The following is a 144,179-nucleotide window of genomic DNA, read 5'->3' as shown; positions in this document are numbered from 1 at the left end:
TTTTTTCAAATTGAAATAGAAATTGACATCTAAATCGAAATTTTCGTACTTTTGGAGATTCGAAATTGAAATTTAAGACTTTGGTTATGGGTTACAACTCCAACTCAGAAGTCTTTCAAACTCGGTCTACAAGGAAGAATTATGTTGCCTGGGAGTTTCAGTTTCAACTTTTTGTCATGGGAAAGGAGTTGTGGGGTCATGTTGATGGGAGTGATCCAGCACCTACCGATCCTACGAAGTTGGTTCAATGGAAGGTGAAAGATGCTCGCATGATTGCTTGGATTCTTGGGTCTGTTGATCCACTGCTTATACTCAATTTAAGGCCTTTCAATACGGCTAAATCGATGTGGGAGTACTTGAAAAAGGTCCATCATCAAGATCATTCTGCCCGGCGATTTCAGTTGGAAACTGATCTTGCTGCCTATTCCCAAGGTACATTCTCTGTTTAGGAATATTTCTATGGTTTCCAAAATCTTCGGGCTGAGTTTTCTGACATTGTGTATGCTAACATGCCAGCCAAGTCTCTCTTTGCTGTTAAAGCAGTCCATGACGCTAGCAAAAGAGACCAATTTTTAATGAAACTAAGGCCAGAATTCGAGTCGATTCGCTCCAACATGATGCACAGGGATCCTTCACCATCTCTTGACGTGTGTTTTGGAGCACTTCTTCGAAAGGAACAATGTCTTCTTACTCAATCTTCGCTTCCACAAGAGTATGCTCTCGCATACGCCGCTCAAGGAAAGGAGAGGGGTAGAGACATGCATATGGTTCGGTGCTACAGTTGCAAAGATTATGGGCATATTGTTGCCCATTGTGCTAAAAAGTTCTACAGCTACTCTAAACAGAAGGGGCGCTTAATCAAAGAATGCTCAACATGTCCTCAAAACCGACTTGTGAATGCTTATCATGCTACTGCTACAGGCCACACTTTGGATGGGGTAACCAACACTCAAAATCCTACTCCAGTGTCACCTTCCACTGCTGCTACATCTGCCCTTACACCAGAAATGGTGCAGCAAATAATTGTATCGGTATTTTCTGCTTTAGAGCTGCAAGGTAAGGGTACTATACCCTCTCAATCTTGGCTTGTTGATTCCTCTACATCCAGTCACATGGCCAGTTCTCATGATATGCTTAGCAATGTTCACAAGTACACTGGTTCTTCTAATATTCAAGTTGCTAATGGCCATCTTTTACTGATTACTAGGGTTGGTGATATCGCACCATCACTTACTAATATTTTTGTATCACCTGGACTTTCTACGAGTCTTATTTCGGTTGGACAATTAGTGGATGATAATTATAATGTTCAATTTTCTTGTGATGGTTGTTATGTGCAGGATCCGGTGTCGGGGAGGACAATAGCGAGGGAGCCTAAAGTTGGGAGTCTGTTCCCATTATACTTTTCCATTCCTAGTATCATTTCTTTGACTTGTACGTCCTCGCCTTAAGTAACCCACTTAAGGATTCCACTAAATCCGTGCTCCTTTAACCGGGACAGAGCTTCCCTTACAATCCGCTGCTTACAAGAGGCACAACTTCCTCCTACTCCGCTGCTTAAAAAAAATACAACTTTCTCCTCATACCCGATTCATAGCCCGAACCGTGATTACAATAGTGAGTTACAATTTTTGCAAATACACTCAAATGCTTCTATACAAAACTAGTGAGTACAATAGAGAATCCTAACACATATCCATATGATAAAACTTGAAGTTCAGTATGTATGTAACGATGTAATCGTTATACGAATGATATGCTTCACAAATCTACCCTTTAAATAAATATCTCACAAAAATGATTTTATTAATAAATGCTTTGGAGAAACTTATGGTTCGTTTTCAGAACACTTTATGCAAGATTAGAAAATAAGTAGCACTAGGGTTATCCCAAGTATAAGAGTTATGTCGTGTAATAATTAGCCCAAATAGGCCAGATCGTCTCCACGGGGAATGCAAATTAGCTCTAAACTAGCACAAAATAGGCAAAGAAAATAAGAAAACAAATTTTACTGAATAGGGTTCAGATTCGAAATCTTTGGGGTTTTGAAATATTTATGACGGAATTGAAACAAACAACATCTAAACTATGAACCTAACACACACAAAATCAACCGACAACTCACTAAATACACATTCATATAATAAATCAAAGCTAAGACCTCAATTAACTTAAACAAATATTTAATTTCAACACACTAATGACAGACCAATCATTCAGTCTCGACACTAACTTTAAATGAAAACGACTAAACTCTTAATAGACATAACTCAAGCAGACATAACTCAAGCAAATTACTAAACTTATGCAATCATTAAAGTAACGTTAAAGTACATAACTACACTAAAACAAACAAACACACTAATTATCTCAAACAAAAAAAAAAAATGTGAACCGAAATTAAATTCAACCCAACAATAAATTCAAACAAAAATAAACTCAATATCTTAACTACTTAAATGGAAAACAACCTACTAAAACACAATAATAATTAAGAGTCTCAAATAAATTAAATTAAAAAATAGATATAACCCAACAAGATAATCAATATGAAATTAAAGTAAATCAATAAACAACAAGTTCCAACAAGGCATTTTAAATTGACATTAAACTAAAATAATACAGCAAGTTAAATTTAAAATGACATTAACATAACAAAATACAAGTAAATAATAATAAAGATTAGAGAGAGAATGAGAGGGAGAGAGAGAGAGAGAGAGAAGGACAGCCTGGCTGGTTTTGGGTGTTGCAGAAGTGGTCTTCAATGGCAAGCTGCTGGGAGAGAACAGTCGGCTGGCAGCAGGCTTGCAGCAGAGGAGGATGGCAGTGGCTGCTGGTATGGGAGCTGCTAGAAAAATGGTGGAGCTGCGTGTGATGGAGCTGCTGGAAAAATGGTGGAGCTGCGTGTGATGGAGCTATTGGAAAAATGGTGGAGCTGCGTGTGATGGAGCTGCTGGAAAAATGGTGGAGCAGGGGAGTGCTTCAGCTGTTGGTTGTGTGTGGTTGGCTGTGTTCAAAGCCCCTATGTTCCTCTCCAAAAAAAATACTCCCAGCGCACTTCTCTTATGAATTCATCCACATGATCGCCCAGCTGTACCTTTGAATTCTTCTTTGCTTCACAACTCACCCACCCACAAATTTGGACTTTTGTGTTTCCAAGCCAATTTTCCAATTTCATATATATATATATATATATATATATATATGTGTGTATGTGTGTGTATTTCAAAGCCACTGTCCTTGACTTTTCTAATTGTATTTTTTTTTTAAATTTATATATATCTATTTTCTCTTTTAATATTTTTTTATTTTTATTCTCTCGTTCACAACCAAGTTCGACCATCCTAAAGCCCGTTTCTCACAAAACTCTAAACACGAAAGTTGTAGATAATCCTTTCTTCTTTCTCCATAAATTTGAATCGTTTCGATTGGAGCTCAAATAGAAAAGTTATGCACGAAATACGAGCAAGTATCAGTTTTGATTCCCGGGACTTTTCCTGCGACAAAAAATTACCAAAAATTGATAAACTGTGCAATAAAACTCAAGAATAATAAATTCGGCACTTTATTAAAATATTAGACATAATTGGACATTTAATTAAAAATATAAGCTGTAAAGACCGGATTAAAGTGCCCAATTACGCAATTTTGACGTGTAATCAAAGATCCTTTAAAAAATAATCTTGAATGACGCGCAGATCTATGTTCTTGCTATCAATAATTTATAAAGTTGAATATTTGAATAAATATACGACTTTGAATATTGTAAAGATTTAAACACTATGTTTCAAAAATAATATTCCTCAAGAATGTATATTTAGAAGCTCTTAGTATTTGCAATAAAATAATTCTTACACTAATCAAATAGCAAATCTTTGAATGAAGATATATTTAAAACTTTCTTCAAAATTTTAGTTTTAAACAAAAATTTTTCTCAAGTAGTGATCTTTCACAAAATGTATATATAATTAATAACTCAAGATCAATTTCTCAAAATGAATATTCAAGAATAAGTTTGTGAGATGAAAAAGTCTTTGAGAATAAGCAAACAATTAGTTTGGTAGCCAAACCTCAATGCCCAAGTTGTTTGCACAATATTCGCTGAAACTCCTTTTGAAAATTAGCGTAGTCCAAGCTTAGATATGATGTAAATGCTTTGAAATCGCAGGCAAGAGCTTAGCAATGTGTTAAATGTTTTACAAGTTGTGTATACGTTCAAGGCAACCAATCATATGTCAAAAGTGAGGCACTAAGGTTTAGAGGTTGTTTTTATAAGTAATCTCAGTCTTAGGTTAAGTCTTGATTGTTGGATCAATTTGATTAAGTAAATAACTTGCGTGTTTTCTCGCTAAAGTTCAGATTTTTAAAGTTTTTGCAGGTACCGACGACTGAGTGTTCGGGTTTAGACGTCTGATGTTCCTTAAAGCACTAAAAATTATAGTCTAGACATAGGGTCAGACTACTGAACTATGAGTTCAATTTTTTGAAGTCTCAGCTCAAACAATTGAACTGAAAGTTTAGATATCTGAAGGTGTTTTGCCTATTTTGTGTCTCAATAATTAAATGTTCAGATGACTGAACTAATTCTTTAGTCTTTTGAGGAAATTTTTCAAACGTCTGAAGTAAAACTTCAGTCGTCTAAGGTTGTATCTTCAGACTTCTGAGGGTATACCTCAGTTGTCTGGCCAGACCAACTTCAGAATTTTTATTTTCAATTTCAAAAACAATTTTGTTGTCTTGCTTTGATCTCTTATAAAATATTTTTCCGGGTTCAAAATAATGTCTCTAAGTCCATGTTTAACGCTAGAATATTTTCATGAGATGCATGTGTAGGGCTTTTTCTGTAACAACCCGGGAAATTTTAAACTATTTTGAATTATAAGGAAGATAAGGAAAGAAAGAATAAATTTGGAAAATGGGTGGCAGCAGACATTCGTCGACAAATAGACTGGACTCGTCGACGAACGTTCTTCTAAGCCCGTTGACGAATCGATGTGTCTCGTTGACGAGGAATTACCGAAAGGGGTTTTAATAAACTGAAATTCGTCGACGAGTTGGCTATTTTGTCAACGAATTGTGTACAAGACTTGTCGACGAATTAACGTGTCTCGTCGACGAATCCTTGTGTATAAATAGTGGATTCTTTCATCCCAACGTGAATTCTTTTGCATGTCTTCTCTCTCTCGCTCTAGAAATTCGGCCATCCTCCCTTCTCTCTTTGATTTCAGGCCGGATTTCCGTTAGATCAACAATCTGAAGCTACCACAACGCTCCTAGAAGAGTTCTCTACAAATCTACTGGAGTGGATCGTCGGTGGGGCTGAGTTGGGAAACCATCCCAAATCTAGGGTAAGCCTTTCTACTCAATTTTTGGCTTCTTGGCAGTTGTAGAAAATGTAGTATGTGAAGAGATACTAAAATTTTGCTCTGGGAGATTTGGATTTCAGGGTATTGAGCGGGGAACCCTGCGGGTGTAGGACTGATCATTTTAAGGAACTTTTCGGGAATTAGGTAAAAGGAAATATTTTATAATAGCTTTTAGTAATTGTTAAAAAGACAAAATTTGGGTAAAAATTCCTACATATACAGGTATAGTTTTCTGTAACATACTGGTATTGAAAATATTGTTTTAATTATATATGTATTAAATTGGGAAAAATTGTGTGGTTGAGACCATTTTGACAATTAAATAATTATAAGCATAGTGGAATGATGAATTCATTGAGATTGTGAATGTTATTTGGCTATAAATCTTGTTTGGTTGAATATACTGGTTGGATTGTGAACTTTGTTTGGCTGAAAATACTGGATGGTCAAGTATACTGTGGTAATTGCGTGGGCATGGTTGATTAGTCAGGTGTGTTATTGATCTATGGTGTGGTTCATGTAAATGACGATATAACGTTGGCAGTGGTATGAGGATGTTGTTATATCATACCTGGTATAACCGTCATATAAAGTTGGCAGTGGTATGAGGAGGTCATTATATGGGCGTTTATACTGGGAGGTAAACATTGGTAGTGGTATGAGGAGGTTGTTTACCTATTTACCATGAACATGTTGGTTTATTAGTCCTATATGGACGTTGCTTTTTGCATGATTATGGACCCTGTGTGGGTATGGTTGACAACTACGTTAATTATCCTGTGTGGGACTTTGTGATATGTTTGGTATTGATATGGGTGTGACTTTAATTAAGTATTTTGGGTAAAGTAGATTATTCCACCCGAGAGCTTGCTGAGTAAGGCGAGTACTTTGATAGTTATTCATGGATACTAGGGTAGAGGGAAGCCACTTGTATGGGCAGGTGATCTTCCCCATTCTTGGTGTCTTTACCTGGATACATTACCCGAGGGCTTACTGAGAAAGGTCAGCCTGGTGTCAGCACTAGAGTAGAGGGAACCTACTTGTATGGGCGGGTAGATTTCCCTATTCTCGGAAATTAACAATAAAATACTGATGGTTGTGAATATGCGAAAGAACGATAATGACGTTGATTTTGTGTGATTATGGGCATGTTATCTGGCTTCTTGTGAACTATGTGTATACTTTAGATGGATATTTTAATTGTATTATAAACACTTCAGTCACACACTATTATAATTATTTCTTCCTTACTGAAAGGCGTCTCACCCCATCATATGTTAAATCTTTTTAGGTTATCCAGGTGATCGAGCTTAGATAGCTCCAAGGTGGGATAGTTTTGTAAGTTAAATATAGCAGATCAGTTATGTATTTTAGTTGGTGTTTAATATGTATTAATTCTGGATTTAAAATATGAAGGATTAGGTTGTAATTATTATGGATCAATGTATGTAAATATAGCACTCTGGTATATTCTCTTTTGAGGTTATTTATTATTTTCCGCTGCATGAATAGTATCAGAGACGCGTGTCGGTCTCTTAACGCACCGGGCCCACGTGGCGGGTTTGGAGTGTTATATATTTTGAGCTTTTAGCTATATCATATAAAATATACAAATACAATCAAATCTAAATACCCATTTTCATGGTGATCTTGAACTTGACGCTTGCATCTTCATTCTTCTACTCTTTTAGTTTCATGCATTGTGTCGGGTTATATATGCTTTAATCCTCGTGGCTTCCATGACTTCATCACCTTCCGTGCATGCTAAGTAATGTTCCTACTCACATTCTCATTGCACAAATCAAATACCAAGTGATTTCTTATTATCAAAATAGGATTGGACTCATAGAGTCAATAATTTTTCCCTTTTTTATGATAACAATTAAATAAGCAAAAATAGAAAATGGGTTACGTGTAACAAGACTCCCCTTTAAATAATGCACAATATAAAATTTAGCACAATGTAAAATAGGCAATAGTTTTGCACGTATAAGTCATGTACTTAGGTACTTTTCTCCTCTTGCATTTAAAAAAACTTTTACAAGCTATTTTTGCTAACTAGTTTTGCTATAACCTTATATTATTCTCGCCCTTTTGACATCAACAAAAGGTATATAACATAAATGTTCTGACATAATTATATCTCATCTTTGCAAAAAAAAAATTGTAACCTTTATATTTCGAAATTATACTATGAAATATGTCTCCCTGTGTTATTCAATTTATTTCTTCCCCTTGCTAATGTACAATCGTGTTGTTGAATTAAATTTCAATGTGAACATACACAGTGTGTCAATTTACATAGACATGGATAAGTAAAGCAGTCATTAAAGTTCAAAGGTTTATGTGAAGATCAACATGTGTCATTTAACATGCAATCATCATGCTATGAGTTTAATACCAAATGTGAACAAATGAGCCAAATTTGAAATTTCTAACCAATTGTGAATATTAATTGATGTTGCTCCCCTAAGTTATGTAATCTAATATAATTCTAGGCAACTTCTAGACTATGCATCCGGCCTAATTCACGTCTAATTTAGATAAACCTATCCTCCGCAAGTGGTTTCGTAAATATGTCTGTCCATTGTTCATTTGTGCATACAAAAGTCAAGTGTCACATCTCCTTTTTGCACATGATCACGAAAGAAAATGATGTCTAATTTCTATGTGTTTAGTTTGTGAATGTAATATAAGATTTTTTGAGATGTTTATTGCACTAGTATTGTCGCACCCTATACGAATTGTGTCATAGCTTAATCCAAAATCCATACGTTGTTGCTTCATGTATAGTGTTTGAGCATAACAACTTCCAGTTGCTACGTATTCAGCCTTGGCTGTGGACAAAGCAACTGAATTTTGTTTCTTTGAAAACCAAGTTACTAACGAATGTCCTAGAAAATGACAATGTGCCTCTAGTACCTTTTTCTGTCTGCTTTACTTCCAACAAAATCAGCATCGGAATAGCTAACAATTTCAAAGGATGTATACTTAGGATACCATAATCCAAGTTCCACAGTTCCTATCAGGTATCAAAGTATTCGTTTGACAGCTAATAAATGTGACTTTTTAGGTGCAACTTGAAATCTTGCACACAAATATACACTAAATATTATATCAGGCCTGCTGGCAGTCAGATATAGTAATCTACCAATCATCCCACAATAGAGCTTAATATGTACTAGTATACCTTGTTCGTCTTTGTCTAATTTCAAAGAAGAGCTCATAGGTGTCCCTAGTATTTTTCCATCTTCCATATTAAACCTTTTGAGTAAGTCCATAATGTACTTCGATTGATTTATAAAAATTCCATGTTTTGTTTGTTTGATTTGAAGTCTTAGGAAGAAATTTAGTTCACCCATCATGCTCATCTCAAATTCATTTTGCATAGTACTTGCAAGCTCATTGCACAATTCTTCATTTATTGCCCCAGAAATGATATCATCTATGTATACTTGAATTAGGAGCATGTTATCATTCTTAGATTTTATGAATAGTGTTATGTCTATCTTTCCTCTGATAAATCCATTATCCAGTAAAAAACCTCTTAGCATTTCATACCAAACTCTAGGAGCTTGCTTTAAACCATATAAGGTTTTAGTTAGTCTATAAACATGTTTTGGATACTTATAGTTTTCAAAACCTAGAGGTTGTTCTATATATACCTCTTCACTTATGTAGCCATTTAAAATGTGCTTTTCACATCCATTTGATATAGTTTGAAATCGTTAAAAGCAGCATAAGCTAACAATATACGAATGACTTCCATTCTAGCTACATGTGCAAAGGTTTCCTCAAAGTCTATTCATTCTTCCTGGTTATATCCCTAAGCTACTAGTCTTGCCTTATTTCTAACAACTATCCCATGTTTATCTTTCTTGTTCTTATATATCCATTTTGTTCCAATAATTGTTTTATCCTCAGGTCTAGGAACTAATATCCATACTTTATTTCTCTCAAACTGGTTTAACTCTTCTTGCATGGACTTCACCCAAGATTTATCCTCAATTACTTCACTCACATTCTTAGGTTCTTCTTGATATAGAAATGCACAATGACTAATCATATTTCTAAGTGAGGATCGCGTGGCTACTCCACGGGATGGTTCACCTATTATTTTATCAATGGGGTGATTCTTTATGTACTTCCATTCTTTAGATAGTTCATTAACTTCATTTTCAAATTGATTGTTTTTAGCAGATAGTTCCTTAATTTTATTTTTCTTATCTGAATCATTTTCAATAGACAGTTTTTCAAATTCCTTATTAATCTGAATTTCGCCCTCATCAATCTTTTGAGCAAATGGATTGGATTCATCGAATACAACGTGAATGAATTAGCTTAATGTTCGTTTATTATATACCCGGTAGACTTTACTATCTAAGGCATATCCTAGAAAAATACTTTCATCTGATTTCACATCAAACTTTCCTAGGTGTTCATTGTCTATAAGTACAAAGTATTTATAGGGAAGGACATGAAAATACGAGATGTTTGCTCTATGGTCATTCCACAATCCGTAAGGAGTTTTATTTAGAGATGGTCTAATCAAAACTCTATTTAAAACGTAGCAGGCGATATTCACTGCGTCAACCCAGAAGTACTAGGTAACTTATGTTCATTCAGCATAGTTTTGGCCATTTCTTGTATAGACATATTCTTTCTTTCAATTACACCGTTCTGTTGAGGTGTTCTACGAGTTGAAAAGTTATGAGATATTCCTAATGAATTACAATATTCTTCCATATCTTGATTTTTAAATTCTCTACCCCTATCACTCCAGATATTTTTGATTGTATATCTTTTTGCCTTTTGAATTTTCTTGCATAATTTAATGAATTGTTCACACGTTTCATCTTTGTGACCTAATAATAGCACCCATGTATATCTAGAATAATCATCAACTATAACGAATGCATATGATTTTCCTCCTAAACTTTGAATTGGGTTTGGACCAAATAAATCTAAGTGTAGCATTTGAAGTGGCCTAATAGTAGAGATTTCTTTCTTCTTCTTAAAACTGGATCTTGCTTGTTTTCCTAGTTGACATGCATCACAGATTTTGTCTTTCACGAATTTTGTCTTAGGCAATCCCTTAACTATGTCTCCCTTAACTAGTTTAAATATTAAGTCCATGTTTGCATGTCCTAGTCTCCTATGCCAAATTCAACTACTTTAATTCATGAAACATGTCACACTTTGAGATGTTAAGTTGTCAAAGCTAGTGGTATATACATTTTCATGACGCTCAGCTGTAAACAATGTTTTGTTTTTAGATTTGTTCTCTACAATGTATTTGTCATGTTCAAATGAGACTTTATAACCTTTATCACACAGTTGACTTATATTTAATAAGTTATGTTTTAAACCATCAACTGGTAAAACATCATCTATAAAAAGTGATGAATCGTTACCAACTTTACCTACACCTGTAATCCTTCCTTTTGCATTGTGCCCAAAAGTGACAAATCCTCCGTCCTTTGGTGTGATGGATGCGAATTTAGCTTTATCCCCAGTTATATGGCGTGAACATCCAATGTCCATATACCGTCTATCTTTCGAGGAGGATGATCTCAAGTATACCTACAATAGACATTTAAGTAACTATTTTTGGTACCCATTTTTTCGTGGGTCCATGGGGGTTAGTGTTTGAATCTCCTTTAACTCTCCATACCTTTTTCATCTTAACATCTCTGTTCTTCAAAGGACAATCAAATTTTATATGACTCATCTTTTTACATTTAAAACATATGGTATACTTATAAGAGTCTTTTGATGGAACGTAAGTTTTTGATTCTTTTATAAAATAACCCATGTCAAGATGTTTTTGTTTCAAATTTTCTTTTCCATTAAAACCAAGTCCTTCTTTAACTAAGGAATTTCTTTAAACTCCAAGGAATTTTTTAAAATTGGTTTGACCTTCTGTAAATTTACAAATAATCTTAGATTTATCTTTCAAATTCTTTTCTAACTCCTTAATTTTCAAATCCTTCTCTCATTAAGGATGCATGAATTCATTTTAATTTTCTATTAACTTCGAAAGTTCCTTCAATTTTAACTTCAAATCAGAATTTTTCTTATTCATTTTCTTAAGCATCTTAAGTGTATACAGATATTCCTATTGCAGTTCATCATAAGAGAGCATGCTATTTTCATTTTTTGAATCACTGGAATAATAAGATGAAGCAGAACAAAAAGATTGTACCTCGTGGTCTTCATGAGCCATCAGACACAGATTTGCAATCTCGTCATCACTGAATTCAAATTCTGAACTACTGGTACTACAAGTATCCCAACCAACCTTTAGTGTCTTCTTCTTCTTCTTAGATACTTTCTTTAGCTGGGAACAATCTGACTTGATATGCCCAACTTCTCTACAATTATAGCGCATTGGTGGATCTTCCTTCTGTTTCCTCTTGCTAGACTCTCCTCTTTCTAATTTCAAGTTCCAAAATTTTTTGTTAAACTTCTTATTCTTCTTCAGGAACTTTCCCAACTTCCTTGTTAGCAAGACCATGTCATCTTCTGATTCTAAATCACTTCCTTCACTGGAGCTCTTAGATGATGCTTTAGGTGTTGTAACTTTCTTTGCTTTATTTTGCTCATTCTTCCTCTCATTTATTGCTAACTCATAAGTGATGAGCGATCCGATCAGTTCATCAGCTGACATCTCTTTTAGATTCCTTCCTTCTGCTATTGCAGTAGCCTTAGCTACCCAAACTAGCGGTAGTCCCCTAAGTATTTTCCTGATCAACTCATAAGTAGGGTAAGATTTAATAAGAGCATTTAAAGAATTCGTAATGTGTGTGAATCTAGTGTACATGGATTAAATAGATTCATCAGCAGTCATTTTAAATGCCTTATATTCACTAGTAAGCATATCTATCCCACTATCTTTTTCTTCCTTAGTACCTTCATATGTAACTTCTAATTTTTCCCAAATTTCTTTAGCAGAGTTACAGGCCATCACCCTATTAAACTCATTTACATCTAGTGCACAAAATAGAAGGTTCATTGCAGTGGCATTTATTTGAACAGATTTCCAATCATTTTCAGTATATTCATCTTCAGTTTTAGGTACATTTACTTTATCAACTACTTTCATAGGGACACGGTTTCTTTTAAAAACTATTTTCCAAACTTTCCAATCTACATTTAAAAGATATATACTCATCCTTCGTTTCCAGTAGATGTAATTTACACCGCAGAAAATTGGTGGTCTAGTGGACGAGTGTCCCTCACCGAATGGGGTTACACCGATGTGTGTCATGTAATTTTTTTACAAAAATAACAGTTAAGTCTAAGTAAACTCGCTCTCATACTAAATGTGAATTGCAGTGTTATCCCAAGAAGGGGGGTGAATTGGGTATTTCAAAATTATTTAAGTTTATTTTACTTCTTAATCCCTATTTCATCGTTTAACAAAATAATCACAGGGACTTGAAATTAATTCAAATTATTATCTTAATAAATTCAATTATATCTAATTAATTTCAAGTGAGTGTAATATTAATCAACATACAAACATACACGATTTATAATGAAATGCACACGAAAAATTAAAAAGTTAAGGGAAGAGAGAAGGCAAACACAATTTTATGAGGTTCAGCCAATCCAGCCTACGTCCTCACCTCGAGCAACCCATTCAAGGATTCCACTAAATTCCTGCTCCTTTAATTAGGATGGAACTTCCCTTATAATCCACTACTTACAAGAGGCAAAACTTCCTCCTATTCCGTTGTTTACAAGAGATATAACTTTCTCCTCAATCCCAGTTCACAATCTGAACTATGATTACAATATAAAGTTACAATTTCTGCAAATACACTCAAATGCTTCTACACAAAGCTAGTGAGTGCAGTAGAAAATCTTAACACATATTCATATGATAAAACTTGAAGTTCAATATTTATGTAACGATGTAATCGTTATATGAATGACATGCTTCACAAATCTACCATTTAAATCAATATCTCCCAAAAATGATTTTATAAATAAATGCTTTGGAGAAACGTATGGTTCGATTTCAGAATACTTTATGTAAGACTAGAAAATAAGATCCTTTCAAAAATAATCTTGAATAATGTGCAGATCTATGTTCTTGTTATCAATAATTTGTAAAGTTGAATCTTTAAATAAATATACGACTTTGAATATTGCAAAGATTTAAACACTATGTTTCAAAAATAATATTTCTCAAAAATATGTATTTAGAAGCTCTTAATATTTACAATCAAATAATTCTTACACTAATCAAATAATTCTTACACTAATCAAATAACAAATCTTTGAATGAGCAAACAAAAACTTTTAAACAAAAACTTTTTTCAAGTAGTGAACTTTCACAAAATGTATATATAATTAATAACTCAAGATCAATCTCTCAAAATAAATATTCAAGAATAAGTTTGTGAGATGAAAAAGTCTTTGAGAATGAGCAAACAATTAGTTTGATCGCCAAACCTCAATACCCAAGTTTTTTGCACAATATTTGCTGGAACTCCTTTTGAAAATCAACATAGTCCAAGCTTAGATATGAAGTAAATGCTTTGAAATTGCAGCCAAGAGCTTAGCAATGTGTTCAATGCTTTCCAGAGTTGTGTATACATTCAAAGCTCCCAATCATATGCCAAAAGTGAAGCACTAGGGTTTATTGGTTGTTTTTATAAGTAATCTCAACCTTTGGTTAAGTCTTGGCCGTTGATCAATTTGATTAAGTAAATAACTCGTGTGTTTTCTCACTAAAGTTTAGATTTTTAAAGTTTCTGCAGGTTCAAACGACTGATCGTTCGGGTTCAGACATCAGATGTTCCTTAAAACACTAAAAATTATAGTCTGAACACAGGGTCAGACGACTGAATCGTGGGTTTAGTCTTTTGAAGTCCCAGCTCAGACGATTGAACTGAAAGTTCAGACGTTTGAAAGTATTCTGCCTGTTCTGTGTTTCAATAATTAAATCTTCAGATCACTGAACTAATTCTTCAGTCTTTTGAGAAAATTCTTCAGTCGTCTGAGATTGTATCTTCAGACTTCTAAGGGTACATCTCAGTCGTCTGGACAGATTGACTTCAAAATTTTTATTTTCAATTTCATAAACAATTTTACTCTCTTGCTTTGATCTCTTATAAAACATTTTCTGGGGTTCAAAATAATGTCTATAAGTCCATGTTTAACCTTAGAATATTTTCATAAGATGCATGTGTAGGGCATATTTTGAGTTTCTAGTTATATCATATAAAATATGCAAATGCAATCAATTCTAAATATTCATTCTCATGACGATCTTGAACTTGACGTTTGCATCTTCATTCTTTTACTCTTTTAGTTCCATGGATTGTACCAGGCTATATTTGCTTTAATCCTCATAACTTCCAAGACTTCATCACCTTCCGTGCATGCTAAGTAATGTTCCTGCTCACCTTCCGTGCATCCTTTTCATTAAAGGATGTCATCCAGTCCCACTACAGAAAAGATGACTTTTAGTGACGGTTTTAAACCATCATTTTTTAATAATAGAAAATTGTCACTATTAATTATTAGCAACGACTTAGTAACGCTTACAGATTGGTGGCTATAACGGCCATCTCAACTTATTATTAGTGACAATTTTGGAAACTGTCACTAATAATTGATTATTAGTGACGGAGATTGACTATCACTAAAAGTGTAATACCATCACTATAACTGAGACTATTTTTTGGCTAAAAATTGTCATTAAAAACTTACTATAAGTGATGGTTTCTAAACCCTCACTAATTTAATTGTTGTTAATGAATTTATTAATTAACTTCCTTTTTCTTAATAGGGTCATTTAACCCCCTAACAGTCATTGAAATTTTTTTGTTGAATTGAACTTAGGGTTTACCATTTTTAGGTTGGGGGGGGGGGGTGTAACACCCAACCCCGAGGGGCCTGGGATATTAACTTTTTACTATTGATTTACAGCGGAAGCAAAATAAACTCAATTTTTATTAAACCAGAGCGCTAATTATCTATATTACAATCATTTATTTCAAAAGAAGAAAAATTACACAAGGGTAAATATATGACATCATACTAATATTTCTAAACAAATCTTTATTTTTCTATCCCCACCCGCATGCTTGCTAAGCCTGATTTCCAACATGCTCTTCAGAGTTATCTGAAATAAAAATATGATTGGAGTGAGACGATGCTCAGTAAATAAATAAGATTATTATTAGTGTGTGACCAAAATGAGCTTTTTTAAAAAATTTCGTAAAACAATATTTAATACTATAACTTCAAAATTTCTTTTAGATTAAATATAAATTTAAAAATTTCTGCATAAAACTTTTGTCATCAATTACAACAGTAAAATTTTATAATTATATACTATAGCTGTTAAATTAAACTTTTAACTTTAAAACTGTATAAACATTTAATGATAAACGTACATATACTTTTCCTTATACGTTTTCCTTAGATCGTCATTTAAGCACCAAAATGATCATTTTCACGTAAACTTACACTTTTCCTTCAAATCATCAGTAACTTTGTACACGTAATTAAATATGTATAAACATATATTATAAAAATCACCCTTAGGCCTTTTTGCCGTAAGTCATGTTTACCTCCATGACTAGGTTGTGTGGTCCGAAGACTGGACTTAGCTGGCTGGCCGACCAAACTAAATCAACGTACGTAAACTTTAAGTGAGATTTTCCTTATTAAGTCCTGGTTCGAAATCAGGTGTGCACTCAGGAGAAATCCACTAACATAAATAACCACTCTGTAAATAGTGTGGGAGCACTTTGATCCATATAAACTTTAAGTTGCGGTACCGAGCATTTGTAACTTTGAACTTTCGTTGCCATAAGGGGTTTTAAAATCATCTTATTATAATTTATGTAATTTAAAATAATATCGTAAAAATCTCATCTTTACTCATATTTTTATAAAAAAATGCAACGTAAAAATAAACTCATGCCACACCATTTTTGTGTTAAAAATATATAAAATTTTATTTTTGAATAGAAAAAAATGCTGAAAATTTACCCGAGGGGATTAGAACATTTCTTTACCCAAAAATAGATGCAAGTATATTAAAGATAGAATTGGTATAATTAAATATGCGTAAAAATAAACTCATTGAAATTTTGTGGAACTAATTAACATAATTGAAATTTACTTATAAAATAAATTCAGGTATAAATTTTAAATAAAAAAAAAACTAACATAATCAAAATTTACTTACCTTCTTCCTTACGAACACTGTAACTATCTCTAAGAAATGAGATCAGAAAGAGTGGGTGATTGAGAATTTATTCAAAAATTCTCTCTCCACCACAAATTCTTTCACTCACTAATCCTTCTCTTTCTTGAAAAATTGTTGTGAAAAATGAAGGTTGAGAGTTCCCTATTTATAGGAAAATTTTGGGGAAAAAATGAAATTTATAAAAGTGTGGGGAGATGGGTGAAATTATAATTTTTTTAAAATTAAAGAATGGGCAAGGGATGGGCAAGGTATGAGTTGAGTATGGGATGGGGATGGAGGCCATGTGGGAGTGCTTGCCACCGTTCCCATTAAATAAATTTTTAATTAATCACTTACCTAATTAATTAGTTAATTAATTATTTTATTATTTTATTATTTTATTATTTTTCTTAATCATTATTATCATTATTATTATCATTGTTTTTACTTTTAAACTATTTTTAGTATTTATTTATTTTATTATTTATTTTTGAACAAAAATTAAATTTGAATTTTGAAAACTCATGTGGGTCCCACACAACTTCGAGACTCGAATGGATCCTACGTAACTTGAATAACTCTTATACGATTTTATGCATCCTACATAACTTTGAGACTCGTGTAAACCTCCATACGGCTTTGGGACTCATGTGGGCCCCACACAGTCTTGTGGGCCCCGCATAAGATACCTATATTATTATTATTTTATCATATATTTTTACAAATTATATCAGTCAAAACATTATTTTATGTACTTATTTACGTATATAAACAGTGTCTTGTGGCTCCGGGACTCATGTGGACCCCACATAGTCTTGTGGGCCCCACATATGATACCTATATTATTATCATCTTATTATGTATTTTTACAAATTATGTCTGTCAAAACACTATTTTATGTATATATATTTATTTACATGTACAAACAGTGTCTATCCTGCTTATCCTATGAAATTCCATTTTGATCAAGCCGACCTCCAGGTAGCGACTGAGCCGCAATGGTCTCTGAGCACTCGCTAAGACAAGGTCTTTCTTAGGCATCAAACATGGAATCAAGGATCCTATAGAAAAACACTTCTGTATTGATATTAACTTAATGACCATTTTTATTATTTTATTATTATTGTACTTTAATTATATATATATTTTTGGGTCATCACAGGGGGCTTCCTTTCTTTTTGATTTTTCAATCTTTAGATTGCATGGGAATAACATTTCCTTCAAATTTGTAAGCTTGAGGTTTAATAATATTCTACTTTTTTATACATCTATTAACAATGGTGTCACTAGAATTAGCACCCTTTCCTTCAGATTTGTCAACTTGAAGTTTCACAACATTCTACTCTTCCTTGTTTCCATGAATAGTTCTACCAATTAAATGAACAATCTTTCCATTACATTTGTCAACTTAAGATTTCATAAAATTATGCTATTCATTTTGCCCCTTCTTACTACTAGATAATTGTAACGCTCCGAGCCCGCCAAGTGGGGCCTCGGGTGTTATGTGTTCCATTCACCTATTTCTGATACCATAAATATCATCCAAGCAACATAATATAATTAACCATCCTCAAATATAACACCAGAGTACTATACTACACGTCTAAGAAGGAATTTTCGTCTGTCCATATTACATAACCAAAATTTTAAAACAACATAAGCTAAAAGACTTTAAAGATCTTACAAGCTCACACTACACTACACCAATCAACCCTGCCCTGAACTTGCTAAACCTGATCACACGATGGTCTTGAGAAATGAGTTGTATATTGGGGTGAGACACTTCATAGTAAGGACGAATAAACTGTTATCAATGTGACTATCATGAGTTTTAGTGTATACAAAATATGACCGTTTATTAATCAACAATAACTGAGAAGACACATGCAGACTGAACTCACACATACATAATCATTCATAAGTGAGAGTTCCTGAGGATTAGGGAGATTACAAGCCCATAACATGTAACACCCCTTTGCTCTGATACCATTTGTAACTTTGTCCTTTTTTTTTGGGTGTGGCTACAACTGATACTTATTAGGGTACTCACCTTACTCAGCAAACCTCGAGCGGATAGTCTTACTTTGCCATAGTCATTAATGCATTTTAATTCACATACATGTACACCACAACATATCCATATTTACCATACATTCAATCCACATTCATGCACTCACACCTATAATTGAAAATGCACATTTACTTCACAACCCATGGTTCTCAAGGCATCCCTTCCCATCGTTTCCCCCCCTTCCCACGTTCTTACTTCACACACTTCCACAGTCACAACACACACAACCCTATTCATAGTAAAACGGTAAAACAACCTCATGCCTGCCAATGTCTTAGCCCTATATAAATGACAATATAACGACCTCCTCAAGTCTTGCCAACGTTATATTGCGATTTATTACAGATACAATACAACAAACTCCTCACTCCTACCAATGTTATATTGCAATTTACAAGAATAACAGTATATCAAATCTGTTAAACACACCATAGCAATCACAACCAGTTTATTATAAAGAGTTAATCTCATGCCACACGATTTAAGCATTAAACCATGATTTATAATAAACTGAGATGGTCAACCCTACTCACTTTGATCCTTTATAAAATACGTATAATGATTCAAAACCAATAATTTATTTCGATTAGAACGTTCAAAAAATTCATTACTATAACCCTGTGTTCATATACTTTAGTTTAATCGGTTAGTTTTGGAAATAACAGTCGTTTACATAACCCTAAGCTCAATTACTCCTTTTAAAACGGATAGGTTTCAAACAAAATCGGTATTCATATACATAAACCTATATATTCCATTTTAACCGGTAGACTTTACAAAAGAACTGACATAATTTTTCCCCTTACTTGTTTTCCTGAAAATGGCTCGAAACTAACGGGAAAGCAAAACCCTAGCTTTCCGAAACTCCCTGATGAATAGGAACCTTTGAGCCGGGAGGAGGGAGAGAGGATCGGAGAGCATGTGAGAGTGATCTGGGATGCTTAGGAGAGAGAGACATGAAGGAGGGAGCCAAAAATACGAAACCCTAGCATTTTAGAGAGAGAGAGGAAATCTATTTTTCTAAAAAAAAAAATGAGCTTACCTCTATTTATAGAATTGCTGTCCTGCACAAAACCATCAATGATTTGGCCTGTTCCAAACCTAAATACCCCATGTACTACTCTCAGTAATTTCGACCTGCAGGAAAACCATCATTGACGGTTTTCCTAGGACTCCTCAAACCATCAATGGTTTGGTCCTTTCCCAAACCGTTTTCTTCCTTTTCTTTTTCTTTTTCTTTTTCTTTTTCTTTCTCTTTTCTTTTATTTATTTATTCTATTTTCTTGGTTCGGGTTACTACAATAATTCCTCAGAGTCAAAGTTTTTTCTTTCCTCAAGGAAGTCAATTCCTTCAAGCTAATCCTAAACTCCAATAAAATTTTCTTGATAAGAAACTATCTGTTCTTTCCCATTCCCTTCAATTCCCACAAATTTTAGCCCAAAATTAAACTCAATATCACTATCGGGGTTAATAGAATTCTTATCCATGTACTTCACAACTTTGTCCCCGTCAGCATGCTTATCAGGGTTAATAGAATTCTTATCCATGTACTTCACAACTTTGTCCCCGTCAGCATGCTTAGCAATCCATTTTTTATTAATTTTACAATTTTTTTTTGTAGTATACCCAAAAACATTAAAATTTCTGCATTCATAAGTTTCCAAGCATATTCCACATCAACTGTTAAAACTTTACCACTTGGTAGTCTAATGTCAACAAAATGAGGAAATTATTCGTTTATATCAATCTCTACACAGACATGAGCAAACGTAAAATTCCTTATTTGCTTTGTAACTAAATCCATATAGAAAGGTAATCAATGCAAAATTTGAGTGTAGTTTATACTAGAATTAATCACGTACACAAAAAGGATGTTTTAAAACTTAACCCATAATGGGATCTTCTCTATTTTTATTTAGCTCAATCATAGGGCTCCATTGATCGAGTAAAAAAAAAATCTAGATTTTTTCCTACAAACTGGGGTCCATTTTCTAAACCCAATTTTTATCATAATTATTTCCAAATATGAAAAGACAAGCACTAAAAGATAAAGAGAGTATCTCAACAGTACTGATTATATTCCAAATTTTATCCATCACATTTCAAATATAGGAAAATGGTGGAGGCTTACCAAGAAACCTCCCAATAAAAGTATCCTTCCATTTTTTAGCTCCTTGCTGAAATACCTCAACGAGAGGATCAACGAAAATTTTTCTTTTAAAGTTTTGAGGATTGAAGTACCTTAATTTTTCTTCTTTAATATTCTTTTTGTTGAACAACTTTTTCCAATCGAGGTCAAAATATTAGCTTTCTTTAGTTATATATGTTATTTTTCCTTTGGATATAACTCATATCTTTCCTGTTATCTTTTACATCCACAATCAATTCAATAAGGTCAATACTTGAGTAATCTTTTACTTCATTTACTGCAAAAACAAGAAGTCATTCTTTCAACTCCAACCTCAACTATTCACAATTGGTTAAAATTTGAACGGAGCTTTCACTGAAAAAAAATACAATCACAAGTATCAAGTCCATGGAATGTAATTTGCATTATACTAGTTATCAAGTAGTATTTAAAGGTTTTACTAATAGCAATTGCATATTAGGTATATTCATTATATTGGTTATCAAGTAGTACCTGCAATTTTGGCAACCAAGTGTGGCGCGCAGTGGCAAGCGATCCTAGTTGTGGTTGCCGTAGGTGGAAAACGGTTGGTCGGAAGATCTAAGGTAGCGGCGGCGATGGCTCTCTGGCGAATCACACGTGGTGGCTCTCTGGCGGAGGGGTTGTGGGATTCCACGGGAGAGAGAATAGGGATTTGGGTTAGGATGCACAGGATTTTACGCGAGGGGAGCAGAGGGGATATATTTGGATAAGTTTTTAGTGACGGTTTTAAAAATTGCCACTAAAAAACTACTAGTAGTGACGGTTTTTAAAAACCGTCACTAAAAACCAACTATTAGTGACAATCCATAACCATCACTAATAATGGACTATTAGTGACAAAAAATTTCGTCACTAATATCCGATAAATCATTACAAATATTTTTGCGCAATTGTTCGAGCGTGAAAACTAATTTTTAGTGACAAATAGGAAACTGTCACCAATAATGCATTATTGATGACAGATACAAGGTTCATCACTAATGGCTTAAATATTAGTGACAAATTTTATTTTCATCACTAATAGTGCATTATTAGTGACGATTTTTGCTTTGTCACTAATACTTTCATCACTGAAAAGGCCATTTTTTGTAGTGGATCCCTCAAGAGAAATTCCCTACTCAATCTTCTACACAAAGGCCACCATATCTATTGTTGTACCACGTGCTAGTGGGTGTACCTATTTGGTTCTTATTAGTATACTACCTAGGACAAGTTGTCTCGTTATGTAGCAAAGAGCTTTTTAATTGAGGACTCAGTCTTAGATTATAGGAATTATAATTCTTAACCATGTGAAGTCCGCATCAGTCCTAACGATTTTTTTTTTAGGGAGCACTTTATTTTTCTATTGTTGGGTACTTTGAATGAGTTTATTCTTGGTCAATCAACTTATTGATTTTCCATTTTGTGTCAATCCTCCTCCTCCTCTTCCATCTCCTCCCCTACATTTACTACTACTACTACTAATAGTAATAATATAATAACAATTTATCGATCCCTCCTTTTGTCAACCCTCCCCCTCCTCCTAATAATAATACTAGTAGTATATACTAAAACAATTGTTATTCCATTCTTATCATATGTCATTATATTATTATGAGTAGATATTCTTAGAACCAAATATAGCATGGGGGTTCGTATTATAGCTAATATCATGTAACAGTAGTAATGAACAACTTACATCCAATTTCACACACACACACAGTCTCTATACTGAGCGTACCTCCCCAACGGCATCAGTAGGAACTTCACACACACACAATCTCCATACTGAGTATACCTCCCCAACGACATCAGTAGGAAAGGAATACTACCTGCCCACAATCATTATGCGGTATTGACATTTCATCAATCATGTTTCATTAAATCACAATTCAGTTCAATATAAATATTCTCATCATTTTCTGTACGCATTTCATCATCTCATAATAATATAAATATAAATATATATATATATATATATATATCATATTTCAAGTATTTCCATATTTCCCAAAATTCTCATATGAGTAATTTGTATAAACTTATTTTTCATGCAAATAATCTCTACTCACACATAAATATCACATTTCATTATTTTTCACTTATCACATCAATCATTCTTGTTTCAATATTTTCTTAGAAAATACACATCGTTATATTTCACATTTTTCAATATAAGTCACATACCACATAGTTTTCATTTAATATTCACAATTTAATATTACTCACATGCCACATAATTTATCTAATATTTATATCATAATTATTTTCAGGGAAAATACCATATACTCATTTTCACATATTAATTTAAACATTTATACTAAAAATACTGTTATAATTTATTCCCCTTATCTAGCTTACTGAGAGTCTCGTTAGAACCCCAAATCCCATGCCCTTGGCTCTCGAAACTCAAATCCTGCAATTTGCATTTTTCCTAGATTAATTAATTCATTTCCCTAAAATACTACCCATCTAACCTTTTATAGGTTCCATATACCCCAAATTAACATTTAAACCAATATTTGACACTCCCACTTAATTTTCTAAATTTTTTCTATGGGTCTCAAAATTACACTCGCAGCGCTCGCCCGAGCCCTAAATTCTGAAAATTCTACTTCAACTTCAAATGCTCAACATTTTAGCATTTCTAAATTAATCCTAATTAATTAAAAATAAGCCCTTTAATAACCCCTATACCCTAAATTTGGGGTTTTACCCACAACGACCCCACGAGAATTCCGTCTCGCTAGACTTGTAGAGAATCATCCCTAAATCCTCATGGTGGTGTTTGTTCGTCAATCAGACTTATAATTTGCAAGAAATTAAAGAAAAAGGGAAAATTGACTTACCGCAGGAAATATGTCTACGCCACTCCTACTACCGATTCGCTCCAATAGAAATGACGGCAGCGGAGAATGGAGTCCAGCGATATCTTCTGATTTTCAATCACGCAAAAATCCATCACGAAACTGATGAGAGAGAGAGAGAGAGAGAGAGAGAGAGAGAGAGAGAGAGAGAGAGAGAGAGAGAGAGAGAGAGAGAGAGAGAGAGAGAGAGAGCACAGTAGGGGTTGCTGCGCAGAAATGGAAACAGAAAGAAAGAAAGGGGGGGTGGTCTTCCCGAAGGATCTTATCCTTCAAGAAGTTATCATATAATAATAATAATAATAATAATAATAATAATAATAATAATAATAATAATAATAATAATAATAATAATAATGTTATTTAATTAATATTAATAATATATTCTTATTAATAAAAATAAAAATAAATTTTAATTATTATTTTTTTCTTTTTTTTTAAAATTAATTTTTTTTTTCTTTTTTTCTTTTTTTCTTTTGGGAATCACTCCACTAATCTTATCCTTTTCAGGGTTATTACACCCTTTCTTTTCTATAACCCAAAAATGTTACAAACACCTCGAGCTCTCTAAGCTCGATCTCGTGGAGGGCCTAAAAAAGATAAGTTCATATTTGAGTGAGACACATCTCATTAAGGGAAGAAACAATATATTAAAACAACGTGTGGCTAACATGAGGTTTGTAAATAACATAAGTATGCATTTTCATCATTTTCAAATCATTAGTATAATTTTTGGAATCATTTCCTGTTCCTAATCAAACACATGCAAGATATTTTATCCACGAGATTACCCAAGGATAGGGGTGATTACCCACTCATACACGTAGCACCCATATGCTCTGCCACTTTAGGTAACCCAAAGGTCACAACTGAAGCATACCTGAGCACTCACTTTACTCAGTAAACCCCTAGGTAGTGATGTAATCTCATACTCACTCAATTCATACAAAGGTTTACCAATGAAGGCCCTGAGAATAAGGAAATCTACCAGCCCATACAAATAGTTTCCCTCTGCCCCAGTATGTTATGTAGCCTAGTGCCACATCTGATACAACTAGGGCAGTCGCCTTTCTCAGCAAGCCCTCGAGCGAAGAAATTGTATCGCCCAAATGTAACACTTTTTATTAGCATACATACTAATAATACCATAATACATTATTCTGTCTGTTGTTATCTTGTAATTATTAACTGTTCATGTTCTTAGCTTAAACATTTCATAACATTTCACTTTACGTGACTCATTACATTTCACATTGTTCGCCTTTAATATTTCCTTATTATTCTCATTGTCTTTTAATTACAACAGCTCCCTTTTGGCTATTATTTCTATAGCTCCCTTTTGGCTGTCATTAACGTGATCTACAGCTCCCTTTTGGCTGTCATGAACATAATTTACAGCACCCTTTTGGTTGTCCCTTTTGGCTGTCATAAACGTGATCCATAGCTTCCTTTTGACTGTTATAAACATTATCCACAACTCCCTTTTGGCTATCGTAAACATGGTTGCATTAACAAATACATGCAATATATTCCATATAACATTTCATTTTAGTGCATTTCTTGCACAACATGCATCTCATACATATAACATAGTCTCATACAAGGTTCAATTTACTCATGTCACACTATTTAGCAGTAAAATTCATATATATGTTGTAGAGACCTGTAGAATTATGGTAATTAAATAATAAAAGAAAGGAGCAAGTAAAGGAAAATTTTAAGAAGGTCAACACGGTCTCATCGACGAACAGGCTTCTTGGGATCGCTGACGTGGACACGTGTCTCGTCGACGAGAAGATACCAAGAGGACGGTTTTCAGGACCTGAATTTCGTCGACGAAGAGTAAGGGTTCGTCGACAAAACTCCTCTTGGACTCGTCGATGAGGTAACATGGCTCATCAACGAGGTCATGTGTCAAGACATCAATAAATATGTAGGAAACAAGTTTTCAGCGAAGAAAATTCTCTCTCTCTCTCTCTCTCTCTCTCTCTCTCTCTCTCTCTCATTTTCTTTCTCTAAAAATGGGATTCTCTCACTTCTCTCTAAGTTTTCGACTCCGTCTCTCCCCGATTCGACGATCAGAAGGTACCACGGTAATCCTGGGGAGATTCTCTACAACATAACTAGAGTGAAATGTCAATTTTGAGAAGTTTAGGAACCATCTCAAAACCAAGGTGAGTGGATTATTTGAGCATTTTTAGTATTATCCAGTTCATTTGAGGTTAGATTTAGTATTATATGCGAATATACTGGAGTTTTGTGAAATAAAATTTGAGTATTATATTTTCAGGAATAGGGTGTTTTAGGACCCTGCAGACATGAGTTGGGGACTTCAGTGAATATTTTCAGGAGTCCAGGAAAATTATAATCTAGAAAATTTACAAGTATGTAGGTTTGGGGAAATTTAGTTGATTTATTGGAAATATGCATATGTGTATTATTTCAGGATTTTGGGGATAGTACACTGTGAGCGTGAGGATAAAGTTGGATGCGAGCCTCCAAGCCAGTTAAGTAAGAGAAATATGTTATGTTAGGAAATTCAGAAATATTATTAGTAAATTAAAGTACTTGTTTATTAATATATGGAGTACAAAATATATAGTTTTACATATTTCAAAACATGAGTTTTAATAATTGTGTGACTTGAGTAGATATTCGATTAGTATAGAATTTGTATAGTTTTTCACGATATCATGATTTACAATGTATATCTATAGACAAATATATTTACCAGACAGATATTTTACAGATATTATATAGACCATTATTTTACAGTAATTACAGAATGTCATGCTTTCCATAAGCATAACACTTAGACATTACAGATTATTTAGTTAGATATAACAATTAGATATTATAGTATTTTCAAATCAAATTTATTGTGTTATGGTTATTTTGGAATCATGATGAAAATAGTAGGATATCTATAGAAATAGTATATACAGTATCAGACCCTGATGAATCAAGTTATGTTTAGTTAGCAGAGCACGGTATCGTTGCTATTTTCAGATCAGAGTGCAACCACATATCTTAGATAGTATGTGGATTCCATCAACCGAGCCTATGAAGAGATTGCAATCTCCCCTGTACTCTGGGTTGAGGAGGTCGATTTGAGGAAGTAGTTACTAGTTCTGTGTCTAGAAAAGGATGCAGTTTGGCCGGGCTGAGGATTGGTGGAGTTACAGTTGACTTACCTGGTGGGCCAATCAGAATTGAGTCCCGCCTACGGGCTCCACAACCCTGTCATGAGGGGTTAAATCATGACATACAATTTTTCAGGGTAAAATCTCAGTTATATATATGTATATAGATTTATAGAATATCAATAACATAGTATGATACTAAAAGTATGAAAAGTAGAAAAGTCAGATATTACTGTTATACTTTAAACCATGATAGATGCGAGTTACACTGTATATTGATTTACCAGCTTTTACAGTTTTAGATATTGTCAATATGATATTTATAAAACTCAGTCGCCACGCACTAGTAATAGCATATTTTCTACTGAGCATTGTCTCATTCTAGTGGTTAACATTTTTTCAAGTGAACTAGCTATGCGAGCATATCAGGCTCACAGATAGAGAGATTTTTATTTTGCCTTGTTTATAGGATAAGTGTATTCAAGGGATTATATTTTTGAGCAGATGATACTGGGGTCATGTGTAATCAACCTGCATTTAACATTCATATACTCAAAATATACCTTTCTTATCTTACATAATTATCCTGAAAATATCTTTCACTTTCATCAGTTCATTTTCGCATACACGTATTTAATAAACAACCCTAAGCTCGGAAAACATAATTTAAATGGTTGAAATTTTAAACCCATACCGAAACATATACACGTATATATAACACAATTCATTTTCCATTAAGTTCATAAAAATTTTGGTTTAATATATATTTTTCCCCTTACCTAATCCCTTGAACTACACCAATAGAGACTGCGAAAAGATACCTGCAGTGCTCACCCAAACCTTGATTCAATAATCCTAATGAAATTAAATCAACCCTAAATAAAATACTATTTTAATATTTCCTAAACCCTTAAATTTCAAATAAATAATCATACCCTCAAACATAATCAATTTACTTATTTTCTCAAATCCCACTATTGTTTTGGAGTGGGCTCTGGGAAACTCAAATTGGAAATTTACTCTCACCAAATGACGAAGAACGCGACTAGGATCCCTTGGTGGTGCCTAATCATCAATATAATGGCAGATTTAAGGAGAAATTGAAAAAATAGGGAAAATTTGTCTTACCCTAGGAATGCTGCCTATGCTGCTCCCACGACAAATCCACTGTAAGAGAAATGTCGGTGGCGGAGTTAGGAACCCAACGTTACCTTCTGCTTTTCGATTAACCGAATATTTGCTGAAAAAAATCGAGATTAGAGAAGAGGAAGACGGAGGAGGCGACGAGACGTAGAGAGTGAGAGAGGAGAGGCAATATAGTTCTGAATTTTGGAATGCTTTTGTAGGAAGCTTTACTAATAGATATGTTTATGCATGTGTATATATATATATATATATATATATATATATATATATATATATATAAAACTTATATTATATTATATAATTTAATTAATAATTATTATTTAATTAATTTAATTTAAATTTTTTTTTTTTGGTTACTACACAGTTGGGATGGGAAGTAGCCCATCTTCCATCTTATATCCCTTCCCCGCCCTTCCAAATGAGCTTAAGTACAAAAGTCTCAAATTCTAACGACTGGAATGTTCCCTATGGGATCCACAACCAACTCAAATCATGATGTATACATAAGAATTAAACACTAGCTAGTACCTTAAGAATTTTAGCTTTGGTATAATGAACCTAATAATGCAGATTATAAAGACGCAAGGGTTGCAACTTGCTACTCTCCCATGCATTCATTTGTATGATACCAAGTAAGATGGTAAATTATATTTTCATTAAAGAGTCATTCAAATTTTTTAATGCAACGAGGAAGTACAACAATATATTTAAGACGATAAATAGAGGACACCCCCATCATTGGAATTGAAGCACCACTATTTTTTTGGGGTGAAAACAGAGATCGATGACTACACATTATAAGAAGTAATCTTGTCCATGGACTTTGCCAAAACCTCTTTGGACTCCTTAAGCAATTCGATACTTTTTGTTAGCTTGGCTCTCTTTGCGGCCACTATGGGTGATTCCTCCTTCATCCTTTGAACCCCACCCCTCTTAGGTGCCATAAAATTTTCAACAACCTCTTTCTCCAATTCCTTCCTCACCAAATATTCCAAACTAAGCTGCAAGTGCAGAACCATTCCATCTATCAACCTCCTCAGCACAATCTTCCAATATGCCACCATTCTCATTTTCAAGTCAAAAGCATCCATCAAAATACGAGTAGAATGCAACCCAACATCTCTCCAAACCTCAATCTCCCCGATATCTTCAATTTTTATTTTTGAAATCTCTTTATATTCAACACCGCCTCTATTGTTCAAAACGCCACTCACAAATGATTCTCGTTGGTTCATTAACTTATCCCAGTTCGTCGAGTACTCAAGATTATAAGTATAACCAGTGAGCTTCTCCATTTCCACAATCTCCGACACCTAGTTAATCGATCTTTCCTTCATCCTCTCAATGAGGCTGTGGCTGGCACTAATTACAGACAAATGGATAGGGTAATAGTTCTCTGAATAGCCCTTCAACACAGAAATCACCACATCCTCAACATGATCCCACACCTCCACCATAAAATTAATTGGAAAATAGGATATCCCTTCAATCTTTCTCTCAAGAATCATGAGGAAGGTAGAGCGAGGAAGGAAGTTAGGGAGTTCAATCATTTTAGTCTCCTCCAAAACCATGATCTCCTCTATTAAAAAGTCCCTTCCCATATCACTTTCCTCGCACTTATAGAGATTGTCGGAGTAGTGTTCAAGCATCTCCACCAACCGGGCAGTGTAGTGCATCTTCGGATTATCTCAGTACTCATTGAAATCTCCTCTCAAAAGAATTTTCCTAAGTGATTCCTTTGCCATTCCAACAATTCAAATAAAGGTTGTCGTGGCCTCGGAAAGCAAAGAAAATTGTTTGGGCATTGCCCTGAGTTCTGCAGCATTTGTGTTCAACTTGTCATTCATATTCTTCACGATCCCCGACAAGCTCTTCCCAATGCTTGCGGCTTGAACCTCCACCAACCTCTGTGCCAAAGCAGGAATACCCACAATAGATTTATCGAGTTTGAAGAGTTGAGGATGGGAACTAAAAAGTTTAGCTTCTTCTTTTCGGGCCTCCTCATAAGACTCTTCGCCTATGTGATTCCTAACACATGTATAACCAAGTCCTATGTTCTCATCATCAGAGCAAACTTTCTCATGCAGGCCCTCGGGAGCCTTGGCCACCTTCGTGACGACAACAAGAGTCCTTTTTCCGATCTTGTCCACACTTTGCGACATCCTAATAGATTCACAAATGGGGAAATCAACAGTAGCGGATTAAACATTTAGTATAATACTCTCTTCAGGTGTAATATACTCCATGATAATGCCTTTTATCTAGTCATATATGTTTTCGGGTTGGCCATGAACAGGAACTCTGTTAATGCCGGGAAGATCGACCATTGTTAGATCTGGAATACCTTTTTTCATAACCATGAGAGTGAGTGGGGTGTTGGAGATTCCCTTCCTTTTGCCGGCGATCTCTTCGGTGGCGAGATTTATGGCTTCGGAGACGCTTTTTTCATTGGTCGAAACAATTTTGTTGTTGAACTCGAGAAAGAGCTCGGTGTGTGGGAAAGGGTGGTGTTGGAGTCTCAAGATGAGGGGAACTCTAGTGCAAATGCCTTGGCCTCGAGGGAGGTTGATGCCGACGAGAGACTCGAGGACACTGGACTTGCCAAAGGATTGGTCGCCGATGACCACGATGGTGCGAAGCCGTATCCCTTCGTAAGTGTTAAGGTGGTGGAGCTTGTCTATTGCATTCATAAGGGGGCAAATGTTGTAATTGTAAGGGGACACAATGGGTGCATCAATATGGTCACCATTATTGTTACCCATTATTGAGAGAGAGAGAGAGTTGTGAGGATTGTGTGATATGATTAATAAATACACGAATGACATATTTATAACAGTCCAAATTAACTCTATTAGCTTTTTTTTTACTGTATGCTTGGAAATTTTTTAGCTAAGATGGACTCATGACTTGTTAATATGGGTTAGAATAAACTCTTTTTACTTTTGGAAATGTAAGTTTGCATATTCTTTACTCATAGTTGTACTCTTCAAACTCAATTATCAATTTCAATAAATCACAAGATCCGCATCTCTTGCAAAATTTTAATTGTAATGAATAAACTTTTGCTTGCTGTCATATTATAAGTCAATAAGTCATTAAACACATATAATGCATATACAATATATTTTATTTAATTTTGAACAAAATTACAAGTTATTGTGATACTATTAATTAGGGAAATGTATTTTAACAGTCATAAATGCAACTACATCTCACAATATTGGTAAATCCCATTAAGATATATATGAAATGTTGAATTGACGTTACATGTTATATCGCTATTAATTGTTAGGAGTGTAGCTTAAAGTTATTATGGTTTGTCATTATAACTTCACGTTTTCAAGTGATGCATAGTTAGCATAGACTAATTTTAAAAATTTTATGTAATTTCCTTTGAAGGCCTAAAGAATCGATAGGTTGGAAGGCCCTTCCTTTAGTTCCATCCATCCAATTCATAAAATCATTAAATTATTTTAAATTAAAACTTTAATTGAATAATTAAAATCATATGTAAAATAATGGGGACTAAAGAGAGCTCATAATAAATGGGTAACTTGTCATTTTACTCTTCAATTTTTATAATAGTAATTAATTATTACATTTTGTATCCCTAGCACTTAGTCATTAGTTCTCATTGAACTAACAATAAAAATTTAGGAAACAAAAAAAAGTTTCAGCAATGTTCGCTTGTGGAAATTAATTAGTGTTATTTTTTTTTTTCAAGAGATAATTATTTTCTTGTGATTAAGACTGCATAGTAAATGCAAATAATTCTTTAGCCTACTCAAGAGATAATTTTTTTTCTTGTGGTTGAGTTTGCATAGTAAACCATAATGCATTGTAATTGTTCCAATCAACTAATTCACAAATATTTTTATTCTTGGTTTTGCTCATTCATCGACATTCCTAATAATACAATAAAATTAGGTTACATTTGCTTCAAGAAATGTCTTTTCTTAAAATATATATTAATCATAATAGTTTAGTTATAAAGCAAATAATAAATTGAATATTTTTGTGAGTCCATAACAAGAATTAGGCAATGAATAACCGTCCACAAATTTTCCATGAGAACATTTATTCCTTTCTTATTATATGTTTAGCTACCATTTTATGAATAAAATTGGTTTTGCTCATTCATCGACATTCCTAATAATACAATAAAATTAGGTTACATTACTATATAGAACTCATAATAAATGGGTAACATTTTATGAATTCATGACAAGAAATAGATAATGATTAACAACTCTTAGATTTACCATGAGAATATTCATTCTTTCTTATTATATGTTTAATGAAATAATAAGAACTATATAAGGACTAGATATCGCCCGCTTTACCAAAATTTTTATAACATTCCATTTTATTCCAAAAAGATAACTATCCCGTGAACGAGACATAACTTCATATTGTTCCATATGACACCTATAAGCATGTAAAGGCTAATAATATTACATGCATTCTTGTAATGTGCATAATAATGATAATATTATTAGTTATATCTTGAAAAATATAATTATGATAAAGGAAATAAAAAATTATAAAAACTACAAAATATAGTGATTAAGGGATTCTCACTTTGAAAATAAGAAATTTGTTATGAATAGATTCAAAGTAAAGTTTAGAATAAATTATTTCTACTTTGGAAGTGTAATATTTCAAATTCTTTACATAAAGGCCACTCAAAACCTAGTTCAAGCAAACTAACTCTTTATTCATTGAGTTAGTGACGTTAGGAAGATGGAGTTGTGTGGATGTCATCATGAGATGAGGTGGGTTGAGTATACGTAAGCTAGTTCTTTCAAGTGTCAACGAGATTGTGGAAGAGTGTCTCATCTCTAATATTATAAAAAGAATTTTCTCTTTAGTGTCATCTTTCAAAAAAGCCAAATTTATCTTTATAACTATCAATGATTATTACAAAATACTCATTTAATTATCCATAACTATCTCAAAATATTCTTATGTCTCTAATACTATAAAGGAAATTTTCCTTCTAGAGTCATCTTTCAAAAATGTCAAATTATATCTATAACTATCCGTGATTATTCCAAAATACTTTTTTAATTACCCACAATTATCACAAAATATCCTTATAATTATGTTAAATTTATCCCTGTAACTACTTATAATTATGTATAACTATCCCAAAATGCCCTTATATTGTTTAATTTTTTTTTATTTTCTTTATAATTTTAAATTTTTTTAAAAATAGAGGGTCATTGAGCACACACATAGTGCATGTCCTTTATAATTAATTGGTTCAAAGTCAAGGACAATGGGATCTATTTTATTGTTATAAACATATCTTAAAATATAATATTTTTATATTAACATCAAAGTACGCTCAATAGAGGAAAGAATGTAACTATTTTTTAAGTGTATTAAGAAAAATACTTGAGTGTTCCCAAAGGTATTCATAAGATTCAGAGGCTATAACAAAAAAGGAAAAAAGCTCATAGAGGTATTTTTTTTACAAAAAAATAAATAATAATTGACAATATAAATGTAAAAGAAAAAACTTATATCTATAATTTCAATCGTTATCTCATATAAATTTTGAAAAATTGAAAATAAGTTGCTTTTTTTTGTGATTATTTAGGAAATCTAGAAATAAAAAATATTTTCTTGACACATTGAAGCAAATTCTTGATTTTTTACGTTTTTAATAATAAATCTTAAAACTTTTAAAAATATTTTAAAAGTTTTACGATTATAAAATTAAAAGCAAAAAAAACTTGCCATTTCTTGAGGTTTGAAAAAATAATATATTGACCTCGCTTGAAGTTTAAAAAATTTTAGTACCTCTCCTAAGATTCAGGAATCCACAAATCGTTCCTGAGATTTATTTAAATAAAAATACTAACATTTCCTTGTATTTTATAAAATGATTAATATTTTGAGGGTGTGAGAAAGAAATACCGAAAGAAGTTTTTAAAAGTTTAAAAATTTTAAGAAAAAATTGAAAGAATTTTTAAATGTAAAAAAAATCAATAATTTTTTTTTTAGATACATCCTGGTGTCCACGTCCGTTTTATGGTCCGCGGTTAATTCCACGCCCTGTGTAGCTGGCCCACAATGCATAGAGAGGGTAAATTTTCAGTAGCCCAAGAGCTGAATCGAACCTAGGAGGCGGAAACCCGCCAACCTCGTGAGAGTTAATCCTAGAATTCGCTCAACCAACTTAACAACGCCGGGGCAAAATGTCAATATTTAGGAGGTTAAAATTTAGAAAACAACAAAAATGTTTTACAGAAAAAACACGCCCACATCACTCTTAACTAGTTTTGCTCTGCATCTCCAGTCTCCACTGAACAGCCACTGAACAGAACTGAAGAACAAGGAGGATAATGGCATATTCCTATTATCCTTCTCTGCAAATTTCTCCCACTCTACTGCAATCGCCCAAGCGCCGCTCGCTATCGTCACACGATTCTTCAATTCGTCACCGCAATTCCTCCATTTCGATCCAACGGCGCCTTCTTGTGTCTCGTCCTCAAAGAACCCTCAAGTGCGTATCCCAGAGACAGCCCGCTAATGAAGAATACCAGATCGAGAGGCTCTTTTCCAACCTCAATCAAGCCACGCTCAAGAGGGAACCGGGTATTGTTTCTCCGCAAGGCTGATTTTGCTTGCTTACAATTGAATCGTGCTTTGTTTGGAGGGAGTTCCCATTTTCTGGATTTTTTGCTTGGCGCTAGATTTTGCGTTTGGAACTGGATTTGGTTCGAAAACCCTTTGATATACGAAGCAATCGAGTAGCGTATTTGGAGTTCAAGACAGAGTTCTTTGCGACCAAACAAAACTTAGATTATGTCTCAAAGCCGAGCTTAGGCTGATTAAAATGCAGATATTTGTGGACAATTGTTTGAATGCCCATATTTATTTATTTGTTTGTGGGTCGAAAGGCTAACGCCTATTTTTATTTATTGCTTACTTTTTTCCCTCCTGCAATCAGGAAGTCTTTCCAGTGCGATTTTTCTGGTCGCTGGCACAACGGTATGCTTTCTTTGCTTGGGCATATTTGCATCAGCTTTACGCCCGATGCAGTTATGTAGTCACATGGCATACACTGTGTTTTAGATTTAGTCTGACGTGAACTTAGGGAAAGTTTTATTTGGTCAGGATGATACATAGAGAATGGGGTTACATTGTTTAGTCATGGGAAACAGTTTCATTTTTCTATTTTCAGTTTTTAAATAATTCCAAAAATATTATGGGTTCAATGGCTCATGTAGTTGTGAAAAATAGTTTTTTATTTTCTATTTTAGTTTTCCAAAGAATTACAAAAAAGTTAGCTAAAATTTTCAGTTTTACAACATCTATATAAAACAAATGAACGACAATAAAATGTTTTGGCACTATTAACATAAGATAGAATATATGAAATGTAATTTCGGTTGAACTTGATGCTCAATAAATAAATAACTACTAGATTTTGATATCTCGAATCTATTTTGCAAGTTGAATGAGAAATAGAAGAAGATGTTATACATAAGTTAAAGTAATATGCATAAAATGGAGAAGTGCATTGGGTATGTTGTGTGATCATTAATATTCTTAAAATTAAAAGAAAAGTTTTATATGATGACTATAGAACCAACCATTTTATATGGATCAAAATATTGTGCAACTAAGAAACAACATATCCAAATGGTAAATTAAGGAATGAACGTGTTCACGGTAATTTAGGCATAACACTTATAGGATATAAGATAAGGGAAGGGTGTTGGCATATGAAACATAGGCTAAATAGTGCCTTGGTGAGGAGGAGTGAGCTAGTTACCCTTAGTTGCAGTAGAAGAGGGGTAGATCTAAAATAACTTGGAATGAGATAGTAGGTAAGGATTTAATGGCCCTTAAATTATTAGAGGAAATTGCCCACAATCATGTAAATTGACGGAAAATGATTCATGTAGCTGACCCCACATAGTGGGACTTAGGACTTGGTTTGTTGCTGTTTTTGATGTTGTTGTTTTGTAAATAAAAAAATGAAAAGCTAGTTTGCACAATTAAACAAACTCTTTAGTTTCTACCCTTTTAATAGGAAGCTTGAAAATTTAAAAAATAAGACGAAATTTTTTACTGTTCTTTAGAAAATGTTTTCCACAACTAAACGGGCCCCTACATTGTTTCCTAGCTTTCCAACATTTGTATAGGAAAGCTGTGAGACATCTTTTTATTGTTTTCCAAGTTTGCCATATAAAATTAAATGTTGTAAAATTGGAAAATATGGTTCATTTGGTAATTCTTTCAAAACTTGAAGTATAAAATAAAAACTATTTTCCTCAACTAAAAATAACTTTTCTTGGGAATCTGGGCTAGAAGGGAGAAATTTTCTGTTTCTGGCTAAAATTGAACTTTTGATGTTTATCAATGTTGTAAATTTGAAATAAATTGAAGATTTAATGAAGAAAATACAACACTCGGGGTAAAGATGAAAAAGGGAAGAAGAGGAGAAGAAAAGAAAGCCCCGTTGGTAGTTTCCTAGGGCATTTATACAACTCCAGATCTGCCCTCTATAGTAATAAATAAAAAAGACATAAGGACGACAATACCCCAACTCAAACCACCTAATTACTAAATGAATATATTCTCGTCTAGCACCCTCCCTTAAGCTGGAGGCTTATAAATATCACCAAACCCAGCTTGTTATGACTATTAGATAAGACACGTTAAATAAAACTTTTGTGAAAACATTGCTTGATTATCAGATTTCACAAAGGAGTCTTCACAACCTTCTTCGACACAATGTCCCTCACAAAATGACAACTTCAATTTTCTTTGCATGAAACACTGGGTTGTTAGCAAGATTAATGGTAGGTTGAAACATATCTATTGGTTTCGTTACCAAGAATCCCATCTTTGACATAAGGGACTTTGTATGCTTAAGCTCACTCACAGAATGAGCCATTGTTGATACATTCCTTTGGCACTAGATCTTGCTACAGTAATTTGTTTCTTTTATGCTACCTAACAAAATTACCTCCCACTAATGTGTAGTTTCCAGTAGACCATTGATCATTAACAAAGCCAGCTCAATATGCATCTGAGCATCATGACTTCCAAAAAAGCATCCTACAAACAGAGCATCTAAATTCATAAATTGTATCACCAACCCTGGAACAAAGGATATGTCATGTCTGGTAACCATCTAGTAAATCAATTATGTTGATGTTTTTCCTCAAGTATGGTCCAGCATCCCTAGGCTATTTCATGTTGGGATGCGTATGAGTATCAACTGGTTTAGCTCCCAAGATACGAGTTTTGCTTGGCAAGTTCAAGAAATGTTTTTGATGAGATATGTTGACCCTTTCTTACAGTGTTCATTTTCAGTACCAAGAAAATAATGCAGAGCGTCCAAGACCTTTATTTGAAAATTTTCTTGAAGCCATGACTTCATATCTGCAATCGTGCTCTGGACATTGCCAATGATGATGATGTCATCAATGATTGGAGTGGCATTGGATAAAGCTAAATTCAGAGACTGCCATACTAAATTTATCGAACCAGGCTTGGGGAGACCACTTAAGACCATAAATGGCCTTACCATTCGCCCCTTCAGTGACATACCTAGGTGTTTGCTCCATGTACCCCTTTCTACAAATCTCTAGGCATTCTTTACATACTAAACTTGTCATACCATGCTTGAAGAGATGGCTTAAGACCATAAATGGCCTAATGCAACCTAATACCTTATATCCTCTGTCTGAGTAACATACCTAGGAGGTTACGTGGGGCCAAGACATCCATTTCTACATCTACTCCATGCTTCCACCCTAGGTTTGCATGCACTTCAACATGTGAGGAAGGGATGGAAACAAAGGAAATAGATGAGGAAAAAGAATGCATAGCAGTGGGAAGTGAATAACTGAAACATAATTAGCAATAGGATAAGCAATTGCTGAGTACATGTTAGAGTTCCTTTCCAAGGACGTGGGCAAATCTAAGTCATGTTTTGATGGAGATCCAGAAGCCGAATCAATGATTTGCAAAAGAGGAGACTGCATGCTGGCAGTGATGTATATGCCTGCTTCTTGTCATTCATAAATCCTTAATTGTTTCTCAAGTTTAGTGACTGGTGGAAAGAGGAGCGGAAGTTTTCTCGAGAGGGATAAGAGTAGGAATAGGAGGATCAACGCACAAGGGGGGACCATAAGTCGCTGATGGACTCAAAATGGATTCAGCCGAGGAGGACATCCAAGACTAAAGAAATAAGATGTCCCTTGAAAAAAAGCGACATTGGCACTAACATATCTGGCCAGTGTGGGGATCAAAACATATATATACTTTCTAAATTCTTGAGTACCTGACAAAGAAGCATTTAAGAGCAAGAGGAGAGTACTTGTTTTGACTTGTATGTGGAATATGAAGAGCACATCTGCACCCAAAGATATGGGGCACAACAAAAAACGTGGATGTTTCTGGTACACAATGGTGAAGGGAATTTGCCCCCCTAGACTACTTTGGAGGGCTTCCTGTTCTGGAGAAAACTTGCTGTAAGAAGAATGTCAATTCAAAAGGTTTTAGGAACATGCATATGAAGGAGTAAAGACTGTATTGTGTCAAATAAATGTCTGTTTTTTTTTTTTTTGTTTTTTTTGTTTTTTACCCCGTTCAGCTACTCCATCCTGTTTAGGGGTATGTATAAATGATGTTTGAGGTATAATCTGTTTGGCCCAGCAAAAAGACTGAAGCACTAAATGCTGGATGTTATCCTAGACCAGCTCCCAAATTAATTTTTTCTCAGAGAATATCTGTGCATTGCATTCCATCTATATCCCCCATAAAACCTCCATAAGACTTCCCTCTCCTTCCTTCTACCAAACCTTGTAAAAGAAACGGCTAGTAAGTCTTCTGCCGATACAGGGCATACTCTCCCTCATAATACAAAACTGTTTATTCCAAGCCCTCCAAGCAAAATCGCACTGTTAAAGGAGATGGAAGCCCTCTCAGAGTCCTTGAAACAAAGCACACAAACATCGGGAGAAAGAGCCTTCAAAGGTCTTTAGTCTTCTCATTTGTAACAAGTTGTTAGTATTTATCTTATTCAAGGTCTTAAATTTCGATTTTGACTCAAATTTAGAAGCTCTGAAAGTATGTAAATTTTGACGGAAATTTCGAGTTCGATTTGAAAAAATCACGGAAATCAGCAGTAAAACATGGAATTCTTTGTGAAACTTTAGAAATGGTTAACAGACATAATAGTGTAAGTTTTTGGACTAATATATTACAAGTTAAATACATTTGTGTTGTGTATGAGGTGGAAAAGTTGTAATATAGTATGCGTAACAAACATAATTGTAAAATAATGTACATTAAACATATTCAGTTAATACAAATGAAATTCATAAATCATTTAAATATTATTTATTATACAAATAATGATAATTTAGACATGAATGGTTAAATAAAATGTTGCCGTAAGTTTATTTTTTCATATAATTTCAAAAGCACTTGTAATTATCTTTTGTTTTGATAAAAATACATAAAATAAATTAAGAGAGAAATTTCGCTTCGCTCATAACATTTGAATTTTGAGGAAATTTCATTGTATAGTTAAAATTTCAACAAGTTTCGCTAAAATTTTGAGATTTTGATAAATTTCGGATGAGTCGTTGAGATTTCAATGGAAATTATGCAAAATGGAAATTGACTGCCATTTCGATTTCGAGGTTGTTGGAAACCAAAAATTTCGATGGAAATTTAGACAATTTCATGGAAATTTAAGACCATGATCTTATTAAGTACAACCAAGTGAAAGCCTTAATTTTTAAGGGAGCCTTGGCCTTCCATATTATAGTAAAGAGCAGAAGTGAAGAATTAGAATGAATCAGGAATTCAAAACAAGATTTGCAAGAATACACTCCCAACTGATCCAAGGACCAAGAGCAAACATCCCTCCCTGATGAAAGATTACTTCGGTTCAATAAAGATGACAAAGAAGATTACTTCTCTACCTCCCTATTATTAAGAGGTCTCCTAAATGAAGATTCTAGGAAACTAAAAGACTACTCAAATTTGAGATGAGGCAAAGAAGTGGACAAGACTACATTACCCAGCCAAGGATCTTTCCAAAAGTGGATATGTGATCCCCTGCCCGTAGCAATTTTAGTGTGAGGGTTTAAGGAAGGATAAATCTGAGAAATGGACCTCCATAGACTCTTGAAAGAACATCTTAAATTACTATTTGGTATCCCACCCATTCTCATCAACCCAAACTTCTTATAACTTTATGCCAAAGGGAAACTTTTTCTAAAGGGAAGCTCCATAACCCTTTAGCTAAAAGGGCGTTTTAGACTTCAACTTACCAGTCCTCCCTCCTTAGGTCTATAGACCTCATCCCATCTAACTGATTGATCCCTATGACCCCCCATGTCAAACAACAGAAAGTATCTCATGATTTTCTGAAGTTTACTAGCAATCCCTGCAGGATCTTAAAAATGGACAATGAATAAAGTGGGATGCTAGAAAGACAAGCTTGAATAAGAGTAATTCTTCCCTGAAAAGAGAAGAGAGCTCCCTTCCACCCATCTAATCTCTTCATCACCCTTTTCCACCACTGGATTCCAAAAGCCTACTACTCTAAGATCAACACCCCCCGCCTCCCCCAAAAAAAAAAAAAAAACAAAAGGAACCCCTAAGTAAGTCAATGGTCAAGAGCACCTTGAGTAATCTCTCAGTCTATTATATGCCCTTCTTCCCTTTACCTTGCTTAGTTGCCAAACGAGATTCCTTCAGGGTAGCTTGGGAAAGGAATTCAAATATATCTTGTCAATTGGGGGGGGGGGGGGGACCACCTCTTCAACTTGGATGCTTTGGGCTAAAATCCCTCTCTACTTTCAACAAAGCCCTTTTTGAGACATGGCTTTGGAGGTTCATAAATAAAAAAGACCACCTTTCAAGGGGAATGATTGCCACTGAATATAGTCTTCATCTCAATGATTGGATCATCAATGTTGGGAGAGGATGCTATGCAGTTGGATTTTATAAATTCTGAAAATTCATTAGGAATGGGGACAACTGGACAACGTTTTCTTTTGGCATGATATTTGGTGTGGCCAGTTGCCCCTTCGGGCAAAACTCCCTACCATTTTCACTTTGTCTTGGATAAGGATGCCTTTATTAGTAACCATCTTCAAGTTATAAATCAAATGATTTTTTGGAGTACTCCCTTGGTTAGAAACTTTGTTGATTGGGAAAGTGATCATTATGGAGTTTTGTGGCAGCTTATACAAGTTCCATTACCAGTACGCTAGCACGCTACTAATGGTCCCAAATGGATTGTGGATAAAAATGGGCAGTTGGACCCTTTTACAAGAGCCTCTTTCTTTCTGAAACAACCAGCAGCAGCTTCCCTTGGAAATCCATCTGGAAAATCACAGCCCTCACAAAGGCTGCTTTCTTTGCATGGGGGCCAACACTTGGGAAGATTTTAACCCTTGATAGGTGCTTTTTATGTTTGGATATTGCTGAATCTGTTGACCACATCCTCTTGCACTGCTGCTGGAGCAGGAACTTTTTGATCTTTGGCCTATTGGCTGCTTTGGCCAGGCGGCTGTGGGTTACTGCCAAATCTGTGGGGAAAGAGTTATGGGCCTGGAAAGGTATCCATGCCAGCAACGAGAAGAGGAAGGCTTTGTCCCTCATTCCGCTTTCCATCTTTTGGTTTGTGTGGAGGGAAAGAAATAGGAGAGCCTTTGAAGGATCCCCTACACCCTTACAAATTAGTCAAGACTGTTGGATTGCTAATGTAATGAGCTGGCATAGTGGATTGTTTTTGAACGATCTCTTGTAATTCTTGAATTTTTTGATATCCTGCAGTGTGGGTGATCTTTTTAGATTTGTTTGTAATTGGGTGGATCCCTTTGACACCCTTTAATAGATTTCTCCTTTACTAATAAAAAAAAAATCAACAATAAAAAAATATATTTCATGCATATGATTTCTTTAGTTAAAAAGAAAAAAAAAAAAAAAAAAAAAGGGAAAGAAAGAAAAGGAAGTAACTTGAACAAAACTGACAAATAGTTGAACAAACTACTGAGAAAACTAACATTTGAATCTTAACGTCACAGTGATATGTGAGTATCGCCTTAGCCAACCAGTCCTTCCTTTTCAATGGTTGAACACTATACTCCTCTGTGGGTGAAGAATGATATTGTTGTGATGTGACAAAGACCTCAAGTTTTGTTTTCTCCGCTTTTGTAGCATAGAACCGGCGTAGTGAAGGAATGGAAGGTAATCATGTTAAGCAGAAAGGCTATTTTTGGGGTTCTAAGTACTTGGGTCTGACAGGGTTGCAGAGTTTCAGAATTACATGAATCAAATTCAGTGGGTGAATTGCTAGAGTCAGTGATGATTTGGTCATTTTTGATTGTCTAGTAAGATCCAAAACTATTGAAACATTTTTTGCAGGTTAAGGCTAAAATATTTGTTCTTGATTTGTTTCTTGGAAAGATAGAGGAAACTGGAAGGAAAATGTTTTTAGTGTGGCTTCTTCTTTTAAGAATTTTCCTTTTGCTTATAATTTGTTTGAGAATGGCATTTGGGGGGGGGGGGGGGGGGGGGGATGGTGAGACTGGTGGTGGTCATACAAGAAGAATTTGTGGGTTCTTGAGAAATCAGACAGAAAATTTTAGAGCAGCTAAAATTGGTCTTTGAAATTGGCCCTGAAAGATTCCAAGTGGAAAATTAAAATTTTTGTGTCATTTGCATTAAATGCGAAAGACTTTCCTGCTCACATTTGAGTGGAGCTTCATTATGGTTGCATTTCCTCTTTTGTTTTGTTTCTTTTCTTCTATTGTGTTTTTCACACTTCTGTTTGTTTCATTGATATTTACAGGTAGGTGCAGGGATTCTTGCTATTCCAGCTGTGACTCAAGAATCTGGATTTCTAGCCTCAGCAGTCACATGCTTTCTGTGCTGGGTGTTTATGGTAATAACCTTGACTAAATCAAATTACCAAGATGCATTATCTCAGGGATACTTAATTTTAATTTCGTCCTTTTGAATTTGGCATGATAGCCAATGTCACCTCATTTTGCCTATTTACCAAAAGGTCCAAAACCATTTTTAGGCTTCAAGCGTGTCTCGCCTGGTATATTGTCTGATCTACCCCACAGAAGTTTAGAAATGATTTCTAACTGTAAAAGCTTAAACTGTTAGGTTGTGGGCCAACAATATATGTCAAGCCTTAACAACAACCAAGTGGATAATAATTGAGGGAAAGTTTTTATTAATGGAATCATTAAGGGTAGGTTGCACAATAGAAGGTCAAAGGGATCTAAAATGCATTTATTGCATGGTTCCCAACCTAGCACCATGGTTTAAAAACTTGGACCAGTGACTGACTTGGTAAAGTCACAGGGTCGGTAGAACTGGTCAGACCTGGTCGTCAAACCAGTGGTCGAACTGGTTACATGACATATATATGTTTTAATTATTGATAATATCCCACTTATCTGAAATATATTTTAAAGAGGTTAGTCATAGGTCATAATCTTCTAATAGTAATTGCAATATCTATTTATTTACTAATAACAATTCAAATAAAATTGTGTACATTTTTTATTTTTTTAAAGAAATCTTGGAAATTATTATTAATAATGGCTATTATTAATATTTGTCAAATAAAAATATTAACAGGTAAAAAGGAGATTTTGATTCAATTAAAAATAAGTAAAATTTAGTTAAATTGTTGTGTTCAAATATAAGTTATCTTTTTTGTAATGTATTATTATAGCATGTGTAAACTTGTATATATGTTATTTATAGCATGTGCAAACCACAAGGGATGCTGCGTACAGTGGTAACTCTTTTATTCTTCTTCTCCCTTTCTTCTTCTGCTTTAGGTCTAAGTTTCGAGTCTTCTCTCACCCAAAAATGCATCACCATTTCTTTTTTCAATAAAGAGATGGGATGACCTGTCCACGAATAGGGTTTCAACTGGGCCAGTTGGTTCAATCCTGGTTCTCTTCAAAACCGTGACTGGAAGGTCAGTAGACTTGCCTGTTGACAGGTCCTGGTCAAACTTGGTTGGACCAGCCGGTCCGTTCTGGGTTTGAAAACCATGCCTAGCACTATATAGTGGATGTTATAGGGAGACACAGATCGCTAAAATATATAAGTGGGAGAAAATCCTAGGTTATTAGAGGTTTGGGAGCAAGAACAGAAAACACCCTACTAGACCCTCGGCTGTAGGGGTGTGCAAAATTTACGGGAAAACCGATAACTGATCCGAAACTGGACCAAAATAAGTTTCGGTTCAGTTGTCCTGTTTTCGGTTTTGGTTTCAGTTCTTGCGTATAGAAAATTTCGGTTTTCGGTTCAGTTTCAGTTCCCAACTCAAAATCGAACTGAAAAACTGAAATATCTTATAAAAATATATATTAATACTGTCATGCAATATAATAGCAAAGGTTTAACTGACATTAATATATAAGTAAGTTCTTTAACTACTAATTTCCAAGTAAATCCTGTTTTGAACAAAATTATTACATCTTCATTGTCTTAGCCTCTCTTTAATTTTTAATCATTTTAGAAATCAAAAGAAAGAGAGAAACAGTTAGCTTTTTTAAAGCTGGGGAGACTCCCCTCCCTAACAAATTTTCGATGTGGGACAACAAGAGCAGGAAATCCACACACATGCTGAACGGCTTGCTTAATGCTCCCCATCCATTCTTGTCCCTCATCGGATATGGTAGAGATGTGAAGTCTCTCCTTCATCTATAAATATAGGTTGTCCCCTTCCCCTTGATCATCAATCTGGCTGCTGGCTACGCTTGCTTTTAATGCGCCTGGCCCACATTAGACTCCCATCATGCAATTGAGTTTTCCCAATGTTCCAGGCTTGTATTTAGTGTGCCTGGCCCAATTTAGACTCCCCATGTTGCGGTTGAGTCCTTGAAATTTAAATATTTTATAACCTAAGGCCAAGAATTTTGGAGGCTTCCAAGTATCAGTTAATTATCTGAACCAAACCATAGCACCGCTAAACCAATTAGAGAGAAAACTGTTGGTTCCGGTTTGTTTTTAATTCAGTAATTTAAAAAACTGAATTTTGTGGTTCGGTGTTTGGTATTGGCTAAAACTGAACCGCATCGAACCAAATTCACCCCAACTTGATTGGCTGTGAGAGAGCGTTTCAAGGCAGTTAAGGCCCCAGCATCACCAGCAGCAATGTGTGCTCTGGAGACCTTGGCAGACAGCTTGCTGTTGATGGCAATCGGCAGGTAGCGCAGTGCTGCTGTAGATGGTTCCTTGGAAAACCTAATATTGCAAGGAAGAATAGAAAGCACTGGGGGTGGTCTCAGTTCAGACCGACCCTCCACCCTGCAAGTTATGTGCAACCAGAACAGGTCACCGGGTTAGGTCATCTGGGTATGACCTGATCTTGACTTTTTATTGTATTTATAATATATACATTTTTATTGCTGTATATTGTTTTGAATTTTTTTTTCCCAAAAATTATTTTAAAAAATAGAAGAAGTCCAAAAAACGAAAAAAATTCTTGTTGTTGTTCTTACTATAACTTTATTATCATGTTTTCGTTACTATTATTATCATCACTCCATCTTCATAATTTATTTTTATATTTTTGCTTACTATGATTTTGAGTGTTACCTTTTTTTAATTTTTAAAATTGAAAAAATGTAAAATTATAAAAATAAAAATATAAAATATTGATTTTTTGAAAAACAATTTTCATATTTTCTTATGTAAGTAGTTTATTTTTATTTGTTTCATTTTTTTTTAAATTCAAAAAAATTTAAAAAATAAGATAAACACAAAAATTCAAAATTTTCAAAGCTGCCAAAAATCTCAAAGAATTCCAAAAAATTTCCAAAAATCCAAAAAACACAAGAGGGTGGGGTTGAATTGGGTTTATAAAAATTAAAGTGTTTGATACAAAATTTAAAGCAATTAATACAATCAAGCAAACCACACAATATAAAAGCAATTAAAGAGAAGGGAAGAGACTTGCGCAAACTCTTTTATAGTGGTTCAGCTATCCCCGCTTGCATCCATTCTCTCAAGACCAACTGTCTTGAGGTTCCACTAAGGGGGTGTTTGATAAAATTTTGCAATTCGGCACTGAATGCTGAATGCAATTCTGAATTTGTGAACTGGGTTAATTGGAACCAGTTTCTGAATCTGAGTGCTGAATTATTTCAGTTATTTGGTAATTGACCTCTAAATATATGCATTTTTCCAGTTTTAATCCTTTAAACTATCAAGGGAAACCTGTTTGTTAAAATTAATAAACATTTTTTAAGATCAATTTATATATATATATATATAATGTGTCTCAAATATAGAACATAAAAACATTAATTGAAAATATATTCTAATGTAAATACTTTAAACATAAAATTTTATTTATTGTGAAACAGAATAGGAAATTATTTTTTTTTCTCCATTTATATCACCTTCTGCAAAAATAATTTCCATCAATGGATCTAGCATTTTGATCCTTTATATATACAAAGAAAAATCTTTGTAAATTCCCACAAAGGAAGTGGAAGAGTTAAGAATCTATTGCATTCATGGCCTCTTTCTGCTGTGGGCTAGGATTTGTCAGAGTGCAGAGTTCATTAATATTAAAAAAAGAAAAGAAAAGGCAGCCTGGTGCACAAAGCTCCCACGTATGTGGGGTCCAGGGAATGCAAAAGAATATTTATGTCTTTCCAAAATTGAAAGTCACACTAGTCAGAGATCATTCAAGCAAGATGAGCCTTCCCAAATCATATTTTGGGATCTTGTGCAGCAGTAGATAAACCAAAGCTTAACTGAAAAAAAAAAAAAAAAAACTAGAACATAAATGAAAAGGAAGAAGGAGAAGGAGAGAGGGGAAAGAACATGTTGGTGTTGGAGGAGCAAGGAGAATGTTGAAAAAAGAGAGACAACACTAAAGGTGCTCATTCAGCAATGGAAGGACTGGAGAGGTGAGAGCTTGGAGAGATAGGGCATGAGTCGTTTGGTTGATCATGGGAGGAGAGCCTACGTTGTGTAATTTGTGTTATTTTTTAGGGGTAAAAACGTCAAAAAAGCTTCTAATTTGTGCTTTTACTGAATCAGCACCAGGGAGATTGCTGATTCTTCTGGAGGCAATCCGAAGCTATTATAGAGGCTGACCAAATCACACCGGTTTGCTGAATTTTGGACTGTTACCTCTATTTAGAGGCCATTAAGCGCAAACAAACGACCCCTAACTTTAACGGAGACCAAGGAAACCAATACACCTTTTGTTCTTCAGAGATAAGGCAATCAAATACAATCCTTGTTTTCTATGGAGGCCAAGGAACCAATACAACACAACTTCCAAAAAAAAATCCTCACAAGGAAGATATACAATTTGAGCTCACAAAATAAATTCTCAAAAAAAATGATCAGAATGAAAAGCTCAACTTTTGGTGCTCGGTGGAAGGTAAGAAAATAAGGTACAAAGGGAGATTGAGAGAGAATGAAAGTACAAGCACTTGGATATTTAGTATAGGTATGCTTTCTAATGCTCTCAAGGCTTAGGATGACATGTGTATAGATATCGGATGAAAACTAGCCCTTTTCTGGCCATTGGATTCTTTTTGGCTTTCAGACCAGTCGACTGCTTACAGGGTCAAGTCAACCGCTTACCAGCTGTTAGAGAGGAAAAAGTGACTGTTGCGGGCAAAACTTGTCAGATCAGTGAACTGCCTCTGGCCTCTGCCTGAGGTTGGTCGACCACCCTCGATGCTGGTTGATTGTCCCTTGGGACAGGCTTGGGTCCTTTGCCGGTTTTGGTCCGTATGTATTATGCCTTATATTTTCTCCTGATTTTATAATTTAAAGTACAATACAAATGAGAGAAAAAAAAATTACAACTGATGAAATGATTTGCATTGTCTTCTCCCAATTCTTCAATTTCTCCCCAACTCCAATGGCTTAATCTTGTAGAACAACTTAAGCACAAAAGCTATTAGTCCTTCATATATTTTGTTATCATCAAATCAGGTTATAGAAACTTTGGGGCTAACAAAAAGTGCCAACCAATTTTTTTTAAAAGAAGTGTTTTTGTTAGTTTATAGTTAGTACAATTGTTTAATTTGTTTACTGCATTTAGTATTATTTGCAAAAGCCATTTTGTCCTTCTTTTAGAGAGTAGGTTTCTTTGATTTACTCTCGTATTTTTTTAGATGTACTCTTGTGCGATTACTTTCTATTTTGGAAAATCTTAATGTGAAATGAATTCTATCATGAAGCTCAAAAGTAGTGCTATTCTATCGTTTCAAGATTTCTCTCATATCCCTAATCGGCATACCATATGGCATATGGGGGGACACAATTTTAAAAGGAAAGGTTAGGAGCCGTTTGGCATCATTGTCAAAAATTATAGAAACTAAAACCACAAATGAAAACTATGAACTAAAATTAAAAAAAAAAAAAAAAAAAACTTAAAAACTACCAACATGGATAATATTTCCAAAACTTGTTCATCTTTATCATTGAATCAAACGACAATTAGAAAATAAGATTAAAATAGTAAAAATGCAAAAAAATATAAATTAGAAAATTATTATAATAAAAGTAATTATCTATAATAATTTATTTAACTATTATATTTTTAAACCCACCTTTTACCACTTAAATAACCTTATTGTACATGGCTATTGAAAAATGGTAAATTTTTTTTTTTCAATGACTTATATTATTTTTTTCAAAAATTTTGAAAAATTTTGGATATTTTATTTTAAATATAATTAAATTCACTTGGTCATTTATTTTTATTTTAATTAATAATTTAGTAGAAAATGAATGATTAAGTCTGCAAAAGTCAATAGTGGATATTAAAGATTTGTAGTTGCCACAACAACTCAATACCATAAAGAAAACCAGCAACACAAACAAAAGAGTTGTCACTTGTCATAACCTGTTTCTTGACTGTACAAACAATGAAAATAGAAAACAAGAAACAAAAATGATACAAAGCAGCCTCTAAATTAACAAATATGAAAATAGTTGAAATGATTCTAACGATGAAACTTTAAAGTGAGGGCGATAATGTTCTTTTGAGATTTTACTGATGTGGGAGAACTCCATGAACTTGAATGGGAGACTATTATTCAGATGCAAGCCGAAAAGTACTTTTTTGCACAAGTACTTATTTTGTTTAAGTGGCTCCAAACAGTGGTTAGATGAGGTGGATGCCACGGATCAATAGTAACATGTAAGGTAACCCTAGTGTCCTGATGATTGAATTAAAGGTTATGTTTAGTCAGCATTTGTGATAATCAGAAGTTAATAAGGTACCATTTGTTGAACAGGTGTGTCGGGGGCGATGTACCTTCACATAATGTTCTTGGACTTGGTCTTTGTTTACTCTCTCTTTAAAAATGGTAGTAATTAGGTGACCTAGCCATATTTAGGATAAATAGAAAAGTCAGTGGCGACTCCAGTCAACCATTTAAAAAATATAAATTAAATACATTTCCTCACCACCCTGTTGAGGCACAACATCTCCAAGGCCGTACATGTTGACAATAACCTTGAAAGTGATTTAAGCGCTGCTTAACTCCTGCAAGTGGAGTATCAATATACAATTTTTTTTTTTTTGAACAAAAAACCAGTTTGATTGCACTAAGTTAGCCAATCTCAAGTACTGTTGCTGTTTTTCGACCGTTTTTTTTTTCATGAAATGCAAAAAAGATTCTTTCTAGGCTTCTTTTGGCATTTTTAATCTTTCAATTGTTGTTACTCACCATTAATGAATTTAAATTGTTACTTAGATGTTTGTGTGTATTATAAAGAAATGGAGAAAGTCTGAGAATCCTATTTGAATGTAGGTTGTCACGGGGCTGCTTGTTGCTGAAGTAAATGTGAACACAATGTGTGAACTGGGTTCTGGTGGTGTATCATTGGTAATTCCTTTTCGTTTTCTTTACTCAAAGCTTGCAATAAGTATGCACACTTAACTGCAATTTAGTTTGTATTTTTCTTTTTTTTTTAATACAAGAAGAAATATCATTAGAAAGGAAATGGTAAAACAGTTTGTTCCTTTCGCATATAAACAAATTGCTGATAATTTGGCTAGGGTTGGCATTGACTAATATCTGGTACACTCTGGAGGCATCACATGCTTCTGAACTTCATTGTGTAGATTAAATATTTATGGAGGACAAAGTTTGAATCGTAGTACTCCAAGTAATATTTTTTGCTGTTAACTTCTCCTGTTGTACAAGTTCAGCCTAGTTTGGACATGCCCAGAGTCCAGACCGGGCTTTCGAATACCAATTCTATCTTGGAAAAGAATTGAAGGGCTGAATTCCTTGGATTAGCTTCTGACATTGGCATAATGACACAATGCGACAGGGATATAAACTTCCATGGTGGATTTATCTTCTTTTAATTTCAAACTCTGATCTACCATTGTTAAAGTGAAAGTAGGACTAGTTTGTAAAATTCATGCAAACTTATAATCAAAAGCATTTTAAGATCCATAGAAGGTTTAGAAGGTTCTTAAGGTTTGAATTCCATCAAAAGTTACCTAGTTGAATTAATTTCTTGAGTTAAGTGAAAGTTTTAAAACATTGATTTGTACTCTGGCCTTTTTGACTGGGTTGAAGAATGGTTTGTTACATTAGGAGAGAGAAAATTTGCAAGTAAAGTGTTTATTGAGATGGGGAGTAATTATTTTGGATTGGAAAGAAACCAATCAGTGTAGGTGAATTGGTTCCTGTCAACTCTGAACTCTCAGTTTTTAAGATGTTTCATTTCAGTTCATTAGTTGTTGATTGTAACTTTTGCCTTGTTTTTTCTGTTCATTAGTTTTTTTTTTTTAAAATTTTTTTTATTACTATTTTTTAATTATAGATTTTTAGTGCTACTGATCCACGAAGCAAATAAACTACAGTATGTAGACTTGGACCAGTGTGGCTCTAGACGCTCTGCCAAAATGGGCAGCAGAGGGAAAAAATTATAAAGAAAACAGCAGTGATCACGGTAGGATTCTTATTCTATTCATGTGGATTTGGACGGGAACTTTCTTTCACAAAAAGGATGCCCACTGGAGAGCTAAACTTCCCATGTTAAAGTATAGAGCAAATGTTTACTAGTTCAACCACCCATTTTGATAACTATTATCATATTACATGTCAACTCCCCAGCCCGGAACATGATTGATCATGGGCTTTTGGTCAATTTGATGACTGTTGGGTGTGCTGAAGTACCTTGCAAGCATTCTTTTTGATCACTTTCAGAGGTTTCAAGAGGTGTTAGGATGCTAGAAGGTGGTGGACGTGTGCGGTTTGTAGTATTCTGAGTTGATTGGTCGTGGGGAATGCTGGTATTTTTCATGATTGAACTTTGTTTACACATTGGATTTGAGACAGAATTGTTTTCTTTGTCTCTTTGTGGGCATTTTCTTCTGGTTGTTTTAGCTGCTTTTGTTTCTCTGCTCTTGATTGACTGAATGATTTTGTTAGCTTGATTATTTTGTTGTAACTTATTCTGGCCTTTTTAAATTTTTTATATTCTGGCTTTTTTAATATTTTGTTTTATTAAAAGAAAAAAAACCATATGCAGATGTTTACCAGTCTTGTTGAACTGTGTTTTACCTTACATCTCTGTTGGAAACCCTGAAATGATAACAAGTGTGGTGAACAAGCACATGCTCAGCACATAATTTTATCCTATATTTAATTACCCGATTTTTGTCTGAGCTCATGAAGTTTTCAGAAAAATATGGATTCAACCCACAACATTTGAATGAAAACCATGCTAAGATAAGTTGAATTCATAATACTTCCAAAGAAATCAACTTTCAAAGAGTGATTTGTGCAACAAAATAGAAAAGAAAGGCTATGTCTTTTATTCCCCTCACAATTTTCTTGTGTGTTTGGAAAGAGAGGAACAGGAGATTGTTTAATAACTTAACCTCTGTGCTTCAGATAAGCAAAAAGTTTAGAGCAGTGGGTAACGGCAGTTGCCAGTTGGCATAGTGGAATTGGTGTGAATGATTTTAATGTAATCTTTGATCTTTTATGACACTGTTCAGGGTGGTTGATCTTATGTATCTTGTGCTGGCATCCCCTTTATGCCTTTTCCATAAGTTCCCTTTATTTATCGAAAAAAAAGATTACTACTTTCTCTTTACCTAAAAGATTAAGCTGCTAGGCTGTGGGGAACAATGCATATCAAGATTTAACATTCCCTGCTTGTGCAGCTCAATAGCATGTGGAGAGAAACAAATTACAAATAACACCCATTACATGGAAAAAAAAGTTTCTTTTACCCATTGCACAATAAATGTGACAAGACTAGAATTGAGGTCCTCTAGGCGCTTCTTTGATACCTTGTTAGATTACCACTTCACCTAAAAGCTATTAGGTTGTACGCCAACAATGTATATCAAATTTTAACGATGACAAAACTCAATGAAACATGAAAACTTTGTGAGAGAACCATAAAAAAATGAATAAAACATTTTACAAAATTCATTGAAACATTTTGAACAAATAAAACATATTAAAGAGACTCAATGAAGTGCGCCCACCATTTAGGACTGATTGGGTGTCATGCAAAATCATCATATTTTATATTTCAATTTATAATGACAATTCCTAAATTCACCATATGAATTCTTGTTTAACAACTAGGGTGGATTCCTAAGGGCTATTTGCTTCAATTGCACATGGGACATCGCCATATAAGTTTTAGGACTCTTTACCTACAGGAGTGCTTGCAAATCTTATAGTTTATGATTGGTTGGGTTTTCTTCTGCTAAATCATCATTTTTTTTTGCCATTTCATTTGGAAAAATGGTTGTCAATTTCAGTCAATGAATAACCATGGTGAATTCCTTGTGTTGTGTAAATTGGAAACCTAATCACAATGATAGGTCTCCTCTCTATTTATAATATATATCGAGTACATCACAATGATTATAATACCCTTACTCACAGCTACTGACATTAGCATAGATATTATATGGACCTAGCTTGTAAGCTTGTTACAAATCTATTAACCTGACACACACCTAAAGCTTTAGTGAACAGACCAATAAGTTGGTATTCGGGCTTGACTTGTGTTGTTGCAATGAGTTTCTACACAAAATTTTCTTGAACAAAATGATAGTCAACTTCAATAGATTTTGCTCTCTCTTGCCTCTGTGTGGTAGGGCGGTGGACAAGGATGGGCTGCAAGAGTTTTTTGGTAATTGGAGGTCTTTGGTTCAATTGTGTGCTATTAACTTTTGGACACCCTAGGCTGTGGCGATTGGGGAGTATAGGTATCCTAGAGTTTTACCTCCTAGGGGTGGGTCCAAAGTGGCTTTGGCTTGGGTGGGTTCTTGATTCTTAAAAGAAAGATGCTTCATTCTCTCATGGAAGATTTGATTGGAGGCAATGTGGATAGCAGTTTGATTATCACTCATCAACTCTATAGTTCGAGACTGTGGAGTTGATTGCCCCTTGATTATCACACCTCTCTTGCATGATAATCCCTTAGGCCTTGACACATAAAAATTTAAAAGTTTACCCTGTGATAAAAAAAAAGTCATTAAATTCAATTTATAACAATAATGCCCTAACCTGCCTATTTAGAGTTGGTTTATATAATTCTATTTGCTTTTAGTAATCATGTAATTTGTGTGCAAAATTCAATATTGTAGAAATATTTTGCAATCATTTGTGGCAAACAACTGTGTAGCATGTGGCAATGAACCATGCATTTGAGAAAATTTTCTTATATTTTGATTCATAACATTTAGGCTACTTTTGGATTCTTTATTTTTCATACTTGTCATTCCACTAATAATCTACCTCTTGAGGAAAGAAGACAAATTGGCTTAAGGTGATTTTGTGCGAGTTTCTTCATGGGTTTTCCTAGTGTCACTAGCCAATCTTATGGCATCATTTTTACCTTTTAGGCTTTTACCACTTGCCTAGTGTGCATGGGATGGCTTACCATCATGTAAATTGTAATATAAGTTTTATGCTTTGAGTGTGTGTAAGCCTTAGTGTAAAGTGGGAGTATGACTCCTTAGACAATTGGATGTTTCCTAGTGCCAAAGCTTAAGTAGCATATATAAAGCTCTTTAGGGGAGGGTGAGTGTTCATCAGTCTTGTAAAACTCACTAGCATTTGTTAAATGTGTTTGGCCTACTTGTCTCCCTTGCTAAACACGTATTGCTTACATGCTACCTCACAACTTGCTTCCACGATGGGGTTTGGAACATGAAATCAAGTTGCTATCATGAGTGAAGCTGCCTGTTAAAGGGTCATATCAGATGGCGCCTCAACAATTAGCGGATTTAAGGAAACAACTTGATGAGTTATTGGAAGCGGGCTATATACGTCCTTCTAAAGCACCATTTGGAGCACTGGTTTTGTTTTAGAGGAAACATGATGGGAGCATGTGGATATGTGTGGACTACGATGCGCTCGACAAGGTGACTATGCGCAACAAGTATCTCATTTCCCTAATTGTTGATTTGTTTGATTAGCTAAGTAATGCAAAGTACTTTGCCAAACTTGACTTGCGATCAGGCTATTATCAAGTGAGGATAGAAGATGGGGATGAAGACTTGTGTAACATAGTATGGGGCATATGAATTTCTTTGTGATGCTCTTCTAGTTTATGAATGTGCCAATGAATTTTGCACCTTGATGAACATTGTGTTTCATGAGTACCTTGACAAATTTGTCGTGATATACTTGGAATCTTGGATGACCTTGGTGTCTACTGTTCTTCTTTGGGGGAACAGAAAGAGCATCTATGGAAGGTGTTCGACATGCTAAAGGAGAACAATCTTTATGTGAAGAGGGAGAAGTGTTCTTTCGCTTAGCAGAGTATCAAATTCCAAATTTTCTTGTTATATGATTAAGCAAGGTCATATCTGGATGGCTATGGAGAAGGTGAGAGCTATTCAAGACTAGATCCCAATGACAGTGAAGGGGTTGCATTCCTTTCTTGGACTTGTCAATTCTTATCAGAAGTTCATGGAGGGGTACTCGAGGAGAACTGTCTCGTTGACCGAACTATTGAAGAAAGGTTATAGGAGAACTTGATTGAGAAGTGCCAGGGTGCTTTTGACAACTTGAAAGATGTTATGATGATATATCCAATACTTGCTCTACTAGACATCATGAAATCCTTCAAGGTATAGGTAGATGCATCAGACTATGCCCTTGGAGTTTTGTTATTGGATGGGCATCCTGGTGTGTAGAGCGCCGAAAGCCTAATGAAGTAGAGTGGAAGTACACAACACAGCTCAAGAGAAGAAATGCTAGTGGTGATACATTGCCTTTGTGGCAACATTACCTATTTGGGTCAAAGTTTGTAGTAAAAAAACAGATAACTTAGCTGCTAGTCACTTCCTCACACAACCAAAGTTACCATCCAACCAGGCTCGTTGGTTAGAATTCCTGGCAGAGTTTGATTTCTTATTAGTATAAGGCGGGTCAAAAGAACCAATTCGAATATGTGCTGAGTAGGAAGGCTGAGCTTGTGGCCTTACAGATGGTAACACATTTGACAGTAAGTAAGGTTACCATGACAATACGGAAGCGCATTAAGAAGAATCTTGCCAAAGATCTAGTTGCTCAAAACCTTATGAAGTTGGCGGAAGATGGCAAAGCACACCAGTTCAGGTTAGAAGATGGATTGCCCATGGCATATGGTAATCAATTCTTTGTGCCTTAAGCTGGAGATCTGAGGAAGACATTTTAGGATGGTATCACACTTTGGCATTGCTAAAGCAGATGTATTACTGACCACACCTGCGTTATGGTGTGGTCGAGTATACCCAAACTTGTCTCACTTTCCAGCAAAACAAGGTGGAGCAGAAGAAGACTGCAGGGCTGCTGGAGCCCCTTGAAGTACCAACCATATGGTGGGAGATTGTCTCACTTGACTTCATCAATAACTTGCTTAGAGTGGGAGACACAGGGTCTATACTTGTGGATATAGATAGGGACATATTTCGAAGTATGGTACTTTTATACCTATACCAATGTACTTTTCAGAAAAGGAGACTGCACAATTATTTTTTTAAAACATATTGTGAAGTATTGGAGTGTTTTTTCCTAAGACATTATTAGTGATAGAGACTTAAGATTCACTTCGCAAATATAAAGGACTGGTCCCCATCTTGGCTAAAGTTGGAAAGACCTCTTACAAGGTTGATCCTTTGGATTGGATAAAAGTGCATCATGTGTTTCATGACAGCTACTTTAAGCCATTTATTGTTGACATCGAAGATCCAAGTAGAAGTCAGTCAACTAGAGCACTACTAAAGATAGCCCAGCCTTACAGAAGAGAATTTGAAGACATCCTTGTAGACAAAAAATTCACATCATCAAGGAAGAAGTGACACAAGTTCTTAGTGAAGTTGAAAGGCCCTGGCATGGTCTTAAATTTCCACGAAATTGTCGAAATTTCCATCGAAATTTTTGGTTTCCGTCACCCTCGAAATCGAAATGGCAGTCAATTTCCGTCTTGCATAATTTCCATCAAAATCTCCATGAATATTCCCGAAATTTAACGAAATCTCGAAATTTCTGCGAAACTTGTTGAAATTTTAACCATACAATGAAATTTCCTTGAAATTAAAATAAGAGATTTAGGAGTGAAGTGACATTTCTCTCTTAATTTATTTTACTTATTTTTATCTAAACAAAATATCATTACAAAAGCTTTTGAAATTATATGAAAAAATAAACTTACAGCAGCATTTTATTTAGCCATTTATGTCTAAATTACCATTATTTGTCAAATAAATAATATTTAAATGATATATGAATTTCATTTGTATTAGTTGAATATGTTTACTGTATATTATCTTACAAATATGCTTGATACACATACTGTATTACAACTTTTTCACCTCATACACAACATAGATGTATTTAACTTGTAATATATTAGTCCTAAAACTTACATGATTATGTTTGTTAACCATTTCTAAAGTTTCACAAAGAATTCCATGCTTTACTGCTGATTTTCGTTATTTTTATAAATCGAAATTGAAATTGACATCGAAATCAAAATTTCCATACTTTTGGAGCTTCGAAATTTGAGTCGAAATCGAAATTTAAGACCTTGGGCCCTGGAGACAAAGAAAGCAGTTGGATTTCAGCAGAAGACTTGCAATCGTTCGTGGACAAAGTTGAAGAGTACGCATTAAAGTATATGAAGACGTCAATTGCATAAGTGGGGGAGAATGTCATGAGCTAAATTGTTTCGGGCATTATGTTTTCCTGCAACCGCTTGCTTTGTGTGCATGGGATGAGCTACTATTATGTAAATAGTAGTGTAGGTTTTACGCTTTGAGTGTGTTTAAGCCTTAGTATGAAGTGGGAGTATGACTCCTTGGAAAATTGGATGTTTCCTAGTGTCAGAGCTAAAATAGCATATAAAGATCTTTAGGGGAGGATGAGTGTTCATCAATCTTGTAAAACTCACTAGCATTTGTTATTTAGCCTACTTGCCTCCCTTACTAAACAAAGGCTGCCTATGGAGGTGGTGTTAATGAATTATGTTGATTCAATGTTTACCACTTGCTTGACATTTTTTTTCATGAATTGTTTATTACTTTTGCTTACTTTTCATTCAATTGCTATGAATGTGTTCTTGTGGAAAGCTGCAGTAATCTTTGGCTGACTAGTTATGCAAGAGTGCTATAGGTAGTGCTGCACGGCCCTTCACAAGGTGTGAAATATTCGGCCCGTGACAGCCATGCTAGTTTCCCATGTAGATGTAGTGAGACTAGCATATGCTTAAGTAAAATCTATAGCCCTCCAAGTAATTCAGATCAGGGAATATAACCAAAAAATTTTTATAATTGAAGGTAAAAAATTAATATTGAACTTTAATGTCAGTTGCATTCCATGAGCGAGGTTTTTATAATCCAATATTAAATATCTGTTGCATTCCATGGGCGAGGGATAACGTGGATAATAAATCCATGGATCTTGGTAGGCAGGTTTTAATAAAAAGATAGGAGTGGCTTAGTTAAATCTAGGACTTCAGCTGATCTCTCCACTTCCTTTATTGGGTAAGAAATGTGATCATTATGAGAGATTGTCCAATGGGCATCATCCTCTGGTATCTATTGATGTTGGTAGAGATACGAAGGCTCAGTCAATGTGTGGGGTTGATGTTCACGTTAAGCTTGGAGCTATGGGGGAATAGTGTGGCAATAAGGGAAATAGCTGTGATAAGGCTAGGAGTGGTAAGGTTTATTCTCATTGGCCAGTGGTGCAGGTGGATGTTAACTGCCAAAGTGAGGGATTTGGATGAAGAAGTTAGTAAGGGTGAGGAGAAAAAGCAGTGGGAGGTATTGGAGGATGAGAGTGATGTTGCCAATGAGTTTGCATGTGATGATGGCTTGTTATTGGATGAACTACAGGAACAGTATGAGTATGCATCTGTGTCATCTGATTTGCTGGGAATTAGCAAACTTGCAGTGTTTTGTGAATTATGATGGCAAGGGATTAAAGTGGGATTTTATGAATTAGATATTGTTAGTTCTTTTTTCTTTTTTGTTTGCTTTTTCCTTTCCTATGGCTGTTTTTTTTAGTGATTTTCTTCTTCTTCTTATGGCTGTTTTTTTGGTGACTTTCTTGTTTTCTCTTAGGTTATAAGCCCTTTATTCTTCTTCCTCAATATATTTCTTTTTCTATATAAAAAAAGTGAAGAGTCTATGGACTTCAAATTAACAAATATAAGACAAGTCTTCTTCTAATTGCATAGGATGTTCATATCTTTCTACTGATTCCTGCACCTATCTGGATTAAGAGGGAGATTTGATCACTGAAACAATAAATCAAACATGTTTAATATGTGTGTAAAATAGTGGTTAAGAAATGTTTACTTATTTCAAATCAGGTAATCAATCACAAACACTTTGATATGATAAAAAAATGTTTATATAGTGCTAAGGAATACCCAATTGCCCTCCATAATGAAAAGTTCCTACTATGGACCTTAACTACAGCTTAAGAAATAGGATCACTTGGCCATGGGTAGAGGGAGACTTGGATGGATTCCAGTCTAGGTGATATTTACGTTATAAATTTGAGATTACTAACATACCACCGTCCATGCACTGCTATTCATCTTTAGCAATATATAAAATCTTCAATGTTCAGCAACTTAATGGCATTAAATAGGATCATTGTACACCTAATAGTTTGATTTCACTAAGGATTTCTATATGAAGTGATTATAGACTTGGGGGGACTATGTGTCTAGCATTATTCTTTCTAATCTTGTTGTATACTAAGGGGGTGTTTGATAAGATTTAGCAATTTGCTGAATGTAATTCTGAATCTGTGAAATGGGTTCTCAACATAATTGGAACCAGTTTTTGAATCTGAATGTGGAATTATACTAGTTTGGTAATTAGCCTCTGAATGTATGTATTTTTCCAGTTTTAATCCTTTAGACTGTCGAAGGAAAACCTGTTCGTTAAAATTAATAAACTTTTTTTGAGATCAATTTTTATAAATAATGTATCTCAAATGTAAAACATCATTAATTGAAAATATTTTCTAATGTAAATACTTTAAATATAAAATATTATTTATTGTGAAACATAATAAGAATTTTTTTTTTTTTTCTAATTAACACTTCAACTAAATACTTGCTTTTTCTCCATTTTTTTTCACCTTTCTTCTGCGAAAATCTTAGTTTTATAAATTCCATCAATGGATTTAACATTTTGATCCGTTATATATACAAAGAAAAATTCTCGTAAATCCTCACAAAGGAAGTGGGAGTGTTAAAAATTTGTTGCATTTATAGCGTCTTTCTACTGTGGGCTTGGATTCACCAAAGAGGAGATTTCATTTTAATATGCAAAAGAATATTCGAGTCTTCCTAAAATTGAAAGCCACACTCGTTAGAGATAATTCAAGCAAGATGGGCCTTATCATATTTTGAGATTTTCTGCAGCAGTAGATAAACCAAAGCATAACTAGCAAAAAAAAAAAAACCAGAACATAAATGAAAAAGATGGGGAAGGAGAGGAGGGGGAAAGAACATGCTTACGTTGGAGGAGTAAGGAGAATGTCGAAAGAAAGGAGACAACACTAAAGTTGCTTGTTCAATAGTGGAGACTGGAGGTGAGAGCTTCGATAGACAAGGCATGAGTCATTTGGGTGATCGTGGGAGGAGGCCAATGTTGTATAATTTGTGTTATTTTTTAGGGGTAAAAAAGTAAAAAAAATCTTCTAATGTGTGCTTTTATCAAATCAGCACTAGGGAGATTGCTGGTTCTCCTAGAGGCAATATGAACTATTTCAAAGGTTGACCAAACAACACTAGTTCATTGAATTTTGGATCGTTAAGAACTCAACCTCTATTTAGAGGTCATTAAGTGCAAACAAACTACCCCTAAGTATAGTTTAAAGATGATACCAATTAACTACCAAAATTTCTCTCAAGAGGCTCAACACATTTTGTATGGATATCTGACTATGTGAAAGATTTCTAAGTTTGGATGCACTAACATCCCTTAATAGGGTAGTGGAAATGCAAAATTTTGTATCATTCTAGGTGTTAAGCCTAGTGTCACTGTCTTAGAGTCTTGCAACCATGACTCATGGTTTTGGTGTATGATTTTGACTTGTGGGGGAGCTTTGTTAACGTGGATTCAACTATGGAGATGTCATGGAGATGGTTTTGGTATATCTTTATGATGTTGTGGTGGATCTGGATTGTACTTTGGTGGTATTCTCTAACTTAAGATATATGAAGATATATGATTATTAGATCCCTTGTGGTTACTCGTATGTATATGAGAATTCTTTGGAGACATGACTTTTGGGGGAACACTAGGTGAGTGGCCTACCTCCCCCAATATCCTAGTGGGTAATAAGTGAGCACCCTGAGGAGCATTTAGTGGTGGGCTCTTGACATCCTCGAGGGGTGTCTTGGGCTTTTGTGTTGGATTGGGAGCCCCATGGACGACCCATTCTAGAATGAGGTTGCATGGTACTCTCTGCCTAGAGGTTTAATGTCTGTCCCTTCTTGGCCATTGGCTATACTATTGGGCAGTGTCATTCTAAATCCAGTTGGACTGTTGAGGGGTGTTACGTTTGTGTGTCGTGCTCGAGTAGTGTAGGCTGCAATGTTTTTAAAAATGGATTGTAGAGTGAATCGGAAGGCTGTTCAGTTTTTGATTCTTCCGGTCAGAGCAATTGGGCCATTGGTTAGACTGGATTTGGTTCATTCTCTAAAATATAAGAAATAATAGCTTTATAATATTTGAATCTGGTCTCATGTACACATCCTAGTGGAGCAGTAGTATTGGTCTTGGATGTCTCTTCATCCTAGGTGATTAGGGTTTGATTCCTGTTGCTCTTTATAAGAACATATGTTTTTTTCTTTTTTTTTTTTTTTTTTCAAATTTTTAACTAAGCCTTTTACACACTAGGTCATTTTTGTTAATTGTGTTTAAATATATTTTGTAGGGTTTTCCCATCTTCTCCCCATGCTAGCCATCCATCCATCTTGTCATAGGGTTATCCCCATTTTCTCCACATGCCAGTCATCCATCTTCTCATCATTCCCAAATGACCCTTGTCTTCTCCACGTTCCAGCCATCCATCTCCTCTTCACCCCCATATCCACATGGAATAAATTGACTTGGTCCTATTGTGGCGATGCTCATAGAGAGAGGAATTTGTCAGCAGTGGTACTATATCCTCATCAGTCCCAAATCCACATATTCTCCATATTCTCGTACATTCTCTATTTATTTGGAACCTACTAATGATGGTGCCTTAACAACAACTGCTTGATTTGTTGAAGGAAACTCTATTTGGGCCAATGGTGATCCTCACTGTTGTCAACAATAGATTTAGGATTTGGCAAGGGGTGTTTGAGTCGGTTTAGGCCAAGTTGATTGGGTCAGTTGAATCGCCAATTTTGGTCGGTTCTCACTGAGTGAAAAGTATATCAGGTTCACTTTTGAGCCAGACTGGAAAGCCACTTGGTTCCTGGTCCAATCGGTTGAATTGGCTGGTTCGATCTGCTGTTTTTCAAAACCTTGGTATTGTTAGTAGGATAGACAACAAACTTACCATAGATTGTTCTACATTTATTTAGGAAACAAATTTGTCAAACCTACCATGAATTGTTGTATAGTTATTTAGGAAACAGATCTGTAAATATCTTTCCTGAATTAGGGGTCAATGCTTAATGTTAGGAGATGCTTTAATTAGGATGCTTAATGTTAGGAGATGTTGTAATTAAGATGCTTAATGTTAGGAGATGCTGTAATAAGGAGATATTGTAATTAGGGAAAATGACTTCTATATAAGAAAAAGACCGCTCAATTAAGGGTCATTGGGCGAATCTGACATGGTTTCAGAGCCACTCTCTGAATCAACCTTGTCCTTGGTCCAATTTTCGTGGTTCTAGGCTCTGGTTTTCTGGTTGATTGGGTGCGGGTTCTGGTTTCCATTTTTTTGGTGAATTTCGAGAGATTCTAGTTATGGCTAACAACTCCAACTCAGAAGTCTTTCAAACTCGGCTTACAGGGAAGAATTATGCTGCCTGGGAGTTTCAGTTTCAACTTTTTGTCATGGGAAAGGAGTTGTGGGTCATTTTGATGGGAGTGATCCAGCACCTATCGATCCTATGAAGTTGGTTCAATGGAAGGTGAAAGATGCTCATGTGATGACTTGGATGCTTGGGTCTGTTGATCCACTGCTACTCAATTTAAGGCCTTACAAGACGGCTAAATCGATTTGGGTGTACTTGAAAAAGGTCTATCATCAAGATCATTCCACGCGGCGATTTCAGCTGGAAACTGATCTTGCTGCCTATTCCCAAGGTACACTCTCTGTTCAGGAATATTTCTGTGGTTTCCAAAATCTTTTGGCTGAGTTTTCCGACATTGTGTATGCTAATATGTCAGCTGAGTCTCTCTTTGCTGTTCAAGCAGTCCATGAAGCTAGCAAAAGAGACCAGTTTTTAATGAAACTAAGGCTAGAATTCGAGTCGATTCGCTCCAACCTGATGTACAGGGATCCTTCACCATCTCTTGACGTGTGTTTTGGAGCACTTCTTCGAAAGGAACAACGTCTTCTTTCTCAATCTCCGCTTCCGCAAGAGAATGCTGTCGCATATGCTGCTCAAGGCAAGGAGAGGGGTCGAGACATGTGTACGGTTCAGTGCTACAGTTGCAAAGATTATGGGCATATTGCGGCCCATTGTGCTAAAAAGTTCTGCAGCTACTGTAAACAGAAGGGGCACATAATCAAAGATTGCCCAACACATCCTCAAAACCGACCTGTGAATGCTTATCATGCTACTGCTGCTGGCCACACTTTGGATGTGGTAACCAGCACTCAAAATCCTACTCCAGTGTCACCTTCCACTGTTGCTACACCTGCCCTTACACCAGAAATGGTGCAGCAAGTAATTGTAACGGCATTTTCTGCTTTAGGGCTGCAAGGTAAGGGTAGTATACCCTCTCAATCTTGGCTTGTTGATTCCGCTGCATCCAATCACATGACCAGTTCTCATGATATGCTTAGCGATGTTCGTAAGTACACTGGTTCTTCTAATATTCAAGTTGCTAATGGCCATCTTTTACCGATTACTGGGGTTGGTGATATCGTACCATCACTTACTAATATTTTTGTATCACCTGGGCTTTCTACAAGTCTTATCTTGGTTGGACAATTAGTGGATGATAATTGTAATGTTCAATTTTCACGTGATGGTTGTCATGTGCAGGATCCGGTGTCGGGGAGGACAATAGTGAAGGGGCCTAAAGTTGGGAATCTGTTTCCATTATACTTTTCCATTCCTAGTATCATTTCTTTGGCTTGTGCTACTGTTTCCAATAATTGTGAAGTATGGCACAAACATTTAGGCCATCCAAACAATGTTAATTTATCTCATTTGCTGAATTCTGGTTCGTTGGGGAAAAAAAAAATCTTCTTTGCCTCATGCTTTGTCTTTTGATCGTTCTACGTGTAAAATCGGAAAAAGTAAGATTCTTCCCTTTTCTTCTTCTGGGAGTAAGGCTGTCAAACCTTGCATAAATTGTTGTATAGTTATTTAGGAAACAGATCTGTAAATATCTTTCCTGAATTAGTGGTCAATGCTTAATGTTAGGAGATGCTGTAATTAGGATGCTTAATGTTAGGAGATGCTGTAATTAGGAGATGCTATAATTAGGAGATATTGTAATTAGGGGAATTATTGTAATTAGGAAAAATGACTATATATAAGAAAAGGACTGCTTGATTGAGGGTCATCGAGCAAATCTGGTAGTTATGGTGTCACTTCCCCTAGTTTCTGCTAGTGGGTGTTAAGTGATGGGTATGTTGACGTGAGGATTGTGTTATGGGGATGAGAGCTACCCTCAGTGTGGGTGGAATGTGAGTTCAATTCCCTTACCATTCGAGTCTAGGCTCTTCATTGATGATCTCAGTTGGTTCAAGGGCTTTAGAACCGTGAGACTTGATCACTAGGTTAGACATTTGAGTGTTTCCTTGGATGCGGATCGGCACTGTTGGGCTGGTCTTGCCACTGCATAGGAGTGACTCCTTGACACTTGGGCAAATCAAGAAGAGGGTGGTTCTTTTTGGCCTTGGAGATCTGCATGTCTGTGACACCTAGCAACCAAGTTTGAAACATTGCCAGTTAGGCGTGATGTAAGAATATATGCTTATTCATCTACATTCGTGATGTTGGTTTGGTATATAGATGAATTTAATTGCAATATTTTGTTGTGATGCGCTCTTCATTGAAAATTTAATTGGATTTTTATGTTATTGATGAAGATCACATTTTTTTTGAATATTTATTCTAAAGCCAATTAAAGTTCATTGTTAATTTTTATAGTTCATGTAGTTATTTGCCTTGTGTCTTATTTCAGGTATCAATGGCCAAGAGAACTCTTGGGACATTTGGGATTCAAGTTGCTTGGTAGGTTTTGATCATTCATAGTTCTAAGAATTTTTTACTTCTTTTGCACTTATGTATGACTGTTGTTTGGATGCCAACATAGGTTTAAATGAGAACAAACTTTTATAACAAAATTAAAGTTGAATTTGTTAGGTACTTACACTTGCAATTTATTTTGTGCTCATGTATTTTCAAGCAAATAATGGCACTTAAATTATTTGGCTTGTATGACTTCTGTTTGTAATTATCAGGTTGGTACCCTTTTTTTTTTTGGGGGGGGGGGGGGGGGGGGGGGGTTGCTAGTCATTTGGATAGGGATAGGTTCTTTTTTTCAAGTAAGTGAGGATGAGTATCCAAACCTTTTTCAAGTGCCAGTGCTGGATCATTTCCTTATTTAGTGTTTTATAACCTTGTGTGGGCATGATGGTCCTTCATGTGCTTGTGCAATGACTTTAGACCCACAGAGATGCAAAATTGTGGATTTAGATTTTTTTTTTTTTCCTGTGCTTAAGTCCCACATTACTGAGTAAGCTCATATTTCTTAGAGGATGAAGGTGGTCATGGAGCTGAAAAACTGAACCCTCTTGTCAATTTTGGCATCATTGAGCTCCTATTGGGAGATAGTTGTCTGTTCAATCTAGAGTTAGGACTAAAACATCATCTATGGAAAGGGAATATCCGTTGTGGTGGTGGTTGGTGACAGGCTGATACCAAGCTCAACCAAAGTGACTCTTGATGGAATTCAGCGTAGAGTATAGGGTCAAGACATTACAGGACAATGCCTCAATCTACTGTAGAAAATTTGTTCCTCATTATCATTGCGCTTCAAATCTACCTTGCTGGGTTCATTCCTTCTCCCTTCTCCATTCAATTTTGATTTTATTGATTCACAAATCCTTCTTGTTATGGTTTCTTTTTAGGTATGATACACTAGCTCACACCCATGAATGTTCAAACCAATTCTTCTCCTTTAGTGCCTTCAACATGCTACTTTCAATATTTTTTTACTGTTTTCAAAATGGAACTGATAATAATAAGATTTTTGTCCAGAGTAAGTTGTAGTGTACTGCCAATATTAATTGTAATTGTTAGTTGAACATTTATTGTCATGTGCAATTTTGATGCTATATTGTTCTTCTGATGTCACAAGCATTACAAACTCTTTTATGTATCAATGAGTTTGATGGTTAAACCAATAATAAACATAGATCTGAGTTAGGCAGAAACAAAGCAGAATTCATGCATTGAGTTTCTTTCTGCAAAACAATGAATGGAATCTTATTATTTTGGGCCAAATGGGAATTTTTTCCATTACTGATATTGTTTTCATGACTTCTATGTTTCAAAACACAATAAAATGCTGAAAATGTTGTTGGATACTTGGATATGTAGAACCTGAATGTGATTTGGTATACACAGCCATATATTTTGTGGTTTCATGACCATTGTTCAAGAATCTGAAATTGTCTTGAAGTATGGTGGATTTAGTATATAAGCACATAGTACATAGATGCTTGTAGATTTTCTTCAGTCAATGGTTTATTCAAAGTATCTGAATTGAGATCTTTGTGGCCTTGTATTATTTTCATGTTTTTATTTTTATGCAATCTAATGAAAGCTTTTTATCATTTCTGCAGCTGGTCATATATTTTTATACATTACACCCTTCTAGTTGCCTATGTGTCTCGCTCTTCAGATATTTTGACAAATTTCCTTGGTATTCCAGTGTATGAACAACAATTCTAAGTTTTCTCCTAGAAGTTTTTTTTTTTTTTTTTCTCTTGCACTCGTCTCATCAAATACTGTTTCTTAAAATGTTTTGGTTGGATGTAAGCATGCGTTGCCTGCTCTTATTGCGTGCATGGTTTGTTTTTTCAGACATTCTCATGAATTTATTTGGGCTTAATGTTGTGAACTTGTGATCTGCAAACTAGCTGTGGGCCCTGCCCATAGGCCCACTAAAAAATTCAATTTTTATTATTTTGGTGAAAGTCCCTTGGAAGAAAAAGGAAAGTATGTACTTTGAAAAATGTTTATTCAAGAATCTTTCTTTTATTGAACATCAATTCTTGTTAGACCCATCAGTGTGGTAACCGGTGTATATAAGATTATTGCTAAGGTTTAGCGGATAGGCTGAGTTCTGTGCTGGGAGATACTATTCTGAGGCTCAAAGTGCAGTTGGGGTGGGGGGTGGGAGGTAGGTCATGGTTCTGAAAACCTAGATCGGACTGGCTGGTCTGAGCCGGGCAGACTGGAATCAGTCACTTCTTCGGTTCTGGTGACACTAGTAAATGGTTTTGGGGCTGAACTGGGATCAACCTGGCCAGAACCACGCAACTTGGTCTAAGATGGACGGACCCATTGAACTGGGTGGGTTGACCCAGCTCTTTTTGATAGATATAAAAAAGAGAAGCGAAGTTGCATGAGGCTGAGGCTGATGCCGTATTGAACTCTGCACCTCATGCTTGAGGGAGACCACTGCAGCCCAGACCCACAGCCAGCTTGTGCTCAAGTTCTCAACAAATAAAATATATAGTTAATTTATTTATTCTTCCTTACCCATGCTTTTGTTTTAACTGCTTCGATCACAACTTTTTTTTTTTGGATTAGAAAAGAAGGTGTTGTGGAAATCCCGAATGATTTGGAAGGGATTTGGAGAAGATTGTGGTAGAAGATTAAGGCTCTAATTAGATCCGATATTTAGGCTGATTGTATGATTTGCCTTTTATATTTCCATATTTTAGTCTCGGTGTAAATGTTAAATAGGGACCCGAGTATATGTGAAGAATACACAATTGAATATACAATAGATTTATTCTCATTTTCTACAGGTATCTTCAATAGAAAGAAAATCTACAAGAGGGAGAGAGAAATTTTCGAAGATAACCTGAGACGCTCCAAGGCTAAACAAAAAACATAAAATATGCCCAAGAAAAAAACTCATCCAGTCAACATGTTCTTCTAATCACTCTGCAGCTCCTGAAAGCCTGGCTCTAAGAGAAATCCCATACCCAACACACCACCGAGAGGCCAAATACTTTATTTTTTCCCAAACCAACATCTGGTATAACTTTTAACCAGAAAATATTTGAGTATTACGTTCCATCCATGAACCCCATAATACTGAGAAAAAGCCTCACTTCCATAAAGTTGCCCTGTCCTTTCTTCTACCATAACCTGGGAAGGATATTTCTATAAATTCTTCCACCAAGGGAGGAATATGTAGTTTTCTCCCGTAAATGTCAAAAAATATATTCCAAATACTCCAAGTAAATTCACACTGCAAAAGAAGGTGAGAAGTTGTCTTAGAGTTCTTGTAATAGAGCACACATACATTGGGAGAGAGGGCCTTCATAGGTCTCCTACTTTGCAACAAGTTATTAGTATTTATCTTATTAAGCACGACCAACCAAGTGAAAGCCTTTATTTTAGGGGGAACATTAGCCTTCCAAATAGTAGAGTATAGCAAGAAAGAAGAGTTGGAACGAATCAAAAATTAAAAAATAGATTTGCAAGAAAATGCACCCTGGTCCAAAGACCAAGAACGAGCATCCCTCCCCAAAGAAAGATTACTCCCACTCAATAAAGATAACAAGGATGACAATTCCACCATCTCCCTATCGTTTAGAGGTCTCCTAAAATGAAGATTCTAGGAAACCAAAGGACTACTCAATTCAGAAATAAAATAAAATAAAATAAATTAGATGACTTTATTTTGTTCAGAACTTAGATGAAATAGAAAAGGGAAAAAAGTAGAAAATGGTGCATTTCCCAGCCAAGGGTCTTTCCAAAAACAAATATGAGAACCCCTTCCACCTCAAGTTTAGTGTGAGGGATGAAAGAAGGATAAATATGAGAAATGGATCTCCATGGCCTTGAAGAACATTTTAAATTAGCATTGGTATCTCACCTGTTCTCATCTATCTCAAACTTCTTATTATTGTTAAAGGGACGATTCTTCTAGAGGGAAGCGCCATAGCCATTTAGCTAGAAGAGTGATGTTTTTAGATAGCAACTTGCCAAGACCCAAACTTCCCTCCTTTTTAGATCTACAAACCTCATTCCAACTCACTAAAGGGTCTCTGTGACTCCCCTTGCCGGACCACAAATACTCTCACATGATCCTCTCGAGCTTGCTAGCGATCCCCACTAGAATCTTAAAGACAAATAGAAAATATAATGGGATGCTAGCAAGACAATCCTGAATCAAAGTAATTCTACTCCCAAGAGAAAAGAGGACTCCCTTCCAACCATCTAATCTCTTTGTCACCCTTTCCACTACTGGGTTCCAAAAATCTGTAGCTCTAGGGTTACCCCCCAAAGGGACACCTAAGTCAAAGGCCAATCCAAAATACCATGCCTCACTTTGTTAGCTTGTTCCCTAACATGCTAAACCACTCTTCCTTATATTTATTTTGAGCCTAGACATTCTTTAGAAAATATGAAGAATACCCAAAATACTCTAAAAGAGAGTGTGATTGTCTACAAGAAAATGGTGTCGTTAGCGAACTAGAGATGCGATACCACCCCACATCTCTCCTGACTTCTAGACCTCTAACCAAACCCCTATTGACTGCCCTATCTACCTTCATACTCAAAACATCTGCTACAATAACAAACAAAAAAGGGGATAAAGGGTCTCCTTGTCTAATACCCCTGGAAGCACCAAACTAAGATTTAGGCTCATCACAATATTTTAAAAGACATACGCGAGGCACGCCTTGAGGCATTTTGGGCATAAAATGCCCTAAGGCGTAAATCCTTAAATGCATACGCCTTAGTGGAGAAGGTGTATGCCTCAAGGAAAAAATTATGCCTTTTACGCCTCAACAAGGAAGGCGTACGCCTTTTGAGAGCACATGAGTTAAAAAAAAAAAAAGGGCTTTGACAAGCGTCAAAAACCCCCTCTCTCAATGAAGCTTCTTTTTTCCAAAGCTTCGTATCTCTTTGACGACACCTCCACCTTCTCATCTCTCTTTGACGAGTCATCAACTACTTCCGGTATCATCTCTCTCCGACGACCCGTTTGGAGCTCGTCTCTTTCCAAGCTAGGGTTTGGCTTCGAAGACTCCCCTAGTTTCTTGCCTCTCTCCGATGAGTTGTCAACTGCTTCCAAGGTATCATCTCTCTCCAATGACCCCGTCGGAGCTCTCGTCTCTTTCCAAGCTAGGGCTTGGCTTCAAAGACTCCTCCAACTTCTCGCCTCTCTTTGATGAGTCGACATTGCTTCCGAGGTATCGTCTCTCTCAGAAGACCCCTTTAGAGCTTTCGTCTCTTTCCAAGCTAGGGTCTGCTTCGAGGATTCAACTCTCGCTATCTTTAGTTTTGTTCGTTGCAACTGCTTTTGATTCTTAGAAGTTAGAATCTTGGATGATGAGACACTGTGATGCTTTAATTTGGTTTTTTCTCTTCTTTTTGTAATGTTTTGGCCTATATGATATTTAAAAATTATGTTTTTATTTTTTTCTCCATTATTCTAAAATTTTTCTCATTTTTTTACAATATATAAATTGATTTTATTTATTTATTATTTAAAAAAATACAGTCCCCAAATGCTTAGGCCTCAACGCCTTAAGGCTTACGCCTCCCCTCGCCTCGCCTCGCGGAGGGTAAAACGCTTTGCCTTACGCTTTTGCTTTTTAAAACATTGATAATTATTGAAAACCATGCATTAGACAAACAACTCCTGATCCAATGATGCCAATGCACACCAAAACCCTTTCTCATAAAAGCTCTATCCAAAAGACTCCAACTCACTCTATTATAGGCTTTCTCAAAATCTAGTTTAAAATGAACCCCCTCTTCTCATTCCTAGCTCCACCATTTCATTGGCAACTAAAATTGCATCCACCATCTACCTCCCCCCAATGAACGTGCACTAGAGATGGTATCATCAAGCACCGCACTCAACCTATTAGCCAAAAATTTAGTAATAGTCTTATACACACTAGAGGCAAGACTAATAGGTCTAAAATCCTCCACTTCAATAGAATTAGATTCTTTGGAACTAAGGCTATAAAGAAGGAATATATACTCTTACTAAGGACTGCGTTATCAGAGAACTCGCTAAAAATTTTTAACAAATCCTCCTTTACTATATCCCAACACTCTTGAAAGAAAGCAATATGGGCCTGGAGCCTTATCCCTCTCCATCCCAAAAACCACCCCATTACTTCCTCCTTATCAAAAGGTCTCTCTAACCAACACATTTGATCAACAGATATAGGGTTCCAATCTAATCCCTCTATCATCGGCCTATTGTGATCGTCCTCCGAATACAAGTTTTGGGAGAAATTGGTGATAACAGAAGCAATATGACATTGATTATTAGATACTCTCCCATCCTCTACATCTAACTCCCTAATAAAATTCCTACTTCTTTACCCATTAGCTAGTCCATAGAAGAAAGAAGAGTTGCGGTCTCCATCCTCGACCCATTTGAATTTGGCCTTTTATCTCCAACTTCTCATTTCTAGAATAATCACCTCTTCTAACCAAGGTCTTAAATTTCGATTTCGACTCAAATTTCAAAGCTCCAAAAGTATGGAAATTTTGATGGAAATTTTGATTTCGATGTCAATTTCAATTTTGATTTGAAAAAATAACGGAAATCGGTAGTAAAGCATGAAATTCTTTGTGAAACTTTAGAAATGGTTAACAAACATAATCATGTAAGTTTTAGGACTAATATATTACAAGTTAAATACATCTATGTTGTGTATGAGGTGGAAAAGTTGTAATACAGTATGTGTATCAAGCATATTTGTAAGATAATATACAGTAAACATATTCAACTAATACAAATGAAATTCATAAATCATTTAAATATTATTTATTTTACAAATAATGATAATTTAGACATAAATGGCTAAATAAAATGTTGTTGTAAGTTTATTTTTTCATATAATTTCAAAAGCATTTGTAATGATATTTTGTTTAGATAAAAATAAATAAAATAAATTAAGAGAGAAATTTTACTTCACTCCTAAATCTCTTATTTTAATTTCAAGGAAATTTCATTGTATGGTTAAAATTTCGATAAGTTTTGCAGAAATTTCGAGTTTCGATAAATTTCGGGAAGATTCATGGAGATTTCGATGGAAATTATGCAAGATGGAAATCGACTGCCATTTCGATTTCAAGGGTGACAGAAACCGGAAATTTTGATGAAATTTCGACAATTTCGTGGAAATTTAAGACCATGCTTCTAACTCATTTTGGAGGAAAAATCTCCTAATCTCCTCACTATTTGTAAGATTACAATCTTGCTCCTTCCTATCCGTAAAAGTTAACTCACTCAAGATGCTAGATTTTCTAATTCTGATGTCACCAAACACCTTCTTATCCAAACTTTAAACTTTCCCCTCAGGCTTTAGAACTTTCTCTGAAATAGAAGCCCCCAAACCCCTTTCCAATTCCTCTCCTCAAGAGTCCCTAACCAAAAGCTTGAAGGCTGTATGATCCAGCCACATATTCTCAAATCTAAAAGGTGTAGGACCCTAAGGCACCTTTCTAGACCCCACGACACTTTTCTAGATTCCAACAGGATTGGAAGATGGTTAGACATAGTCCTAGGAAGAACACAATGAGAAAGGTTTGGAAATTCGTCCTCCCACTCGCTGGAAGCAAATTAAAATTCTGCATGCCAGTTGTTACTCTACCACCTCCTTTCTTCTCATTGGGGAACCTCACTGCATTAAAATCACCTCTCACAATCCATCTAGGGAAGCAGAGACCAAAAATGTAAATCCTTAGGTTGCCTCAAGCACAACTTACAGCAGCGCTGAAGCCTTCTTCGCTGAAGCCTTCTTCTTCGCAGATTACACCGAGCAGAACAGCAGCTGCCTGAGCTCTCTTCTTCACAGACTGCTCCAGCCGAACAGCAGCAACCCGAGGCCCCTTCTTGCATCTTCATCCTTCCAATTCTGATGTCATTTTGGGTTTGGAATCAGAGAGCTACTGGCTGAATCCGAACCCACTCCGTGTTTCGTTTGATTTTCCAATTCTTACCTTGACAGCTTAGATTTTTGCAATATCTTTTTGTTTATCTTGAGATTTATGATTGTGGATGTTGCTGAATTTGTTTCAAGAACCCTTGTTTCATTCTTCTACACTTGTTCTTTGTTTCAATTTTTGATTTGAGTAATATTGTTAGGCTGTTTTGAAACTCAAGAGAATGGAACCAAGCTTAGTATTGAAAAAATGCCCCTTAGAGCATAATCGTTATGATTTGCTGTTTATTGTTGGGAATAGTTGGATTAGATGATGTTGATGATTATGGTTTAGCTCCTTGAGCAAAGATAACCATAATTCATTCAATGCACGTCCGAAAACTCCTCCAATTTATGGAAAAAAGTAATGTTAGTGCCAAGGTGCATTGGAGCATAAATCCTAATTTGTTATATAGCAGTTTTCCAATTCTAAATTGAGTTCAATAATATGCTGCATTTAAATTTCCTTTAGTTTATTTAGTACTTGTTCTACCACTTCATACAAAAGAAGAACAAACCACTTTCGGTTATGCCCAAGAACCCATTTTCATTGTGAATAATATTGTAATTAGTAGGGACATATATTTCCTTTTTTTTATATATATTTTTTTATGGTAGTTAAATTTGGGATTTAAGCAGGCCGTTCCTTATGGAAATGACTTAGGGGCTCCCCTAATACTACTTGGTGAAACTCTTATACTTGGGAATCATTCTGTAAACATTTTTAGAGTGAATCAAGTTTTTGGCGCCATTGCCCGGGAGCGGTTAGCTTAATTCAAAATTTTCTATTATCTTTTTGTTTGATTCCTTTTTTTAGTCTTCTTTGTTTAATTTTTGTGTTGCACTCATTGTGGGTATGATATTCTTGCCTTGTGACTCTTTTTTGTGCTGTTCACTTTCTTGTTTTATTATTATTATTATTATTATTATTATTTTCTATTTTTTTTCTGTTATTGCAATTTTTTCTATTTTATTTGTTTTGAATCATTTTATATTTTTTGGCACTCAAGTTTGATGTTGTGGGCTAAGGATGACACAAATAAGTTGTATCGCGTGAATCATAGTCCAAGTAGTAGTGTGTCAAGTGTTGAATTGGATTCTAGCCTTAATTTTGGTTCTGAGACTAATTTAGAAATTCCTTTTTGTGTTGACATCATGGCTAAACAAGTTCCTACGACACTTACGGACTACCTACAGCCCACACGAACCACACAACCATATTGTATCATGTTGCCTAAGAATGCATAGAATTTTAATATTAAGCATGGTATGATGTCTGTGATACCTTAGTTTCATGGAATGGAATCTTAAAATACATATTAGCTCTTAACTAATTTTGAACTTGCTTGCACTACATTGATGAATAGGGCTATCACTGATGAGATGATTAGATTGCGTCTTCTTCCTTTTTCGTTGAAAGACAAGACTAAGGCATGGTTTAATTCTCTTCAGCCAAATTCTATTGCTAGTTGGTCTGACATGCAAAAAGAGTTCCTGCACAAGTTTTTTCCCTTACAAAGAACTCAATCTTTGTAGGAACAAATCAACCAATTCATGAAGGGAGCTGATGAGATCTTTCATGCAAGCTAGGAAAGATTTAAAACTGGTCAGCATGTGTCCTCATCATGGGTTCGAGTCATGGCGATTGGTGAATTATTTCTACACTGTTTTGACCCCTGAATCAAAGCAATTTGTTCATACAATGTGTACAAGAGATTTGTTCAATAAGGAGCCTGATGAAGCAATCGATTTTCTTGATTATTTAGCTGAAAATACTAAGCAGTGGACTATAAGGATTGACATGAAACCAATTGCAGCTCAATCATTGAGGGCAATAACTTGTGGAGGGCGATATGAATCGAAAGATGACATTGATGTTCAAGCACGACTGGCTGCTTTCACTAGAAGGTTGGATCTTATGGAGTCGGAAAAAGTGAAGGCAGTAAATAAAGCTCAGGAAGTGTGTGCTCTCCGTGCTGATACAAGTCATAAAACTTTGGAATGTCCTGCTTTGGCAATGTATTAGGAGAATTGTATAGAGCAACCTCAGAGCGTAAGTTGGGTGGGTCGACCTTAGAATCCACCAATGTCAAACACTTAAAACTCCTGCATGGCGGAATCACCCTAATTTTTCATAGAGAAGTGATTCAGGACAATCAAGTCAGCCATCCGCACCTCCTCAAAGTATTTCTTAGCAGTTTCCCTTGGTTCAATATCAATAGGCTTTTCAACCTCATAAGAAATCACTAGATGATATAGTTGCTAAGATGGCTGCCACTTTTCAGCAATTTATGTCAAGCCAAAAATTCAACCAACACTCAGAATTCTCAGTCCATCAATGAAATCAGAGGCACACTTTGCAAAATGACGCATACTCTGAACACTTTGGAGAAGGGTAAATTTCCAGGTCATGCTTAACCCAACCCGCAAGTGTACTAGAAGTCTCAAGTGAATTCAGTTGAGAATGAAGATGTTAAACCAGTGTAAGCTGTTATCACACTTAGAAGTGGTAAGCAAATTGAACAGGTTGTATTGAGGCCATTAGCTAAAAATGATTTTAAGCTTGATCAATGTTTGGAAGCCTTGGAAGATGAATTAGAGTCACCTAAAGCACATGTTGACCAAGGTGGGGATCAGCAACACGAGATTGAGCCGTTGGGTCAGAAAATTGAGGAGTTGAGGAAGGAGTATGTCCCTGTAGCACCATATCCTTAGAGGTTATTGTCGTCTCCCAAGAGTAAGCAGCAAAAAGAGATTTTGAAGGTGTTCAAACAAGTAAAAATTAATATTCCACTGCTAGAGGCCATTCAGCAAATTCCTTCTTATGCCAAGTTTCTGAAAGAACTATGTACAGTGAAGAGAGAATTGAATGTGAAGAAGAAATTCTTTTTAACGGAACAAGTTAGTGCAATAATTCAGCGTGAGACTCCTCCAAAGTATAGAGATCTGGGTTCTCCTACAATTTCCATCATGATTGGTGAATCCCGAATTGCTAGAGCCTTGTTGGACTTGGCAAGCAGTGTGAATTTGTTGCCATACTCGCTTTATGAGCGACTTGGACTGGGAGAGTTAAACGCAACTACACTAATGCTGCTGTTAGCCGATAGGTCAATCAAGAGACCGATGGGAGTTGTGGAAGATGTGCTTGTGAAAGTTGGCAGACTATCCAGTTGACTTTGTAATTCTAGATATACAACAGTCAAATGTCAATAATTTTCAAGCTCCTGTCATTCTTGGAAGACCATTTTTAACTACATCAAATGCTTTGATCAACTATAGAAGTGATGCTCTGAAGCTTACTTTTGGGAAAATGGGACTTGCGTTGAATGTTTTCAATGCTTGCAAAATGCTGAGTCATTTTGACGACACAAGTGATCTGAATGCTGTAGAGGTCTTGACACCAACAAAAATTAATTGTTCAACTCTTCATTTCTCCGATGATGAGTTTATTTTTTGGACATGTGAATTCTTACTGAGAAAACTGACCATGCTGATGAAAATTTCCTTGAAGCTTTAGACTATTTTGCATATTTGTCTTCACCACTTGAGGTACAAGTTGCAGGCGGTAGATGGCAGCCCCAGTTTGAGACTCTACTACCACTGGACATGCTTAAATCTTCAGAGGAACTTCCCCAGCTGGAATTGAAACCACTCCTTAAAGATTTAAATTATGTCTTTCTTGGTCCTGAAGAAGGCACTTTTCGTGTGGTAATTTCTTCGAAGTTAAATCAGAAAGATGAAGCTCAATTGTTGGAAGTATTAAGAAAGCATCGAGGTGCAATTGGGTGGACACTAGCTGACATCAAAGGTATTGATGATGCTGTTTGTACCCACAAAATCCATCTTGAGGACGATGTTAGACCTGTTTGAGATGCTCAATGTAGACTCAACCCTACTATGAAGGAAGTTGTTAAAAAAGAAGTGCTCAAGCTGCTTGCAGTGGGTATCATTTACCCCATCTTAGACAATAAGTGGGTAAGTCCAACTCAAGTGGTACATAAAAATCTGGTTTGACGGTCGTCAAAAATGAGAAAAATGAATTAATTCTAACTAGGATGGTCACTAGCTGGAGGATGTGTATTGATTATGGAAAACTTAATTTAGCCAGTAGGAAAGATCATTTTCCTTTGCAATTTTTGGACCAAATTTTGGAACGTGTGGTTGTTAATGCATTTTGTTGTCTCTTAGATGGGTTTTCTGGTTATTACGAAATTGCTGTACTTGAGGACTAGGAGGAGACCACCTTCACTTGTTCTTTTGACACTTTTGCCTTCACCAGAATGCTTTATGCTCCAGCTACTTTTCAGAGATACATGATGAGTATTTTCGATATGATTGAGGATATTTGTGAAGTATTCCTGGATTGTTTCTCTATTTTTGGAAAATGTTTTGAGAGTGTTTACATAATCTGGCTTGTGTTCTGCAGAGATGCAAAGAAAAAAATCTTTTGCTTAATTGGGAAAAATGCCAATTTATGGTCTCCCATGGCACTCTTTTAGGTCATATAGTTTCTTCTAAAGGTATAAAGGTCAAAAAGGTCAAAATTGAACTAATATCTAAACTCCCTATCCCCTAGGGCAGTTAAAGATATCCTTTCTTTTCTTGGTCATGCTGGCTTTTATAGGCGATTTATTAAGGGGTTCAGTTCTATTGCAAAACTATTGTGCATTCTTTTACAAAATAATGTTTAATTATTTTGTTCCAATGAGTGTCAAAAAGCTTTTGATACCCTTAAAGAATCGCTTACCACTGCCCCCATTTTAGCAACCCCCACGGTGGGACCTTCCGTTCGAAATCATGACTGATGAAATTGACCATGCCTTATGTGCTATTTGGGGCCAGCGTGTGAATAACATGCCTTTTGTGATTTACTATGCCCATAGAACCTTTAATGATGCCCAAAAAAGCTACACTACTGAAAAAGAATTGTTTGTTGTGGTTTTTGCACTTGATAAATTTTGGTAATACGTTCTTGGTTCTCCCGTTGTTATTTTCACTGACCATTCTGCGTCGAAGTATTTGTTTGATAAGAAGGATGCAAAACTAAGCTTAATCCGCTAGATTTTACAACTTCAAGAGTTCAACATCACCATTAAGAACAAGAAAAGAGTCGAAAATGTGGTGGCCGACCATCTCTCCAGATTGCCACCATCCTCCTCTTCAAATGTCATCCCTCCTCTTGATGATAGTTTCCCGGATGAGCAGCTATTTGTAGTTCAAAACGCTCCTTGCTTTGTTGACATAGTCAACTATTTAGTAACTGAGCAAATGCCTTCTGAATGGTCCATCCAAGGTAGGCGTTGATTTCTCTTTGAGGTACGACATTTCTACTTTGTTGATCCTTACCTTTTCAAATACTGATCAGATCAATTGATTTGAAGGTGCATTTTTATGATGAGTTTTCTTCTGTTTTGAGATTTTGTCATATGGGTGAATGTGGTGGCCATTTTTCAGCAAAGAAAACAATAGCTAAAATTTTGCAAAGCGGTTTGTATTGGCCTTCCATGTTCAAAGACGCTTGCAATTTTTGTAAGGCGTGTGAGTCATGTCAAAGTAGGATCCATTAGCAAAAGAGACATGATACCTCTTTCTCTTATTCTTACTTTATAAATCTTTGACTGTTGGGGAATAGACTTCATGGGACCTTTCCTTGGGAATGCATTTATTTAATTGGCTGTGGACTATGTCTCAAAGTGGGTTGAGGCTGTCGCTTGCAAAACAAATGACCATTGCATCATGCTAAAATTTTTTCAATCTTTGTTTGCTCGTTTTGGTATGCCTAAAATTATCATTAGTGATGGGGGTTCTCATTTTTGCAACAAACCATTTTCTTCACTCATGAAGAAATATGGTATCACACACCGAGTGTCCATCCCCTTTCACCCCAAACAAATGGGCAAGCTGAATTGGTAAATAGGGAAATAAAAATCATTTCGGAGAAAACTATCAATCCTGTCGGATTTCTAGGGAATAAATTAGGAAATTCTATTTTTTGAATAACATATGAAATTACTATTTCAGATTCTAGTAGTTTCTGTTTCTTGTTTTTGAGGCTAGAGATTTGCTGATTTGATTTGTTGATTTTGCGGCCTTCCTAATTTGGTGCCCTTCATCTACTATTTATCTTGTAATTGTGTCTCTTGAAATTCAATAAGAATGGTTATTCTTCTTCTCAAAAATCCTTCAGGGTATCAAAGCCTCGTGCTCCTTTTCTATTTTGTTCTTTCTTCTGATAATGTCATATAAGTCGGCAATGACTGGCACCCAAAGAAATCCTACCAGCTCTTCCGGTACTTCTGAAACCACTCCGCCCAATCCCAATATTCCTCCCAAGTTTGTATCTGCTGAGTACTATTCCTAGAATTCAACCCTTTATCTCACAGTTACAAAACTCAATGGGCACAACTATCTTGAGTGGGCTCAGTCCATAAAATTGGCGATCGATGGTAGAGGAAAAATAGGGCATTTGATTGGCAAAATATTGAAACCTACTGCTGGTGACCTTGATATAAAAAAATGGCAGTCCAAAAATTCTCTTATTATTTCTTGGCTCATCAATGCCATGGAACCTGCCATTGGAAAACCTCACCCATTTCTTCCCACTGCTAAAGACATCTGGGAGGCCGTTTGAGATCTTTATTCGGACCTGGAGAATTCTTCTCAAATATTTGAGTTGAAAACTCGACTCTAGAGATCCAAGCAGAATGATTGCGATGTTACTACTTATTACAACAAATTGGTAACGTTATGGTAGGAACTTGGTTAGCGTAATGATGATGTTTGGCAGAATTCAAACGACCACGCTCGCCACAAGGAAAGAGGAAAACAACAGGGTTTACATGTTTTTAGCTAGCCTTAATCGAAGTTTGGACGAGGTCCGAGGCTGCATTCTTGGCAAGAAGCCATTCACTTTCATGGGTTGGAGGGCAAAGCATTTTAGGGGATAACTATTCTTTTACCTACCACTTGATTAGAAATGATCTAGGACAATGCTTTGTCTTTCATCCCATGAAAGTGAATTCTGGAGTCATTCTTAGCGTACTTCCAAGACTAAAAATCAGAGAAGTTCTATCACCATCCATGATTCATTAGTATCTGAACTGAATGCTTATGAAGGAAAGATTGTCTATCATTCATTGAAAAAGTTCAATAACAATCACTATCAAGCTATGAATCAACAGTTTACCCATTCAGCCTAATCACATTAAGGCTCTTAAGCCCTTTATTGCACATAATTGCAACATGCAATTCCTTCCCCCCAACTAAACAATGCAGTGTCCTCAATGCTGATAGAGTAGAAAAACAACACAAGGAATTAAACAAAGAAAATAGACTAAAAAAACAAACAAAAACAATAAAAGAAACAACACTCAACAGTCACAAGGTGTCTAGACAAAAAAGACTTTCATCACCTGGATCATAAGTGAAAATAAAGGGCTTAAGAGCCTTAATGTGATTAGGCTGAATGGGTAAACTGTTGATTCATAGCTTGATAGTGATTGTTATTGAACTTTTTCAATGCATGATAGACAATCTTTCCTTCATAAGCATTCATTTGGGATACTATTGAATCATGGATGGTGATAGGACTTCTTTGAATTTTAGTTTTAGAAGTATGTTGAGAATGACTCCAGAATTCACTTTCATGGGATGAAGGGCAAAGCATTGTCCTGGATCATTTCTGATCAAGTGGTTGGTAAAAGAATAGTTATCCCCTAAAATGCTTTGCCCTTCATCCCATGAAAGTGAATGGTTTCCTGCTGAGAATGCGGTTTCGGACCTCGTCCAAACTCCGATAAAGGTTGGCTAAAAGCATGTAAACCCTGTCGTTTTCCTCTTTTCTTGTGGCGAGTGTGGTTGTTTGAATTCTCAAACATCATCATTACACTAATCAAGTTCCTGCCATAACATTACCAATTCGTTGTAATAAGTAGTAACATCGTGATCATTCTGCTTGGATCTCCAACGTCGAGTTTTCAACTCCAATATTTGAGAAGAATTCTCAAGGTCCGAATAAAGATCTCCAGGTCTCCTTTGTCGTGAGTAGACAATGTCAAATGGTTTTTTCTGTTTCTCCTTTGTTAGTCATTATAGGATCATAAACATCATGAGATGGCACTGTAGGAAGACCTTCCTTTTTAGTATCTAAAAAACTCGACTCACTTTCTCCTGGTATAATAAAGCTTGGGTTTTCACGTTGAATAATCAAAGTTGGAGAATGATCATTTTGCGAGTCTTCAGTTTGGAAAAAATCATGAATCATTGCCGAATCTTTGTTTTGGTACCCCTTTTGAAGATGAGGCATAAAATAGGGATGTAATTCAAAGAATGTAACATCCATGGTAACTAACATTTTTTTGGAAATGGGTTCCAAAAATTTGTACCCATTTTGAGTGGGAGCATAACCAACAAACACACATTTTGTGGGTGGGGTTAAAGTTTTCCTTAATTATAACTATGAATATGAACACAAGAGGTACAACCAAATATCTTTAGTGGTAAAGAAGAAGACAACAGACTTGTTGGATAAAACTTATGAAAAACATCAAACGGTGTTTCAAAGCTTAAAACCTTATTAGGCGTTCTATTTATGAGATATGTAGCAGTAGGAACGGCTTCACCCCAAAGATATTTAGGTATGTGATTGGTAAAAAACAATGCACAAGCTACTTCCATTAAGTGTTTGTTTTTTCTTTCAGCCAAACCATTTTGTTGTAGAGTGTCGACACAAGAGCTTTGATGAACAATTCTATTTTCAAGAAAAAATTGGCCCAAAATGTTTTTGAAATATTCTCGACCATTATCACTCCGCAATATTTGATTATTGTTTTGAAATTGTGTTTGTACCATGGTGTAAAATTTTTTGAAAATTGTTTCCACTTCAGATATTTCCTTTATCAAATAAACCCAACTTAATCTCGTGGTAGATGTTCTACATGGGCCCCATATATCACTATGAATCATAGTAAATGGTGTAGTTGGTTTGTAGGGTTGGGTGGAAAAGGATGCACGATGATGTTTAGCAAACTGACAAACTTCACATTGAAAAGAAGATGGACTTTTATTCCGAAATAAATTGAGAAACAAGTGTTTTAATAATTGAAAACTAGGATGGCCTAAACTATAATGACATAAAATGATATCATTATCTTTGAAAACAGAAACAGAATTTAAGCAAGTACTTTGACATTGTCTACTCGAGTTAGGTCCATCGTCAAAATAATAGAATTCATCTTTTTCCTTTGCACTGCCAATCACCCTCCCCATGGTCAATTCCTAATAAGAAGAGTAGAAATTAGCTTGACATTGATGATTAGAGTGTTGACTTTTTGAGTCCGATTCCTATTTTGATTATGACAAACCATGACATCTCATGCGTGCGTTTAGTCTTTGAATAAATTTATAATGCATAAGACACAAATGAGAGATGCAATATGGAAGCCTTGAATGCATACCAACGATCATATTCCAAGGCGTATTTCATGAACAATCAGAGGAGTAGAAGACTTGAAGACTTTATTTATTATTTTATAAGTTGTAATAATTATTTAGGTTTAATGTGTGCATGCATATCATATGATGTAAATTGAAGCTCAACCAAAGCCAAGACCTTAGATTGACCATAGGACCTCCAAGTAACATGAAAAACTTTTTTCATAAAATGCCTAACTTATACAAAGGTTTTAAAATGATTTTGAAGTTAAAAGAAGGTAAAAACTAATTTTTACAAAGGGGTCGGTCTACCGGCCAGCCAATTGGACAGTAGAAATGAGTGTTTTTCTATATCCATAAGTTCTTATTTTAAAAATTGTTCAACATGAAAGTTATGAGATTTTCTCTTAGGTTTCTGCTCATACCAAGAATGTCCAATTTGGAGTCATATAGAAAAAGTTATGGCCAAAACACCAAAAGATGTCCATAGCAGAAAAATTCCCTTCATGTTTCTTCCGTCTTAGTTATGGGCGTTTTTCTCAATCCATAACTTCTTATCTTAAAAGGTGCTCAACATAAACGTTGTGAGATTTTCTCTTAGCTTTCTGTTGGTGTTGTATAGAAAAAGTTATAGCCAAAAAACCGAAGAGTGTCTGTGCAGAAAGCTCCCCAACGGCCGAAAAACAACTAGTTTTCAAATTAAATCATATTTTAATACCCCAACGGTCATAAAGCGGCTAGTTTTGGTCTTTACCTTTAAATACAAGCCAAAGACACTTGAAAAATTAAGGAGAGACATCTTGAGAGCATATCTACACATTCTTTGTTTCTCCCTCATTTTTCATAACCCCTTTCTGCATTAAATTTCATATTTCTCCCACTCTTTCACTTTAAAAATTCTTTTTGGGAGAAAATATTGTGGGTTATTGAAGGAAGCTTGGAGCATATATCCACTCGTATATTTCTACTTCAAAGGCTTCTTTTTATTGAGGTAATTTTGAAAAGGCTTGAACATATATTCAAGTTTATATATATTGCTTGAAGGCCTCTACTTTTTATTATTGTTGTTTTTCAAAGATCAAATTTCTCCTACTCTTCTTGAAAATATTTTTGGAGAAAAATATTTTGGAGGTTTTATTTAGAAAGGCTTGAGCTTATATTCAAGTTTATATATATAGCTTGATAGCCTTTTTATTATCATGTTCTTCAAAGATCAAATTTCTCCCATGCTTTTTATTTGAAAATATTTTGGAGAAATTTATTTGACATTGTCTTGAAGGCTTAAGCATATATTTAAGCTCTTACATATATTGCTAGAAAGCCTTATTTAATTTGTTTTTATAAAGGTCAATCATTTTAAATGAAAACCCTAACTTCTCCCATTTATTTACTTGGAAATATTTTTATTGGAGAAAATCTATGGGTTAGTTCAAGAATGCTTTGAGTATATATATATATTGTGCTTGAGAAGCTTCTTGACAATGGCTTGAGCTAATATTCACTTTCATATATTTTGCTCGAAAGCCTTATTTAAATTAAATTTTAAAAGGTCATTTTCATAAAGAAAATCATTTTCCATACTCTCATTGGTTTACTTGAAAAATTTTGAGAGGAATACTATACTCTACTAAGCTTCATTTTAATTTTATATGAGAGTGCATTTTAGTGCTTCATATTGTATATCATTTGCTTAGTATAAAAGCACTTTTATTGTACTCAAAATTTATTTATCTATTGTATTCTCGGTGTGTGGTCGGAAGAGGATTGCACTGTCCTGTAAAGTGCACCGGAGTAGCTTAAGCCCGGTTTGGAGAGTTAGGAGCACCGTCCTGTAAGGTGTGGTTGTAGGTTGTGGCTCAGCCTCGAAATTTGAGCTGGGGAGACTCTGCCCCGTAAGGAGATGTGTAACCGGCTTTTCCTCTGTCCGTTTAAGTGAGTAGGTTAGTGGAATCTTTGGGGGTATGCCCAAGGCGGGGACGTAGGTAGGATTGGCTGAACCTCGATAGCAAATCTTGTGTGTCTCTCTTTCTCTCCCTATCTCATTTAAATTCCGCACTTTAATTTCCGCATATGTATGAATGTTTATTTATTGTCATTCTTGTTTTTCATACACGCTTTAATTTTTAAATGAGATTTAATGTGGTGAATAGGTGAAGTTTAAATTAAAAAAATATTTTTTAAGTCCCAATTCACTCCCCTCTTGGGATCACACCATAACTCTCACAGAGGTAGTTTTACTGATGGACAACAAATTGCAAAAGAAATTGGGAACGTGGAGCACATCATGGAGAGTTAACAACGAAGTGAGTTTGATAGTTCCTATCCCGGCAATTACTGATAGTGAGCCATCTGCAATTTTGACCATTTTATTGCTTGCACATGGACTATAGGATGAGAACAATTTGGAGCAACCAGTTATATGATCAGTTGTGCCAAAATCAATTATCCAAGAATGAGCAGAATTAGGAGTAACACCTAAAAACGCAGTAGCAAGAGAGTTACTCTTCTGTACCAAAGAACAAGATGGAGTTAAGAACAATTTTGGAGATTGAAACAATTTGTATAGGTGCTCTAATTGCTCCTTCGTAAAAGGGACTACATCCAAATTGGTAGAAGGCTCTTAAGTCTCTTCAGCAGTTGCTTTGTAGACATTACTGTCACGTTTGAATGTTGGCTTCCAATTTGTTGGTTTACCATGAAGCTTCCAACACGTCTCCTTCGTATGCCACGGTTTTTTGGAATGCTCGCACCACGATTTCTTACGCCTGTCGTTGTCAGAATCAACACCTTTTGACACAAGAGCAGAGCTCGCAGGTTCTAGGTTGAAACCAGGTTCAGTGTTGCACATCATGATTTTTATCCTCGATTCCTCACGTATAACTTTAGATAAAACTTCCCTAATAGAGGACAATGGCTTCTTGCCGAGAATGCGGCCTTAGACCTCGTCCAAACCCTGATTAAGACCGGCTAAAAACATGTAAACTTTGTCATTTACCCCTCTTTTCTTGTGGTGAGTGTGGTCGTTTGAATTCTCCCAAGAATCATCATTACACTGATCAAGTTTTTCCCATAATGTTACCAATTCGTTGTAATAAATAGTAACATCGCGATCATTCTGCTTGGATCTCCAGAGTTGAGTTTTCAACTCAAATATTTGAGAAGAATTCTCTAGGTTCGAATGAAGATCTCGAATTGCCTCCCAGACGTCTTTAGCAATGGGAAGAAATAGGTGAGGTTTTCCAATGCAGGTTCCATGGAATTGATGAGCCAAGAAATAATAAGAGAATTTTCAGATTGCCATTTTTTAGATTAGGGTCACTAGCAGCACGTTTCGATATTTTTCCAATCAAATGCCCTATTTTGCCTCTGCCATCTATCGCCAATTTTATGGATTGAGCCCACTTGAGATAGTTGTGGCCATTGAGTTTTGTAACTGTGAGATAAAGGGCTGAATTTTGGGAATATTAATCAGCAAATACAGACTTGGGAGGAATAGTGGGATTGGGTGGAATGGTTTGAGAAGTACCGAAAGAGCCAGTAGGATTTCTTAGGGCGCCCGTCATCGCCGACTTATACAACATCATCAGAAGAAAGAACAAAATAGAAAAAGAGCATGAGGCTCTGCTACCACGAAGGATTTTTGAGAAGAAGAGTAACCATTCTTATTGAATTTCAAGAGACACGATTACAAGATAAATAGTAGAGAAAGGCCACAAAATCAGCAAATCAAATCACCACAAAATCAGCAAATCAAATAAGCATATCTCTAGGCTAGAAAATTGGAAACAGAAACTACAAGAATTTGAAATAGTAATTTCAAATTTTATTCAAAAAATAGAATTTCCTAATTTATTCGCTAGAAATCCGACAGGATTGATAGTTTTCTCCGGAATGATTTTTTTTTCTCTGTTTGCCAATTCAGCTTGCCCATATGTTTGGAGGTGACAGGGGGTGGACACTCGGTGTGTGATACCATATTTCTTAATGAGTGAAGAAAATAATTTGTTATAAAAATGACAACCCCCATCACTAATGATAACTTTAGGCATACCAAAACGAGCAAACAAAGATTGTAAAAATTTTAGCATGATGCAATGGTCATTTGTTTTGCAAGCGACAGCCTCAACCCACTTTGAGACATAGTCCACGGCCAATAAAATAAATGCGTTCCCAAAGGAAACTGGGAAAGGTCCCATAAGTCTATTCCCCAACGGTCAAAGATTTCTAAAGTAAGAACAGGGGAAAGGGGTATCATGTCTCTTTTGCTAATGGATCCTACTTTTTGACATGACTCACACGCCTTACAAAAATTGTAAGCATCTTTGAACATGGAAGGCCAATACAAACCTCTTTGCAAAATTTTAGCTATTGTTTTCTTTGCTAAAAAGTGACCCCCACATGCACCCATATGACAATATCAAAATAGAAGAAAACTCATCATCAGAAATGCACCTTCGAATCAATTGATTTGAGCAGTATTTGAAAAGGTAAGGATCATCAAAGTAGAAATGTCGTACCTCATAATGAAATCAACGCCTATCTTGGATGGACCATTCAGAAGGCATTTGCTCAGTTACTAAATAGTTGACCATGTCAACAAAGCAGGTAGCTTTTTTGAACTACAAATAGCTGCTCATCCGGGAAACTATCATCAAGAGGAGGGATGACGTTTGAAGAGGAGGATGGTGCCAATCTGGAGAGATGGTCGCCCACCACATTTTCGACTCCTTTCTTGTTCTTAATGGTGGTGTTGAACTCTTGAAGTAGTAACATCTAGCTGATTAAGCTTAGTTTCGCATCCTTCTTAGCCAACAAATATTTTGGCGCAGAATGGTCAGTGAAAATAACAACAAGAGAACCAAGAACATAAAACCAAAATTTATCAAGTGCAAAAACCACAACAAACAATTCTTTTTCAGTAGTGTAGCTTTTTTGGGTATCATTTAAGGTCCTACTGGCATAGTAAATCACAAAAGGCATGTTATTCACATGTTGGCCCAAAATTGCCCCAAAGGCATGGTCACTTGCATCGATCATGATTTCGAAGGGAAGGTCCCACCATGGGGGGTGCAAAATGGGGCAGTGGTAAGCGCTTCCTTAAGGGTATCAAAAGCTTTTTGACACTCATTGGACCAAAATAATTCAACATTATTATGTAAAAGAATACACAACGGTTTTGCAATAGAACTGAACCCCTTAATAAATTGCCTATAAAAGCCAGCATGACCAAGAAAAGAAAGAATATCTTTAACTGCCCTAGGGATAAGGAGTTTAGATATTAGTTCAATTTTGACCTTGTCTACCTTTATACCTTTAGAAGAAACTATATGACCTAAAAGAGTGCCATGGGTGACCATAAACTGGCATTTCTCCCAATTAAGCAAAAGATTTTTTTCTTTGCATCTCTGCAAAACACAAGCCAGATTATGTAAACAACTAATTAAAAAAAAGTTATGTGAAAAACATTGAACAACTTTGGAACCTTAGATTTATTTTAGTATATTCATGCCAATATGTCATTGACTAGGGTGTTAGCATTTTTTGGTAGCTATGGGTTTGACGGTGGTTGTGGCAATTCGGGTTTGGGTCTGAGAACCATGCTCTTATACCATGTTGAAGAATTGGTTAAATTGGAAGGCCTGATCATATGATAGGTCTCTCCCTCTAATTGTAGATGTCCATACTACTCTTACTAACTCATGCACTAACTCACACTTACTAACACAACAATAATACATAGCAGTAATACTGAATGACTAAAGTAACTAGTAACACCAACCTCTTGGTTTAGAGTGACGCATGGCGCCACTCTATAGGGGGTCGTCCACTAGGCTTTTAGTCTAACTCAAAAGCCCAAAAAGCCTTCAATGATATCAAGAGCCCGTCCCCACGTCCTTGGGGTGCCCTCTTAGTGCGTGAAAGGACATTGGTAGTGGTAGGGTGCTCGTTTTTCCACCTATGGTAATCAAATTTACGTACTATTCTCATCCTAGCATGAGGAACCAGTAGTGGGTTTGAAAAAATCATACTCAACTAAGAATGCCACTTCGATAATTGATGGATACACCATAAGGCTATACTAGCACTCAAAGTACATATTTGAGATCTCCCTAATCGAATTCATCCCTAATCGAATTCATGTTTACAGATATGCTTTCAAGGCACATCTGCATGCTTATTGTGCCCTGCAAAGGTTGCCCATACAGCCCTATTGCATGTCACAAATGCAAGAATGTAAGATTGTGACATGTAGCACTTGTAGAGGATAAGATGAGGGAAGAGTGATTAAGATGGTTCCGGAACTTGCAGTGTAAGCCAAATAGTGCAGCCTGAGGAGGATTGAGTTAATTTTTTGTGGAAGTACAAAGGGGAGGGGTAGAGCAAGTTATAAATATCTTGGACTAGGATAACAACACTCCAAATTTTGGAGAATATTTCCCTAGATCATGCGAAATAGCGTTAAGAGAGGATTCATGTTGCTGACCCTAGGTAGTGGAACTTGAGGCTCGATTTTGTGGTTGTTCTTGGAAATGTGTCCTATTTGAAACTATAAGGTTTTTGAATTAATTTACAAATTGAAAATGCCCTCTGAGCTTGCCAGTTTGCCCATTTGTTATGCTTTATTTTTCATTACATGAGAAGAAATAAATAAAAGTTTCCAAAACAAGACGGACGATTTATTCAATCAAACTAGGCATCCAATTGAATCATAAGCACTCATTTAATTCCTAACATGTAAGTTGCTCAAACTTGTTATTCACTCAAATCAAAGCATGATAAGAAGCTCAAATGATGAAGCGAACAATTTTATGAACCTTTTCCTCATGCAAACTGAATATAGGCCTAAAAAATAATTGATCATATTGCACATGGACTTGAAAATTGTGGCCAAAATGAAGGTGGTTCCAAGAAAACGTAGACCAAAAGGGCATGTCTACACTAACGTCTCTTTCAAAGACCTCCGAATGAAGCAGTTTTTGAACACTCAATGTTTTTTATGTATTTAAAATGTTTCAATTTTGAACATCATTAGTGTTCTTTGCCTTGGAATATAAGGAAACTTATGGGTAAAAGTATGGAAATTGTGGACATATTGATTAGAAGAAAAAATAATATAATTTGCCTTTAAGAAATTAAGTGGGTGGGGGAGAAAACTAGAGAAATTGATAAATCAAGATTTGAAATTTGTTGTACTGGATAAGAAAAACATAAGAATGGGGTAGGTATTATTATGGACAAAAACTTAAAAGATAGGGAATAGAATTATAAAAATCAAGATGGTCTTAGTCCAAGAGATAATAAATATTATTAGTGCTTATGCTTCTCAAGTAGGCTTAACAGAAAATCTTAAAAGAAAATTTTGGGAAGATATGGATAGAATTATACAAGGCATATCAGGGATTGAGAAAATATTCATAGGAGCAGATTTGAATGGACGCGTTGGAAGGGATAATATAGGTTATGAGAGGATACATGGGGATATGGTTATGGAGACAAAAATGAGTCTGGAGAGATGATCTTAGACTTTCGCTACGTCATATGATTTTATTACAATGAATACTTGTTTTAAGAAGCGAGAAGATTTCTTAATAACCTTTAAAAGTGTACAAAATAAAAGTCAGATAGATGAAGTTATCCTAGGTGAAAGCTTAACCACACAACATAGAGTCTTTGTGTTAGATATATGTATTATAAATCGAAGAAAAATGATAATATAAACCCGTGTAAGAGAACTAGATGGTGGAACCTAAAGGGAGAAAATATAATAAAATTTAAAGATAAAATTGTCAAAGATGGTGATTGGACTATAGAGGATGGGATAAATACAAATATTCTTTGGAGGACAACTAGCTCTATTAAAAAGATAACAAAAGAGATTTTAGGTGAATCAAGGGGAACGTTCTCGAATAGCAAAGAAAGTTGGTGGTGGGATAAAGATGTCCAAAAAGCCGTAATGACAAAAAGAATTTGGTATAAAATGTGGCAAAAATATAGAAACATGGATAAATTTGAAAAGTATAAAGAGGGGAGAAAGGATGCAAAAAAGGCCTTCAATGAAGCTAAATATAGATCATTTAATAAGTTGTATGATAGATTAGATACAAAAGAAGGAGAAAGATACATTTAAACTTGCTAGGGTCAGAGAAAGAAATAGTAAGGACTTAGGTAATATAAAATGTATAAAAAGTGAGGATGACACTGTCTTGGTTAAGGAAGAAGACATAAAAGAAATATGGCAAAGTTACTTTAGTAAGCTGTTTAATGAAAACCAAGTAGAAGACTTAAACTTAGAATTGAAAAATGAGGAAAAGACTAAAAATGTGAGATTTTTTTGCAAAATTAGAGTTAACGAAGTTAAGTTTACACTAAAACAGATGAAAATGGAAAAGCTATAGGACCGAATAACATTCCAATTGAAGTTTGGAAATGCTCAAGTGATAAAGAAATTATATGGTTAACTAACTTATTTAACACAATTATAAAAACTAAGAACATGCTAGATGAATGGAGGAAAAACACTTTGATACCTATTTACAAAAATTAAAGGAGATATTCAAAGTTGTAATAACTATCTTGGAATTAAACTTATGAGTCATACGAAGAAATTGTGGGAAGGGGTAGTTGAATAAAGATTAAGGTTAGAAACGATGGTCTTAGAAAATCAATTTGGTTTTATGCCTGGGAGATCTACTATAGAAGCTATATATCTTTTAAGAAGATTAATGGAAAAGTTTAGGGAAAAGAAGAGGGACTAGCATTGGTATTTATTGAATTTGAGATAGCATATGATAGGGTACTCAGGGAATATCTATGGTGGGTTTTAGAAGCTCAAGAGATTTGCTAGGTTTTCTGGATTGAAAACTATGAACTTGAAGTATAAAAACTAGAAAATCAATTCAGAAAAGAGGAACGGCGCACAGCAGCGTTTCAAGAATGAAATAAATGTATTTTCTCGCTATTGGGTTGCCCTAACACGATTAGGGTTAGCCTTATATAGCTAAGTTTGAATTCTAACTATTTGGCCAAGTTTTATTAACAATACCTTTCAAAATCGGAAAGAAATTGTGCTGTTCATAAAATAAATCACACACTTCGGTTGACTGAACTGGGAGCTCGGTCGCTTGAACCAATTAAAAACATGAATTTCGAAACAGACAGTAGCATTTCAGTCAACCGAACTTTAGGTTCGGTCCCCTGAACCAACACTGTCTGGACTTTACCAATGGCAATAGCCATTCGGTTGACTGAACTACATGTTCGGTCACCCGAACTCATTGATGCCAGACTAGGTTGTTCAAATTCCTGCATTTGGTCGTCTGAACATGAGCCTCGGTTGCCCGAACATTCTGAAATTCATTGTTTCTTTTATTTTGATTCCAAAACTCATTTGCATTCTTTTGAAAAGATATTTGGACTTCAAAAAAATATTTTCCAAGTTATTAAAATAGGTCTCTAAGTCCAATAATTAATCCTAAGAGCTTCACAACAAACATAAGTTTGAGAAGTGCTTACATGAGAATTGTATTACAGTAAACATGAAATCCTATCTAAGTCTTCATGTCTTTGAGCTTGATTTTCATCCAGGCTCTTCTTCAATATCAATAGCCATTCTTCATTTTGCTTGTGTTCTTCATGGCTTTAAACTTAATCATGATCCATTGTGCTTGTGAGATATAATACTTGTAAATACACTTGAAAGCACAATTAGATTCCTTAGTTTGTCATTATGAAAATGAGATTAAGCCTTGTTAGGCCAACATTTAGATCTTTTGTTGCCAACCTCGACAAAATCCATGTTCCTAATAACATACAAGAGGCTCTCGGTACACCTAAATGGAAGTTTGCTGTTTGGGAAGAAATCAATGCACTAGAAAAGAATGGAACATGGGAAATCACAGAATTACCAACTGGAAAACGTCCAGTAGGTTGCAAATGGATATTCACTATGAAAGAAAATAAAGATGGAAGTGTTAACTGATTCAAATCTCGGTTGGTAGCAAATGGATTCACTCAATCATATGGAATCGACTACAAAGAGACATTTGCACCTATAGCCAAGTTAAATATAGTGCGGGTCCTCTTATCTTTGGCAGCAAATTTAGACTTGCCTCTTCACCAACTAGATGTCAAGAATGCCTTCCTCCATGGAGACCTAGCTGAAGAAGTCAACATGGAAATTCCTCCTGGATTCGAGACACAAGTTGCACACAACAAAGTCTGCAAACTCCGAAGATCTTTATATGGGCTCAAGCAATCCATAAGAGCTTGGTTCGAGAGATTCACAAAGGTCGTTAGGAGGTATGGCTATTCTCAATATCAATCTGATCATACACTATTTGTTAAATACTCTCTTGAAGGAAAAATTTCTATCCTCATTGTATATGTGGATGACATCATTCTAACGAGAGATTATGAGGAGGAAATGAATAGTATCAAAAGCTAAAGAATTCAATATCTAGGACCTTGGGAATCTCAAATACTTCCCAGGCATGGAAGTGGCACGGTCAATGAAGGGAATCTTTGTCTCCAAAAGGAAATATTCTAGATCTTTTGAAAGAGATTGGGATGCTCGGATGCAAGCCAGCAGGTACTCCTATGGATTCAACAACCAAACTAGGAGCCAAGGAATATAGTGCACCAGTGGATAAAGGTAGATATCAAAGACTAGTTGGAAAACTTATATATTTCTCTCACACCCGACCTGATATTGACTTCTCTGTTAGTATGGTGAGTCAATTCATGAACAATCCCAATGAAGAACATATGAAGGCAGTTTATAGAATCCTACGATATCTGAAGCTAACACCAAGTAAAGGATTATTTTTTGAGAAGAATAAAAGAAGAGATATTGAAGTATTCAGTGACGCAGATTGGGCAGGATCAATACATGATTGAAAGTCAACTTCTACGTACTGCACATATGTGTGGGGAAACCTAGTTACATGGCAAAGTAAGAAGCAATCAGTTGTGTCAAGAAGTAGTGCATAAGCTGAATTTAGGGCAATGACACACGACATATGTGAAGGAATATGGGTAAGAAGGCTTCTAAAGGAATTAAAGATTTCAGGTGAAGAACCCATGAAGATGTTCTGTGACAATCAGTCAGCCATTAGCATTGCAAAGAACCCAGTGCATCATGATAGAACAAAACATATGGAGATTGATCGGCATTTCATAAAATAAAAAATGGAGGAAGGAATAATCAAGATGTTGTATGTGCTTACATGTCTCCAAACAGACGATATCCTTACTAAGGCTCTTCCAAGAAAGAATTTTGATGATCTGAGTTCCAAGCTTGGCCTAATCAATATTTACAGCCCAATTTGAGGGGGGAGTGTAGAATTATTAGATATCTGTCAGCCTTTATTAGAGGCTGATCCTTAGGAGATTACAGCTAACAAATCAGGTGATTTGTTAGCTATTTTTGGTTTCATGATCCTAGGGGATTTGGGTAGCATTTTACCCGATTCTATAGATAGTCTTTCCTATTTTATTGCTTTCCATTTTAAAATGGGATATTCTATTTTCAGTAGGTTGTAAATATCCCTCATAATTAGATGAAAATTATCATCTATTTGAAGGGAATGTAATCTTTTTCATAAGTTAGTGGAATATTCAGTTTTTTTTTTTCCCCACATTTCAACAAAACATAAGCACAGTTTATTGTTGGCATACATGATCCTTCTGTTACATTTCATTTGTCTTTTATGTACCTAAATGTGGCACCAAAATTTTTCCATTTGGACTTATAGGTTCATTCTTGCACTTGTATGGGATTAAGCTATGAGTAAATTTCATGTTTGCTAGACATTGATCTGCAGCATTATATTGCAGATGGGAAAGTGCAGCCTTGTTTTCGTTGGTTTTTGGAGGTATATGCTACTTTGGAAGGTTAGTGCTTTTATCTTGCTCTCCCTTTGTTCGTTTTCCTTTTCTGTATTTGTTTTCAAGTCTCCATTCTCACAACCTCAAACTCATGTAACATATTAGAGGATTTATAACAAATTATCTTGCTTTAGTCATGAGAAAATTCAAATGTGCTGCATTCTTCATAGAGATTAGATACTGCAACCTCAGAAACTATGGTCAACTAGTCGAACCAAAAGAGTTCTTTGTTTCTATAGTGCATTTGCATGTTACCTAGAACGCTTTTCTGAATTTCTTAGTAGCATTTATACAATTGCCATGCCATGCTTGATTCCTTGAGTCTGTCCCTTTTGAGAGAATGTGCATCTTTGATTACTTGGATGTGGTTCTACCTTGCATGGTCTCTATTACACACCGTATGCCCTTCATTTTGCTTCTGAATTTTTAGTTTCCTATTTTACTTCAAGACAAATGCAAATGTTTATTATCATGATATTTTGCTTGTCTGGTAGAGAATACTTAAGAATGCTTTGAAAAATATGAATGCAGTTCTTTCATATCGGGGTAAAGATGAGGTTTTGTTTGTGCACATGCAAACATGCGCGCACACATACGAGCTCAAATGTCACTTTGTTTTTAAAGTAAAGTGAACAAAATTAACATTGAGCTTATTTTTAATTGTAGCCAGCGGTTTATTGGTGCTGTTAATGGGATTCTAGTATTTGGAATAATCATATCTTTTGCAGCTCTTGTGGTAATTTTCTCACTTTTTTATGAAGTAGATTATTTTACATGCCATTTATCTTTTCTCACTAACATTACCTTTTGTGTGATAATTCCCTTCAACAAAGTTTTATCTTTAAAAGAAGTGTTGAATTGAATTTGATCTCTCAAAGATAAGCAAAGTATCAAAACATTAGTTCCCTTCCTGCGAAATTTTATATTAAAAAATAAGTATCAAGATGAATTTGACTGACGAAATGATAAACAAACATACAAGATTGGCTAAAATAAGATTGTTAAGATTTGTTTAAAATGAATGATCTAACTTGAAGATAGACCTCTCCCTCTATTTATAATACAAATTAAATACATTCTAATGACAATAATATTGTTGCTAACTCTCACTAATTAACATACTAACACAATAATAATACTAAAAGACATATATAACCTCTAACACTCCCCCCTCAAACTAGAGCATAAGTGTCATAAGCTCCTAGCTTGCTACAAATGAATTTAACATGAGCACCCCGCTTCGGTAAACAAATTGGCAAGCTGCATGTCTGACTTCACATAAGCGGTTGTAATGAGCTTCTTTACAAGTTTCTCCTAAACAAAGTGGCAATCAACTACAATGTGCTTTATCTGCTCATGAAAGACCGGGTTGGAGGCAATATGAAGAGCAACTTAATTATCACACATAAACTTCATAGGCTGAGAATTCGGAAAACCCAATTCTTCCAACATGTTCTTCAACCAGACAAGTTCACAGGTAGTGTGAGCCATAGCCCTATTTTGATTCAGCACTTGACCTTGCCACCATAGTTTGTTTCTTACTTTTCCAAGAAACCAAATTACCACCAACCAAGATAAATTACCCAATGGTGAATCTCCAATTGGAAGGTGATCCAACCCAATCTACATCCGTATATCCATGGATATAAGTGTGACCCTGACCATTATATAAAAGACAGCTCCTAGGTGCACCTTTGAGATATCTCAAGATACGAATTACTGCCTCCCAATGATTTGTCCTCCGAGAATCCAAAAATTGACTCGCAACACTTGTTACAAAAGATATATCCAACTAAGTAATTGTAAGATAATTCAACTTTCCAAGAAGTTTTTGCTATTGCCTAGTATAGTAGTCAAAAGTGCGCCTGAGGCACGCCTAAGCGTGAGGCACAGAGAGGCAACAAGGCTAGGGCCTCACTTCTGTTGAGGCGAGACAGCCTTTAAAAGGCGCAGGTAAGTGCACTGATGCGCCCGGTGCTGTGAATCGTGCCTTGAGATTTTTGAAGCTGTTAATAAAGAAAATGTAGCTAGAACGAGCCCTAGCCCTCTTCTAGCAATCCAGCCTTCGACTCGAACCATCAGGATTCATCTTCAACCCTTCGAACCAACGTGAAACCTGCCGGAACACTTCTTTTTCGATCCTGCGAAGCAGCACTACACTAGCAGGAGCCTTTCGTCAGTTCGTCTTCGAGCCTTTGAACTAGTAGGATCTTCGTGAGTTTGTCTTCAAGCCTTCAAACCAGTAGGAGCCCTTCGTCTTCGAGGTTTGAGCCATCGTGAGTCATCGGCTCATCTGCTTCAAAGTTCAAACTAGTAAGTCGTCGTCTTCTTTTTATCCTTCTTCTTCTTCTTCTTCTTCTTCAGTTCTTCTGCTGCTACTTTTTCAGTTCTTCTACTTCAGTTCTTCTTTTCTTCTTCTTCTTTTTCAGTTCTTCTTCTTCTTCTTCTTCTTCATTTCTTCTTCTGCTTCTTCTTTTTTAGTTCTTCTGCTGCCTGCTGCCTGATGCTTCTTATAATATTATATGCAATTAATAATGTAGTTTAATGCAAGTTTATAACTATTATATAACATTTTTTTTTTATTGAATTTAGCTGCTACTTCTTTTATTGTACTCTTTTCTTGTGATGTTAAACTATGTTGATGCTTTTGGACCTTAGGCATGGCAATTTCATTAAATTTCCAATTTTGGTATTGAATATTTTGGCATTTTAAATTCTAATATTACTATTGATGTGTACATATATCTATTACCCACCAAATAGGCATTGTACACAATTTTAATGATTGTGCGCCTCACCTTCATGAGGTGTGCGCCTTCGCCTCGCGCCTCGGCTCCAAGTACCCTTTGCGTCTCGGTGCGCCTTTGACTACTATGTTGCCTAAGATTAGATAGCAAACCACTTATATCCGACATTAACTTCTTGTTAGGATCCATGGGTGCATCAACCAATTTATATCCCAATAAGCCATTTTCATCTAATAGATCAAGAACATACTTCCTCTGTGACACAACAGTTTGAACATGAGATCTAGATACTTCCATATCCAAGAAGTATTTCAATGGTCCTAAATATTTGGTTTGAAACTTAGTTTATAGAAAAAATTTGAGATTCTGAATACCTTTATCATCATCACCTGTAATAACAATATCATCCACATAAACAACAAAAAAGATCTTACTCGATGAAGTATGACGATAAAACACAGAATGATCTACAACACACAGTCGAAGACCAAACTCAAGTACTACAACACTAAAACAACCAAACCATGCTTCTGGAGATTGTTTTAAACCATGCAAAGCCTTCTTGAGCCGAGACACTAAGCCTAACTCCCCCTGAGCAACAAACCCAGGTGGTTGCTCTATATAAACTTCCTCCTCAACGTCACCATGCAAGAAAACATTTTTCACATCTAACTGATGCAGGGGCTAGTGACAAGTAGTAGCCAAGGAGATGAACAGATGTACTAATGTAAGTTTGGCAACCGGAGCAAAAATATCAGAATAACCTAGACCATACACTTGAGTGTATCCCTTAGTAACAAAACGAGCCTTTAGACGAGCCACAAAACCATTAGGGTTGACTTTCACAGTGTAAACCCAGCGACAACCAACCACAGACTTGTTAGGAGGAAGAGGTACCAAGTCCCAAGTATTGTTGTCATGTAAAACATTCATCTCTTCAACCATAGCATTCCTCCACCTTGAATGGGCTAAGGCTTTTGAAACAAATTTAGGAAGGGTGGTTAGATGATAGAGCTGCGACAAAACAATAATAGGAGGGTGATAAGGAGTCATAAGAAACGTATTTGGAAATGGGGTGTTGAGGACACGTGCGTTTACCTTTCCGAACAGAAATAGGAGGATCAACATCATGGGAAGTATGATAATCAGGCAAGGAAACCAAAGGTGTGGTAGTAGAAGCTAGAGGGGACTATCTTCCTTGGAGCTGCCGTTGTGAATACACTTGCAAATTAGAATGATCAAGGCAATAAAAAGGACTCGAACTACATGGAGACTCATATGGCTAGTTAGGCAAGGACAGCAACATAGAATCTGGAAGATTATGCAAACGAAGAGACTCATTGAGCTCATAAGCGCTCGGTGGCTGGGTGTGGTAAGGTGTAAACTTAGAAGGTAACATCGGTAGAAACAAAGAAGTGATGCAGCACAGGCCTATAACAACGATATCCCTTTTGAGTATATGAGTAGCATAGGAAGGCACATTTTATAGCACGACAATCCAACTTATCCACCCTAGGAGTTAGTTGATGAACAAAGGACACACACCCAAATACAAGAGGAGGTAGAGAAAAATTACAGGAGGAGGTAGAGAAAATAAAGGTGAATTAGGAAATAGAATGGAGTAGGGAATTTTACCACTAAGAACAGAGAATGACATTCCGTTGATAAGATAACAAGCAGTAAGTGCAACATCCACTTCGACCTTGGAATGGGAAGAGAAGTTTGTTGTGACGCTTGATACTGTTGGAAATTGGAATACTCTTCCTTTAACATAGATACACTACGTTGCCCCTAACCCGACCCCTAAGGTGAGGAGTCGGTGGTGGTTGTATTGGCTGCCCCCAAAGGTGTGAAGTCAATGGCAGCTGCATTGGCAACATGTGAAAGGTTTGCCATAAAGATCCCAACACTGCTTAAAAGTATGATTATTCTATTGACAATGAGTGCACTTGCGAGGAGTACCTATGCCTCATCCATCTCTACCACCACAACTAGTCGAACCACCGCGATAGCTTTTGCGGTTGTTTGGTAGAGAACTAGAATAACTCTGTGTGTAGAAAAGGCTGTCCTTTCAGAACCAAATGTAAGAGAAAAAGAATGCATGCTAAAGGAAGCATGAAGGATATGAGAATAAACATCAGTAAATGATGGCAGCTCGGCACTATTGAGTATCAGGGACCAAACTACCTCAAACTCAGGTCTCAAGCCTGCTAGAACGTAAAGAATTGCCATCTTCTCTCTCTGCTTTTGCATCTCACTAACGTCGGCAATGATAGGTTGCACGATGTTAAGCTCCTCATGAATTCATTTCATCTCTCAAAAATAATCTGCAAAGCTCTTATCTCCTTGTTGTAACTTAAATTACTCTTGGATAAATCATACATTCGTGTAATGTTACTGGAGTATAGAAGTTTGACATAATCCCAAATCTCCTTGCACGTATCTAGATGCATACACATTTGTGCAATCTGTGACTCCATCAAATTCCATAAAAGGGAAACAATTAAGGCATCTTCTTGAACCCACACGCCTTTTCTTTTCTTGTCAGAAGCATCAGATTGGAGCAAGTGGTTAGATTTCCCTAATCTTGCTAAATAAATCTGAATAGCTTTAGACCATTGAACATAGTTCTTTCCATCCAAATTTTTAGTCATTATTTGTGGCAGCGATGTAGGAAACAAATTCTTGGAATTCATAGATTCTATCCCAACACTCACAAATCAGCAATCACACAAAAAACAAGAACAATCAAAACTAATTGGGACAATCACAAACTATGTGAAGCATGGACACAATGACGGACAAGGTGAACAACTCACCAACAGATATAGTACTGCTGCAGCACTCACAAATCAGCAATCACATAAAAAACAAGAAGAATAATCAATAATCGGAACAATCAAAAACCACGTGAAGCACTGATGCAACAACGGATGAGGTGAACAACTCATTGATGGATATAGCACTGCCACAGCCTCATAACTGAACATACGAATGCTGCCACGACTCCTAAAACACTCACAAGGAAGCCTTCCCAAACCTTGAATAAAAATTAACGGAATACCACGAGTGCATGGTTGAAAAAGGTTGAATTTTTTAGCCAAAAACTGATCTAACAGCTTGATAATATAGTCTAAAGAAGGAATGAGAGGATGTGGCCGGAACTGCACTCACGTGCTCGCACGTGGGGTTGGCCCTGCTAGCATTCGGCTGGCGCGTGGGGGTGCATGGAATGCCCTCTGGAGATGGGGGTTTTATGGAGTGGGTCGTCCCGCCCGGGGGGGGGGGGGGGGGGTTTAGGATTATGAGTGTATTGTTGGTTTTGTGATTTAGTATGGGGTGGAGGTGGATCTAGGAAGAACAGCCAGGGGAATGGTGTTTTTTGGTGATGACTAAGGGAAATATGGTTTCATGCTTTGATACCATGTTAAGGTTTGATTAAAATGAATGGCCTAACCTGAAGATAGGTCTCTCCCTCTATTTATAATACAAATTGAATACATTCGAATGACAATAATTACTAACTATCAGTAATTAACACACTAACACACTCAATAATAATAATAATAGAAGACATATATAGCCTCTAACAAAGATCATAAATAAACCCAAAAAAAGAAAGAAAAGACACTTTGGCTAGTTTTAGCCCTAAGGCCAGACTCATCTTGCAAAAATGCTTCAAATTGTGGCTGTATTTAGACCTTCTCTCCCATGACCCCACTCAGCTGGAACAGGGCAATGGTCTCCTCACCCCCCCCCCCTCGATATCAGTTTCCTTTTTATGTATTCGAATGGTTTGAGAAGCTTTTCTAATTACCTTTGCAACAGTTGCCCACCTAGTATACTTGGGAATGATTTATTAACAGGGGGGGAATATTTTGTTGGCGACCATGGCTTGATACCATGTTAAGTCACCACTAGATCCTAAAGCTTAAGCTTTTAGGTTGTGGGCCTTGTGGCCATCAAGTGTATCAGGCCTTAACTGGCTCAGATTACTTCGTCTAGTGGTCACTTTATTGGAAGCTCATTTCCTAGTCAAAATTACACATTTGATATGAGATTTTACATTAAAGATTGAACATTGTATAAAGTGTGCCCTTAACATTTCCACATAGTATGAGAATTAGGCTTTGGTTGTAAATGTAAGGCTTGCCACTCGGCTAAAGACTCGAGCCAAGCTTGTATAGCTTAAGCAGCCTAAGCTGATTTTGGTGAGTTAAAATGGGGAATTTAGAATCTTCATTTCACTCTTTAATTAAAATACAATTGACTAGTAAAATTTTCTTCTAGAAGTAAAAATAGGTCTTGTTAATGGTTATTTTAGTCATTTAGCATTATTATCATGTTAATGCTATGTTAATAAGCGTGAGTTTGTAAGAGTATTATGATCATTGGCATGTACTTGACATATATTGTAAATAGAGGAGAGACCTATCATTGTGATTAGATCTTCTGTTTACCTAATTTCTTAACATTTCTCAATCACCTTTTCAAATCATTATTAAATATCTGTTTGCAAGGGTGTAAAGTTACCTACTTCCTGTCAGTGTAGGTCTCTTGGTGTACTATATCGTTTTTCCAATTAATTTTTCCTTCAAACTCTAAATTATATTATTTTTCATACAGAGTCTCTTTGTACAGGGGAAAAGTGAAGAAAAAAGAGTAAACTCTGGGTTGTTGAGCTCAGCATCTTAGGGTATGTTGAAGCTTGATATACATTGTTGGCTCACAACCTAACAACTTAAGCTTTTAGGTAAAGTGGTTGCCTAACATGGTATCAGAGCTGGTTACCAATAGGTCTTGGGTTCTAACCTCATGCCAGCAGTTATTATGTGGTTTTTAAAAAGAGTTATTGTATTCCCTGAAATGGGTGTTATCTATTGTGTGTTTATCTCTCCACATGCTGTTAGGCTGCACATGCAGGGGGAGTGTTAAAGCTTGATATACATTGTTGGCCCACAACCTAATAGCTTAAGGTAAGTGATTGTCTAATAGGGTATAAGTGCACCTTATCTTGGCATACAAGGTTTGTGTACATAATTTTTTGGGTGCTCAACATTTTGTTGTGGTAGCGATTCCAGCTTGATTTCTTTATTCTGGGCTAGACCATAGTCTCTTGAAAATGTTTACACCCTAGCGAACCATGTATTGGTACAAACATTCAGAATTTTGGTACATTTTTGTTCTGGAATGCTAAATCCAATGATAGCAAAGTTTTAATTCAATATTGTTCACAAAACATATTTTTTATTAGGTAGGGTGGAGAATAATAGAATTATAATTCTATTTTCAGTTATTATTGGTCTATTTCACAAAGAATTCTCTTCTGGATTTTGAAACACTACAATATCTTCAAAATATACAAGTGTTGTTACATATTTTTCACCAATATATCTATATATGCCTCTAATGTTCCACATTTTAGAGCATATGTTGTACTATGTTCCTATTCCTGTTCCATGAACTGGAATGTTCCATGTTCCAGGTAATATTGGTCTAGATCAAGCTCATATCGGCGAGCCTGGTTTGAGCCAAAGGCTCAAAGCTCTTGTCCAGGGTTTGGGAAAGGCTGCCAGGTTCACAGAGCTCTTGCATATCCGGGGTTTGGGGAGGGGGTGGACCACAATGGTTGTATAGTATGTAGCCTTACCTTATAGGTTGAGAGATATCCATATAGTGTCGTATTAACTTGGTGGTTTGGTAAAGAGCATTATGTGGTTAGCCATTTAGATGAGTTTTTCTTTCAAGAGGTGCCTATTTCTAATTACTTTCTATATTGGAGTAGAGTAAAGTTAAGTGGGGCCCTACTCTTCATTTTGAGAACATGTGTTTTACTCATTGTTTCTTCCATTCTATGGTTAAGGAGACATGGGGAGATTGTTTAGTTATGGGGTCTTAGATTTATGAAGAAGTTGAAACATATTGTGTGGGTTTGGTTTTGTCAATAGAACAAACAAAAAAGAAAAAATATTTTTTTCCTTACTTCAGCCCACATTTATTTCCTTATATTTCAATTCATTATTTTGAGTAGGCTAAACATGTTGACAATAGCTAGTGAGTTTTACAAGACCGATGAACACTCACCCTCCCCTAAAGAGGTTTTTAAGTATCATCTTGGCACTAGGAAACATCAAAATGACCAAGGAGTCAGATTGCCTTATTTGGCATACAAAGATACTACTAGCAAAAAATAACCCTACACTAGTATTTATATGATGGAAACCCATCCCAAGCACATGAGTATTTAGTTTGCATGTATAGGACTTGACAAATTATAGTTTACTTGTATAGGGCTAGAATCATGCTAAACCTTATTTACTTTCCATGTATAGCATTCTTGTAAAGTCTATATATAATATACAGGACTCAAGGCCAATTCATTGGGTCATTCACAAAATATTTGACAAGGTATCAGAGCCAGTCGACTGCTAGGTTTTTTTTTGTCTTCTCGATTTCTTGGCTGTTGTGGTTTTGTTTTCTCTTCTGAATTTTTTCTCTGTTCTTCGGTACTTCTGTGTTTGTGTGGATGTTGGCACAATAGGTTTCTGGGTTGCCATTTATTCCTCCAGTTTATGTCCTTGTGATGCTCGGCAAGTAGGCAACAATTTTATGTTGCTGTTTGTGACTTTTGGCAATCAGGCATAACAGGTTTCTGGTTTGCCACTTATTTCTCCAGTTTCTGTTGCTGTCTGTGACTCTCGGCAAGCAAGCTTGTGACTTTCGGCAAGCAGGCACAGCAGGTTTCTAGTTTGCCACTTATTTCTCTAGTTTTTGTTGCTGTTTTTCACTCTTGGCAAGCAAGCAACAGCTTTCTGTTGCTGTTTCTGGCACTTAACTTCTTGGCATAACAGGTTTTTGGTTCAAGACTTAATTTTTAGTGCCGTTTTTTGGTTGAAGATTTAATTTTTTTAGTGTAGGGAGGTTGTTCTTGGATTTTCTTTGTACCTACATTGTTTATTTTGGGCTTCTAGATTTTCTAGTGGTCTGTTTCTTTTGGCACAGTCTGTCTCTTTCTGGGCTTCTCAATTTTCTCCATTTTTTAGCATGGACTCCGCACCTGTGTGTGCCAAGTTTACGGGCAACAATTATTCTACATTCTTGATAAATCTAAGGAGTCCGCAGCTTGTCCTTTATGGTCTGTGCTTGATGTTCAGATTATGTCTTGGCTTCTTGGCTTGGTTGAGCTACATATTGCCCCCAACTTGCGACCTTATTGCACCGCTCAAATCATGTGGACTTATTTAAAAACAATATATCATCAAGATAGCAGTGCCCATCGTTTTCAGTTAGAGCATGCGATTGCCATGTTTCAACATGTCAATTGTTCCATCCAAGACTATTATTCGGGGTTTTTGACTCTTTGGAATGAATATTCTGATCTTGTTACTGCAGATGTTCCTGTGGTTTCTCTTCCCATTATTCAATGTCTTCATGAGACTAGTCATCATGATCAGTTTCTTGTGAAACTCCGCCCCGAGTATGAATCTATTCGCTCGTTTCTGCTAAATTGCTCTCCTGTTCCTTCTTTGGATGTTTGTTTTGATGAGTTACTTCGTGAAGAACAATGGCTTAGTACTCAAGTTACTCTGGCATAATCTCATGGTAGTTTCGGGTTTGTCCTTGTAGCTTATGCTGCTTAACGATGAGGACCGCCTGCGCATTCTAGCACTTTGCAGTGTTTTTGGTGCAAAGAATTTGGACATATCATTGCTAATTGTTCCAAGAAATTCTGCTCTTATTGCAAGAAGAAGGGTCACATTATCAAAGAATGTCGTATCTTCCCGTAGAATCATCAGGCTCAGGCATTCCAGACTTTTATTAGTGTACCCCCCACAGTGACTTTTGCGGCCCTTGGCTCTTCTTCAGGTGACTTCTCTGTTCCTGCACTTCCTGCAGAGAATTACTGTAGACCCGAAATGGTGCAACAAATGCTAATTTTGGCATTATCAGCAATGGGGCTCCAAGGTAACAATTCTACTAATCTTTGGTATGTGGAATCAGGTGCCTCTAATCACACGACGAATAATCCCACTACCTTGTGTCATGTTCGGCCCTACGCTGGTCAATCTGCTATTTAGACTACCAATGACAGTTTTTTGCCAATAGCTGCTGTCAGAGATGCCTCTTCTAAGTTCACTAATGTGTTTCTCTCTCCTCAACTGTCCACGAATCTTATTTCTATTGGTCAATTAGTTGATAACAATTGTGTTGTCAATTTTTCTGGTAATGGTTGTGTTGTGCAGGACCAGGTAACGAGAGAGCCGATCGCGAAAGGACCTAAAGTGGGGCACTTGTTTCCACTACTTTTGCCTATTCTAGCACATTCTCCAGTTTCTTCTATTAAGTCTTTTGCTTATAATAATGTTTCAGATCTTAGTATGGTGTAGCATCGTCGTTTAGGCCATCCCAATACTCAAATCTTATCTTATGTATTGAACTCTAGTTTACTTGGTAGTAAAGAACATTCTTCTTTATCTCTTGAGTGTGCCTCTTGCAAACTTGGTAAAAGCAAAACTCTTCCCTTCCCTTTGCATGCTAGTAGAGCTTCATAGTGTTTTGAGCTTATCCATAGTGATGTTTGGGGACCCTTCCCTGGTTAGTTCACATGAAAAATTTGAATACTATGTGACTTTCATTGATGATCATAGCAGATTTACTTGGGTCTACTTTCTTCGCTCTAAATATGAGGTTTTTCGTACTTTCATTGAGTTTTTAGCGTATGTTGAAAATCAAATTTCTGCTTCTATTAAGACATTATGCACAAATTCTGGTGGTGAATATGTCTACTGAGTTTCAGGCATTTTTGGCTTCCTAGGCATTATTCATCAACATTCATGTCCTGCTACTCCCCAATAGAATGGAGTAGCCAAATGGAAAAATCGTGATCTCCTAGATGTGGTCCGTACGCTCTTGCTGGAATCCTTTGTTCCATCCTTGTTCTAGGTAGAGGCTCTGAAAACTGCTACTTGATTAATTGTTTACCTTCTCAAGTTCTACTCATGGAGTCTCCCTATTTCTGTTTATTTGCTAAGCAACCTAGTTACGATAACCTTCGTACCTTTGGTTGTGTATGTTTTGTTCATTTACCTCATGAGCGACATAAATTATCTACTTAATCTTTTCGATGTGCATTCTTGGGATACAATGTGTGTTGAAAGGGATTTGTTTGCTATGATTGTACGTTACATCATACACGCATTTCTTGGAATGTTATTTTCTTTGAAAATCAGCATTTCTTTCCTGTGTCCTCTTGTACCCTCCTCTCCTACTGTGATTCTCCCCTCCTTTGAGGAGCAGTTCTCGGATCCTCATATAGTCAGTTCTTGTTTTAAACCAGGTCTTGTGTATATGTGGCGCCCCTCCCACAATCTCTTAAGGTAGCTCATCCGATATCTGATCCTACCACGCTTTAGATTCAGTTAGTTGCAGCACCTCTAGAGCCTTTGGTACGTCGCTCTTCTTGAGTGTCTGTACCCTCAGATAGGTATTGGTTTTCCTCTTCAAGTTCTGTAACACTGTTTTAGCTCTTATTGCTGCATTGTCCAATTTAGATATTCCCACTTCCTACTCACACGCTGCCAAGCATGATTGTTGGCGACAAGCTATGCAAGAAGAAATTGTCGCTCTAGAGGTCAATCACACCTAGGACACTGAGCCTTGTCCTCCCACCATTGTTCCTCTGGGTTGTAAATGGGTTTACTCAGTCAAGGTATGATCTGATGGAAGTCTGGATCGTTACAAAGCTCGCCTTGTTGCACTTGGGAATAATCAGGAATATGGTGTCAATTATGAAGAGACCTTTGCTCTTGTGGTTAAGATGACTATTGTTCGTACGATTTTGGCTATTGTTGCTTCCAGTGGGTGGCCACTACATCAGATGGATGTCAAGAATGCTTTTCTTCACAAGGATCTTAAAGAGTGTATTTATATGAAGCCACCCCAGGCTTGTTTCCCTCTCCAACTTCACATGTGTGTAAGCTTCGTCGTTCTCTTTATGGTCTCAAACAAGCTCCGAGGGCCCTGGTTTGATAAATTTTGCACCACTTTATTTCAATTTTCATTCAAGCAGAGCAAGTATGACACTTCATTGTTTCTTCAGAAATCTAACATGGGTATTGTTGTTCTTTTGGTTTATGTTGATGATATTGTGATTACTGGTTCCGATTCTGCTTTACTTGCTCAGCTCAAGACTCATCTCTCAGAGTCCTTTCATATGAAAGATCTTGGGTCTCACATATTTTCTTGGTCTTGAGTGAATCATAGTTTCTCAAGTATGTCACTCAATCAACATAAGTATGCTAGTGACTTGGTGGTCACAGCCAGCCTTCAGAAAGGTACTTCTGTTGATACTCCTATGGAATTAAATGTCAAGCTTCGCAAAGAGGAGGGTGATTTATTTGCTGATCCTAGTTTATACCGGAAGTTCGTGGTCCATCTCACCATTTCTAGACCAAACATTTCTTTTGCTGTACAACAAGTCAACTAGTTTCTTCAGACTCCACGTCATCTTCATTTGGTTGCTGTTTGTAGGATCGTACGCTATGTTCAGAGCACTTCTGCCTGTGGTTTATTCTTTCCTGCTTATAGCGATGTTGATTGGGCTGGTTCTGTGGATACGCGTCGCTCCATCACTAGTTGGTGTGTGTTGTTAGATGATGCATTGATCTCTTGGAAGAGTAAGAAGCAAGACAGAGTTTCTAAGTCATCGACGAGATTTGAATACAGGGCGATGTCTCTTTCTTATTCTAAAATTATTTGGTTGCGAGGCTTGCTTGCTAAGCTAGATTTTTCTGAGACCTATCCTACACCTCTACATGCCGATAATACGAGTGCTATCTAGATCACGGCCAATCTTGTCTATCATGAGCGCACGAAGCATATTGAAGTTGATTGTTACTCTATCCGTGAAGCATTTGAAGCGCGTGTTATCACTCTTCGACACATTTCCACTAAATTACAAATTGCGGATATCTTCACCAAGGCTCTCACTCGTCATCAACATTGCTTCCTAAGTAGCAAATTGATGCTTGTTGATCAACCCGCATCAATCTGAGGGGGGCTGTCAACGGAACAGCATATAGCAAAGAAAAAGGATTTCTTTCCTTACTTCAACCCACATTTATTTCCTTATATTTCAATTCATTATTTTGTATAGTTAGCATATATTTAGTTTACATGTATAGGGCTTGACAGATTATAGTTTACTTATATAGGGCTAGAATCATGCTAGACCTTTTATTTACTTTCCATGAATAGCATTCTTGTAAAGTCTATATATAATATACAAAACTCAAGGCCAATTCATTGGGCCATTCACAAAATATATGATAGGTTTGTGGCATCTAAGATGCCCTCCCGCATTGTAAACTTAATATCCGACATATAGGATTCCTGGGAATATAGGATTTCTATGTTTGGTTTAAATCAAATTATTCATATATTCCTGGGAGCAGTATTGCCATGTTTGGTTTATTCATGGGAATGATGATAAAATAACTATGTATTCCTAGTATCCGGAAGTTGGACAAGTGACACTTCATAGAAGTAGAAATTCTTGTACATAGTATTTTAGCACTAAAGCTAAATGGATAAATGAAGTACTAAAAAATTACCCAACTCGTTTATACATAGTATAGAAAACAACTATTAAAGTAAAATTATAAAGTGATGCCTAATTCTTATGTGTTCATATCAAGCTATGTTGTTTAACCATGTGTGGGTCGATCATTTTTTTTATGGGGACATTTCACATTTTTGGAACCTACAAAATTTAAATTCAAAACCCATGTGATTCAACCCTAACTTTCATCACAAATATGAAGAGCGAGATTATGAGGGAGAAGTAGCTGTATGTGCATGAGAGTGAGAGGGAGAGAATGTTAACTTTGAAATGAAAGGATTCAAAGAAGTAGAGTATTTTTTGATTTTTAAAATATAATTGGGGATTTTGGGTCAGCTCATACCTTTTGATTGATTCCCTCAAGCTGGGAAGCAGGCAAGGTCTTAAATTTCGATTTTGAGTCAAATTTTGAAGTTCCAAAAGTATGGAAATTTTGGCGAAAATTTCAATGTTGATGTCAATTTCAAGTTCAATTTGAAAAAATAATGGAAATCAATAATAAAGCATGGATTTCTTTAATTAAACTCTAGAAATGGTTAATAGATGCAATGATATATAAGTTGTACGACTAATATATTTGCATGTTAAATATATCTATGTTGTGTATGAGGTGGAAAATTTGTAATAGAATGTGTATCAAACATATTTATAAAGTAGTGTGCATTAAACATATTCAATTAATACAAATGAAATCCCTAAATCATTTAAATATTATTTATTATAGAAATAATGAATACTTTAGACATGAATGGTTTGATAAAATGTTGTTGTAAGTTTATTTTTTTTCGTACAATTTCAAAAGCCCTTGTTATAATCTTTTTGTTTTAATAAAAAAAAATTAAAGGATAACTTTCACTCCACTCCTAAATTCTCATTTGACTTTTGAGAAAATTTCATTCTATGGTTAAAATTTCGGCAAATTTCGCTAAAATTTTGATAATTCAATAAATTTCATATGATTCGTTGAAATTTTGATGGAAATTATATAAATGGAAATCGACAGCCATTCTGATTTCAAAGGTGACAGAGTTCGGATATTTTGACAAATTCGTGGAAATTTAAGACCATGGAACCAGGATATTCACCAATTAAGATGGGAATGGGCATTTAGCACGATGAAGTCTGGTCTGAGTAAGTATCAATTTTGGTAATGGGATTCTTAGTCATAAAAATGTGAATGAAATAGGCGGGTGCCTGGGAATTAATGAGGATTCCTAGGATTGTTTGTTGATTCTACTAACCAAACACCACAAAAGGAGCTACTAACTTTAAAAGAATAAAAAAAAGGAAATTTAGTAGTTTTTGGGGATGTTAGAGTTAGGAAGACTAAGACTAGTTGTTGCATTAGTTTGAGAGCTTGATAGGAGTAAGATTTTGAAGGGTTGTCTAAGGCAAGGTCTTAAATTTCGATTTCGACTCAAATTTCGAAGCTCCAAAAGTATGGAAATTTCGACGGAAATTTTGATTTCGATGTCAATTTCGATTTCGATTTGAAAAAATAACGGAAATCGGTAGTAAAGCATGGAATTCTTTGTGAAACTTTAGAAATGGTTAACAAACATAATCATGTAAGTTTTAGGACTAATATATTACAAGTTAAATACATCTATGTTGTGTATGAGGTGGAAAAGTTGTAATACAGTATGTGTATCAAGCATATTTGTAAGATAATATACAGTAAACATATTCAACTAATACAAATGAAATTCATAAATCATTTAAATATTATTTATTTGACAAATAATGTTAATTTAGACATAAATGGCTAAATAAAATGATGCTGTAAGTTTATTTTTTCATATAATTTCAAAAGCTTTTGTAATGATATTTTGTTTAGATAAAAATAAATAAAATAAATTAAGAGAGAAATATCACTTCACTCCTAAATCTCTTATTTTAATTTCAAGAAAATTTCATTGTATGGTTAAAATTTCGACAAGTTTCGCAAAAATTTCGAGATTTCGATAAATTTCGGGAATATTCATGGAGATTTCGATGGAAATTATGCAAGACGGAAATCGACTGCCATTTCAATTTCGAGGGTGACGGAAACCAGAAATTTGATGAAAATTTCAACAATTTCGTGGAAATTTAAGACCATGGTCTAAGGCTAAGGCTGCTAGATATGTTTTGCTTAATAATGAGATGGATGACATTATATTTATGGGAGAAAGGAATTGGAGGCAAAAGACTAGATTTAAGTGGCTTAGGAACGGTGATTGCAAGTCTAATTTTTTCATAAAGGCTATGGGAAAAGAGGAAAAGTGGGAAACACATGAACAAAAAACTTGAAATTAGTGCGGATGAAGTTATAAGGGACTCTGATTTGATTTTTGAAGAGATTATTGATTTTTCTAAGAATATTTATTTAGAGGAAGATGAATAGAGGGTAGGACTATAGTAAAGGGGTTGGATTAGTGTCCTATTCTAAGGATCAGGTGTCTTGTTTGGAGAGACTTTTTGAGGTGGAGAAGTAAGGAGTAGGTTGTTAGGAGTTCTATTTGGGATGAACAGGGAGAAGGCTTTTGGTCCAGACAACTTTAATATGACATTTTTTTTAGGATTGTTGGGTGGTGGTGAGAAGTGAGTTGATGAATTTTCGGGAGTACTTTGTTAGCAGGATTATTGGTAATAGCCATGGTTTTAAATAGCAGATATGGTTGTTGCTTAATGCTGTTAGTAATGAATTTTTTATGTTGATACATTACACTCTGCTATAGCAGTGGGAATAACAATCAGTCATCTACTGCTACAGACTGCTATCACTGCATGGTTATTGCGCCACTACAACCAGTTTTTTTTTTTGGATAAGATTATTGAAGAATGAAGTAAGGTACAATAATAGGAGGACAAGATGTCCTATGAAAATGAAAGAGCAACAATCGAAGACATTACCAAAGAGTTGCCTTCCAATACAGTGATAAATCCCAAAAAACTCAAAAATGGGCCCAAAAGGATGCCAAAAACACAGCTTTTTCCTATAACAGACCAGGAGAGGCTGTGTGGCCCTTGAAGATTCTCACATTCCTCTCAATCCAAAGGGTGCACAAGATGGTGTACATTGTGCTTCCCCATAAAATGCAATCCTTCCTAACTGAGCCAAGAAGCCCATATCTCATGAGGAAGAGATCTCCCACATTTTGAGGCGCCACCAAGCTTCTCCAAAACAAGGTAAAAGAGCATTCTAGAGGTGGATTGCCACCTACCAATGAAAGAAAAGATGAATGTGTTTCATTGGACTTGTGGTACATTGAGTTCTTATTAGGATTGAGAGATTTGTAGGATCTTCTTGTCTGAAACATATCATGTGTATTAATTATATTGAGAGTTACAATCTAGATGAAGGTCTACATGATAAAAGGAACCTTTGCATTCTAAATGCTGTGGCTCCGAGCAAAGAAATTGGAAGTGGTTTTAAGATGTGCAAGAATGATTTTGATAAAAAGAGACCCATTGAATCACTCTCCCAACCATGGTTTTTTAAAATTGGACCGGTGAAACTAGACTGGTTGACTAACCTAACAACTTAAGCTTTTAGGTAAAGTGGTAATCTTACAGAAAACAAAAATTATCCCCTTGCTCAAGTCCTTGAGTAGCCCTAACCACTCTATAGGTTGACCATTGACAATAGCTTACCTCTAATCCTCTTACTCCACACATTTCCAAAGCCTTTCCTAAATATTATTTTGTCCACCCCCAGTTAATCATATCATAAGCTTTCTTGAAATCCAACATAGAGATATGCCTTGGCCTGCTCCTTCTTGCCTCCTCCACCACCTCATTAGTCACATGCATGGCATCTATACTGGTTGTAGTTGGTTTTTATTCGAGACTGCAAACAAGTATAACCGTTGCAACACAATTATTTTTTCATTTTTCTACCTTTTCGTGTTATTTTCTCTCTTTTTCACATTTGCAAGTCAATCCCTAAAGCTATAAAGAGAATAGGGTGGAGATGATTATTGTAAGGATGACAACAATACAAAATTAATTATTTTTCATATTTTTTGTTGTAATATTCACAGGAGATGCATTAACAGTTTGATATTATCAAGTTTTCTGGTTATAATACAATAATTTAATTAGCTTAGAAGCTTTTGATTATTATAACAATATAACCTTTTGGTATAAATTTATCAGATAGATTTTTTTAAAGCTTATAAAGAAAAAAGATATAATTTTTTCTGCCAATAGCATTTAAAATTGTTAAGATTTGATTAAAAATGAATGACCTAACTTGAAGATAGGTCTCTTCCTCTATTTATAATACAAATTTAAATACATCCTAATGACAATAATACCCTTACTAACTGTCAAATTTCTAGGGAATAAATTAGGAAATTCTATTTTTTAAAATCTGAAATTACTATTTCAGTTTCTAGTAGTTTCAGTTTCCTGTTTTCTAGTCTAGTGATCTGTTGATTTGAATTGCTGATTTTGTGGTGATTTGATTTACTAATTTTGTGGCTTTCCTCTACTATTTATCTTGTAATTGTGTCTTTTGAAATTCAATAAGAATGGTTGTTCTTCTTTTAAAAAATCCTTCATGGTATTAGAGCCTCATGCTCTTTTCTTCAGATGATGTTGTATAAGTCGGCGATGACTGGCGCCCAAAGAAATCCTACTGGTTCTGTTGATTATTATTCCCAGAATTCAACCCCTTACTTCACGGTTACATAACTCAATGGGCGTAAGAAACCATGGTGCAAGCATTGCAAAAATCCGTGGCATACAAGGGAGACGTTTTGGAAGCTTCATGGTAAACCAGCAAATTGGAAGCCAAAATCCAAACGTGACAGTCATGCCTACCAAGCCACTACTGAAGAGACTCAAGAGCCTTCTACCAACTCGGATGCAATCCTTTTTACGAAGGAGCAATTAGAGCACCTGTACAAATTGTTTCAATCTCTAAAACTGTCCTTAACTTTGTCTTATTCTTCGGTACAGAACTCTTTTGCTACTACGCTTTTAGGTGTTATTCCTAATTTTGTTCATTCTTGGATAATTGATTCTGGCGCGACTGATCATATGACCGGTTTTTCCAAATTGTTCTCATCCTATAGTCTGTGTGCAAGCAATAAAAAGGTCAAAATTGCAGATGGTTCACTCTTGGTAATTTTGGGGATTGGAACTATCAAACTCACTTCGTTGTTAACTCTCCATGATGTGCTCCACGTTCCAAATTTGTCTTGCAATTTGTTGTCCATTAGTAAAATTACCTCTGAGCATCAATGTCAAGCTAATTTTTTTTCTTCTTTTTGTGAGTTTCAGGAATTGGCCACAGGGAGGATGATTGGCAGTGGTAAGGAAAAAGATGGACTCTATTATTTTGACAATGGACCTAACTCGAGTAGACAATGTCAAAGTACTTGCTTAAATTCTGTTTCTATTTTCAAAGATAATGATATCATGTTATGACATTATAGATTAGGCCATCCTAGTTTTCAATATTTAAAATACTTGTTTCCCAACTTATTTCGGAATAAAAGTCTATCTTCTTTTCAATGTGAAGTTTGTCAATTTGCTAAACATCATCGTGCATCCTTTTCCTCCCAACCCTACAAAACAACTACACCATTTACTGTGATTCATAGTGATATCTGGGGCCCATGTAGAACATCTACGTATTCTGGCAAAAAATGGTTTGTGAATTTTATTGATGATCACGCGAGATTAAGTTGGGTTTATTTGATAAAGGAAAAATATGAAGTGGAAACAATTTTCAAAAATTTTTACACCATGGTACAACTACAATTTCAAAAAAATATTCAAATATTGCTGAGTGATAATAGTTGAGAATATTTCAAAAACATTTTGGGCCAATTTTTTCTTGAAAAAGGAATTGTTCATCAAAGCTCTTGTGTCGACACTCCGCAACAAAATGGTTTGGCTGAAAGATAAAACAAAAACTTATTGGAAGTATCTCGGGCATTGCTTTTTACCAATCAGGTACCTAAATATCTTTGGGGTGAAGCCGTTCTTACTGCTACATATCTCACAAATAGAACGCCTAATAAGGTTTTAAGCTTTGAAACTCCTTTTGATGTTTTTCATAAGTTTTATCCAACAAATCGACTGTCTTCTTCTTTACCACTAAAGATATTTGGTTGTGCCGATTTTGTTCATATTCATAGTCATAATTGAGGAAAACTTGAACCTCAAGCCACAAAATGTTTGTTTGTTGGTTATGCTCCCACTCAAAAGGGGTATAAATGTTTTGAACCCATTTCCAAAAAAATGTTTGTTACCATGGATATTTTATGCCTCATCTTCAAAGGGGGAACCAAAACAAAGATTCGGCTATGTTTCATGATTTTTCCCGAACTGAAGACTCGCAAAAATGATCCTTCTCCAACTTTGATTATTCAACTCGAAAACCCAAGCTTTATTATACCAGGAGAAAGTGAGTTGAGTTTTTTAGATACTGAAAAGGTAGGTCTTCCTACAGTGCCATCTCATGGTGTTCATGATCTTATAATGACTAAAAAAGGAGAAACAGAAAAAAACACCACAGCGTTGGTACGATTTGACATTGTCTACTCGCGACAGAGGACAACTCGAAAGAATGGGTCTTCCAATCCTTTACACTGTTTAGAATTTGTAAACCCTCAAGGTAATGTCCTCACTGAGCCTTTACCTTATGTTTGGTCCATTTCATCTTCGAGTTCTGAGTCCTCTAGTTCTGAACCTGTGTCTGGTTCCAATCCTGAATTCAATGATTTTAAATTTCCCATTGTTGTCCGAAAGGGTGTGAGGTCTTGCACCCAACATCCATTGTCCATTTATGTGTCGTATGAAAATCTATCACCTGTTTTTTGTGCTTTTACCTCACAATTGTCTTGTATAGAGATTCCTAAAACTGTGCAGGATGCTCTGAAAGTTCCTGAGTGGAAGGAGGCTGTCCTCATGGAGATGAAAGCTCTTGAAAAAAATGTAGGGTACAAATGGGTGTTTACAGTCAGGTATAAATCTGATGGTTCTCTAGAACGGTATAAAGCTCGATTGGTCGCCAAGGGATTCACTCAGACCTATGGCATTGATTACTTGGAAACATTCGCCCCAGTTGCAAAGCTAAACTCTAAGAGTTCTTTTGTCACTTGCAGCTAATTGTGATTGGCTTCTACAACAGTTGGACGTAAAAAATGCATTTCTTAATGGAGACCTGAAGGAAGAAGTGTACATGGATGCACCTCTAGGATTTGGTGAAAAGTTTGGCACAAAGGTGTGTAAACTAAAGAAGTCCTTATATGGGTTAAAACAATCACCAAGAGCTTGGTTTGAGAAATTCACTCAGTTTGTTAAAATTCAAAGGTATACTAGGGCAAGGTGATCATACGATGAAGATAGCGATACTAATTGTGTATGTAGACAATATAATGCTCACTGGAGATGATGTACTTGAGATGAACCGATTGAAGACTTCCCTCGCATCAACATTTGAGATCAAGGACTTAGGACCTTTGAGCAATTTCCTTGGAATGGAGGTTGCTCAGTCGAAGAAAGGGATTGTTGTCTCCCAACGGAAGTATGTCCTTGACCTTCTTAATGAGACTGGGATGAGCGGTTGTAGGCCAGCAGACACTCCAATAGATCCCAATCAAGAACTTGGAGATGACAAGGAAGGTGATCTAGTGAATACAACTCGGTATCAAAAGTTGGTGGGAAAGTTAATTTACTTATCACATACATGGCCTGATATTGCTTTTGCTGTGAGTTTGGTAAGCCAGTTTATGCATTCACCCTACAAGAAACATCTTGAAGCAGTTTATCAAATTTTTAGATACTTGAAAAGTACACTAGGCAAGGGTTTACTCTTCCAGAAGACCACATGACAGAACATAGAAGCATACACTGATGCAGATTGGGCAGGCTCTGTTATTGACAGGAGATCTTGTTAGGATACTGTACTTATGTTTGGGGAAATATGGTCACATGGCAAAGCAAGAAACAGAATGTGGTTGCAAGGAGTAGTGTCGAGGTAGAGTATAGGGCTTTGGCTAACAGGGTTTGTGAGATGCTATGGCTGAAGAGAATTCTTGAAGAGCTGCGGATGCTGGTGAACATGCCAATGAAGTTGTATTGTGACAACAAAGCTGCCATAAGTATTGCTCAAAACCCAGTACAACATGACCGCACAAAGCATGTAGAGATTGACAGACACTTCATAAAAGAGAAGATTGATAGTGGATCTATTTGCATGTCTTTTGTTCCTACTACTCAACAAATAGCCAATATCTTCACCAAAGGACTTTTCAGACCTAGTTTTGAGCTCTTTGTTAGCAAGTTGGGCATGATAGATATCTAGGCTCCAACTTGAGGGGGGTTGTCGGATTTCTAGGGAATAAATTAGGAAATTCTACTTTTTAAAATCTGAAATTACTATTTTAGTTTCTAGTAGTTTCATTTTCTTGTTTTCTAGCCTAAAGATCTGCTGATTTGAATTGCTGATTTTGTGGCCTTCCTCAGCTATTTATCTTGTAATCGTGTCTCTTGAAATTCAATAAGAATGGTTATTCTTCTTCTAAAAAATCCTTCACTAACTTTCACTAATTAACATACTAACACACTCAATAATAGTAATAATACTAAAAGACATATATAACCTCCAACACTCACCCTCAAGCTGAAGCATAAATGTGATAAGCTCCTAGCTTGTTACAAATGAATTTAACACGAGCAACCCCCCCCCCCCCCCAACGCTTTGGTAAACAAATCAGCAAGCTGCATGTTCGACTTCACATAAGTGGTTGTAATGAGCTTCTGCACAAGTTTCTCCTGAACAAAGTGGCAATCAACTTCATTGTGCTTCATTCGCTCATGAAAGACCAGGTTGGAGGCAATATGAAGAGTAGCTTGATTATCACACATCAACTTCATAGGCTAAGAATGCAGAAAACCCAATTCTTCCAATATGTTCTTCAACTAGACAAGTTCACAGGTAGTGTGAGCTATAGCTCTATATTCTGATTCAGCACTTGATTTTGCCACCATAGTTTGTTTCTTACTTTTCCAAGTAACCAAATTACCACTAACCAAGATACAGTACCAGGTGGTGGATCTTCGATCGGAAGGCAATCCAGCTAATTTTGGATCTGTATATCCATGGATATATGTAGAAATCCCGTGTATATTGGAGAGATTTAGGGGGTATTTTTTGTATATTATTGAGTGAGAATTGTTTAGGAGATTGTTTCCATATTTAGAGTAGATATTGTATTATAAGTAGTTTGTATTGGCTTGTACAATTTTATTCAAGAAATAAAGAAATTATTCATTCTGATTTCATGGTGTCAGAGCTAGGAGATTAAACCTAGCTATCAATGGTGGAAACCGCCAGCCAAAGTAGAGGTTCGATGACCTCTGAATCTCACGAGGTCCTCCAACAGAGTTTCAGTCTACAATTCACCCCGTCTCTGCATCAAAGGGAAGATCTCTCGAGTTAGGGTTTCATACTTTCATTTTTCGTTACCGTTGCCAACTACCGCCCATCACTCGCTTGTGGAGCCTTGTGAGTCTGTGACAACCCTCGCCTCGTGGTGTCACCGTACCTTTGCCTATTCGCCAGTTAGCTGTTCGCGCATCGCTCGCTCGCTCGAGTCGCTCGCCGTTACATTCTTCAAGAACCATGGACCTAAATCATATGGAGGTTATTGATGAAGAACAAGTTGATTATGATTTGAGCGAGCCAACTATGGGTGAGAAACTTGAAAGCTTAAATTTACTGAATAATGGTAACAACACAGACCATGAGAAACAAGATTCTTCTCCTCACACAAAGCTTCCAAGAATCTATTCATATTCTGCTTAAGCAAGCCCTACATGCTGATGATCGTGCACCCAAGGTCTTAAATTTCGATTTTGACTCAAATTTCGAAGCTCCAAAAGTATGGAAATTTCGACAAAAATTTTGATTTCGATTTGAAAAAATAACGGAAATCGGTAGTAAAGCATGGAATTCTTTGTGAAACTTTAGAAATGGTTAACAAACATAATCATGTAAGTTTTAAGACTAATATATTACAAGTTAAATACATCTATGTTGTGTATGAGGTGGAAAAGTTGTAATACAATATGTGTATCAAGCATATTTGTAAGATAATATACAGTAAACATATTCAACTAATACAAATGAAATTCATAAATCATTTAAATATTATTTATTTTACAAATAATGATAATTTAGACATAAATGGCTAAATAAAATGCTGCTATAAGTTTATTTTTTCATTTAATTTCAAAAGCATTTGTAATGATATTTGTTTAAATAAAAATAAATAAAATAAATTAAGAGAGAAATTTCACTTCACTCCTCAATATCTTATTTTAATTTCAAGGAAATTTCATTGTATGGTTAAAATTTCGACAAGTTTCGCAGAAATTTCGAGATTTTAATAAATTTCGGGAAGATTCATGGAGATTTCGATGGAAATTATGCAAGACGGAAATGAACTGCCATTTCGATTTCAAGGGTGATGAAAACCGGAAATTTCTATGGAAATTTCGACAATTTCGTGGAAATTTAAGACCATGCGTGCACCTTTGTTAGATTGCCTTTACACACAAGATGAAAATGTGTTGACTTTTTGAGTCCGATCTCTGTTTTGATGCGAACAAAGCGTCTGTATCTCATGTGTGCATTTAGTGTGTGAACAGGTCTATATCTTAACATGCACGTGAGGTAAAAGGAAAATAGAAGCCAGAAGGACCTCAAAATCATACATCCTGGCGTATTCCATGAAGTTTGAAGAGTAAGACAGAAGAAGAAGACATCTATTTTCAATTGTATTGCATTTGTTTTATATTTTGGTCTGTAATAATGCATTGCATGCATGGTATGGATTATAAACTCAGATGACTGTAGACAGACCCTAGGGACCAACACACTTCACAGAAAATCTTTTTCTTAACAACTAAATTCATACAAAAAAGTTTAAATTGGTTAGGATTGAAATCGGGGCAAAAGCAACCGACGTTGGATTTTTAGGCTAAATTAAAAAGCCTCGGTCAGAACCCTTTTAGTTATAATCAGCTCAGTTGACCGAACTCACTGTAGGCCAAAAGTCAAATGTTTGACTAAGCCTTGGTCGACCAAACCTGTTTTGAATGAAGCTTCCACGGTCGACTGACCATTGGTTTTTGACTTTTCTACCGACCTCAGCTAGTCGAACCTTTAGGTCAAAATTGCCTCGGCCAACCAGAGTTGTCCCTTTGGTAAACAGACCTTAGGATCGGGCGACCGAACCTATGAAGGTTCGGGAGTCGCCTCGGCTCAGTCGACCGGTCACCTGCCACGGTCAACTGAACCCTCAAATTTTTCCAAATATGTTGTTTGTTCAGCCAATCAAGCCTCGGTCTGGTCGACCGAACCTCTCGGGTTGGTGTTTTTTTACCGTGGTAATTAGGGTTAATTTTTCGTTAAACAAATTCTAAAATCCCTAATATGTACCCAACGACTATATTTTTCCCAAGGTCTATATATACCCCCTCATTACTCAATTTTAAAGATAAGATTAGAGAGAAAAATTCTCCAAAAATTATTTTGAGCTATACTTTCATTTTTACTCTCTTTTATTATTTCTTTGATAAATCTTTCAAGAGAGCATAGTTTTAAACTTTGTTTTGGGCATTCATTTTACGACTCAAAATCTTTTTTACTCTCAACCTGCATATATTTTTTATATCTTATTTTGAGAGTATTATTTTAGTTTCTCCCATGTATTTCATTTGATAAATATTCTTGGGAGTTAATATTATTTGCTTGTGAATCTTGCACATTTATTGCAAGTGTTCAAAAGTTCATTTGTGCTATATTGCAAAAACACTTTTTAAGCATTAAACCCTAAGATCTCCTGTGCTTTATCTTTTACATAAATTTTCATTTGGAGATATTCTTTTGGGTTAAGATCTTTGAGGCACTTATTGTTTACTCCAGTTAAATCAAAGATCATATATATTTGTTTGTGAAAAATTGTTTGAAACTGAAAACCCTAAGTTCTCCTTACTTTATTTGAAAAATATTTTTAGGAGAAAATTTTTGTTAGGGGTTGAATCTTTGAAGCAATTATCATATACATCATTTTCAAAGATTGCAAATATATTTTGAGAAATTATCCATACTCACGTTGAGCTTCATTTCATATCATACGTGAGGGCATTGTGCTTATTGTTGTACATATCTGCTTTTTAGAAGCACCTTGGTTGTACAGAAAATATTTTATTTGAATATCGTTGTGTTCCCAACGTATGGTCGGAAGAGAGAGTCTAGCCCTGTGAATAATCCCAAATTGCTTAGACTCGGTTAGGTGAGCACCGGATTGATTTAGACCTGGTTAAGAGAACTAGATGCACCATCCTTGTAAGGTGTTGTATTCGGTGCCGCTACACCCGTTAAGCGAGCCTTAGTGGAATCCTCTTGCTTGTGAGCTTGAGGCGGGGACGTAGCTTGTATTAACCGAACGCTGATAACATATTGTGTGTCTACTTTTAATTTCTTGCACTTTATTTACTGCACATGTATGTTATTATTTATTGCTCTGATTGATTTATTTATTGAGTTTGCTTTATCTGTTTAAATGTTTGCTCAGTAATTTTTCTGTGTTATTGGGGAATGCTTAGACGACCCCAGGTTGTGTTATACTGTTGCTGGTTAGTTGACCTAGAAGAAAATTTTAAAGTACCCAATTCACCCCCCCTCTTGGGAATACACCAATTCCAACAAAAGGTTATCTCAAATTCCTCAAATATTTCTTTGGGTTCTTTAGCCCAAAGAGGTAATTTTTTGCAAGCCTTGAATATAACCTCTAAATCCAAAACTCCTTGGATTATTGATTCTGGTGCTTCTAATCACATGACCAATGCCTATCATCTTTTCTTATTATATTCACCCTGGGCTGGAAATTTGAAAGTTCAAATTGTAGATGGATCACTCTTTGTCTGTCGTAGGCAAAGGGAATATCTGACTCTCTAACTCCATCACACTAGAGTCCATTCTTCATGTTTCCAATTTATCCTGCAACTTACTATCCATTAGCCAGTTGACTAAGAATTCCAATTGTTTTGCTAAATATCTTCCCTCTCATTGTGTTTTTCAAGACCTATCATCGTGGAAGACGATTGACAGTGCTAAGGAGTGTGAGGGACCTTACTACTTTGAGGAGGCGAATGTGAGTGAACAATGTAAAACTGCTATTTGTGATTCTGCATCTATTTCTAGGGATAGTGAAATTTTGTTATGGCATTCTAGGATGGGTCATCCAAATTTTCAATATCTAAGATGTTTATTTCCTTCCATTTGTTCAAATAAAACGTCCTCTGAATTTTAGTGTGACATTCGTGAACTTGCAAAACATCAGCATAATTCCTTTCCAAAATCCACATACAAACCATCCAAACCCTTTGCTATGAGTCATAGTGATTTATAGGGGCCCTCACGCTCTCTTAATCACACTCACACGAGATGGTTTGTTACTTTTATTGATGATCATACTCGCATTTGTTGGGTATACTTGTTGAAAGATAAAACTGAAGTTCCATTCTATTTTTGTCAGTTTCTACTCTATGATTCAAACACAATTCGAAACTCACATTCAAATTTTACGTATTGATAATGGTACGAAATATTTCAATGATATCTTGGGACATTATCTTCAAGAAAATTGAATTGTTCATCAAAGTTCTTGTGTGGATACCCCTCAACAAAATGGGGTTGCTGAACGTAAAAATAGGCATATTCTTGAAGTAGCTCGGGCATTAATGTTCACTACAAATATGAAAAAATATTTTTGGGGCGATGCCATTTTAATAGCTACACATCTCATTAATTGAATACCTAGTCGAGTTCTTTCTTTTTCCATTCCTCTTCAGAAACTTCAAGAATGTTTTCCCAACTTTCGGCTCCACTCCAATCTCTATGTGAAAATCTTTGGATGTACTGCATTTGTTCATATGTTCATGCTCACAATCGGGATAAATTGGAACCTCGTGCCATTAATGTTAGCCTTGATGTCACGTTCTTTGAAACCACTCCTTACTCCCCAAAGCCCTCTCTTCAGGGGGAGAAATGGAGTGAAGATCAGTTCTTTGATTTCTCTGTTGATGAGTTTGTGCCATACACTGAGTCTACCATTGCATCATTTCTGGACCTGTCATGTACAAAAGACCACTTAAACTTAGGGGAAGATGCAGAAAAACAAAACAACACATAAATACTTGTTTACTCAAGAAAACCAAACACAAACAACAGGGAGAATCTCATACCTAAGGCACCAAAAGAGTTGGAACCGGTGATAGCTCTGAGCAATCATGAGTTCACGCCCAATCCCGATCAGGTAATAGATGGCCATGAGTTCCCTTCTGATAAGCCTTTACTTGATGACATCAATTTACCCATTGTAGTCAGAAAACAAACCAGGTCAAGTACTCAATATCCCTAGTCAAAATACATGTCTTATAAAAGCCTATCTATAGAATATCGTGCTTTTACTTCTAACCTTAACAGGATAAAAATTCCAAAGAATATCCAGGAAGCCTTGAAGATTCCTGAATGGAGCAAAGCTGTAATGGAGGAAATATGGGTTCTAGAAAAGAATGGAACTTGGGACATTATGAATTTGCCGAGAGGGAAGAAGCCAATTGGTTGTAAATGGGTCTTCACTGTGAAATATAGAGCTGATGGGATAGTTGAACAGTATAAAGCCCGACTTGTTGCAAAAGGGTTTACACAAACCTATTGCATTGACTACACAGAGACATTTGCACCAGTGGCAAAATTAAATATAGTTCGGGTCTTCCTGTCCTTGGCAACCAACTTGGATTGACCATTGTAGCAACTTGACATTAAGAATGCGTTTCTAAATGGTGAGTTAGAAGAAGTCTACATGACGATACCTCTAGGTTTCAGTAAGTGAGGTGAAGAAAACAACGTATATAAACTCAAAAAGCCCCTGTATGGACTCAAGCAATCTCCTAGAGCATGGTTCGACAGATTTGTGAAGGTGATAAAAAACTAAGGATATCGACAAGGGCAATCAGATCACAGTATGTTTTTTCATCAGTTTGAAAGTGGTAAGAAAACAATTCTAATTGTGTATGTTGATGATATAATCCTAAGTGGAGATGGAAAGATTGAAGAAAGTCCTAGTTGCTGAGTTTGAAGTTAAAGACTTGGGACAAATGCGATACTTCTTAGGAATGGAAGTTGCCAGATCAAAAAAGGGTATCAGTGTCTCTCAGCGAAAGTATATCCTTGATCTCCTAAGAAGTATCGCATTTGTCTAGGGTCTTTAACTTCAAACTCAGTAGTCAAGACTTTCTTCAATCTTTCCATCTCTATTGTATCATCTCCAGTTAGGAATCTCCTAACCGAAATTGGCATGCTTGGATGCAAACCTAGTGAAACCTCCATTGAAGCAGTAAAGAGAATTGATGACTGCAGAATATCAGTTGAAAAGAGAGGTATCAGAGATTGGTTGGTAAACTCATCTATCTATCACATACCAGACCCGACATTGCTTTTGCAGTTAGTGTGGTAAGCCAACACATGCATTCACCCAAAAAGACTCACCTAGATGCCTTGTACAAGATCCTTAGGTATCTCAAGGGCTCTTCAGGCAAAGGATTCTTCTTCAAGAAGTGTGAAAGCAAGGAAGTAGAAGTTTTCACAGATGTAGATTGAGCAGGATCAACGGAAGATAGAAGGTCTACCACCGGATATTGCACCTTTGTATGTGGAAATTTGGTGACTTGGAGGAGTAAAAAACAAAATGTAGTGGCTCGAAGTAGTGCAGAGGCTAAATTCAGGGCAGCTGCACAAGGGATATGTGAAGGATTGTGGTTACGGAAACTCTTGGAAGAATTACAGATGCTGGTGAAATTCCCTTTCAAACTCTACTGTGACAACAAAGCAGCCTTCAGTATCTTTCTCAATCTAGTTCAATAGGACAGGACTAAGCATGTAGAAGTGGACCAACACTTTATCAAAGAAAAGGTTGAAGAAGGAACCATTTGTATGACGAATGTACCTACCAAGGAACAAACCGTAGACATCTTTACCAAAGGGTTAGCTCGACAAAGTTTCAATGATTTCCTCTGCATGTTGGACATGATCAATATCTATGATCCAACTTGAGAGGGAGTGTAGAAATCCTGTGCATATTGGAGAGATCTCGTGTATATTGGGAGAGATTTAGGGGGTATTTATTGCATATTATTGAGTGAGATTTTTTTAGGAGATTGTTTCCATATTTAGAGTAGAGATTGTATTATAAGTAGTTTGTATTGGCTTGTACAATTTTATTCAAGAAATACAAAAATTATTCATTCTGATTTCAATATAAGTGTGACCTTGATCACGATATAAAAGACCTCTCCCAGATGCACCTTTAAGATGCGAATTATTGCGTCCCAATGACTTGTCCTTGGAGAATCTATAAATTGATTCACAACACTTGTTGCAAAAGATATATCCGGCTCAGTAGCTGTGAGATAATTCAACTTTCCAACAAGTCTCCAATATTGTTCAAGATTAGGTAGCAAATCACTCATATTTGACACTGACTTGCTATTAGGATCTATGGGTGTATCAACTGGTTTAGAACCCTGTTAGCTAGTTTCATCTAATAGATCAAGAACATACTTCCTCTGTGACACAACAGTTCCGATACGAGATCTTAATAGTTCTATACCCAAAAGTATTTTAACAGTCTCAAATCTTTGGTCTGAAACTTAGTTTGTAGAAAAAGTTTGGGACTCTGAATACCTTTATCATCATCACCTTTAATAACAATATCATCCACATAAACAACAAGAAGGATCCTACCTGATGAAGTATGATAATAAAACATGGAATGATCCATAACACATCGTCGAAGACCAAAATCAAGTACTAAAACACTGAAATGACCAAACCGTGCTCTGGGAGGCTGTTTTAAACCATATAAAGCCTTCTTGAGCCGACACACAAAGCTTAACTTCCCCTGAGCAGCAAACCTAGGTGGTTGCTCCATATAAACCTCCTCCTCAAGTTCACTATTCAAGAAGGCATTTTGATTATAGGTTTATGATTGGTTTTGTGATTTAGTATGGGATGGAGGTGAATAACGGAAGAGCAGCCGTGGGAATGGTTCTTTCCTCTGTGTCTTTTTCTTTTATTTGTTTTAAGATGATGATGTTCTCCCCTTTGTATCTCTTTTCTCCTTTGATGAAATTTCATCTTTTGTTTAAAAAGAAAATTCCATATCTGATTTCAACAAGGAAATACTCTTTTCTATTTTGACTTGCCTGCCCCAAAAATATGATAGAACTAGTTTCCCTATAATTAGATATGCCCTAGGTAGTGTTGAGTAGCTGATAATTAATGTGTTCGTTGATAGTTATTTAACTGAAGGAAAGTAAAACTAATGCTCTAAAACTGAACTTTTTAGAAAGAAAACATTTTGACAACATATAAGAATGAGCATTACTATGGGAAACTAAACTGCAACAGTTGGCAATGGCATGTGGAATGCATTGGGAATTTAGATAGATTGTAGATACAACTCTTACAGTGACTTAACTAAGAGGAGAGAAGAAACTGGCTGGGCCTGTGCGCTGCTCCTAAATTACAATTTTTAATAATATGTATTTTTTTTTTTTTGCTAGATAGAAGTTTTATATCTTTAATTTATTGTAATAAGCCTATGATCAATGGGGATGCAGTTGTTATAGTCTTCGAAGAGTTTATTTGCTTTGCTTTTATGAGAAGGAAAATTTATTTTAATGACTAACTTATAATTTTCGGGTTTATATTTATTAGATGTGATTAGATGTTTTACATTGGCCATCAATCAGTTATATCCCTCCTATTTTCTTCAAATTTGAGATCACTTTTATGGAGGATAAGATACCAAACATGACTCTTGTGAGCTCTACAGAGGATGCAGCTCAAGATAAACTCAAGTGGCAGAGAATAATTCATCTAACAACTTGGATTAAGGCTTTTTTTGTGGACTCAAGCGGAGTATCTATGGTACAAGGAGAGGAGAGATGCACCGAGGACACATTTACCCTGAGGCTTGCTTAAATGGCAGGATAGTTCTTATTTGAATTTTTGTTTTTCCTAAATCAGTTCAAACCATATGAGCAAACTTCAGTAAAAATGTGAAAATTGCTGATCACCGCCTCCCACCAAAAAGGAAGAACCCTCCAATTACAATTAAGAAAAAGAATGAAGAAAAAACATCCTCAGCAATGTCTCTCATGTATTATTTAATTATTTTGTTTTTTTTTTTCCTCAACATTTTCCCCCCACTTAATTATTTCCCTTCAATTTATTCTGGTTTGTTCCAGAATTTTGATGGGAGATGTCTTATTCTCCTCTTTGCAAGTTCTCCAAATAATGAAATCTCTTCTTTATTATTAAAAAATAATTTTTTTTTTTTGGTGGCATTTTTGCCCTGATCATAGCAAACTGAAATTTTCTTTCATAGGTAGTTGCAAGTGGAGACCTGCAATTGGATGCTCTCTTAAAGGCCAACTTTGAAGCTGCTCCTCTTAGTGTTCCAATAATAGCACTTTCATTTGTTTACCAGGTAATTTGGCTAGACTAATGTTCAGCAACTAAAAAATGAAGCTGCCATAATGCTTTAATTCTGCTTTATTTCAGAATGTGGTACCTGTTCTTTGTACAAATCTTGAAGGAAACCTATCAAAAGTAAGGTGATAAATCTTGCAATGTTAGAACACTTTTTTCTAAGACCCTGGTCAATAGAGATCATATGCTTTGCTTTTCTAGTGTACAGATTGCAGTTGAAGCGTGGAGTAACTTATATATTTACAAGTATGCATGAATAATTTTCTAATGGTAACAACTTTGAAATTTGGTTTTTATTGAGATTATTAGTACTTTTCCACTCCGTAAACTGTATATTACGATTTTTTTTTGCGGGATTAAACTTCTTCTACCAACTTCTACTTGCCTCTCTGATATGTCATTTGGCGTAGATGATAGATACATAATCAATGTTGATATGTTTGAAAGCCTATTTGGATGATAATATCATGTGGATATCATTAATTTGTCAATTTTCAGGACTGCAATTGTTCTAGGTACTGCTATACCCCTTGTTTTGTTTCTTGTGTGGAACGCCGTCATTCTAGGAACCATTTCAAATCTTGCAGTAGGCATGGATAAAATTGCAGACCCATTGCAACAACTGCAATCTACAAATGGAGTTGTTGGGGTAAATAATTATTTATCTTTCGACTCAATTTTGAAATGACTGGAAAATTAAAGTGGTATATTACATTGCAATTTTTTTGGCTCATCATTTCTGCAGCCAATTGTCAATGTTTTCTCACTTCTTGCAATCGCAACATCTTATATTGGCTTTGTTCTGGGGCTTTCTGACTTCTTTGCTGACTGTGAGTTCACTTATTTTTTTTTAAAGAGAGTACTTCTATAAAATCTTAGATCATCTTTGTTTGATTCCAATAATGCAGAAGTACCTCCCAACTCTCATGCATATAAGTATATTAGACTTTCATTAATATATCAGATTCCGAATTTTCCATTAACTGTGATATCATGTGGAAAAGGTATGCATTTTCCTCTAGATTTGGACAGAAAATGAGCTTTTCCCAAAAACCAGCTTTGCTGTAATATCTTCTTGAACTATGAGCTATTATTGTGGACACAATATTTTACAACACATGAGAGTTTGGACGCGACTTTTTTGGAGGGCAACATAAAGTTACCAAAGCTTTGGGGGTGCATATACTGTTTTTCATGCAGTCCTAAAATAACATAGGTCAAAATAAAGTTTTCCAAACTTAGGAGGGAAATTGCCCGTGCCCCCCCAGCCGTATGTCTTCAGGGACTCATAGAATATATAAATTTATTTACATGCCTGTACTTTCATTGATAGTGTTCCTCAAGGGTCAAGTTATAATAACACAAGGGGCCATAATAAAAAGGTTAGGATATGTAGCACAATAATGCAGATAATACAAAAAGAAAAAAGGCAGCCCGGTGCACCCACATATGTAGGGTCTAAGACAGGGGCAGACCATGATAGCTCTATAGTACGCAGTCTTATCTTGCATTTTTGCAAGAGACTGTTTCCAAGTCACATAACGACAACTTTACCGTTGCGCCTGGACTCCCCTTCACATTAATGCATATAATAGATAACCAATAATAGTGTTGGTGGTGCTTTCATATAATAATCAATGAGTGAATAATTAAAAGCATTGGAGATGGTATTGTACGTTAAATGTGCCGTAGAGTATTTTATCGGCACACTTCAGAAACAAAATAAAGGGGGACTAGTTTGTTAGAGTCCAAATTGTTGCAGGAAACATGGAAGCATTTTTTAGTGGTATCTCACATGCTCATCAATGGGTAGGACTCTGCAAAATGCTCCGCATATCCTGCCATCTTCTATAGGATTTTGTTATTGATACTACTGATCCTATATAACTTTAATTTGATGTAGTAGGCAAGCCCCTCTCCCCACATAAAAATGAGGCTCTTACTTTTGTTATTTTGTGAATTACCAGTGCTGAAACTTCCTGCTGGTGAGAGCAGACCTCTGCCCTACCTGTTGACCTTGATTCCACCACTTGTATTGTCATTGCTAGACCCGGAGATATTTTTTAAAGCCCTGGATTTTGCTGGAACTTACGGAGGTATTACTGTTTCTGGACAATGACTATATTCCAAATATGTCAATGCATATCAATTCGAAAGATATTTAAACCATCTGTATGTGCTTTTGTAGTTTTGGTGTTGTTTGGAATTCTTCCAGCTGCAATGTCTTGGTCAGACAGGTATTCAGGTTCATCGCAGTCCCTGAATCTTCCAGAGCTGGTTCCTGGTGGGAGGTTTACCCTGGCACTTGTGATGGGAGGTGCAGGATATGTGATTTTCTCTGAAATACTTCAGAACTTTGGTCACTTATGACGAATGTGATGGTTCTGTTAGCTAGAGTAATCTGAAGCCTTGAAAAGCATTTGTGACCCATTTGATCAGGATATGTCTCTTGATCCATCGATGCTATTTATTTATTCCGTCTCCTATAATTTCCTTGTATAGCCATTTATGATGAGTTCTAAACAGCCCCTATGTGGGATTTGTAACTCACCCATCACAATGTTATTTTTAATATTCAACCATTATATTGATAAAGGTCTCTCTCTCTCTCTCTCTCTCTCTCTCTCTCTCTCTCACACACACACACATATTTGAAACTGAGGTCTGAACTAAGGAAATTTGCCGTCATTAAAATCTTAGTGACATTATCTAAATGTGTGGATAAGTGGGAATAGGGTAGTATGCCGTGCATCCCAAAAAAAAAAAAATGGTGAAAAGAGCTGGTACACTTTTGGCTGTTGAATCTTTTGAGTGTCATGGATATAGACGGTTTAGGTCTCTATATTACTGGGCCCCCTCTACTTTCCTCATGAATTTGTTGTTTGGGTCCCTTTTTCTCCTGTCCTTTTTTGGCCTCCAAAGAAGCTCCCCAATCCCAAACTCTCTGCAGGTACAAAAAAAATTAAGATTGTGCTTGAGAGTATGGATTTTACGGGTTTTAAATGTAGATTTTTGTTTGATATAATCTCGCATTTGCATTCTATCAGAATTTAAAACCGAGATATTTAAATATGGGACAGCTGCATTAGAACTCCAACTCCAAACTAAAATGGTAGAGAAAGAATTTGAGCTGAAAACAAACTCGTTTTCGTTATGTAATTTAGGCTCCTTGGACCTTCAATGGAGACTATTGAACTGTTCTTCATAAGATAATATTGCGCACAGCCAAACAAAACCCCGAAAAAACAAAATAAAAGCTATAGCAATACCCCTTCTAATTACTATTTAGGCAAAACCATGCGTGGCAATCATGACCCCCCTAATCTTCAATCATGGCATCCTGGAATATTGTACTTTAAAAAATGATTGTAACCAACACATTAATCATATTTTATGTTAATATCATATATACACTGTTCTAAAACTTATCACACTCCACTGTCACATTGTGTACGCTGTTCTAAAACTTATCAAACCCCACTTTCATATTGTCTGTGTTTAGCTGGGTTCACTTCCTCATCTCTCACTTGGGTAGGTTGAGAGCCCGAATCTTTGTATTACATGAAACATAAAATAAATGTCAAGGTTTAGATTTTAAATTCGTATGAATTTAAATAAAAATAATTAAATTTCAAACCTCCCAGACATTTGTACACGAGCCGAATCCTCCTGAAAAATAATAATAACATTGCCTTAAAAAATTCGAACCAAAATGATAAGACCCAAATAAACTCATTGAAATCTCATAATCATCATTCAACATTTACCACATGCATCCCCCAAAAAAGAAAAAAGAAGGAAAAAGAAAACCCATAACTTGAACTAGCAGATTTATTGAAGGGACAAAACCTTCGACAACCAAACGCAAAGACATTTATTTACTTACACACACACACACACGACCATTGCTTTTAATTCTAAAAAGGGGAAAAACTGAAATGCACGAGAAGCTGGAAAACACAATTTAAGAGGAGGAAAAAAAAAAAAAAAAAAAGCAAACCCACACACTGAATAGCGCAATCCCTAACTAATAATCAAAAGGCCATCCGGAGAGACCCATCCCTGGACTCTGCTCATACGTCCCCGACGAACCAAGAGGGAACCGGAACACCGACGCCGGAGCATCGCCGCTTCGTCCCTGATTCGGCCCACTGCTCTCCCGCCCGCTGCCGCCGACGCCGAAAACGCCGCTCCGAGCGCCGGAATCGCGCGGAGAGAACTCCTGGCGACAGACGGGGCAGGAGCTCCGGCGGGCAAGCCAGTCGTCGATGCAGCTGGAGTGGTATATGTGGTTACATGGGGTCTGCTTGGCCTCGGTCCCCAGCAGGAATCTCTCGATGCAAATGGGGCACTGCGAATCCTTCTCGCTCAGAAGGTGCGTCTGCGTGATCTTAATGGTGGGAAGAGCATCGATCGATGGAAAAGAGGAAGGAAGGATTGAATCGCCCATTGTCAAATGACGAAGCAGTTCATCAAATAAAGTAGAGGAGAATGGGTTCAGAAGGAGAGAAGAGGAGAGGGCTCTTCCCCACACAAGAAAAAAAACGAAGTGTTATAGGGTACTTAAAGGAGTCATTAAGAGAGTCAAAGAAGTCATGCCAAGGGAGAGATGAGTGAGGGTACAATCCCCTTTTTTATTTTTATTTTTGTTTTTTAGGGTAAAATTCACTCACCCTTCTTCTAATGGGATTTTTTTAATAATGAAGAACTCACATGATTTGTGTGTGTGTGGGGCTTTCATTCAAATTGCGCCATAAAATTGTGGGTCCCACTTTGTTCGAGTCTGTCCAATAAAATTTTTTAGTTTAAATGCACGAGATTTGCTTTTGTTTTTATTTTTTATTATTTTTTACTATTTTATGATGCAATCAAATAGAAACTTACGCATTTGTGATGTGGGATGGGTATCTTTTGAAATTTCTTTTACCTTTACTCGGCGTAAGGTTAACTTTTTTCATGGAATTTTTATTAATGAAATACAATGATTGATCGAGTTTATAAATTTAACTTTATTACCATTTGGATTTGAAAGTGAGTGCGAAACAAATCGATTTAGTCTTCTCTAATTTTTATCAATTTCATCACATGTTAGTTTTTATGAGTGTTTCATGACATTTTAAAAAGAAATTTAAAGAGTTAAAGTGCATTTTCAAGTGTATTGATAACATTTTAAAAAAATAAATTTAAAGAGTAAGAGTGCTTTTTTTGGGAAAATTAGATAATTGCAAATAAAAAAGAATGGTTATTGACGATTAGAAAAAAGTAATTGGTAGTCATAAAGACAATTAAATGATAGATTATTTACTATTACTAACCGTTTGACATAACACAACAACTATTTTAGTTTATAAATTTAACTTTATTTAAATTGAAAAAAAAATAATGATTTGGACGTGAAAGTGATCGTGAAACAAATCAATTTAGTCTTTTATGTCTAATTTATATTAGTTTGATCACTTGAGTTGTTAAATACTAGTTTTCGTGAAAGTACTTCCCAAGTGTTCTAATGACTTTTTTTTTAAAAGCAAGAGTGCCTTTCTAGGAAAATAAGATAACTATAAAGAAAGGGGCATGGATGATTAGGAAAAAGCAATCATATTTTATTCATAATGGCAATTTAACGATAGATAATTTACTATTTTATTTTTGTTGAGTTTTTGCATATAATGTGTAAGAAAAGTCTAATTTAGTGAATTTTAAAGGAAGATTAAATAAGAGACCAAAGAGTCTTCTCTTAACCTAACAAGACATATAATTAGTTAAAAAAAAATCTTGTATATATTTTCTTCCTTTGAATAAAAAAAACGGTGAAGAAGAAGAAAAAAGTGAAGATAGAAAGCAAAAGAAAAGGAGGTAAAGATGAAGAAATATGAAGGATGACATGAAGAACGGATGAAGTAGAAAGATTGAAAAATGTAGTTGCCGAAAGGGAAAAGAATAAGTAAAAATAAACTATAGGGGAGTCATTCTAGGGAAGCCCACGCCCTTACATCATCCAATAAAATGTTCAAAATACCTTGAGGAGGATTTAAAAAATATGTCACCCAATTGGTTGTGAAAGTCTTCTCTACGAGTTCTTTCTCAATATGCATGCATATCCAATTGGTTATGAAAGAGAAGAGATTATTATTCTTTCTTTTGAATTCATTGATTATTATGGGCTAAATAAATTGTTAGGAGTGTATTACTTGCGTCAAACTAATGAAAGGACATGATTCTTTGGTTTATCCAAATCCAAAAATAGAGGTCAAAGTTTACTCCCACCAATGTATGCAATAAGGAACACTCAATTCGGGACTTTTTTAGTCCTAGTTGACCGCATATTAAGGGTGTTGAGATCAATTTGTTTAGTGACACATGGGAATCCTCTTTTAATTCGAGCAATAATTTTGTGTCTTCCTATTTAGTCTTCAAATGGCTCTATTGATTACTGAGAGACTTTATTGACACGCCTATTTGATGTTGTCAATGAATGGAAATTTATGGTGTAAATAATGCTATACACCTCCATATTTAAATGATAAATTATCTTTTTCATCATTTTTGTAAAATACGCATGCGTGCTTAGCCACGTGTCACTTGCCTAGTTGTTCAACCGCTAAATCATTATGCAACTTGAAAATTCAAAATGACTTACGACTTTTTCTCACAGTGTTAATTATAATATAATGTTCTTTAGAGAAGGGACATAATTTGAATCCTACCACCTATTGTCCTAATCTACCTCGGAGAATTGTATGTATCCTTATCTACACCATATTTACAAGAGAAATTATTCTTTCAATCATTTCCATAGTTAATGTGCATGTGTGTCTAGCCATGCATCACTTGTCTAGTTGTCAAGCCACAAAATCATTGTGCGACTTGAAAGTTCAAAACAACTTTTTCTAACATGCCACTCCTGATTATAATATTCTTCAGCAGAGAGGCATAATTTGAACCCCACCACCTACTGTCCCAAATCTACCTCAGAGAATTGTATGAATCCTTATCCTTTTAACCCTTTCTATAAATAATGCGCATGTGTGCCTAGCCACACGTCGCTTTCCTAGTTGATCAACCATCGAATCATTGTGCAACTGAAAATCCAAAACGATTTTTTCTAATAGGATACTGCTAATTATAATGTTCTTCATAGGAGGGGCATAACTTGAGCCCCACCGCCAATTGCCCCAAGTCTACCTAGGAGAATTGTATATATCATTGTCTCCACCACATTTAAATCATGAGAAACTATTCTTTCAATCATTTTTGTAATTAGTGCGCATCTGTGCTTAGCCACGTGTCACATGCCTAGTTGCTTAGCCATCGAATCATTGCACGACTTAAAAATTCAAAATGACTTTTTCTAACAAGCTCTTGCTAATTATAACATTCTTTATAGGAAAGCATAACTTGAACCTCCACCACCTACTATCCCAAATCGACCTTGGAGAATTGGATGTATCCTTATCTCCACTATATTTAAATGAGAAACTATCCTTTTAACCATTTTTGAAATTAATGTGCATGTGTGCCTAGCCATGCATCACTTGCCTAGTTTCTCGATCACTAAATCATATATTGTGTGGCTTGAAATTTCAAAATGACTTGTTCTGACTAGCCACTACTAATTATAATGTTCTTCAGAGGAGGGGCATAACTTGAACCCCACCACCTATTGTCCCAAATCTAACTAGGAGAATTATATGTATTTTTATCTCCACCATATTTAAATGAGAAACTACCCATTCAATCATTTTTATAATTAATGCACATGTGTGCCTAGCCATCTGTCACTTGCCTAGTTGCTTAGCCACTGAATCGTTGCATGATTTAAAAATCCAAAATGACTTTTTTTCCTGGTAAGCTACTACTAATTATAACATTCTTCAGAGGAGGGCATAACTTGAACCTACACCACCTTTTGTCCCAAATCTACCTCAAAGAATTGGATGTATCCTTATCTCCACCATATTTAAAATAGAAATTATTCTTTCAACCATTTATGTTATTAATGCACATGCGTGCCTAGCCGCACATCACTTGTCTAGTTGCTCAACCATCGAATCATTGTGTAACTTGAAAATTCAAAATGGCTTTTTCTGATTGGACACCGCTAATTATAATGTTCTTTAGAGGAGGGGCATAATTTGAACCCCACCACCTACTATCCCAAATCTACCTTAGAGAATTGTATGTATCCCATCTCCACCGTTTTAAAAAGAAACTATCCTTTAAACCATTTTTGTAATTAATGCATATGTGTGCTTAGCCACACATCACTGATTCACTTGCCTAGTTTTCAGCCATTGTATCATTGTGTGGCTTGAAATTTCAAAATGACTTTTTCTAATGGGTTATTACTAATTATAATGTTCTTCAAAGCAGGGGGCATAACTTGAACTCCACCACCTAATGTCCCAAATCTAACCTGGAGAATCGTATGTGTCCTTATCTCCACAATGTTTAAATGATTAACTATTCTTTCAACCATTTTTGTAATTAATGTACATGTGTGCCTAGCCATGCATCACTTGCCTAGTTGCTTAGCTACTGAATCATAGTGTGAATTGAAATTTCGAAAGAACTTTTTCTGGTGCTAATTATAATGTTCTTGAGAGGAGGAGCGTAATTTGAACCCCAACCCCTATTGTCCCAAACCAACCTTGAAGAATTGTACTTATCATTATCTCCACCACATTAGGGGTCCTCTCCAATTGGGACCCAAATCCATTGCATTGACTTAAAAAAAAAATACAAAAAATTTGAAAATAAAACAACAATACCTTTGTACTATTAAAATAACTGGTCTTAATTATTTTAATGTAATTGTGTCATTGGTAATACTTGAACATTATAAAATAAAAAATGACAACAACACATTAAGAGGCTTTGACAATTGAATAAAAGTATGAAATATATTTATACATATATACACCTATGCAGTATATAGACATACAGTCTTATATACACGCATTAATATTAAGTCAAATTAGGGACAATTTCATTTTTAAGCATAATAGTATTCAAGGGCATGAGAATATAATTTTTTACCCTAAATCTTCCTTGGACCGCAAAATCTATCACAACTACCTAAAGCTGTTTATTATTTGTACATGCCAAGGTGTTTGTGCATTGTTGAAGCTCCCATGGACTTGTTATTCCTCATATAGACAATCTCCATATTTAATTCTAATATGAGAAAAACAACCTCCAATAAAATTGTGCCATCAAAATAATCCATGATCTTCATAACCAGATATAAAATAATGCAACGCTCCTACGATCTAAGGTAGTTTTAAAAAAAATAAAATAAAATAAAAACTATCTCCCCACATCAAACCATCTATTGAATGGAAGGTGGCTTGATGCTACAAACAATGTTATAAAAACAAAAATGCATGTCACTATGGAGTTAAAGTTGAAGAAGTGCACCTTTCAATAGAATAAATTGCACATTAGAAGTTATGGTCATTTGAATTTTAGTGTGTAGTCTACCAGTTTAGGCTTTTATTTGTTTCTATTTTCTATGTAATTAAGAAAACATACCAGTTTAGGCTTTTATTTGTTTCTATTTTCTTTGTAATTAAGAAAACATGTTCGGCTATTCTTTTGAGTGTTTATTTTTGCTACAGTCAATTATTTTTAAACATGACGTAGAATTTTCCTATGTTGGAAGGGTTGTTCAAAGTCTATAAAAGTATGTGAAGGCATGTAATAGTAGATCTAGTGTGCCTTTGAATAAAAATTGAAGATTTGACGTTTTCCTTGTTTCTCTTTAGTTTTGTATCTCCTCTATGAGTAGTGGGATTTATCTTTTAAACTTTGTATCTCTAAAGTGGTGAGCTATCTGTATCTTTAGAGTGTGAATTTTCTTGTTCCTATACCTCTTTGGTGAATTTCGTAAGTACGGTTGCATGGTGTTTGTGGTTTGCTGCTAGTTCCTTATTTCTAACAACATGGTATCATAAATCTACTAGCCAAGCTTGTCATATCCATTTTAAGCAAAAATGGGAATTACGTATTACCAATCAAATAAAACATAGCTATAAGACCATGGTTTATCTTGATCCTTAATATTAATGGTCAAGTTTATTCATAGTCATTGCAATGTTGTAGGGAATATCAAAGAGGATAATTGTCCCACATTAAGGGTGGCAGAATGGATTTGCTATACGAAACATGTGAATATTCTTTTTATTCAACCATGAATTCTTTTTAGTGATTCCTCCTTTGTCTTTGATCGTCCTCTTTAGTTCTTGGATAAAAGGGCATCCTTAGGCCACAAGACATCCCCTTTTACGAAGATAGGGGAGATATGTCATAGTATACATAACCTTACCCATACTTTTATGCAGTGATGTTGTGTTCTTGGACTTGAACCCATGATCAACCAGTCACAAAGGAGCAACTTTATCATTAATCCAAGGTCCACCCTCTTTTTAGCCCTTGGATAAGTCTCTTAACTACTATAACAACATGTTTGACAAGTAAAATATTGGAATAAAATCAAGAGAAATGAAATCAAATTTATGACTTGATTTTATCATACTCTTAATTTAGATTTTAACTTGTTTAATTCTTTTTTTTGATCTCATTCCTTTTCTTAAAGAAAAAAATGGCATAATTAAGATTTTATTAAAACCACCTTAGTAGATGTGGCTAAGTGCATATTTATGATACAAGCACATATTAAATGACATGGTGGTAAACATATCATAAAATTTTGATTGTTCATAAATTGGACTACATTTTTTAAATTAGAGAAGGTAACGCACACAAATAAGGAGAGCATGACAAAAATAAAATATCATAGTGATGGAATGAGGATTTTTAAATCTTCTTGGTTATAACTAGGTAATAAATATGACAGACTTATGGAAGATTGTTGGGTTGGAGCCTTATGGTGGAACCCAACTTATGCTAATGGTAAAACATAATCAAATAAAAATAAAAAATAGAAGGAAAAAGGATGTTTAAAAGTTGATCCTTACATGGGCATAAATATTTGGGTTGGCAAACCAAGTATCACAGATGTGGAGATCTCAAATTTTAAAAGGAATCACCCTTGCTAAAATCTCCCAAAGTGTCAAGGAGTCATGCATGTGTGATGGCAAGACTACACCAAGTCTATAACAATCGTGCTCATCTTCATCTAAGGAAACACTCAAATATCTAACCTAGTGGTCAAGTTTCATGGCTCGAAATCCTTTGATCCAACCGAACTCATTACTGAGGGATCTGAGCTTGAATGATAAGGGAATTAAACTCACATTCTACTAACACTAAGGGTTACTCTCATCCCTATAGCACAATTCTCGTGTCAACGTACCCATCACTTACCACCCACTAGTCGGGACTAGGGGAAGTGATTCTATACACTACTTGAGCAGAACACAGGGAGGATTAACACCCTTTCATAGCCCAACCAGATCTAGAGTAACACCACATAATAGTATAACCACCAACCAAGAAGGAGTAGACATCAAACTTTCGGGCTAAAAATATCACTCGATCTCATTCCCAAACGGATCATCCATGGAGCTCCCAATCCTATATCGAAGCACAAGACACTCCTCAAGGATGTCAAAAGCCTGCCATTGACCACTCCTCAAAGTGTTCACTTAGTACCCGATAGGATATCCAAGGAGGTAGGTCGATCACCTGGTGTTCCACCAAAAGTCAAGTCTTTGAAGTATTCTCATTCACATACGAGTAACCACGAGGGGTCTAATGATCATACATCTTAAGTTTGAGAACACTGCTATTGGTAATTATCCAGACCAACCATAACATTACAATGACAATACTAGAACCATCCCATGACAACCACATAGTTGTATTTAGGTTAATCAACCTTTCCTCCAAGTTACAATCATACACCAAAACTATGATTAAGGTCACAAAACTCTACGACCTTGAGACCAAGCTTATTTTCAAAATTAATTAATTAATCTTAGATAATGGAGACATATATTTCCAAGGTATGCATGACTGACTTGGTAACTTGGTGATTTCTTACTTCAAAACTCCTTATGGGCTGATGTGTATCACTTAGTAAGCTTTGTAAGCATGTAATAACAATATTTTTTTAAATTCATGTCTTAACTTCGAGAATAATAGTCTTGACAATTATAGCATGGTTATTTATTCCGTAATTAATATGTGAGTAGAGTGTGTATGTAAGATTTGGGAAAAAATATCTACAAATTTCATTGAAATATTTATATAATATCTCGATAGCATATATTATGATCAAATTTATATGAAACTAAAGGCTACTTGTGTTAGAGTATTTTTTTTTTAACATTAAAGTAAATTTTCATGTTATGATCGTATCACAATAGACTAAAGGCTTTTGAAAATATTTTTGATAGCGATTTGATGTTTTTATAATTTGTATTTATCGAATTATACTAATAATTTAAATACAAATAGTTATGTTACAATTTATTTTTTTATTCATATATTGTTAAAGTATATTATTTTAATAACAATAAAATCTTCACTTTAATAAATTAAATATACAAATTTTATAATAATATAGAATCTATTTTAATAAAATAGGTAGATAATTTTATTATTTAATATTTAGAAAATTGTTTTAAAAGCTATTAGAAATCAATGGTAATAATTTAAATATTTTATTACTATTATTTGGAAAATGGGAGAGAGAGAGAGAGAGAGAGAGAGAGAGAGAGAAATGTTTTTCGAAAAAAAAAAGACAAAAGCTGGCAGGAACATGTGATTGGCGTGGGGCCCATCCACGTGGGCAAACAGATGCAAAAAAAAAAAAGAAAAAAAAAGGTGAGGTAAAAGTCGTGGGAAGTCTAGCGACACGTGGCCACTAGAGGGACCCACTAATCTGGGAAGTGGGGTCAGGACTAGGCGCTGGCAAGGAGGGAGAGAACAGATGGAAAACAAAAAAACAAAAAAAAAAATCATTCTCCCCTACATCTCCCATCTCTCTTCCTAAATTGCCCTCATCCTTCTTCACAATTACAAATTGTAGGTGTCAAGCAAAAGATGGAAAAAGTTGGCGATGTTTACTATGTAAACATATTTTAATAGTTAATTCACTTTAAATATCAAATGATAATTTTATTTTATTTTTCCATACTTTCTCTCTATTTCATTTAAGGAAGGAAAATTTTGAACCAATCTACTTTTTTGCATTTAGTTATCAAGGAAAATGAAAAAAAATAAAAAAAATTATCAAATCAATAAGTAAAAAATTTAATTTTAATATTTTATCCTTTTAAAATTTTAGTCATATTAAAATAAATATTATTTATAAAAAAATTTATACAAATGGAAAATATAGTAAAAATGGATTTTATTTTGTTAGTAAAAGAGTGGTGATTTCTCGTTCTATAATATTTTTGTCTATTTTTAAATTTTGAAATCTACAATTTTTTTAATATTTTATATGTTGCGATCCATAAAATTTCATTCAAATTTCTCTGATACCAATTGTAATAACCTGAATATTTCATATTATAATAATCACTGATAAAGACAGCGAAAGTCCTCAAATGCTAATTACCAGAGTACTAAACTATCCTAATATCACATTAAAGATCCAAACTTATCAAATAATAGATACCACTATAAAGCTTTGAACTCATCACAACACAAATAAAATATTAACAAATTTAAACAAAACCTTTTATCCCACCCATGCTTCCTCTGTGCTACTCTGATTATTTGCTCCATACACCATCTGAAAAGTATTAAATAATAATGGGGTGAGACACCTAAGACGGAATAGATTATTATCAGTGTGTGGTAATATGAGCTTTAGTGTAATAACTCGGAAAAAAAATTAATTAAAATTATTAATTAATTAAGTGGTTAAACACTACTAAATTAATGTATTAAATAAACAAATAAAAACAAATAATATGAAAAAAGTAATTATTAATTAATTAATAATTTTAATTACTTTTTTTTCTGGGTTATTACATTATATGTTGGTTGGCTTATTTAATGTAATAACCCGAAAAAAAAAATTAATTAATAATTTTAATTAATTTTTTTTTCCGAGTTATTACATTTAGTATATCAAAAACACATCCATTAAATAATTAACTTTAACTTGAGAAATCATGTAAAACTGTATTCACACATGTATATATATATATATATATATATATATATATATATTTGATAATACATACTTTTCTCAAAAACATGCTTTGCCTTAATAAATTTCTCTGTGTTCGTAATTCAACATATATAATCATGAAGAACCTCCCTAATGGACAATCATATAACCATCATGTAATAACTCCACATGATCGGATTGTGCGACTCGAAGGCTGGACTTTACATTGGTTGGCCTACTAAGTTAAGTCAAACTATATGCGTTTGTAAGTACGATTGGCCTACCCTGCTTGGTCCAAACTACCAGGGGGGGTACTCTACAGTCCTCTGGGCTCAATCGACTATCCAATGACCAACACTCCTGTTATAGTGTGGTTGCACTGACATCATATTAGCAACAGTACTGTACTCTAAACATAATTAGTCCATCAGGATTCTCATTTTCATAAGTCTATATAAAATCAGACATGCTCACAATTCTGTATAAAATCTGTCATATCATTTTTATGTATCAAATTGTCATTTAATAACTTGGCATAAAACCGTCTGAACTCGGCATAAAGCCAACTGAACTGTCATTTCATACTGAACTCGGCATAAAATCAGCTGAATTGTCATTTCATAATTATATAAAAATCATCATGTTTAATCATACAATAATAATTGTTCTCATGCCACACAATTTAACTGATAAATCATACTAAAATAAATTACCCGAGGAAAATATATATTTTTTCTGAAAACTAGGGTATGATTAATTTCACCCATTTAATTTAATGCCATTATATTCTAAGAAAACCCGATATACTCAATTCTCTGTAGATTAATTTATTTCCAAAATATTCCCAAAAATTGGATATAATCAAATCCCTACAGTTTAATTTAATTTCAAAATATTTTCAAAAATCGGATATAATCAAATCCTTGCGGTTTAATTTAATTTCAAAATATTCTAAAAAATTTGATATAATCAAATCCCTACAGTTTAATTTAATTCAGGAGTATTTTAAAAATAAAATCTAAACATAGATATAATTAATTTCACATACTCAATTTAAATCTGACATATTTTAAATAACATAAATCTAATTAAATTTGAGTACTCAAATTTAATCGAGAATATTTTTAAAATAAACATAACATAATCTTTTTCCCTTACCTTAACCCAAGAGTGGTGTTTACGACGTCCCAACGATGATTCACTCCGGTTAAAATGTTCAGGAGTAGAGCTAGGATCCAGAAATGGTATTCATTTTTCGATTTGGCATACGAACGAAGAGAAATTGAAGAGAGAGAGAGAGAGAGAGAAGTTGCACTCGGCCATGGAGGGGGGTCAATTTATATTTCCAATTTCAAGCTTAGGACTTCCTGAGTTGATATATATATATATATATATATATATATATATATATAATATTATATTATATCATACTAATATATTATATTATATTATTTAATTAATAATAATAATTATTTAATTTATTATTATTATTATTATTATTAGAATCACTACATCTTACTGTCTTCTTTTCTTGCAATATACATGTAGGCCCGGGTGTGCGTCTAGAGGGGGGTCAATAGACAATTTTCGCACTTTTCACGGATATGAAAATTTTCTACAATCACAAAATATTCTTGGCAAGAGCAAGAGTATTATATCACTATTTATATTCAAAGCAAATAACAATGAGTAAGCAAAAATGAAAGAGAAAGGATAAGAGAAGCTTAACACGGCGATATTAACGTGGTTTGGCACCAAGCCTACATCCACGCTTTGAGACCAACTCAAGGATTCCCCAATCCACTAAGCAACCCTCCTTCACTGGCGAAGAAGCCTTTACAATTTGGCTGCTCACAAAGAGCTACAACAAGGTGCTCACCTAGAGTCACCTTACAAAGGCTCACAAAGAACCCTTCAACACAATGAAATTGAAACAAAGAGATATAATAACTAGAAGCCCCTTCTTGAGTAGATACACAAACACCTCACATTATTCTCTCTTTGTAAATGATTGTGTAAACAAGAGTAAAGAGCAAGAGAGCACAAGTGAGACCCTAGAATGAATGCTCAATGAATGTTCTCAACAACTAAGTTGCTTAACTTATTTGAAATAAATGCACAAGACCCATTTTAAAGGCCAAAGGGACGAGCTGTGCGCTGGAGAGCCGTTGGGCATTAATGGACATAAGACAATTTGAAAACTAGTTGTTTATACTCATTTAATGCAGTCTGCAGCCCGACATTCGTCGATGATGTCATGCCTTCATCTATGAGTCTCATGTGTTCCTTTGTCGACGATGCCTTGTGTTCATCAACGAACCCTTGGTTCTGAATTCATATGGGTCTCGGTTTATTTTCGATGACGAGTGCCCTGTGTACGTCGACGAACTACTACATTCTCTTCATCACCGAATCCCCTGTATTCGTTGACGAACTTGCTCTGAACTTTTAGGTGGTCTCGGTATCTTTTCGTCGATGAGCTCCCCGTGTACGTCGACGAAATACCTTGTTACGTTCCTCAATGAATCCCCTATATTCGTAGATGAACCCTTTACTTATATTGATTTGAAAATGTTTAGAACTTAATTTTTGTTTAAGTAAAAGTTCCATCTTTTTAAGAATTTAGTTTTACCAATTTTAAGATGTCTTGGTTTGATAAAACATGTTTGAAAGCCATTTTAACATCTTATGCAGTTTAAGAGACTTGACATGCATATGTGAACTTGAAATCATGTTCTAACCTATTCTGAGCTAAATGCATGTATGATTTGCTCGTCTCTTGCACGATACTCTTGAAACATACCATATGCATGAGAGTTAAAATATTACTCTCATACGCACAACTCAACACATATATGTAGAAATTATAAATGCTTTGCTTGAATGGTTGAGTTACTAATGTGTCATATATTGGACTCTATTGATGGTCATTTGCCTATTCGATACATATTTTGACCCTTATGCATGTCTTGGAGTTTTCCTGTA

At 35.5% G+C, this 144,179-nt stretch overlaps 2 protein-coding genes and 1 pseudogene across 3 annotated transcripts; 1 reads left to right on the top strand and 2 right to left on the bottom strand.

Moving 5' to 3' along the window:
- Positions 1–28,743: 28,743 nt before the first annotated feature.
- LOC131148386 (dynamin-related protein 4C-like) lies at positions 28,744–30,717 on the bottom strand (annotated as a pseudogene).
- Positions 30,718–34,241: 3,524 nt separating this feature from the next.
- LOC131149373 (uncharacterized) lies at positions 34,242–129,700 on the top strand. Of its 2 annotated transcripts, XM_058099770.1 has the most exons (14): positions 34,256–34,561; positions 34,917–34,957; positions 42,801–42,893; positions 49,777–49,851; positions 64,833–64,882; positions 66,499–66,588; positions 94,120–94,176; positions 94,837–94,906; positions 127,002–127,103; positions 127,178–127,230; positions 127,604–127,754; positions 127,851–127,935; positions 129,073–129,201; positions 129,294–129,700. In XM_058099770.1, exons 1-14 carry the CDS (start codon positions 34,309–34,311, stop codon positions 129,473–129,475), a joined length of 1,431 nt encoding a protein of 476 aa, XP_057955753.1. In that variant the 5' UTR covers positions 34,256–34,308; the 3' UTR covers positions 129,476–129,700. The 2 variants fall into 2 exon arrangements, with proteins under 2 accessions (XP_057955755.1, XP_057955753.1); XM_058099772.1 differs by lacking the exon at positions 34,917–34,957 and having other exon boundaries at positions 34,242–34,561.
- A 1,218-nt stretch (positions 129,701–130,918) lies between these two features.
- On the bottom strand, positions 130,919–131,730 carry LOC131147965 (probable E3 ubiquitin-protein ligase RHC1A). Its single transcript, XM_058097663.1, has one exon. It carries the CDS (start codon positions 131,553–131,555, stop codon positions 131,133–131,135), a length of 423 nt encoding a protein of 140 aa, XP_057953646.1. The 5' UTR covers positions 131,556–131,730; the 3' UTR covers positions 130,919–131,132.
- Positions 131,731–144,179: the final 12,449 nt, after the last annotated feature.

This window comes from Malania oleifera, chromosome 2, assembly GCF_029873635.1.
Source record: "Malania oleifera isolate guangnan ecotype guangnan chromosome 2, ASM2987363v1, whole genome shotgun sequence".
NCBI classification, from domain to species: domain Eukaryota; kingdom Viridiplantae; phylum Streptophyta; class Magnoliopsida; order Santalales; family Ximeniaceae; genus Malania; species Malania oleifera.
This window is presented reverse-complemented; position numbering and strand designations above follow the sequence as displayed.

Excerpts from the sequence above, each read along its gene's own strand:
- LOC131149373 (XM_058099770.1), top strand. The coding sequence starts at position 34,309 with ATGGCATATTCCTATTATCCTTCTCTGCAAATTTCTCCCACTCTACTG. Across the intron at positions 42,894-49,776 it reads TTCTGTGCTGGGTGTTTATG|GTTGTCACGGGGCTGCTTGT; the intron begins GTAATAACCTTG and ends ATTTGAATGTAG. Across the intron at positions 64,883-66,498 it reads TTTGGGATTCAAGTTGCTTG|CTGGTCATATATTTTTATAC; the intron begins GTAGGTTTTGAT and ends TCATTTCTGCAG.
- LOC131147965 (XM_058097663.1), bottom strand. The coding sequence starts at position 131,555 with ATGGGCGATTCAATCCTTCCTTCCTCTTTTCCATCGATCGATGCTCTT.